The sequence below is a fragment of the Dendrobates tinctorius genome, unplaced genomic scaffold, assembly GCF_039654945.1.
Source record: "Dendrobates tinctorius isolate UK_male_01 unplaced genomic scaffold, ASM3965494v1 ptg000028l, whole genome shotgun sequence".
Classification (NCBI taxonomy): domain Eukaryota; kingdom Metazoa; phylum Chordata; class Amphibia; order Anura; family Dendrobatidae; genus Dendrobates; species Dendrobates tinctorius.
The window spans coordinates 24696148-24840326 of NW_027361696.1; the positions used below are offsets into that span (position 1 = coordinate 24696148).

The 144179-nt window shown below is 46.3% G+C and overlaps 2 protein-coding genes across 8 annotated transcripts; both read right to left on the bottom strand.

Moving 5' to 3' along the window:
* Positions 1 to 1862: 1862 nt before the first annotated feature.
* HPN (hepsin) lies at positions 1863 to 78382 on the bottom strand. 3 transcript variants are annotated; one of them, XM_073570488.1, is made up of 16 exons: positions 78247 to 78323; positions 76426 to 76482; positions 75761 to 75834; positions 44143 to 44216; positions 42987 to 43067; positions 42452 to 42550; positions 42076 to 42117; positions 35727 to 35856; positions 35207 to 35329; positions 26268 to 26308; positions 22518 to 22683; positions 22243 to 22433; positions 19729 to 19824; positions 19505 to 19647; positions 6657 to 6821; positions 1863 to 5243 (listed from the first exon to the last, which is right to left on the bottom strand). In XM_073570488.1, exons 5-16 carry the CDS (start codon positions 43000 to 43002, stop codon positions 5205 to 5207), a joined length of 1251 nt encoding a protein of 416 aa, XP_073426589.1. In that variant the 5' UTR covers positions 43003 to 43067; positions 44143 to 44216; positions 75761 to 75834; positions 76426 to 76482; positions 78247 to 78323; the 3' UTR covers positions 1863 to 5204. The 3 variants fall into 3 exon arrangements, with proteins under 3 accessions (XP_073426589.1, XP_073426588.1, XP_073426590.1); XM_073570487.1 differs by lacking the exon at positions 76426 to 76482 and having other exon boundaries at positions 78247 to 78382; XM_073570489.1 differs by lacking the exons at positions 75761 to 75834; positions 76426 to 76482; positions 78247 to 78323 and adding an exon at positions 69735 to 69902.
* A 1256-nt stretch (positions 78383 to 79638) lies between these two features.
* On the bottom strand, positions 79639 to 114695 carry LOC141085228 (uncharacterized). Of its 5 annotated transcripts, XM_073570490.1 has the most exons (8): positions 114518 to 114633; positions 114209 to 114358; positions 103452 to 103489; positions 99425 to 99547; positions 93636 to 93997; positions 93161 to 93239; positions 89551 to 89632; positions 79639 to 80281 (listed from the first exon to the last, which is right to left on the bottom strand). In XM_073570490.1, exons 3-7 carry the CDS (start codon positions 103472 to 103474, stop codon positions 89563 to 89565), a joined length of 657 nt encoding a protein of 218 aa, XP_073426591.1. In that variant the 5' UTR covers positions 103475 to 103489; positions 114209 to 114358; positions 114518 to 114633; the 3' UTR covers positions 79639 to 80281; positions 89551 to 89562. The 5 variants fall into 5 exon arrangements, with proteins under 5 accessions (XP_073426591.1, XP_073426593.1, XP_073426592.1 ...); XM_073570492.1 differs by having other exon boundaries at positions 93732 to 93997; positions 114209 to 114695; XM_073570491.1 differs by lacking the exons at positions 114209 to 114358; positions 114518 to 114633 and adding an exon at positions 113457 to 114170.
* Positions 114696 to 144179: the final 29484 nt, after the last annotated feature.

Sequence of the window (144179 nt, forward strand, 5' to 3'; positions counted from 1 at the left end):
TTTTTGCTCTGTCTCAGAGTATTTCAGAGTGCTGATATAGTGGGAGAAGTCTAGTGATGTCAGGGTTAATTTTGTTATCAGGAGTGTTGGAGGTTATTTTTGTAGGGTTTTTTGGGAAGATTGCAGACAGTATCTTTCCTTTCCTTTCTGGTTAGTTTGGGCCCCATCATTTGCTCGGCCGATTTTCCTGCCCTGTCTTTGTGTTTTCATCTTGTTTCACCGTCAATACATGTGTGGGGGCTGTCTATTCCTTTGAGGTCTTCTCTGGGGCAGTTAGTTTTCCCCTTTTCTTGCTTTAGGCTTATTTAGTCCTCCGGCTGTGACCAGGCATCTAGGTTCATCGTAGGTACACTCCACGACTGCTGCTAGTTGTGTGGTTAGGATCAGGGGTCTGCAATCTGCATAGTTACCAACCTCTCTGGTTTTCTGTGACTTAGCTTGTTTAGTTTTCCTCCTCGGTGACCCATTCGTAACAGTCACTGCTCGTACAGTAAAGAATGCGTAGTGTCACTGCTTGTACAGTAAAGAATGCATAGTGTCACTGCTCGTACAGTAAGGAATGCATAGTGTCACTGCTCGTACAGTAAAGAATATGTAGTGTCACTGCTCGTACAGTAAAGAATGCGTAGTGTCGCTGCTTTTACAGTAAAGAATATGTAGTGTCACTGCTTGTACAGTAAAGAATCTGCAGTGTCACCGCTCGTATAGTATTTTCCTTTGGAATCTGAGACCCACCCGCCATCTTATTAGAAGCACTTTCCTCCTCCATGCTTTAGGCCATGATCACTTGTCAGTATTTTACATCAGTATTTGTAATCCAAAACCAGGAGAGAAACAATCACAGAATAAGTCTAATAGAAACCCGTCACCACTTCTGTATGTATCACCCACTCCTGGTTTTGGCTTACAGATACTGATGTAAAACACTGACCCAGTTCTGAAGATGTGAACATGACCTTATGAGTGGGGAAACATCTGCAGCAAAAACGGATGTAAAATGACAAAACTGATGCAAAAAGGCGCATATTTTACACTGCGTTTTCCTACCAAGAGATGCCAAAATTTCTGCAGCAAACACTTGACGTGTGCACAGACCCAAGATGAAATTCTGCAATCTGAACTGTGGCTGCACAGCTGCCGGCTCACCTCGTACCCCGGGTAGATTAGGCGTGGCAGTAATGCAAACTTGTCAAATACGTAAAAATCGACTCCCTACTACACTTATGTTAGAAGAGAGGAACCAAACACAGACACATCTGACACATCAGGGACTTGCTCTTGACATCAGGACTTGTTCTATCACACATGCCGGAATAAAGATAAATGATGATGTTATAAAGTTTCTTAAGTCTTATTTGTTTATATAAACAATGTATTTGTTTATGAAATGTTCTCTGTGATGTTGCCTTCTTGTGGCCACGAGCTGTAGGTGCAAGCATCAATCTTCTAAAATGCTGGCGCTGACATATTGTATCCTTATTTAACCACTGGAAATCTGCATCCCCCCAAGCACAGGAGCCCCCTACATATCATGTGCCACAATATTGTCTTCCAGAATGAGGGCTACTCCCTCTGTACCCCCTGTAGCTACAGCCTTGTCCTCATGGTTCTGCCCCAGTGAATTACAGCTCCATAGTTCCTCATGGTTCTGCAGGACCACAAAGGTCAATGTGATGTTCCACCCGTATCTAAAATGCTGCTGAGATGTAATTGGGTGTATCGTCTACGAAGAGGCTAGGCTGCATTTATAAGCATCTGATCAGCTGGAGGGGATCTGAAGTATGCTCTGCTAGGAACGAGAGGCAGATAGAATTGCAATATTCTATGTACGGACACTGAGCAGGACCAGGGAAGAAATAGAATTCAAGGGCACAAGAAAAAGCTTTATTTTAAACTGTACATTTATTAGTAGTTCAGGACATACATAGATACTAGGTATCGACCCGTCACAGTGTGAATTACAGAGTGGATATGAACATAGTCTGGATCACGGACCAACATGAAATAATCAGTATCGTGCAAGGACTTATAACACTTGTCTTCAGTTATATTATATCCCATGCTCCAATCACATCCAAAGCTGCACTCACAATTCTGCTGCCTTCTTGGAATCCATCTCTGCAGATCTCTGTCTTTCTTTCAGGCTCAGCTCAAGTTCTGGTTCATTTTTGCATTTTCTGCAGCCTTCAGTACTGGACAGACCATGTTTCACAGTGAATAAATCGGCAGTGTTAAACCAGAAGGTTCCAGCAAAGAGACATGAGGCTAAGAAGAACAGCAGTTTTTCAAATGCAGCTCTGGATGTGACCAGAGTCTAGCAAGTTTTATACATAGATTGTAAACTGCTACATTTAGAGAGGAACATACACTATAACAAGGGCAGTATACAGAGTATCAATATGGCAGCCTATATGAGACTTAATACAGCCTCAAGCCCGGTGCAGTCACACATTGAACCAAAAGCAAAAATGGGGTCCTCCAGAATTACAAATTTGATACCAGATTATCGAAGATCTGACTCTCTGCACCCTGATCAAATGTCGCTCATTTCTCTAAAAACAAGCAAAGACACTAACAAAGTAACAACAGTGCTTGTTAAAAAATTACTGTGTGAATAAGATGAAACAATCTGACATCCTATGGACGGGTCATCAACTAATATTCCTGGAGAAACCCTTCAACTTTCTTTATACAAATCATAATAAGGCACCACTATCTCCATATGAAGGACTATCTTCTGTATTCTTGTAATGTTACTTCTGTTTCTGCAAGGCTCAACTAGAAAAGGTATTTATCTTTCCAAATTAGTAAAGTGCTTCAGTCGGTTGGCGCAGTGCCCATCCCATAGATTCTACCTTACAATTGCACTGGAGATCCCAATAATCATCCAGGACTGTGGCAGGAACCTAGGTGTTGGTGCAGGATGGAGCAGGAGATATCGAGTGGTCAGAAGGCACCATGCTCACCTACAAAATATCATCATTGCCTACGAGACCTCAAAGAGAGATACTGTAGATCCAAACAAGCTGAAATCTTGAAGCCTTCTCCTGCAATTTCATCAACATTTTCTCCATTCAAGTCCAAGACAACCCATGTATAATCAAGTTCAAGGCTACACACGGCTGCCCAAGTTCAAGTCCACCCAAGGCTTCATATGGCTGACCAAGTTCAATACCATCCATGCATGATATAGTCAAAGGCCACCCATACCTTGCCAAGTTCAGGATCACCCATGTCTCACCTAGTCCAAGACCACCCATATCTAACCTAGTCCAAAATCACCTGTTTCTGACCATGCCCAAGATCATCCTTGTCTAGCCAATACCATCTATGTCAGACAAAGTTCAAGACCACACATGTCAGACCAGACATGTCTATCCAAGTTCAAGACTACACATGTCTGACCAAGTACAAGTCCACCCATGGGTCTCCTAGCTCAACTCTACACATGGCTGACCAAGTACAAGACCATCCATACATGATCTAGTCTAGGGCCATCAACGTCTTACCAAATTCAGTATCACCCATGTTTCACCTAGTCCAAGATGACCCCATGTATTACCTAGTCCAAGACTAACCATGTTCAAAGCCACTCTGCTGTGACCTAATCCAAGACCAGCCTGTGTGACTAAGTTCAAGGCCACCGATGTCTGGCCTAGCCCAAAGCCATCCATATCTGACCTAGCACAAGGCCAACCATGTCTGACCTAGTACAAGGCCAACCATGTCTGACCTATCTCAAGACCACCCATGTCTGACCTAGCCCAAGATCACCCATTTCTAACAAGAGCATCTATATCAGACCAAGTTTAAGAACACCCATGTTTGGCCATGTCCAAGACAACCAATGTCCACTCCTAAGAGTATCCATCAGACAACAGCCATTCTTATTCTATTTCTTCTAGTTTAAGACATTTGTTGATGAAACAACTCGATCTATGATGACCCAAATAGACAGTGGCTTTTGGATCTGAAATTATTCTTGGATCTGACCCAATGTTTAGGCAGAATAAACAGAGTATAGAGTTAATTTCAAATTCAATACATTCACAAAAAGCATAAAATACTAGTTTGTCGAGAAATTCCAAATGTCAACAATAGTTTTTCAAACCCTAAATGATCAATTTTCACCCATGTCAGACCTAGTCCAAGACCACCTATCAGACAACAGCCATTCTGTATCTATGCCTCATTGTTTCAGGCTTCCTATGATGAACCAACTAATATAATGCCACAAAAGCAGGAGACATTGGATCTGAAATTGGGGCTGAGCAGAATAGACAGCTGTTCGAATTAATGTGAAGTCCAATACATTCAACAGAAATGTAAAATATCAATTTATCTAAACATTCTCAAAATCAGCAACAGTTTTTTTTCCATATTTGTAGCATTGATGACCACCCAAGGTTTCTAGAGAGGTGGTCCTGTCGAAAAAGAAGGACCAAAAGGTTTGATTGAACATACCCATGAAATCATCTGGAAGCATCTGAATTGGCTACAAGAAGACCAAGGTAGCCCCAGTCCATAGAGACACTACTGAATAGACCACGGTGAATCACTTCAGGTCAATCACTTCACTTCATCGTCTTTCTCAACCAATTTGACGAATCAATTCATTCAACCATTGGCCAGTAGATAAGTCAAAGCTAATTATGACCAAACTCAAGTCACAGACTATCCATCAGACCTTAAGGGATTCTTGAGATCCAACCACCCAGTTCATTCAAAAATCTTGAGTCGAGGCAGAAGAAGCCACTAACTGGATACAATTACATTAGTTTTTGTAGCCTTCTCATCTACATGGAGGCAAAGTTCTCATATAAAACAAAGTTCTTGAAAAAGGTCAACTATAGATGAGTAATATCAGAAAAAGTAATGAACCTTACTGAAAGTAACACTATAAAAGTACTAAAGTATCCTCAGCTCCATAGGTAAAGTGTATATGTGCTTTCCGATACACCGGAAAATGATGGCGGCGGCTCGACGGGTAATCAAACTCCTGAGTTCTGCAATTCTAATTTCGTAACATTGTAGCAGCTTGTAGAGAAAAAACTCAATCTCATCATGGCATAACAGCGGTCATAGATATGGTGGGCTGGTGGTCATCGCCCCCACTAAAAGTTTGTCAGATGATGGAAAAAAAAAAATGGTCGTCTTGTACCAGAATGGTCTCGTCTTGCCAAACCATAGGTCTTCATGGGTTTTCATTGCATCTCAAGGATTCCAGTGTCTCCTGATTTGGTCTAAAATTTTGGGAAGAAGATCGAAACAAAGTTAAAAAAATGTTTTCAACTTCAGATAGTCTGGTGCTTCTAAGATTTCTAGTTGATTGGTTTTGATGTCTAAATGTGTTGGGCATCACAACAAAACATTATAAAGAACCCACCAGAACACCGGATTATGGACACATTGGTCATTTTTGCCACTGTATTTCCAAAAATATTTAACATCTACAGATAACTTGGTTGTCACATTAATAAACCAAAAATAACAGTCAAATATAAAGGGTCTCAGAACAAGAAATCATATGAAAAAACCCTAACAACGATACTTTATTATTAAAAGACCAAAGGTCACACCACAGAGTGAACAGAACAAAAAACAACAAAAAAACGTGTCCAATCAGTACCCAAATAAAAACATGTAATGGGGGTTACCTAGGAGTCCCTATTATCGTCTAAGGCTCAATCCTTCCTTGCTGCGGAGGTTGGCACCCTAGGGGGAGCGTTGTGGCGCCCCCGCTCAACGATGGCTGTCCCTGTGGACCCTGATGTACCCTACAGCCCCTGGGGATCCCTTCCCCGATGCTAAGGGGGCCCCTATCAATAGACAGAGATCAACTGTGTTAAAGAGGACCCTAATCCCCAAATACAATTAAAAATCAAAAGGAACACATTTGTGTACTGGCATTAAGGTGATGGCATATCAGTGACACGAGTCAAGTAGATATAACAGATACAATAGATAAAGTCCACAGCATATAGATTATCATTAACCTGAGGTTAGATCAAAATGGCACAAAGATGCAACCTCCACAGATGATAAATCACTCAGTAGCCAAGAATTAGATGTATAGTGACCAATGCATGCCACCTGACTGGAGAAACAGTGCCAATAAATAAATAATTCAAACCCTCAGTGATCAAATGCTGCAGATACTCATCGTGTCAAACGCCTTCTGCCATATCTATTGTATCTGTTATATCTACTTGACTCGTGTCACTGATATGCCATCACCTTAATGCCAGTACACAAATGTGTTCCTTTTGATTTTTAATTGTATTTGGGGATTAGGGTCCTCTTTAACACAGTTGATCTCTGTCTATTGATAGGGGCCCCCTTAGCATCGGGGAAGGGATCCCCAGGGGCTGTAGGGTACATCAGGGTCCAGAGGGACAGCCATCGTTGAGCGGGGGCGCCACAACGCTCCCCCTAGGGTGCCAACCTCCGCAGCAAGGAAGGATTGAGCCTTAGACGATAATAGGGACTCCTAGGTAACCCCCATTACATGTTTTTATTTGGGTACTGATTGGACACTTTTTTTGTTGTTTTTTGTTCTGTTCACTCTGTGGTGTGACCTTTGGTCTTTTAATAATAAAGTATCGTTGTTAGGGTTTTTTCATATCACATTAATAAACCACCACCAAATTGCTGACCTTCATGGCTCTGTAAATCCAGCTTTGGTACTGATCCACTTTAGCATATACGCCAGGCTTGTTTGGCAAAGCACAGCCTATTCCCCAACTGACAATTCCACATAGACGCCATCTTGAAGTGCGGGAGATGGTGTCCTCACAAACGAAAGGGCCTCCGCTGTCTCCCTGTATAAACATGTCCATTATATGAGCAAAAAGGAAACAAATATACAATGCCTACTGAATTTCCAGTTTTATGACTTACAGGTGATTCTAACAAAATTAGAATATCATCAAAAAGTGAATTTATTTCAGTTCTTCAATACAAAAGTGGAACTCATATATTATGTAGAGTCATTAATGACAGAGTGATGTATTTCACGTGTTTATTTCTGTTAATATTGATGATTATGGCTTACAGCCAGTGAAAACCCAAAAGTCATTATCTCTGTAAATTAGAATACTTTATAACACCAGCTTGAAAAATAACTGTAAAATCCAAAATGTTGGCCTACTGAAATGTATGTTCAGTAAATGCACTCAATACTTGGTTGGGGCTCATTTGGCATCAATTACTGCATCAATGCGGCGTGGCATGGAGGTGATTAGCCTGTGGCACTGCTGAGGTGTTGTGGAAGCCCAGGTTGCTTTGATATCAGCCTTCAGCTTGTCTGCATTGTTGGGTCTGGTGTCTCTCATCTTGCTCTTGACAGTACCCTATAGATACTCTAGGAGGTTATGGTCAGGAGAGTTTGCTGGCCAATCAAGCACAGTGATACTGTTGTTTGTAAACCAGGTGTTGGTACTTTTGGCAGTGTGGAGAGGTGCCGAGTCCTGCTAGAGAATGAAAATTCCATCTCCAAAAATCTTGTCGGCAGAAGGAAGCATGAAGTGCTCCAAAATTTCTTGGTAGACGGCTGCGCTGACTTTGGTCTTGATAAAACACAGTAGACCTACACCAGCAGGTGACATATCTCCCCAAACCATCACTGATTGTGGAAACTTCACACTAGACCTCAAGCAGCTTGGATTGTTCCTCTCCACTCTTCCTCCAGACTCTGGGACCTTGACTTCCAAATGAAATGCAAAACTTACTTTCATCTGAAAACAAAACCTGGACCACTGAGCAGCAGTCCAGTTCTTTTTCTCTTGAACCAGGTAAGACACTTCTGGTGTTGTGTATTGGTTATGAGTAGAGTTGAGCGACTTTTGGTTTTTTAGGGTCGCGTTTCGTTTCGTGAAACCCGACTTTTCCAAAAGTCGGGTCGAGCAAGATCGTCCGATTATAGGGAAAAGTTGGGGTCGTCCTGAAACACGAAACCCAATGTAAGTCAATGGGGAATAAAAGTCGGCAGTGAGAGGAGGACAGGAAACACACCAACAGTGCCCATTTGAATGCCAAAAGCATCAATTCTTCTTACTTAAGCTTGTCAACCTTAATTAACTTCATAATACAAGTTACGCACTGAAAAATGGGGGTTATTTGGCTACAGACTGTGGGGGGGGAGGGCTGGCTCCAGGTTTTCATGTGCCCTGGGCGAAAGAGCGCCCCTTTAACACATACCACAACTCATCATGCTCCGATACGGCAGAGAAATAGGGGTATAGTACAATGAAAAATACCTCACTTTTTACATCTCATGACGAGGCCCATCTATTTCTCCATACAGAATCATTGGTCCCATATAATGTTTGAAACAGTATATGATGAGCTCCACATAATGCTACAGTATATGTTGGTCCCCATGGATGAAGCTCTACTGTCTTATGGGCCCAAATAATGCTCCAAACATAATGGGCCCCATTTCTAATGCTCTAGTGTATAATGGGCCCTGTAAATGCTGCTCCAGTGTCTGATGTCCACCTTTGGAATGTTCCAGTGTATGGTGGGCCCCATCTATCATTCTCAGACGGTGTTAGGCCCAGTATGGATTGCACGTGATTGCACAAAGGTTAGAAAGGGTACCGTATCCCCAGATAACATGTATGGATAGCGTACACATTCAAAATATATGTCTCAGGAGGCAGGCTCAGACGGTGTTAGGCCCAGTATGGATTGCACGTGATTGCACAAAGGTTAGAAAGGGTACCGTATCCCCGGATAACATGTATGGATAGCGTACACATTCAAAATATATGTCTCAGGAGGCAGGCTCAGACGGTGTTAGGCCCAGTATGGATTGCACGTGATTGCACAAAGGTTAGAAAGGGTACCGTATCCCCAGATAACATGTATGGATAGCGTACACATTCAAAATATATGTCTCAGGAGGCAGGCTCAGACGGTGTTAGGCCCAGTATGGATTGCACGTGATTGCACAAAGGTTAGAAAGGGTACCGTATCCCCAGATAACATGTATGGATAGCATACACATTCAAAATATATGTCTCAGGAGGCAGGCTCAGGCGGTGTTAGGCCCAGTATGGATTGCACGTGATTGCACAAAGGTTGGAAAGGGTACCGTATCTCCGGATAACATGTATGGATAGCGTACACATTCAAAATATATGTCTCAGGAGGCAGGCTCAGACGGTGTTAGGCCCAGTATGAATTGCACGTGATTGCACAAAGGTTAGAAAGGGTACCGTATCCCCAGATAACATGTATGGATAGCGTACACATTCAAAATATATGTCTATACATCAGGAGGCAGGCTCAGACGGTGTTAGGCCCAGTATGGATTGCACGTGATTGCACAAAGGTTAGAAAGGGTACCGTTTCCCCGGATAACATGTATGGATAGCGTACACATTCAAAATATATGTCTCAGGAGGCAGGCTCAGACGGTGTTAGGCCCAGTATGGATTGCACGTGATTGCACAAAGGTTAGAAAGGGTACCGTATCCCCAGATAACATGTATGGATAGCGTACACATTCAAAATATATGTCTATACATCAGGAGGCAGGCTCAGACGGTGTTAGGCCCAGTATGGATTGCACGTGATTGCACAAAGGTTAGAAAGGGTACCGTTTCCCCGGATAACATGTATGGATAGCGTACACATTCAAAATATATGTCTCAGGAGGCAGGCTCAGACGGTGTTAGGCCCAGTATGGATTGCACGTGATTGCACAAAGGTTAGAAAGGGTACCGTATCCCCGGATAACATGTATGGATAGCGTACACATTCAAAATATATGTCTCAGGAGGCAGGCTCAGACGGTGTTAGGCCCAGTATGGATTGCACGTGATTGCACAAAGGTTAGAAAGGGTACCGTATCCCCGGATAACATGTATGGATAGCGTACACATTCAAACTATATGTCTATACATCAGGAGGCAGGCTCAGACGGTGTCAGGCACAGTATGGATTTGACGGCCCAGATTACACAGCGGAGGAGCAGGGATAGGTAAAGATTGCAAATGCTGGGGCCCTGCCCAAGCAAGGGGGGCCCACTCGTGGGCGTCGGTACTGGCACTGGGCCCCTCATAGTACAGCGGTGTGTCTGACGGCGGGTTTGCACCACCACCGTCAGAGACACTTGATTGCACTATGAGGGACCCTGTGCCAGTGCCCGCGCCCAAGAGTCGGCCTACCCACCTGTCCAGGGCAACGGCACTCGCACGGTGTCGTGCGCTAGGTGGTGACCCCGGCCATGGGGGGGAGGCAGCACAGTTAGGGAGTTTTAGAAAGTGGCATATGTTGATGTTGGACATTCAGCTGATGCAAAAGGCGAAATAGGTGAAGTACCAGGAAGAGGTGGACCAAAGCGAGCCATTTTTCTGTCACCCTATGTGTCATCAGGGGAAGGTGGGACAAAATCCTTGGAAACCCATGCGTGGTTCATTTTAATGAAGGTTAGATCATCCACATTTTGGGTTGACAGACGGGTCCTTTTTTCTGTCAGGATTGATCCAGCTGCACTGAAGACTCTTTCCGATAGCACACTTGCAGCTGAGCAAGCGAGCTCCTGTAAGGCATATTGGGCCAATTCAAGCCAGGTGTCCAGTTTAGCGGCCCAATAGTCAAAGGGGAATGACCTGTGTGGGAGAACATCGATATGGGAGGAAAAGTAGTTTGTAACCATAGTTGACAACTGCTGTCTCCTGTCACTTTCCATCGATGCAGTATTACCAGTTGTGTGAGCGGTATTTGAAAAATCAGTCCACAACATTGTCATGAAACCCCTGTCTCCAACGCCACTTCTGCTGTGTGCACCACGAACACCTCTGCCAAGCTGCCCCCGGCCCGTACGGCTCGTGTGAGAACCATCACCGCTGCTGTGTGCTGGGAATGCCTCAAGCAACCGATTTACCAGAGTTGCTTGTTTATTAGCCAATATTAGGTCAAGGTTCTCCTGTGGCATGATGTTTTGTAATTTGCCTTTATAGCGTGGATCCAGGATGCTGCCAACCAGTAGTCATCATCGTTCATCATTTTGGCAATGCGGGGGTCCCTTTTTAGGATCCGCAAGGCATAATCTGACATGTGGGCCAATGTTCCCGGTGTCAATGATGCACTGCGAGTGCTGGGTGGAGGAGCACTTTCTGGCAAATCCACATCCCTCCAGTCACGCACAAACCCTGTACCAGACCTTGCCACGCCAACATTTTCACTTGCCCCACGAGATGCATCCTCCTCCCCTAAGTAATCATCCCCATCATCATCCTCCTCCTCCTCTTCTTCCTCCACCTCGTCCAGGAGAGGTCCCTGAGCAGACAATGGCTGAATGTCATCAAGGATTCCCTCCTCCTCTTCCTCCTCATCAACATTGGCTGCAGACGCCTGCTCCTTAAGGTGCGTCAAAGTTTGCATGAGCAGACGCATAAGTGGGATGCTCATGCTTAGGATGGCGTCATCTGCGCTTACCAGCCGTGTGCATTCCTCAAAACACTGAAGGACTTTACAAAGGTCTTTCAGCTTCGACCACTGCACACCTGTCAACTCCATGTCTGCTCTCAAAGTGCCTGGCCGTGTATCCTCCCACAAATGCATTATGGCCTGCCTCTGCTCGCACAGCCGCTCCACCATGTGCAGGGTGGAGTTCCACCTTGTTGCAATGTCGATAATGAGGCGGTGGTTGGGAAGGTGGAGCAATCGCTGCAGCTTCTGCATACGAACGGAGTGTACAGGCGACCGGCGGATGTGCGCGCACAGTCTTCGCACCTTCTGGAGGAGGGCTGTTAACTCCGGATAATTTTTGAGGAAGCACTGCACCACCAGGTTCAAGGTGTGAGCCAAGCAAGGTATGTGGCTGAGTTTTGAAAGGGCTATGGCTGCCACAAAATTACGGCCGTTATCACTAACTACCTTGCCTGCCTCAAGATGTACACTGCCCAGCCATGACTCAGTTTGTCGCTTCAAGTACTCGGCCAGCACCTCGGCGGTGTGTCTGTCGCCCAAACACATCATCTGCAACACAGCCTGCTGACGCTTTCCACTAGCTGCTCGATAGGGGGACACATCGTGTGCAACAGTGGCAGCTGCAGATGGAGTGCTCGTACGACTGCGCTCTGTGGACGAGCTTTCGCTTCTGGAGGAGGAGGAGGAGGAGGAGGGTCGAACGCCTACAGCCAACTGTTTCCTATACCGTGGGCTAGGCAGCACTGTCCCACCACCGCTGTCCCCTGTGGACCCTGCATCCACCACATTAACCCAGTGCGCAGTGATGGACACGTAACGGCCCTGGCCATGCCGACTGGACCATGCATCAGTTGTGAGGTGCACCTTTCCGCTCACTGACTGCTTGAGTGCATGGACAATGCGGTCTTTCACATGATGGTGGAGGGCTGGGATGGCTTTGCGAGAGAAGAAGTGGCGACTGGGTAGGTCATAGCGTGGTACTGCATAGGCCATGAGTTTGCGGAAAGCTGTGCTTTCCACCAACCGAAAGGGCATCATCTCAAACGAGATTAGTTTGGCAATGTGGGCGTTCAAACCCAGTGTACGCGGATGAGAGACTGAGTACTTTCTTGACCTACTCATAGTGTCTGGGAGGGTGAGCTGGACTTGAGAGCTGCATATGGTGGAAGTAGCGGTGGACAGGGCGGACTGAGAGAGGGTTGATGATGGTGATGGAGTTGGTGTTCTTTCTGATGGCCTAGAATCAGTCTTTCGTTGATATAACAGTGGGATTCCCTGACTGCTGTGGTCTTGCAACGACACCTCAACATTTGCTGCTGTGCTAACCGGTGGGCTTACAGTGGGGGAAACAATGTAGCGTTGCTGACTACCTTCGTTGTGATCAGTTGCACATGTGGCACTTGAGGTTTGGTGTTGTGTCCACGCTTGCAAGTGCATGCTGGTTAAATGTCTAAGCATGCAACTGGTATTCAAATTTTTCAGATTTTTCCCTCGGCTAAAGGTCTTTGTGCACTTCTTACAGATAACCTTGGCCTGATCATGAGGATTTTGTTCAAAAAAGTGCCAAACTGCACTCTTCCTACTTTGGCAGACATTTTGCGGCCTAGCACGCTGTGATCTTTTGACCCTCTGGACAAGCTGTCCAGCAACTCTTTTGATGTTTGGAACCTGTCTTTGGAGTGCTCCGGGCCTGCCAGATAACAGCTGTTGCGATGTCGATGTCTGCTGTGGATGCTCCTCATCTGAGCTATTGGAAGCGGCACCCTCTTCCCCCAATGGATGCCAATCTGGGTCAACAACTGGGTCATCCATCACCTCCTCTTCTATGTCATGTGCACCTTCCTCTGTGTCACCGTGTATGGTGGTATAGTGTGCGGGAAGGGGCACCTGAGTCTCATCAGGGTCAGAATCTGGCTCTGTACACTGCGAGGACAATGTAGTGCTCTGAGTGAATGTACCAGCAGAATCATCCATCAGCGGCTGTGCATCAGTGCACTCCATGTCAGATTCATCTTGGCCTGGGTAATTCACCATTTCACTTGATAATCCAGGCATGGTATGTGAAAACAGCTCCATGGAGTAATCAGTAGTATGGCCTGCGTCATCCTTCAATCTTGGTTGGGGTGAAGGACACAAGGAAAGGTGTGGTTCATGAACATGAGCCTCCAATGACGACTCAGTGCTTTTACTTTTTACAACTGAAGAAGAGGAGGCGATAGAGCTGGAGGCTGAGTCAGCAATGTAAGACAAAACTTTTTCCTGATGCTCTGGCTTTAAAAGCGTTTTGCCAACTCCTAGAAAACTAAGCATTCGAGGCCTTATGTAGCCAGACGATGACGCAGGGTCAGCACCTCCTGCATTCGGTCCTATTTTGCTCTTGCCACTACCATCAGATCCACCACCAACACCATCATTACCAGCTGCCAACCCCCGCCCAATTCCACGGCCTCTTCCACCAGCCTTCCTCATTTTTGGTAGAAATGTAGACAAAATCCAACAAACTATATAGTAATGTAAAACAAGGTACAAGGTGTCTATAGGACAGGGGAGATTTTGAATTTCTGCAGACACTTGTGGACACTGGACACTTTTGGATTGTGTGAGGCCCACTGATATCTGAGCGCTATGTGACAGGCTCGATGGCACAGCTGTGACCAATGTGACTAGAGGATAAGGGAGATTTTGAATCTCTGCACACACTTTTGGACACTGGATGGACACTTTTGGATTGTGTGAGGCCCACTGATATCTGAGCGCTATGTGACAGGCTCGATGGCACAGCTGTGACCAAAGTGACTAGAGGATAAGGGAGATTTTGAATCTCTGCACACACTTTTGGACACTGGATGGACACTTTTGGATTGTGTGAGGCCCACTGATATCTGAGCGCTATGTGACAGGCTCGATGGCACAGCTGTGACCAAAGTGACTAGAGGATAAGGGAGATTTTGAATCTCTGCACACACTTTTGGACACTGGACACTTTTGGATTGTGTGAGGCCCACTGATATCTGAGCGCTATGTGACAGGCTCGATGGCACAGCTGTGACCAAAGTGACTAGAGGATAAGGGAGATTTTGAATCTCTGCACACACTTTTGGACACTGGATGGACACTTTTGGATTGTGTGAGGCCCACTGATATCTGAGCGCTATGTGACAGGCTCGATGGCACAGCTGTGACCAAAGTGACTAGAGGATAAGGGAGATTTTGAATCTCTGCACACACTTTTGGACACTGGATGGACACTTTTGGATTGTGTGAGGCCCACTGATATCTGAGCGCTATGTGACAGGCTCGATGGCACAGCTGTGACCAAAGTGACTAGAGGATAAGGGAGATTTTGAATCTCTGCACACACTTTTGGACACTGGACACTTTTGGATTGTGTGAGACCCACTGATATCTGAGCGCTATGTGACAGGCTCGATGGCACAGCTGTGACCAAAGTGACTAGAGGATAAGGGAGATTTTGAATCTCTGCACACACTTTTGGACACTGGATGGACACTTTTGGATTGTGTGAGGCCCACTGATATCTGAGCGCTATGTGACAGGCTCGATGGCACAGCTGTGACCAAAGTGACTAGAGGATAAGGGAGATTTTGAATCTCTGCACACACTTTTGGACACTGGATGGAGACTTTTGGATTGTGTGAGGCCCACTGATATCTGAGCGCTATGTGACAGGCTCGATGGCACAGCTGTGACCAAAGTGACTAGAGGATAAGGGAGATTTTGAATCTCTGAACACACTTTTGGACACTGGACACTTTTGGATTGTGTGAGGCCCAATGAATATCTGAGCGCTATGTGACAGGCTCGATGGCACAGCTGTGACAAAAGTGACTAGAGGATAAGGGAGATTTTGAATCTCTGCACACACTTTTGGACACTGGATGGACACTTTTGGATTGATTGAGGCCCACTGATATCTGAGCGCTATGTGACAGGCTCGATGGCACAGCTGTGACCAAAGTGACTAGAGGATAAGGGAGATTTTGAATCTCTGCACACACTTTTGGACACTGGATGGACACTTTTGGATTGTGTGAGGCCCACTGATATCTGAGCGCTATGTGACAGGCTCGATGGCACAGCTGTGACCAAAGTGACTAGAGGATAAGGGAGATTTTGAATCTCTGCACACACTTTTGGACACTGGACACTTTTGGATTGTGTGAGGCCCAATGAATATCTGAGCGCTATGTGACAGGCTCGATGGCACAGCTGTGACAAAAGTGACTAGAGGATAAGGGAGATTTTGAATCTCTGCACACACTTTTGGACACTGGATGGACACTTTTGGATTGATTGAGGCCCACTGATATCTGAGCGCTATGTGACAGGCTCGATGGCACAGCTGTGACCAAAGTGACTAGAGGATAAGGGAGATTTTGAATCTCTGCACACACTTTTGGACACTGGATGGACACTTTTGGATTGTGTGAGGCCCACTGATATCTGAGCGCTATGTGACAGGCTCGATGGCACAGCTGTGACCAAAGTGACTAGAGGATAAGGGAGATTTTGAATCTCTGCACACACTTTTGGACACTGGACACTTTTGGATTGTGTGAGGCCCAATGAATATCTGAGCACTATGTGACAGGCTCGATGGCACAGCTGTGACAAAAGTGACTAGAGGATAAGGGAGATTTTGAATCTCTGCACACACTTTTGGACACTGGATGGACACTTTTGGATTGTGTGAGGCCCACTGATATCTGAGCGCTATGTGACAGGCTCGATGGCACAGCTGTGACCAATGTGACTAGAGGATAAGGGAGATTTTGAATCTCTGCACACACTTTTGGACACTGGATGGACACTTTTGGATTGTGTGAGGCCCACTGATATCTGAGCGCTATGTGACAGGCTCGATGGCACAGCTGTGACCAAAGTGACTAGAGGATAAGGGAGATTTTGAATCTCTGCACACACTTTTGGACACTGGATGGACACTTTTGGATTGTGTGAGGCCCACTGATATCTGAGCGCTATGTGACAGGCTCGATGGCACAGCTGTGACCAAAGTGACTAGAGGATAAGGGAGATTTTGAATCTCTGCACACACTTTTGGACACTGGACACTTTTGGATTGTGTGAGGCCCACTGATATCTGAGCGCTATGTGACAGGCTCGATGGCACAGCTGTGACCAAAGTGACTAGAGGATAAGGGAGATTTTGAATCTCTGCACACACTTTTGGACACTGGATGGACACTTTTGGATTGTGTGAGGCCCACTGATATCTGAGCGCTATGTGACAGGCTCGATGGCACAGCTGTGACCAAAGTGACTAGAGGATAGGGGAGATTTTGAATCTCTGCACACACTTTTGGACACTGGATGGACACTTTTGGATTGTGTGAGGCCCACTGATATCTGAGCGCTATGTGACAGGCTCGATGGCACAGCTGTGACCAAAGTGACTAGAGGATAAGGGAGATTTTGAATCTCTGCACACACTTTTGGACACTGGATGGACACTTTTGGATTGTGTGAGGCCCACTGATATCTGAGCGCTATGTGACAGGCTCGATGGCACAGCTGTGACCAAAGTGACTAGAGGATAAGGGAGATTTTGAATCTCTGCACACACTTTTGGACACTGGACACTTTTGGATTGTGTGAGACCCACTGATATCTGAGCGCTATGTGACAGGCTCGATGGCACAGCTGTGACCAAAGTGACTAGAGGATAAGGGAGATTTTGAATCTCTGCACACACTTTTGGACACTGGATGGACACTTTTGGATTGTGTGAGGCCCACTGATATCTGAGCGCTATGTGACAGGCTCGATGGCACAGCTGTGACCAAAGTGACTAGAGGATAAGGGAGATTTTGAATCTCTGCACACACTTTTGGACACTGGATGGACACTTTTGGATTGTGTGAGGCCCACTGATATCTGAGCGCTATGTGACAGGCTCGATGGCACAGCTGTGACCAAAGTGACTAGAGGATAAGGGAGATTTTGAATCTCTGCACACACTTTTGGACACTGGACACTTTTGGATTGTGTGAGGCCCAATGAATATCTGAGCGCTATGTGACAGGCTCGATGGCACAGCTGTGACAAAAGTGACTAGAGGATAAGGGAGATTTTGAATCTGCACACACTTTTGGACACTGGATGGACACTTTTGGATTGATTGAGGCCCACTGATATCTGAGCGCTATGTGACAGGCTCGATGGCACAGCTGTGACCAAAGTGACTAGAGGATAAGGGAGATTTTGAATCTCTGCACACACTTTTGGACACTGGATGGACACTTTTGGATTGTGTGAGGCCCACTGATATCTGAGCGCTATGTGACAGGCTCGATGGCACAGCTGTGACCAAAGTGACTAGAGGATAAGGGAGATTTTGAATCTCTGCACACACTTTTGGACACTGGACACTTTTGGATTGTGTGAGGCCCAATGAATATCTGAGCGCTATGTGACAGGCTCGATGGCACAGCTGTGACAAAAGTGACTAGAGGATAAGGGAGATTGGATTGCTTTTAAAAAAGCAGTTTGCGGAGCAGTGGGTAAACAGCAATGCAGGAATGTCAGGAAGCCTTAGAAGGCAGCCCAACAACCAACACCACTGATACACCACTATATAGCCTCCCCTTGCACTGAACACACAGTGACTGGTGTGTTGTGCGGGCCAAATTGCTAGCAGCAGAAGCAGTTTTTTTGTCTTCTCAGCAGGATAAAAAAAAAAAATTGGGATTGCTTTTAAAAAAGCAGTTTGCGGAGCAGTGGGTAAACAGCAATGCAGGAATGTCAGGAAGCCTTAGAAGGCAGCCCAACAACCAACACCACTGATACACCACTATATAGCCTCCCCTTGCACTGCACACACAGTGACTGGTGTGTTGTGCAGGCCAAATCGCTAGCAGCAGAAGCAGTTTTTTTGTCTTCTTCCCTGCCTAACGCTCTCCCTACAGAATCAGCAGCAACCTCTCCCTATACTAAGATCGGCAGAAGTAAGATGGCGGTCGGCGTGCACGCCCTTTTATACCCCCTGTGACACCCACCAAAGCAAGCCAATCACTTGCATGCCCTTCTGAAAGATGGTGGTGACCCGTGCCTGTGTCATCACGTTGCCCACAGTGTCCGTGGATCCTGATTGGCTGAAAAAGAGCGCAAAACAAACTTTTGAAACGCGACTTTGGCGCGTAAGTCGCCGACCTCGTGGCCGACCTCATCCTAGGGTCGGGTTTCGTTTCATGAAACCCGACTTTGCCAAAAGTCGGCGACTTTTGAATTTTTTCGACTCATTTCGCTCAACTCTAGTTATGAGTGACTTGACACAAGGAATGCGACACTTGTAGCCCATGTCCTGTGTTGTGAATCTCCCCCACATTTTTGAATGTCCTTTTCTTAACAATCCTTTCAAGGCTGCGGTTATCCCGGTTGCTTGTGCACCTTTTTCAACCACACTTTTTCCTTCCACTCAACTTTCCATTAATATGCTTGGATACCAGCTTCTATATCAATGACCTTTTGTGGCTTGCCCTCCTTGTGGAGTGTGTCAGTGACTGCCTTCTGGACATCTGTCAGGTCAGCAGTCTTTCCCATAATTGTGGAGCTAGTGAAACAATCTAATGGACCTTGCAAACGCTTAGGAAGTCTTTGTAGGTGTTTTTTGTTAATTATTCTAATTTACTGAGATAATGACGTTTGTGTTTTCATTGGCTGTAAGCCATAATCCTCAACATTAACAGAAGTAAACACGTGAAATCACTCTGTAATGACTATATATAATACATGAGTGTCACTTTTTGTATTGAAGAACAGAAATAAATTAACTTTTTAATGATATTCTAATTTTGAGAGAAGCACCTTTAGATAAGAGGAGAGGAAGGAAGGAGATGCAGCTGCAGAATCACTTCTGTAAGAAAGAAGGATGAAGCGGTGATCTGATTGGCTTAGAGCACACAGCATAACTCTGACATGACACCAGGAAGAACTAGCTAACCGATGCGGCACCTACATATAATATATACACTATTGTATCCAAGGAATTGCGTGCAGAACTCAGTATAAGAGGGTCACCTACCTGACAGGCATCAATCCCCCCATCAGAGTATCCAGCGCAGAACATCTTCCCTGTGATCTGATTGTTGTAATACTCTGGTTGGTTGCAGACAGCATTACTTATTATCGGCACCGATGCTTCCTGCAGAATGTCCGACTGCTGACCTGGATGGAAAGATGAATGAATTGTAAGCAAGAGATGAGAATAGTATATACCGAGTGTGTGTCAATACAGACATCACTCACCAAAATACTGCGTGTTACCCCATCCAGTAACTGTGCACAATTTTCCATCTACAATCTGCTGCCCCAAAGCAGGGAGACAAGCCGGCTGTATGTATTCTAGAAAAGCACAGAATGGTATATTTTTATACATAGTAAAATTACAGAGCTACACTTCGGCTATGTGCACACGGTGCAGATTCTGTGCAGTTCTGCAGCAGATTTGGCCCTGAAGAACTGCAGCAGAACTGCACGTGATGTACAGTACCATTTAAGGCTATGTAAAATAAAAAACGCTGTGCATGTCACTTCTGTTGTGCAGTTCTGCTGCAGTTTTACATCTGCTCCATTATAGAAATCCGCAGGTGTAAAACTGCAGGGGAAATCTGCACAAAAACTGCAATAAAACTGCACTAAATCTGCAGGTAAAACGCAGGTCATTTTACCTGCGGATTTAGCAAAATCTGCGCAAAAAATTCCACAGCAGAATCTGCAACGTGTGCACACACCCTTATTCTGCACCAAATCTGCGCGGAAAAATCTGCAGCATGTGCACAGCGTTTTTTGTTTTACATAGCCTTAAATGGTACTGTACATCACGTGCAGTTCTGCTGCAGTTCTGCAGGGCCAAATCTGCTGCAGAACTGCACAGAAGCAGCAGGCCGAATCAGGGTACGCAGAGTCAGCTACACACTCCGTAGGCAGAAACTATAACTGACACCGCCTGCAGGATTCAGTGGAGAGAAATAGCCGACCTGACGCCAGAACGAAGCAGAGAAAAGTTAACTCTTGACATGATCAGACCGGGAAAGAGAGACAGGATACAAAACCCGGCTTGGATCATGACACATACATTACATTACTGATTCTGATTTACTTCCTGTATTATAACCCAGAGATGCACTCACTATTCTGCTGGTGCAGTCACTGTGTACATACATTACATTACTGATCCTGAGTTACATCCTGTATTATACTCAAGAGCTGCACTCACTATTCTGCTGGTGCAGTCACTGTGTACATACATTACACTACTGATCCTGAGTTATATCCTGTAATATACTCCAGAGCTGCACTCACTATTCTGCTGGTGCAGTCACTGTGTACATTCATTACACTACTGATCCTGTACTGATCCTGAGTTACCTCCTGTATTAGACCCCAGAGCTGCACTCACTATTCTGCTGGTGCAGTCACTGTGTACATACATTACACTACTGATCCTGAGTTATATCCTGTAATATACTCCAAAGCTGCACTCACTATTCTGCTGGTGCAGTCACTGTGTACATTCATTACATTACTGATTCTGAGTTACCTCCTGTATTATACCCCAGAGCTGCACTCACTATTCTGCTGGTGCAGTCACTGTGTACATTCATTACACTACTGATCCTGTACTGATCCTGAGTTACCTCCTGTATTAGACCCCAGAGCTGCACTCACTATTCTGCTGGTGCAGTCACTATGTACATACATTACACTACTGATCCTGTGTTATATCCTGTAATATACTCCAGAGCTGCACTCACTATTCTGCTGGTGCAGTCACTGTGTACATTCATTACATTACTGATTCTGAGTTACCTCCTGTATTATACCCCAGAGCTGCACTCACTATTCTGCTGGTGCAGTCACTATATACATACATTACACTACTGATCCTGTACTGATCCTGAATTACCTCCTGTATTAGACCCCAGAGCTGCACTCACTATTCTGCTGGTGCAGTCACTGTGTACATACATTACATTACTGATCCTGTACTGATCCTGAGTTACATCCTGTTATACCCCAGAGCTGCACTCACTATTCTGCTGGTGCAGTCACTGTATACATACATTACACTGCTGATCCTGTACTGATCCTGAGTTACCTCCTGTATTAGACCCCAGAGCTGCACTCACTATTCTGCTGGTGCAGTCACTGTGTACATCCATTACATTACTGATCCTGTAATGATTCTGAGTTACCTCCTGTATTATACCCCAGAGCTGCACTCACTATTCTGATGGTGCAGTCACTGTGCACATCCATTACATTACTGATCCTGTACTGATCCTGAGTTACATCCTGTGTTATACCCCAGAGCTGCACTCACTATTCTGATGGTGCAGTCACTGTGTACATACATTACATTACTGATCCCGAGTTATATCCTGCATTATACTCCAGAGCTGCACTCACTATTCTGCTGGTGCAGTCACTGTGTACATACTATTACATTACTGATCCCGAGTTATATCCTGTATTATACTCCAGAGCTGCACTCACTATTCTTCTGATGCAGTCACTGGGTACATACATTACATTACTGGTCCTGAGTTACCTCCTGTATTAGACCCAAGAGCTGCACTCACTGTTCTGCTGGTGCAGTCACTCTGTATATACATATATTGATACAGTTCTTGAGCCATGTTATAATTAGTGTTAAATGTACATGTTTTATGGGATTATTGTTGGATCCAGGGCTTATCTCATCCTTCATGACTTGTCCTTGGTGACGGCTTTCTCACAGATCGTAGTGCTCAGTGTTACCTGTGAGTATGAGTGGGGTGAGCAGATGCACCAGGGCAATGTCATTGCTGTTTTCTTCACTGTCTGTGTATATAAAGGGTAGGTATCCGGCGTGATATATAACACTCTTCACACTGTGCACAAATCCACGGGGCGAGAGATGCGAGACACCCCCTGCAAACACGGTCCACAGACCCACCACACGGTTTCTCCTGAGGATACAGATACGTAAAGTGATCATCTCCTGCCCTGAATTCACATTTCACTGTTCTCCTCTTTGTGGTCTGGTTACTTACTCGGGGAAGCAGTGGGCAGCGGTGAGGACCCACTCACTGGATATCAACGAGCCGCCACAGAGATGGGTACCATCATATTTCAAGCTGACCTGCCACGGCCACTGACCTAGGGCGGCATCTTGTCCCCCGACAATTCTGTCCACGGCCATCTTCCTACGTCCACAATCTGCAGAGAGGTCATAATTGAGGATATCCCCCTTGAAAAGTCTCCCCTCTCCCTGAGCTGCTTTTTCCTACATATTTTCTGATTCATGTCCTCACAACTGGACTATTCTCTGTCTGGTTTACAAGTTTATACATTGTAACAAACTGTTGCTGTTTATATTTGTAATTGCATCCAGTCCAGATAATCATCTGAAAGTGAAACACAGAAGCAGTGCAACTTTATTCCTGATCAGACACATATTACAATGTATCAGTCTGCAGGACAGGGTGCTTACAGTTGTGCTCAAAAGTTTACACACACCTGCAGAATTTTTGCTTTCTTGGCCTTTTTTCAGAGAATATGAAGGAAAAAAACAAAACTTTTTCTCCACTCATGGTTAGTGGTTGGGTGAAGCCATTTATTGTCAAACTACTGTGTTTTCTCTTTTTAAATCATAATGACAACCCAAAACATCCAAAAGTTCACAAACCCTGGTGATTTTGGCCTGATAACATGCACAGAAATTGACACAAATGGGTTTGAATGACTACTATAGGTAACATCCTCACCTGTGATCTGTTTGCTTGTAATCAGTGTGTGTGCATAAAAGCTGAGTGAGATTCTGGGATCCTGACAGACTCTTGCATCTTTCATCCAGCCACTGACGTTTCTGGATTGTGAGTCATGGGGAAAACAAAAGAATTGTCAACGGATCTATGGAAAAAGGTAGTTGAACTGTATAAAACAGGAAAAGGATACAAATAGATATCCAAGGAATTGATAATGCAGCAGCATTCAAACTGTGATTAACAAATGGAAAACCAGGGGCTCTGTAAAAGCAAAACCACAGTCAGGCAAACCAACTAAAATTTCATCCACAACTGCCAGGAAAATTGTTCGGGATGCAAAGAAAAACCCACAAATAACATCAGCTGAAATAATGGACTCTCTGAAAACCAGCCGTGTGGCTGTTTCAAGATGGACAATAAAGAGGCACTTGAAGAAAAATGGGCTGCATGGTCGAGTCACCAGAAGAAAACCATATATATATTTGTACCATGTTAGCCAGTAGATAGAAAAAATATTTAGAATTGAGAGTCCTCAGTGGTTGAAACCTTTCAATGGCTAACTGAAAAGATGGTAACAAACTGCAAGCTTTTGAGACTACTCAGGTCTCTTCATCAGGCATAAAGACAAATACAATATCTGAAGAATCACACAACACAGCACAGAAATAATGCAAAAGATAAGACAAGTGATGTGAAGCAGAACTGTCATTATGGGAGAGGGATAGACATAAAAATTGGAACAGTTCATAGATAAGGAGTTTGAATGTTTTATTGTCCTCTGATTGGGGTCTGGTTCTGTGCTGCGATGCCCAAAGAAGGTCTGAAGAGCAAATTCCTTAATTGAATTAAAAATACATAAATCCATGTGACACATTTATTCCTGCATTGAGAGTGTCAAAGGTTGTCATAAATTTATACTCCCATACCCTCCTGTCTTTCTGACATTTGAAGTTCCCTTTTAAAACAAGTAATTTAATGACCATGATGCTATGACTGGGGACACAAAAATGTTTTGCCACAGGTAGATCCATTCTTTTTTCTCTTATTGTGTGGCGATGAGAATTCATCCTTGTTCTCATTTTTACCCAGTCTCCCCCACATACAGACTCCCAGTTGGACATTTAGTACAAATAATTAAGTACCCCACATTAGATGTGATGCAGCTGAAAGTACCTGGGATCTTGTAGTCCCGATGTGAGTTGGAGATATTTATCTTGTCTGTATGTCTGTATGTGGGGGAGACCGGGCAAAAACTGAGAACAGGCATGAATTCTCATCACCACACAATAAGAGAAAAAAGAATGGATCTACCTGTGGTAAAACATTTTTGTATCCCCGGTCATAGCATCATGGACATTAAATTACTTGTTTTAAAAGGGAACTTCAAATCTCAGAAAGACAGGAGGGTCTGGGAGTACAAATTTATGACAACCTTTGAAACAGGAATGAATGGGTCGCATGGATTTATGTCTTTTTACATCAATTAAGGAATTTGCTCTTCAGACTTTCTGGGGGCATCACAGCATAGAATCAGACCCCAATCAGAGGACAATTAAACATTCAGACTCCTTATCTATGAACTGTTCCAATTTTTATGTCTATCCCTCTCCCATAATGATAATTCTGCTTCACGTCACTTGTCTTATCTATTGCATTATTTCTGTGCTGTGTTGTGTATAAATATGTGATTCTTCAGATGTTATATTAGTCTTGCCTGATGAAGAGATCAGAGTAGTCTCGAAAGCTTGCAATTTGTTACCATCTTTTCAGTTAGCCATTAAAAGGTATCAACCACTGAGGACTCTCAATTCTACAATATTTTTTTCAGGAGAAAGCCATTCCTGTGCAAATGCCTCAAAGTATCTTGCCGACAATACGCAAAACTGCACAGAGACAAGCCTCAAAACTTCTGGAACAAGGTAATTTATAGTGTTGAGACCAAAATTGAAATATTATATTTGGAAAGAAATCAACAAGGCCTATGATGATAGGAACACCATTCCAACTGTAAAAAACGGAGATGGATCGCAGATGGTTTGGGGATGTGTGAGCTACAAAGGCACAGGAAGCTTGGTCAAAGTTGAAGGAAAGATGAATGCAGCACGTTGTCAGAAAATACTGGAGGCAAATTTGCAATCATCAGCCCGGAAGCTTTGCATGGGACGTACTTGGACATTCCAACATGACAACGATCCAAAACACAAGGCCAAGTCGACCTGTCATTGGCTACAGCAGAATTATGTGAAGGTTCTGGAGTGGCCATCTCAGTCTCCTGACCTCAATATCATTGAGCCACTCTGGGGAGATCTCAAGCGTGCAGTTCATACTAGACAGCCCAGGAATTTACAGGAACTGGAAGCTTTTTGCCAAGAAGAGTGGGCAGATTTTCCATCTGAGAAAATAAAGAACCTCATCCACAACTACCACAAAAGAATTCAAGCAGTCATTGATCTTAGAGGGGGCAATACATGGTATTAAGAAATGGGGTATGTGAACCTTTGATCAGGGTCATTTGGATGTTTTGGGTTGTCATTATGATTTAAAAAGAGAAAACAGTGGTTTGACAGTAAGTGGCTTCACCCAACCAGTAAACAAAAGTGGAGAAAAAGTTTTGGTGTTATCATTCATATTATCTGAAAAAAGGCCAAGAAAGCAAAAATTCTACTGGGGTATGTAAACTTTTGAGCACAACTTTATATCACAGAGGTCTGTCTACAGTGGATACATTTGTAGCTGACAGAAATATAGGATACTCACAGATTATTAACCTCTGGGAGTAAAAAGGATATAATGAAATATAAAATAAATATATAAAAATAAAAAAAATAATGAAAACAATGCAAAACATAATTCTGCAAAATTCCTTTAAGTGTCATAACTGGAATGTAAAGAAAAATATTCTCTTCTTATAATAGTAAATATTTTCTAGCTAAATGTTAAAACAGCGAGTGATGATCCATACATTATCTGGACTTTCATCTGATCAAAGCCAAAACTATTTGTGTACTAAGACTGGGGTACTTATCAGGGCATTACCTTGACACTGAACAGAGAGAAACTGACCACTCGGACACTCACTGTGGAGGAAGAAAAAAGCAGAATTATTTTCTATGCATCATATACTCTACAGACAGGAACATTATAATATGTTAAGCTTTGGGGTTTCTGCATGACACTCCTTGTGGAAGAGGTCTAGTAACTGACCAGCTTATTCTGCTTGTTGTGACACTGTCATGAGGTTTATCTCCAGCCAGCACTAGGAAGAGCTCACTACATGGTGATTTACACAGTCAAAACTAGGAGGCGCTCACTACATACAGCTTTATACAGCTGCCACTAGGAGGAGCTAACTACATACAGATTTATACAGTCACCACTAGAAGGTGCTCACTACATACAGATTTATACATCCCCACTAGAGGGGGCTCACTACGTACAGATTTATACAGCCATCACTAGAGGGAGCTCACTACATACAGATTTATACAGCCCCACTAGAGGGGGCTCACTACATACAGATTTATACAGCCCCACTAGAGGGAGCTCACTACATACAGATTTATACAGTCACCACTAGGGGGAGCACACTACATACAGATTTATACAGCTATCACAAGGGAGAGATCACTGCATGCAGATTTATACAGCCATCACTAGAGGGAGCACACTAAATACAGATTTATACAGCCACCACTAGAGGGAGTGCACCACATACAGATTTATACAGTCACCACTAGAGGGAGCACACTACATATAGATTTATACAGTCACCACAAGAGGGATCTCACATTATCTTGTTCCCTTAGTGCAATACCTAGTGCCCAGTGGAGTTCTCTCTTTTATCTAGAGAGCAACAGAGAGATGGATACAAAACTAGATATCAGATTGCCATAAAGATATCTAACACAGTAGTGATATTAATCAACAATACACTCTGCGACACACAGCATTGACTTTGGCCAAGGGGAATTCTAAAGCCCTCAACCGTGGATTCCCTGATGAACCCTTACACTTCTTAAGGGGGAAAGGCTTTGGCAATAAGAGGGAGCTAAATGGTGATAAGTAACACCAAGCCTCGCAACCGTCCCAGATCCAGAGGGACAGTCCCGATTTTGACTGCCTGCCCCACTGTCCTGGATAGGAGCTTGTTTTTCCTGCACTGCACTGAGCCGTCATGCCCCCCATGCACCAACCCCATCCATTCCTCGCCCTCCCAGAGAGACACACCACACCCCCTCACTGATAAATCCCAGCAATGACATCGTTAGGCTCCTCTATGTGCACAGGACCTGTGATGAGGTCACAGGAGGGGAGGAATCAGGGGTCACATGATCAAAAGCCTCAGTATATGCAGGACTCTGCTGTGCTGGTTGTCATGGTGCTGGGTAAGGGAAAATTTATGTGTGGCATCAGGAGGGGTTTACAGGGTGGATGTAGCAGAACTTTGTGTGTACGAGGTGTACGGAGTGGAGCTGTCTGTGTACAAGGTGTACGTAGCAGAGCCGCTTGTGTATGATGTGCACGGACCGGAGCCACGTGTGTACGAGGTGTACAGAGCGGAGCCGCGTGTGTACGAGGTGTATGGAGCGGAACCGCGTGTGTATGGGGTGTGCGGAGCAGAGCGTGTACGAGGTGTATGGAGCGGAGCCGTGTATGTACGAGGTGAACGCAGCGGAGCCGCATGTGTACTTGGTGTACGGAGTGGAGCCGTGTGTGTATGAAGTGTATGGAGTCGTGTGTGTGTACGGGGTGCTACGGAGCGGAGCCGCGTGTGTACGGGGTGAATGAAATGGAGCCTTGTGTACGAAGTGTACGGATCTGAGCCGCGTGTGTACGGAGCGGAGCAAAGCCGTGTGTACGAGGTTTATGAAGCGGCACCGTATGTGTATGACGTGTGCGGAGCCGTGCGTGTACAAGGTGTGCGGTGGGAAGCATTCATACCTCCCAACAGTCTCGGATCCAGCTCCGCTGCCCCGGCCAAGAGCTTACTTTTTCCGCAGACACAGGAGTACACGGCGAGCCCCGAGGAGCACTTTAAAACTTGCACATGACGTTCCACCAGAAGTGAGGATGAGTGACCTCATGGAGATCAACATCCAACACTGCGGAGACACCATCACATGTTTCTCAACGCAGTGATTCTAGAGCAATGCCCCCATCCCTTATGGGAAATATGCAAAAACATGTAAATCAATCAGCCGCGGAGACACCATCACATGTTTCTCAACACAAGCAATGACTAGCCAGGTCTTTCACCGGGAAGGAACAACCACGGGAAGGGCAGTCTCCAATGAAGGAAACCACCTATGCCAAAACATGGTATCCATCCACAGACAGCTGTTTCGGGGTATTGCCCCTCATCAGTGGGGAGTAGGAAACTGGCTAGTAGGAGCAATGCCTAGTAAAAGACTGCGAAAATGAGGATGAGTGACCTCATGGAGATCAACATCCAACACTGCGGAGACACCATCACATGTTTCTCAACGCAGTGATTCTAGAGCAATGCCCCCATCCCTTATGGGAAATATGCAAAAACATGTAAATCAATCAGCCGCGGAGACACCATCACATGTTTCTCAACGCAAGCAATGACTAGCCAGGTCTTTCACCGGGAAGGAACAACCACAGGACGGGCAGTCTCCAATGAAGGAAACCACCTATGCCAAAACATGGTATCCATCCACAGACAGCTGTTTCAGGGTATTGCCCCTCATCAGTGTGGAGTAGGAAACTGGCTAGTAGGAGCAATGCCTAGTAAAACACTGCGAAAATGAGGATGAGTGACCTCATGGAGATCAACATCCAACACTGCGGAGACACCATCACATGTTTCTCAACGCATCCTCATTTTCGCAGTCTTTTACTAGGCATTGCTCCTACTAGCCAGTTTCCTACTCCACACTGATGAGGGGCAATACCCCGAAACAGCTGTCTGTGGATGGATACCATGTTTTGGCATAGGTGGTTTCCTTCATTGGAGACTGCCCTTCCCGTGGTTGTTCCTTCCCGGTGAAAGACCTGGCTAGTCATTGCTTGCGTTGAGAAACATGTGATGGTGTCTCCGCGGCTGATTGATTTACATGTTCCACCAGAAGTGACATGCTGGAAGCTGACCGTAAATCAGGTAATTTCGGGAGGAGATTGTGACGGAACCAAGGAGGCACTTCAGTGAATGCTTCAGATCCATCACCGTGTCCTCCTCTGACAGCGCGGACAACGGGATCACCGTGGAATCGGGATGCTGGCCATGTGAACGGATCATGATATGTCCTGCACCGGGAGGCTCAGGTGGGCACTGTAATGGGAGCCGGGCTGCTATAGTATCTTTATAGGATCTTTCTTTCTTTCTCTCTCTGTTTCTTTCTCTCTCTCTGTTCTTTCTTTCACTCGCTAATCTTTCTTTCTTTCTCTCTCTTTCTTTCTCTCTCTCTTTCTTTCTTTCTTTCCCTCTCCCTCTGTTCTTTCTTTCTCCTCTTTCTCTCCCTGTCCTTTCTTTCCCTCTCTGTCCTTTCTTTCCCCTGTTTCTTTCTCTCTTCCTCCTTGTTCTTTCTTTCATTCTTTCTTTCCCATCTTTCTTTATTTCTCTCCCTGTTTTTTTTTCTGTCCCCTCTTCCTTTCTCTTTCTGTTCTTTCTTTCTTTCGTTCTTTCTCTTTCCATTCTTTCTTTCTTTCTTTCTTTCTTTATCCTCTATCTTTTTCTCTCCCTCTCTGTTCTTTTTTCTTTCCCCTCTTTCTTTATTTCTTTCTCTCTCTGTTTTTTTTTTCTTTCTTTCTTTCTTTCTTTCTTTCTCTTTCCCCTCTTTCTTTCTATCTCCCTGTCTATTCTTTCTTTCTTTTCCCTCTTTCTTTTTATCTCTCTTTTCTTTTTTTCAGTCCCTTCTTTCTATATCACTGTTCTTTCTTTCTCTGTTCTTTCTTTCTTTCTCTCTCTCTATTCTTTCTTTCTTTCTTTTCCCTCTTTCTTTCTCTCTATCTCTCTGTTATTTCTTTCTTTCCCCTCTTTCTTTCTTTCTCTCTCTGCTCTGTTCTTTCCCCTCTTTCTTTCTCTTTCCCCTCTTTCTTTCTCTCCTCTCTGTTCATTATTCCTTTTTCTCTCTCGCTGTTCTTTCTTTCTTTCTTCCCCTCTTTTTTTTCTCTCTCTGTTCTTTCCCCTCTTTCTTTTACTCTCTGTTCTTTTTCTCTTTCTTTCTCTCTCTGTTCTTTATTTACCATCTTTCTTTCTCTCTCTCTCTGTTCTTTCTTTCCCATCTTTCTCTGTTCTTTCTTTCTTTCTCTTTCTGTTCTTTCTTTCTTTCCCCTTTTTCTCTGTTCTTTCTTTCCCTTCTTTCTCTTTCTCCTTTCTTTCTCTCTCTGTTCTTTCTTTCTCAGTCTGTTATTTCTTTCTTTTTCTCTCTGTTCTTTCTTTTTCTGGTCTTTCTTTGTTTCTTTCTCTCTCTGTTCTTTCCTTCTCTCGCTGTTCTTTCTTTCTCTCTCTGCTCTTTCTTTCTCTCATTTTTTTCTTTCTTTCTCGCTCTCTGTTCTTTCTTTCCCCTCTTTCTCTCTCTCTATCTCTGTTCTTCCTTTCTCTCTCTCTCTGTTCTTTCTTTATTTCTTTCTCTCTCTGTTCTTTCTTTTTTCTCTCTCTTCTTTCTTTCTCTTTTTTTCTCTCTCTGTTCTTTCTCTCTCTCTGTTCTTTCCTTCTTTATTTCTTACTCCTCTTTCTCTCTCTGTTCTCTGTTTGTTTCTCTGTCTCTGTTCTTTCTTTCTCTCTCTTCATTTTTTCTCTCTCTCTGTTCTTTCTTTTGCTCACTGATCTTTCTTTCTCTCTTTTCTTTCTTTATTTCTTTCTGTTCTTTCTTTCTTTCGCTGTTCTTCTTTCTTTATTTCTCTTTCTCTGTTCTTTCTTTCTCTCTCTGTTCTCTCTTTCTTTTCCCCTCTTTCTTTCTCTCTCTCTCTGTTCTTTCCTTTTTCTCTCTGTTCTTTCCCCTCTTTCTTTCTCTTTCTTTCTTACTTTCTTTCTCTCTCTATTTTTTCTTACCCCTTTTTCTTTCTCTCTCTGATCTTTGTTTCTTTCTTTCTATCTCTCTGTTCTTTCTTTCCCCTCTCTTTCTCTCTGTTCTTTCGCTCTCTGTTCTTTCTTTCTCTCTCTGTTCGTTTTTTCTCTCTAGTTGTTCTTTTTTCGCTCACTGTTCTTTCTTTCTTTTTCTGTTCTTTCTTTCTTTCCACTCTTTCTTTCTCTAGCTCTGTTCTTCATTTCTCTCTCTTCTTTCTTTTTTTTTCTCTCTCTGTTCTTTCTTCTCTCTCTGTTCTTTCTTTCCCCTCTTTCTTTCTCTCTGTTCTTTCCTTTCTCTCTGTCCTTTCCCCTCTTTCTTTCTCTCTCTGTTCTTTCTTTCTCTCTATTCTTTTTCTTTCTTACCCTCTTTCTTTTTCTCTCTGTTCTTTCTTTGTTTCTTTCTTTCTCCCTCTCTGTTCTTTCTTTCCCCTTTTTCTTTCTCTCTCTGTTCTTTCACTCTCTGTTCTTTCTATCTCTGTTCGCTCTTTCTCTCTCTATTCTTTCTTTCGCTCTCTGTTCTTTCTTTCTTTGTCTCACTGTCCTTTCTTTCCCCTCTTTCTTTCTCTCTCTCTGTTCTTTGTTTTACTCTCTGTTCTTTCTTTCCCCTCTTTTTTCTCTCTCTATTCTTCCTTTCTCTGTTCTTTCTTTCTCTCTCTGTTCATTCTTTCTCTCTCTCCTTTATTTCTCTCTCTTTGTTTTCTTTTTTCTCTCTCTGTGTCCTTTCTTTCCCCTCTTTCTTTCTTTCTTTCTCTCTGTTCTTTCCATTCTCTCTCTGTTCTTTTCCCCTCTTTCTTAATCTGTTCTTTCTTACTTTCTTTCTCTCTCTGTTCTTCCTTTCTCTCTCTCTGTTCTTTCTTTCTCTCTGTTCGTTCTTTCTTTCTTCTCTCTCTCTCTTTCTTCTTTCTTTCTTTCCCTTCTTTCTTTCTCTCTCTGTTCTTTCGCCTCTTTCTTTCTCTCTCTCTGTTCTTTCTTTGTTTGTTTCTTTCTCCCTCTCTTTTCTTTCTTTTCCCTCTTTTTCTCTCTGTTCTTTCTTATGTTCTTTCTTTCACTCTCTGTTCTTTCTTTCTTACTGTCTCTGTTCTTTCTTTCCCCTCTTTCTTTCTCTCTCTGTTCTTTCTTTCCCCTCTTTCTTTTTCTCTCTCTCTGTTCTTTCTTTCGCTCTCTGTTCTTTCTCTCTTTCCCTCTTTCTTTCTCTCTATTTTCTTCCTTTCTCTCTCTGTTCTTTCTCTCTCTCTCTCTGATCTTTCTTTTTCTCTCTCCTTTATTTCTCTCTTTTTCTCTGTTTTCTTTTTTCTCTCTCTATGCTCTTTCTTTCTCTTTCTCAGATCCAGCCACTGTGCCCATAATGCCAGCCACTGTGCCCTCAGTACCAGTCATTGTTATCATCAGTGCTAAATGGCTGCGGTTGGGCCGCAGCCTTTGTCCCTCTTTCCCTTCTTATGAAGTTGGGAGGTATGAGTACCACAACTATGTGGAACCTTTCTTTTATGGCTATTGAAAATTGATTATGTACCCCTTGCTTGCAGGTTTCTGAGAGGAGGGGAAGAGAGTGGATGGATGATTAATATCACTACTGTGTAAGATCTCTGTATGGATTTATACAGTCACCACTAGAGGGAGCTCACTACATACAGATTTATGCAGCTACCACTAGAGTAAGCTCACCATATTCAAATTTATACAGCCCCCACTAGGAAAAGCTCACTACATAGAGATTTATACAGTCACCACAATAAGAAGCTCATGAAATACAGATTTATACAGCCACCACTAGGGGGAGCTGACTACGTACAGATTTCTACAGTCACCACTAAAGGGAGGTCATAACATACAGCTATATAGCCATGCCATGCCATGTGGGTCTGAAAAAAGCACATTTTCACCTGAAAGACATATGGAGTGCTACCTTCTTTTTTCGTCTTTACAACGACCACTGGAGATAGCTCACTACATACAGATATATAAAACCACCACTAGAGGGAGCTCACTGCATACAGATATATACAGTCACCACTAGAGGGAGCTCACTATATATATATATATATATATACTGTATACAGCCACCACTAGAGTGAGCTCACTACATACAGATTTATACAGCCACTAACTGGAGCACACTGCATTTAGATTTATACAACCACTAGGAGAAGTTCATTATATACTAATTTATATAGCTACCACTAGGGGGAGCTCACTACAATCACATTTATACAGCCACCTTTAGGGGGAGCGCCCTACATATAGATTTATACAGACACCTTTAGGGGGTGCTCACCACATACAGATTTATACAGCCACCAGTAGAGGGATCTCACTATACACAGATTTATACAGCTACCACTAGTGAGAGCTCACTACTTACCAATTTATACAGTCACCACTAGGAGACGCTCACTACATACAGATTTACCCAGCCACCACTAGTGAGAGCTCAGTACATACAGATTTATACACACTACTAGAGGGAGCTAACTACATACTGATATATCCAGTCACCTCTAGAGGGAGCTCACTATATACAGATATATATAGCCACAGTTAGAGGGAGCTCACTACATACAGATTTATACAGACAACACTAGGGAGTGCTCACTGCACGCAGATTTATACAGCCACCAGTAGATGGAGCTCACTATATAAAGATTTATACATTCACCCCCAAAAGGGAGCACTAGAGGGAGCTCACTACAGATTTATACAGATACCACATGGTGGAGCTCACTATATACAGATTTATGCAGTTACCACTAGGGGGAGCTCACTACATACAGATTTATACAGCTACCCCAAAGGGGAGCTCACTACACACAGATAGATTTATACAGTCACCACTAGGGGGTGCTCACTACATACAGATTTATACAGCTACCACTAGGGGTGGCTCACTGCATGCAGTTTTATACAGTCATCACTAGGAGGCGCTCTCTACCTACAGATTTATGCAGTCACCACTAGGGGGAGCTCACTACATTCAGATTTATACAGTCAACACTGGGGGGAGCTCACGACATACAGATTTATACAGTCACCACTAGAGGGAGCTCACTACATACAGATTTATACAGTCATCACTAGGAGGTGCTCACTACATAAGTATCTATAGCAATGAAAATGATATGCGGTGAGCTTCCTGTAGTGTAGACTGCAGGAAGTCAGGAGTAAATTATACAGTGGGTACGGAAAATATTCAGACCCCTTTACATTTTTCACTCTTTGTTTCATTGCAGCCATTTGATAAATTCAAAGAAGTTCATTTTTTTCTCATTATTGTACACTCTGCACCCCATCTTGACTGAAAAAATCAGAAACGTTGAAATTTTTGCAAATTTATTAAAAAAGAAAAACTGAAATATCACATGGTCATAAGTATTCAGACCCTTTGCTCAGTATTGAGTAGAAGCACCCTTTTGAGCTAGTACAGCCATGAGTCTTCTTGGGAATGATGCAACAAGTTTTTCACACCTGGATTTGGGGATCCTCTGCCATTCCTCTTTACAGATCCTCTTCAGTTCCATCAGATTGGATGGTAAATAGTGATGAGCGAGTATACTCGTTGCTCGGGTGTCCTCCGAGTATTTTCGCGTGCTCGGAGATTTAGTTTTTGTCGTCTAATCTGCATGATTTGCGACTTGTAGACACGCTGTATACATGTGGAAATTCCCTAACAAACAGGCATTCCACTCATATATTCAAGCTGTCTAGCAGTTGCAAATCATGCAGATGAGATGAGGAAAACTAAATCTCCGAGCATGCCAAAATACTCGGAGGACACCGGAGCATGCTCAGGAAAACCCGAGCAACGAGTATACTCGCTCATCACAAATGGTGAACAAAAAGCAAATCTTTAAACACTGATATTTTAGGACTTTCTTAGATGACATTGAAACCAAAGAGGTTTTATGACAACATCCTTAGCTCGCAGATACTAGACATAGACACTTACCACACGGTCAGCACATCATGAAGTCTTTGGGCACTGCCTAATAGTGATCTATGCACACAGTAGTACCCTGATGTGCCGTTCGTTCCTGCCACTTCCACTCGAAGCACCTGGTGGCTTATGGCCCTAAGAAGACAGTAGAGAGACTGATATAACATGCATCAAAATTCCTATGTATTGTAATTGATACAATATTGCAACATTATCAAACAGGGCCATAAATACAAATATGGGACTTCATAATAACATCTCTACATGGTGCCTCTTCATGGTCCATGTACATCCCCCATCCATTCTTTCTTCACTTGGGGAATATAAGAGTAACATTACCTATGAACCTTTGGTTTTGACATCTTTATAGATTAAACTTATGGACCTGGAAACTTTCTGCGCAGGTCGGACGGCTAAAAGATACTGGCATGACTGCTAGACCAGGGTTCTAGGAATTTTTTAACTCATCTCTAGTAACTTTACTCTCTATATAAAGTTAGGAAAAACTCATGACTTGGAGAAATCTCTGTACCTGATGAAGCCCATATCTTCACAGCTTAGCGTCGCCACTGCTGCATTCACCAAGGAAGAGCAAACCAGCCGCCATGTTTGTTCTTTCTCATCATACACAGTGAGCCGATGATCTGGAGAGTTCACCTGGACTAAAACATTGAATAAAAATTACCTTAATGAGACCTACATAAAATCTTGTCTGGAGTCATTTAAATAGTAGCTATATCCAGACAGTAAATGGGCTCTGACAACCATCTAGTGAATATTTTTGTTGCTGTATGAAAACAAATATCCTACAGTGATGGATAATTATGTATAGGTAAATCATATATTATATGTTCAGCATCAGCAGCATGGAGGACTAAGCAGTGTAGCTGTAAATCTAGAACTGGTGTGAAATAAAACACTAACTAGAGAGTGACAACAGCATGGAGGATGTTATACTGAGCGGTGTAGTTGTAGATAGTAACAATAGCAAGGAGATTGTTATACAGCAGTACTGAGCAGAGTAGCTGTGAATGTAGCACTGTGATGCGATAGACCACTATTTAGATATTAATAACAATATGGAGGACGTTATATAGTAGTACTGAGCAGTGAAGCTGTGAATCTAGAGCAATGTGAGATAAACCATTGACTAGATAGTAATAACAACAAGGAGGAAGTTATACAGGAGTACTGAGCACCATAGCCATGAATATAGTACTGTGATGAGACAAAGCACTAACTAGACAGTAACAACAACCACAAGGAGGACGTTATACAGCAGTACTGAGTAGTGTAGTTGTGACTCTATAACAGGTGTGAGATAAAACACAGCAGCATGGAAAATGTTATACAGATGTACTGAGCAGTGTAGATATGAATCTAGCACTGAGAAGAGATAAAATTCTTTATATAGCAGTGTAGTGAGATAATACACAAACTACAAATCAGCAGCAAAGTCTCTTTGCGTCTTTCTCTTAGGCCGGAGTCACACTGGCGAGGAATACGGGTGCGTGAGAGGCGCAAAAAGCACGCATTAGACACGGACAAATGATTCTCTATGGGGTCCCTCGCACCAGCCGTATATTTCTCATCCGTATTCTACGCTCCGTGCCACTCGCAGCATGCTGCGATTGTCAGCGTACTACTCCCGTAGTACGCCAATGCAAGTCTATGGGTGCGCAAAAAAATACGGATTACACACGGAGCACACGTGTGACCTGCGAGAAATACGCACCAGGTGTCTTTTAGCAAAGCTGGCAATTCAGTGCGCTATACAGTAAACTCACACTGACTGTTTTAATAAAGAAATGAAAGAATAGATATACATACATAGAATACATATATACACTCACTGGCCACTTTATTAGGTACACCATGCTAGTAAGGGGTTGGACCCCCTTTTGCCTTCAGAACTGCCTCAATTCTTCGTGGCAGAGATTCAACAAGGTGCTGGAAGCATTCCTCAGAGATTTTGGACCATATTGACATGATGGCATCACACAGTTGGCGCAGATTTGTCGGCTGCACATCCCTGATGCGAATCTCCCGTTCCACCACATCCCAAAGATGCTCTATTGGATTGAGATCTGGTGACTGAGGAGGCCATTTGAGTACAGTAAACTCATTGTCATGTTCAAGAAACCAATCTGAGATGATTCGAGCTTTATGACATGGCGCATTATCCTGCTGAAAGTAGCCATCAGATGTTGGGTACATTGTGGTCATAAAGGGATGGACATGGTCAGCAACAATACTCAGGTAGGCTGTGGCGTTGCAACGATGCTCAATTGGTACCAAGGGGTCCAAAGAGTGCCCAGAAAAAATTCCCCACACCATGACACCACCACCACCAGCCTGAACCGTTGATACAAGGCAGGATGGATCCATGCTTTCATGTTGTTTACGCCAAATTCTGACCCTACCATCCGAATGTCGCAGCAGAAATCGAGACTCATCAGACCAGGCAACGTTTTTCCAATCTTCTACTGTCCAATTTCGATGAGCTTGTGCAAATTGTAGCCTCAGTTTCCTGTTCTTAGCTGAGAGGAGTGGTACCCAGTGTGGTCTTCTGCTGCTGTAGCCCATCTGCCTCAAAGTTCGACGCACTGTGCGTTCAGAGATGCTCTTCTGCCTACCTTGGTTGTAACGGGTGGCAATTTGAGTCACTGTTGCCTTTCTATCAGCTCGAACCAGTCTGCCCATTCTCCTCTGACCTCTGGCATCAACATGGCATTTCCGGCCACAGAACTGCCGCTCACTGGATTTTTTTTCTTTTTCGGACCATTCTCTGTAAACCCTAGAGATGGTTGTGCGTGAAAATCCCAGTAGATCAGCAGTTTCTGAAATTCTCAGACCAGCCCTTCTGGCACCAACAATCATGCCACGTTCAAAGGCACTCAAATCACCTTTCTTCCCCATACTGATGCTCGGTTTGAACTGCAGGAGATTGTCTTGACCATGTCTACATGCCTAAATGCACTGAGTTGCCGCCATGTGATTGGCTGATTAGAAATTAAGTCTTAACACACCGTTGGACAGGTGTACCTAATAAAGTGGCCAGTGAGTGTATATATATATATATATATATATATATATATATATATGCATTCTATGTGTCTATATCTATTCTTTCATTTCTTTATTAAAACTGTCATAGGGCTCCATTATATGTCCATTTTGCAAGCCTGCGAGAAAATCTCACCATACGGATGCCATACGGATTACATACGGATGCTGACATGCGCAAAATACGCGACCACACCTTGATTACGGATGACATACGGAGCACTGTTTAGGGGTCTGTCATCCGTATTACGCATGTAAAATACTGACCGTATTTTACGCAGGTTAGTGTGACCCCAGCCTTACTCTATTCATCCTCCAACCCTCTTCATAAACTTAAATGGACAGCTGTAATCTGATCCCTCATTGAAGTGGCTATGTATTGCTAGAACTATTAGCAGCATGAGAACCATATACAGCCATTCAGAGCAATGTAGCACTGAATCCAGCTCTATTAGCAGCATGAGAACAATATACAGTTGTGGCCAAAAGTATTGACACCCCTGCAATTCTGTCAGATTATACTCAGTTTCTTCCTGAAAATGATTGCAAACACAAATTCTTTGGTATTATTATCTTCATTTAATTTGTCTTAAATGAAAAAACACAAAATAGAATGAAGCAAAAAGCAAAACATTGATCATTTCACACAAAACTCCAAAAATGGGCAAGACTAAAGTATTGGCACCCTCAGCCTAATACTTGGTTGCACAACCTTTAGCCAAAATAACTGCGACCAACCGCTTCCGGTAACCATCAATGAGTTTCTTACAATGCTCTGCTGGAATTTTAGATCATTCTTCTTTGGCAAACTGTTCCAGATCCCTGATATTTGAAGGGTGCCTTCTCCAAACTGCCATTTTTAGATCTCTCCACAGGTGTTCTATGGGATTCAGGTCTGGACTCATTGCTGACCACCTTAGAAGTCTCCAGTGCTTTCTCTCAAACCATTCTCTACTGCTTTTTGAAGTGTGTTTTGGGTCATTGTCCTGCTGGAAGACCCATGACCTCTGAGGGAGACCCAGCTTTCTCACACTGGGCCCTACATTATGCTGCAAAATGTGTTGGTAGTCTTTAGACTTCATAATGCCATGCACACGGTCAAGCAGTCCAGTGCCAGAGGCAGCAAAGCAACCCCAAAACATCAGGGAACCTCCGCCATGTTTGACTGTAGGGACCGTGTTCTTTTCTTTGAATGCCTCTTTTTTTCTCCTGTAAACTCTATGTTGATGCCTTTGCCCTAAAAGCTCTACTTTTGTCTCATCTGACCAGAGAACATTCTTCCAAAACATTTTAGGCTTTTTCAGGTAAGTTTTGGCAAACTCCAGCCTGGCTTTTTTATGTCTCGAGGTAAGAAGTGGGGTCTTCCTGGGTCTCCTACCATACAGTCCCTTTTCATTCAGACGCCAATGGATAGTAGGGTTGACACTGTTGTACCCTTGGACTGCAGGGCAGCTTGTACTTGTTTGGATGTTAGTCGAGGTTCTTTATCCAACATCCGCACAATCTTGCGTTGAAATCTCTTGTCAATTTTTCTTTTCCGTCCACATCTAGGAGGTTAGCCACAGTGCCATGGGCATAAAACTTCTTGATGACACTGCGCACGGTAGACACAGGAACATTCAGGTCTTTGGAGATGGACTTGTAGCCTTGAGATTGCTCATGCTTCCTCACAATTTGGTTTCTCAAGTCCTCAGACAGTTCTTTGGTCTTCTTTCTTTTCTCCATGCTCAATGTGCTGCACACAAGGACACAGGACAGAGGTTGAGTCAACTTTAATCCATGTCAACTGGCTGCAAGTGTGATTTACTTATTGCCAACACCTGTTAGGTGCCACAGATAAGTTACAGGTGCTGTTAATTACACAAATTAGAGAAGCATCTCATGATTTTTTGAACAGTGCCAATACTTTTGTCCACCCTCTTTTTTATGTTTGGTGTGGAATTATATCCAATTTGGCTTTAGGACAATTCTTTTTGTGCTTTTTTCATTTAAGACAAATTAAATGAAGATAATAATACCAAAGAATTTGTGTTTGCAATCATTTTCAGGACGAAACTGAGTATTATCTGACAGAATTGCAGGGGTGTCAATACTTTTGGCCACAACTGTACAGCCATTCTGAGCAATGTAGCACTGAATCCAGCTCTGAAGAGAAACAATACACTAACAAGAAAGCACAGCAGAGATCTATGAGTCTCTTTGACTCTTTCTCTCACTCCACTTCTCCCTCCTTTTACAACTCCTCCCTGTAAACTTAAGTGGATGGCTGTAAACTGATCCCTCAGTGAGCGGCAAGTGTCTCCTTATAAGTAGGGCAGATTTTAGCAATTTTTCAATAAATCGTGTTAAGGAGGAAAGGGAGGAAGGAGAACAAGTGGCTCATAAGTGGAAAAAGAAGGATATTTTCTGCTAAAGCCCCCGTTACACACTGCGATATCGCTAGCAATATCGCTGTAAAGTCACCGATTTTGTGACGTTACAGCGATATTGCTAGCGATATCGCTGCATGTGATACTTACCTCCGACCGGCTCCCCCGCTGGTTATCGCTGATCGCGCGAGAAGCTGCTGGACCATTCCTCGTCGGCCACTTCCTGCGGCGCCTCCTGCTGTGACGACGAGCGACGCGTGGAGCCGGGCGGGAGGACGCAGGATCGCCGCGTCTGACAGGTAAGTAGCGACCCCCGTCCCCAGCGATGTCGCTGGTGAGATCTGCCTGAGTGGCAGCTCACTAGCGACCACCTAGCGATTCACCAGCGATCCTGACCGCGTCATATTGCTGGTCAGGATCGCTGGTGAGTCGCTAGGTGTAACGGTACCCTAAGATATTATACAAAGTTTCTCATGTTTGTTAATACCATTGTTTGTGCAAAGTTTGTTGAACCACGTGCAAAAAACTCACTGGACATAAAAAAAGACAATGTATAATTTGGATCGTATCAGTCAATTTAAGATTGTTTGCACCCTGCGAAGCAGAATCTGAAAATTTAAAGAGCTTCTCCTTCCCTTTTTTTGTTTACAAACCCTTTTTTGTTAGAAAGTTAACAAGTTATCACCAGCGATCATCTGTGATCTGTAGGGAGCTGTAAAGGCATAATTTCCCTGCAGCACCACCACAGGAGAAAAGAATTACATGCGGTGTATTGCAATCACTATGTGTCGGGTCCTTCAGGGGGAAGGCTGCTTTTTATAACTGCTCTCTTCTTCACATAAGGCCTGTTTCACACGTCTGTTTTTCAGATCAGCTGTAATCCGCGAAAATGGCGGAAAACGGATCCGTCGGTGGATTGATAGCAACGTGGGGCACCGGACCGTTGTTTTGACGGGTCCGGTGAAGGTTGAATTTTAAAGGAACTCGTGCCCGGAAAAACGAGAGAGAGAGAGAGAATTTTTTTTACGATCCCGGAACGGCATTACTGGGTTAAAAATGATCCCGGAGCAAAGCTTCCGGGCATGCGCACATGAAAATAGCGGACCGTCAACAAGAAAAAACGTTGCAGTGTCCATCTCATCCGCCCGAGAGCCAGGAATATTTTGGCGGATCCATCAAAAAACAGGGGTGACGGATGACCGTCCGTCAAGATCCGCCAATAATGTAAGTCTAGGGGGGAAAAAACGGATCCACCCCTTTTTTGGCGGATCCGTTTTTTTCAAAAATTGTCGGATTATGACTGACGCGAAAAAACTGAAGTGTGAAAAAGACCTAAGGCAGTAAAGCCCAGAATAATGAACCCTGAACTCCAAAAAAAAGCCAGAAGTCAGTCTTTATACCAGATTCTTTCCATGCATTCCATCCGACTCACACAAGATTAATTACCTGCATAGAGGTTTGAGTTTTCATTTGTCAGTACATATGTCACTGTGAAGACAGAAAACAACAGGTGGGTGATGGGATCAGATAAGACCCTCAGCGGGGGAGATAGTTACATTATAACCCAGAGATATCATAACCCAGGAGGTTCCCACACTAATCATATTTTGCAGTGCACTTAGTTTACCAAAATGACAAAAAGACGAAAAACCTTCAGCCAGTAATATATCCATCTATGGTCATGGACATCAAAAACTTGAGAAGAACAAGTTCCTTGACCATTCAGGGCTGCATATGGGTCAATTAAGGACCTCAAGTTGGACATCGAATATATAGATTCTATAATCATTTTACTAACCCTCCTTGGAAGCCTTTTTCTTACCGATGGCCCAAATGGTGACCGCGATTCCAGCCAGTGAGATGATAACACAGATTGTCACTCCAAAAATCCGTAGAGGGGTCCAGTGACAGCGTTTACCCACTGCAGCCCAAAGAGCAATGCAAAATAGAATGTTACATAGTGTAATAGAATGTAAAATGGAACAAGTGCAAATGCAAAAAACTTCTACTCAGAATACCTGTTGGACCATTTTATGGTTGGGGTTAAGAAAGGAGGTCCTATGACTTAATATAAAGGATCAGTGTTTTGTCAGGAGCTGAAATAATTACTGAACTTCTAGTTCCCTAGTTCTACTTTCTACTTTTTAGGTTAAAAATTAATAACAAAACTCTACAGCTAATAACAGATAATCTTGACAGCACGCCGCAAAGCAAGATGGATTTCTTAGGAAGTGAGTTGATTGTGCTGACATCAGTGGACAATATGATACTTGCAATATTTCAAAATTCATGGATATTGATAAAGTAAAAAGCAATACAAAAATGTTCAAAAATGGAATAATGCCCCATTAACTTACCGTCCTTCTGTACCATTTCTGAGGACCCGTCAGGTAGGTTCACACGATTGTACAATATGTCCGTCTGGATGTCCACACACCCTGAAACCAAGACAAGAGTTAGCTTTCCACCTGCTGAGCATCTATAAAGGAGCCTTTGTCTTCTGTCCGGCACAAATTAATGACATAGCGACATACTCCTCCGATTATTCATCTCCAAGCCACAAATTAGAAACTAAAGACGAGCTGAAGTTCCCGCATATAACATAGGAAGGATCAACTTCTAAGGAACCTTCGGCTTATGAAAGTCATTGGACTTTGAGATGTTGAATTTAACGTACAGTAGCTGTTGTGTGCATGCACACAAGGAGATACTCCATTTCTTACATTTTGCACCAGTTTTCCCCTCTGCAAGCTTGATATCTATACTTTTCAGTTGTCTCTGAGCTGGTGGTCAGAGACATGCTGCTATGATGTTTCCCACACAGCACATATAAACATGAGGGATTCCTACTCTACTGTCTCTATATAATACATGTTTAGTATCAGGAGTATGGAGGACATTATACAGCACTAATGAGCAGTGTAGCTGGGAATCCAATTCTGGGGGGGCGAAACAAACACTTACTAGAAATCACAAAATGGTGGACAGCAGTACTGAGCTGTGATCCTCATGTGTCAGACATTTATTACATATTAATTTGCATATGGATTTGCCACAAATATCTGAGTTACGAATAATCCTTTAATAGAAAAGCTCCATTTAGGAGAGTTGATGTTGTTCCCGCCATTGCAATAACTATAGGCACTGCAGCCTTGCAGCGCTGGGGTCCTGGGTTCAAATCCCACCAAGGACAACATCTGCAAGGAGTTTGTATGTTCTCCCCGTGTTTGCGTGGGTTTCCTCCGGGTTCTCTGGTTTCCTCCCACATTCCAAAGACATACTAATAGGGGATTTAGATTGTGAGCCCCATCGGGGACAGCGATGACAATGTGTGCAAACTGTAAAGTGCTGTGGAATGTTAGCACTATATAAAAAATAAAGATTATTATTATTAGTAATAGGCTCATCGGTTGCTGCTTTTGGTGACCACATAGGATTTTTCCCTTGTTACTGATTGACCACTTTTTCTACATATTGTATCATTTGAGGTCTCAAAAGAGATTGTTCTCTTACCTTACTGGATCTCTGCTGCCAGTAACCCCTCAAATCTTAGGCGAGGAGGTCGCGCGTCGGAGGAGACCATTCCACTGGAGAGACAGAGAAAGACAAAAAACAACAGAGTCGTAAGGATTATACTGTGTGTAAGGAAGGTGGAAGGAGGAGAGCAGATAAAGAAGAAAGGGGGCCAAGGGAGAACATAGGGGACAGGAGAGATAGAGAAGGAAGGGGACAGGAGAGATGAAGAAGGAAGACAGATCAGAGATGGAGAAGGAACAAGGAAGGAGATATAAAAGAAAGGCCGGCGGGGGAGATAAATGAGATGGGGACAGGGAAGGTGAAAAAGAAAGAGGACAGGGGAAATGGAAAAGGAAGGGGATAGGGGAGATGAAGAAAGAAGGAAGCAGGGGACATAGTGAAGGAAGGAGAAAGGGGAGATGGAAAAGGAAGGTGACAGGGGAAATGGAGAAGGAAGGGGAGATGGAGCAAGAAGGAGGCAGGGGAGATGAGAAGAAATGGGGAAGGGTAAATGGAGAAAGAAGGGGAAGAGGAGAAGGAGAAAGAAGGGGAAAGGGCAGATGGAAAAGGAAGGGGCAGGGGAGATGGAGAAGTAAGGGAGAAGGGGAAATGGAGAAAGAAGGAGGAAGGGGAGATGGAAAAGGAAGAAGACAGGGGAAATGGAGAAGGAAGGGGATGGGGAAGATGCAGAAGGATGGGGAAGGACAGATAGTGAAGGAAGAAAAGAAATAGAGAAGAAAGGAAAATGGTGATTAAAAGGAAGAAGGACTCAGGAGATAAGAATGGAATGGGACGGAGAAGGAAAAAAACGGGAAAAAATCGGAATGGAGAATATGGGAGATGGTGAAGGAAGGGGACAGTGGAGAAGGGAAGTAGAAGAAAAGATCTGAAAGTTTCCAAAACTTTGAGAACAAAGATCTTGAACCTGGAGAGAGAGACAGTCAGTGTAAGGAGACAGACAAGTCACTGTGTCCTGTCAGGTGAGGAAGGAATGCGGTCTATGGAGGGGGTGATGAAAGGCAGCACGACACAGGGGAGGGCAGAACACACCTTGATCCCATCCCCTTTGTGCTCTTAGAGGGGATTCACTTCCCGGTTATCAGTTATCACACAAAACTTCCTGATCCTGTGACTGCAGATCCCACCTGTCGGTCAGCCCACCTGCCCCAGCATGGGGAATCCTATCCCAGGCTCTGCCCTAAATTACAGAGAGGATTTCTTTTCACTTCAATGGAACTGAGCCACAGATTAGTGCCCACTTCTCCTCCGTTACGGAATGCTGGGATGTGCAGTATCCCACGGTGGCTCAGTGGTTAGTGGAGTCCTGGGTTCGAATCCCACCAAGGACAACATCTGCAAGGAGTTTGTATGTTCTCCCTGTGTTTGCGTGGGTTTCCTCCGGGCACTCCAGTTTTCTCCCACACTCCAAAGACATACTGATAGGGAATTTAGATTGTGAGCCCCATCGGGGACAGTGATGAAAATGTGTGCAAACTGTAAAGCGCTGCGGAATATGTTTGCATTATATAAAAATAAAGATTATTATTTATCCCACCTAGTGCTAGCCAATGTGGTATGGCTGAGACTTATGGTTGATCTACCACCATGCAGTTATTTTTGCAGTGACAGCTGGAATCTGTACTGCCATCGCAGCTGGAGGGTCAGCCATTTTCAGTATCTGAGGGCATGCTGGGACTTGTAGTTTCTGGCCTGATATAGTTCCATTAGGTAGTAGATCATTGGGACAATGGTTTATTGTACAGGACGGAGATGTCATTCCATGAGAACAGATCAGAGATTAGCCTTTTTGTTTGGTAAAGGGATCAGACAATGGGATTAGTCAGAATACAGATCTGCTCCTGCACTCACATTTCGCTGGCTAAGGGAAGAAAATCAGTGCAAGTCTGTATTTAATGAAATCCAGTATTTGCTGACACGTTCACAAGCTTCCAAAATGGCAAAAAAGATCTCAAAATAAGGTTTCAGTGTATGGGAAAAAAAAATCAAGTGGGTTCCAGGAAACAGACCCCAACTGTCTCAGGTGCCTACGTGCATTGATATACATACAGGAACATTGATGCTGCCATCTGGTGCTAGAAGGTGATATTACACTTGTGAATGCTTCAGATTTAGGGGGTATCACCAAAAGTTCAGAGGAACCTCCTCATGCCTATGTTCTGTCATAATTAAACAAGTACAACTTTTAAGGGTTACATCCTGGGCGAAAATACAAACCTGACCTCACAGTTCTGCTGCATATGAACAGCTTGTTGGCATTATTTTTTCATTAATGTATCTTTTGAGCTAAAAATAATTTTTGCAATAGGGTTTCATTAAAACATGCTCACCATTTTGACCCTTTGCTTATTTGCATGTTGAGTTAACTAATAAGTCATCAGTGAGCTCATTCTGCCAGAGAGATTGTAACTCTTATCTGTATTCTTCTGGACTCTTGCACTGATTTACGTTGAGGTTGGATGCAATCTCTGCCCATGACACAGGTTGCTTGGCCTAAGATCGCTCTGAGAAACTGCTAAATTGCAGTGTAATGCAGGTCAATGAGGTCAGATTGCAATTTGGAGACTATTGTGACCGCAATGTGAAAGTTGCAAAAAATAAAACGGTGTTTTTTTTTTTTTTTATATATTCTTTATTTAGAAAATTTCAATAATATAACAGGAAAGGAAAATTCCATTTTCCAGAAATAGTAAAAGAAAGAATGAGATTACAAAAACAAGCAATCGTAAAAAACCACAACAATAACATTTTAGCAATTTTCTTTATTTGATACCAATACAACACTTTTCATCTGCTTTATGCTGCAATCTGCATCACTGACAAATTCTCCATGGAATTGAAGTGGTAAGAACATTTCTGGTGATGAATGATATCGAGAAACTTAAGAGAGACTTCATCATTGAAGCTCTCTTATTTATACTCAAACATCATTTCTTCCTTTCTGTTCAAGGACTCCCTCTATCTGCAGTTCCAGGGCACCGCAATGGGGCCTGTCTGTGCGCCTTCATTTGCAAATTTTTTTCCTGGGGCTGTGGGAGAGGGAGATCTTTTTTACCCAATCAGATCCATTGATTCGACAGGTTCAATTTTGGAGCAGGTATATCGATGATATACCTCTGATTTGGCAAGGCCCTAAACAAGAAACCTTTGTCTCAAATCTCAACCACAATAATTATAACATTAGTCTTCAATCAGTTCAACCATAATTCATTTCCTCGATATCTCCATACAGGTTGATCAATTTGGCAACCTGCAAAATGACATTTATAGAAAGGAGACTGTGGCCAATACTCTCTTACATTCCTTCTCCTCACATCCCTCTCATCTAATCAGAAATAGTCCCACAGGACACTCCTCACAGGATCTGCTCTGATGATGAAAAATATGACCAGCAGGAGCAGGATTTGACCCATCGTTTCGTGGAACATGGTTATAGTCACAGATGTATCAAGGAGGACAAGAATCGAAATTGAAATTACATGGATAAAATTTGTTTCATTTGTGACTTTCAGTCGCCACAATACCAGGTAAGAGATATCTGACTTAGACATTGGTCCACTGGTCTTATTATGTGGCCCCACTTTGAGTAAACATCTTTCGAACTATCCATCAATGTCCTTTAGGAGATCTAATAATCCCTGTGACACTAGAGTTGAGCGAAACGGGTCGGTCAATTTCAAAAGTCGCCGACTTTCGCAAAAGTCGGGTTTCATGAAACGAAACCTGACCATAGCATGAGGTCAGCCACGAGGTCGGCGACCATGGCGCCAAAGTCGCGTTTCAAAAGATGCTTCCAGCGCCCTTTTTCAGCCAATGTTGGAGGACGCACACTGTGGGCAACGCAATGACATAGGCAGCGGTCACCACCATCTTTGAGAAGGGCATGAAAGTGATTGGCTTGCTTTGTGTGGCGTCACAGGGGCTATAAAAGGGCGTGCAGACCAACCGCCATCTTACTTCTGCTGATCTCAGAATAGGGAGAGCTGCTGCTGATTCTGTAGGGAGAGCATTAGGCAGGGAAGAAGATACAAAAGCTGCTTCTGCTGCTAGCGATTTTGCCTGTACAACACACCAGTTAGTGTGCAGTGCAAGGGGAGGCTATATTTTGGTGCATTCAGCTCTGTTGGTTCTTAGGCTGCCTTATAAGGCTCCCTGATAGCTGCATTGCTGTTTTCACACTGCTGTGCAAACTGCTTTTTTAAAAGCAAAAATACTTTTCATCCTCTTTTTTGCCCAGTTACCAAGCGTTCATTTTTCCACACTTTTGTGTGCAGCAGTCCTGCTTATTAGGCTGCCTGCTGCCATACTTGGGACTGAGAGCATCATTGTCAGCTTGCTAAAATCTCTAGGGAGATTCAAATTCTCCCCAGTCCTATATAGACATTTTATACACCATCCAATTTCAGCCTGCTATATTGAGGTGTAATCTACACTGGGCCTGAGATAATAGTTCAGTGTCCTCAAGTCGGTAGGGAGATTCAAATTCTCCCCAGTCCTATATAGACATTTTATACACCATTCAATTTCAGCCTGCTATATTGAGGTGTAATCTACACTGGGCCTGAGATAATAGTTCAGTGTGCTTAAGTCTATAGGGAGATTCAAATTCTCCCCAATACTATATACTGTACACCTTGTACCTTGTTTTACAGTACCATATTACTGGTGGTATTTTGGGTACATTTTCTCAAAAATGAGGAAGTGTGTTGGAAGAGGCCGTGGAAGTGGGCGGGGGTTGCCAGCTGGTAATGATGGTGTTGGTGGTGGTGGTGGATCTGCTGGTAGTGGCAAAAGCACAATAGCACCTAATGCAGGAGGTGTTGAGCCTTCGTCATCGTCTGGCTCCACAAGGCCTCGAAGGCTCCCTTTTCTTGGAGTAGGTAAACCGCTTTTAAAGCCGGAGCTTCAGGAACAAATTTTGGCTTACATTGCTGACACAGCCTCCAGCTCTATCGCCTCCTCTTCTGAACTTTCAAAAAATAAAAGCACTGAGTCATCATTGGAGGCTCATGGTCAGGAACCACACCTTTCCTTGTGTCCTTCACCCCTACCAAAAGTAAAGGATGCGGCAGGCCACACTACAGATTACTCCATGGAGCTCTTTTCACATACCATGCCTGGGGTATCAAGTCAAATTGTGAATTACCCAGTCCAAGAAGAATCTGACATGGAGTGCACTGATGCACAGCCACTGCTAGATTTATCTGCTGGTACATTAACTCAGAGCAATACATTGTCCTCGCAGTGTACTGAGCCAGAATCTGACCCAGATGAAACTCAGGTGCCCCTTCCCGCATACTATACCACCTTACATGGTGACACAGAGGAAGGTGCACATGACATTGAAAAGGAGGTGATGGATGACCCAGTTGTTGACCCAGATTGGCATCCATTGGGGGAAGAGGGTGCCGCTGCCAATAGCTCAGAAGAGGAGGAGGAGCATCCACAGCAGGCATCGACATCACAACAGCTGTTATCTGGCAGGCCCGGAGCAGTCCAAAAACGGGTTGCAAAAAGCAAAAGAGTTGCAGGACAGCTAGACCAGACGGTCAAATTAGCACAGCATGCAAGGCCTCAAAATGTCTTCCATAGTAGGAAGAGTGCAGTGTCGCACTTTTTTGAACAAAATCCTAATGATCAGGCAAAGGTTATCTGTAAGAAGTACGCAAAGACCTTTAGCCAAGGCAAAAATCTGAGAAATTTGAATACCAGTTGCATGCTTAGACATTTAACCACCATGCACTTGCAAGTGTGGTCGGACTACCAAACCTCACGTACCACATGTGCAACTGCTCCCAATGAAGGTAGTCAGCAACGCTACATCGTTTCCCCCACTGTAAGCCCACCGGTTAGCACACCACCAGCAGCAAATATTGAGGTGTCGTGGCAAGGCCAAAGCAGTCAGGGAATCACAATGTTATTGCTACGAAAGACTGAATCTAGGCCATCAGAAAGAACACCAATTCCATCACCATCATCAACCCTCTCTCAGTCCACCATGTCCACCGCTAGTTCCAGCATATGCAGCTCTCAAGTCCTGCTCACCCTACCAGAGACTACTATGTGAAGGACAAGAAAGTACTCATCCTCTCATCCACGTACACTGGGTTTGAACGCCCACATTGCCAAACTAATCTTGCTAGAGATGATGCCCTACCGGTTGGTTGAAAGTGAAGCTTTCCGCGAACTCATGGCCTACGCAGTACCACGCTATTACCTACCTAGTCGGCCCTTCTATTCTTGCAAAGCCATTCCAGCCCTCCACCTTCATGTGAAAGACCGCATTGTCCATGCACTCAAGCAATCAGTGCGTGGAAAGGTGCACCTCACAACAGATGCATGGTCCAGTAGGCATGACCAGGGCCGTTACTTGTCCATCACTGCGCACTCGGTTAATGTGGTGGATGCAGGGTCCACAGGGGACAGCAGCGGTGGGACAGTGCTGCCTAGCCCACGGTATAGGAAACAGTTGGGTGTAGGCGTTCGACCCCCCTCCTCCTCCAGAAGCGAAAGCTCGTCCACAGACCGCAGTCGCACGAGCACTCCATCCGCAGCTGCCAGTGTTGCACACTCGGTGTCCCACTATCGAACAGCTAGTGGTAAGCATCAGCAGGCTGTGTTGAAGATGATGTGTTTGGGCACAACAGACACACCGCGGAGGTACTGGCCGACTACTTGCTGCGACAAACTGGGTCATGGCTGGGCAGTCTACATCTTGAGGCAGGTAAGGTAGTTAGTGATAACGGCCGGAATTTTGTGACAGCCATAGCCCTTTAAAAACTCCGACACATACCTTTCCTGGCTCACACCTTGAACCTGGTGGTGCAGTGCTTCCTCAATAATTATCCGGAGTTAACAAGCCTGCTCCAGAAGGTCTGAAGACTGTGCTCGCACATCCGCCGGTCGCCCGTACACTCCAGTCGTATGCAGAAGCTGCAGCGATTGCTCCAACTTGCCAAGCACGGCCTAATTATCGACGTTGCAACAAGGTGGAACTCCACCCTGCACATGGTTGAGAGGCAGTGCGAACAGAGGCAGACTGTAATGCATTTGTGGGAGGATACACGGCCAGGCACTTTGAGGGCAGACATGGAGTTGTCGGGTATGCAGTGGTTGAAGCTGAAAGACCACTCTAAAGTCCTTCAGTGTTTTGAGAAATGCACACGACTGGTAAGCGCAGACGATGCCATCATAAGCATGAGCATCCCACTTATGCGTCTGCTCATGCAAACTTTGACGTACATTAAGGAGCAGGCATCTGCAGCCGAGGAGGATGAGGAAGAGGAGGAGGGAAGCCTTAATGACAGTCAGCCATTGTCTGCTCCGGGACCTCTCCTGGACGAGGTGGAGAAAGAAGAGGAAGAGGATGATGATGGGGATGATTATTTAGGGGAGGAGGATGCTTCTCGTGGGGCAAGAGAAAATGTTGGCGTGGCAAGGTCAGGGACAGGGTTTGTGCGTGACTGGAGGGATGTGGATTTGCCATAAAGTGCTCCTCCACCCAGCACTCGCAGTGCATCATTGACACCTGGAACATTGGCCCACATGTCAGATTATGCCTTGCAGATCCTAAAAAGGGACCCCCGCATTGCCAAAATGATGAACGATGACGACTACTGGTTGGCCAGCATCCTGGATCCACGCAAATTCCAAAACATTATGCCACAGGAGAACCTTGACCTAATATTGGCTAACAAACAAGCAACTCTGGTAAACCGTTTGTTTGAGGCATTCCCAGCACACAGCAGCGGTGATGGTTCTCACACGAGCCGTAGGGGGCAACATGGAAGAGGTGTTCGTGGTGCACACATCAGAAGAGGCGTTGGAGACGGGTTTCATGACCATGTTGTGGACTGATTTTTCAAGTCCCGCTCACACGACTGGTAATACTGCATCGATTGAAATTGACAGGAGACAGCAGTTGTCAACGATGGTTACAAACTACTTTTCATATCGATGTTCTCCCTCACAGGTCATTCCCCTTTGACTATTGGGCCTCTAAACTGGACGCCTGGCCTGAATTGGCACAATATGCCTTACAGGAGCTCACTTGCCCTGCTGCTAGTGTGCTATCGGAAAGAGTCTTCAGTGCTGCTGGCTCAATCCTGACAGAAAAAAGGACCCATCTGTCGACCCAAAATGTTGATGATCTAACCTTTATTAAAATGAACCATGCATGGGTTTCAAAGGATTTTGTCCCACCTTCCCCTGATGACACATAGGTTGCCAGAAAAATGGCTCGCTTTTGTCCTCCTCTTCCCCGGACTTCTCCAATACCTCCATTTGCATCTGCTGAATGTCCAACATCAACATATGCCATTTTTTAAACCTCCCTAACTGGGCTGACTCCCTCCCATGGCCGGGATCACCACCTAGCGCACGCAACAGTGCGAGTGCCATTGCCCTGGACAGATGGGTGGGCCGACTCTTGGGCGACGGCACTGGCACAGGGTCCCTCATAGTGCAATCAAGTGTCTCTGACGGTGGGGGTGCACACCAGCCGTCAGACACACCGGCGTACTATGAGGGGCCCAGTGCCAGTACCGACGCCCACGATTGGGCCCCCCTTGCTTGGGCAGGGCCCCAGCATTTGCAATATTTATCTCTCCCTGCTCCTCCGCTGTGTAGTCTGGGCTGTCATATCCTTCCCTGGGACTGCCACTACAAATTTGGTGAACTGATAGATGATGGTTAAGACATAGCTATGCCCTGTCCTGCTGGCCGGGCTCTAGCTTCAGATGATCAATGGCTTCCATTTCTTATGGACGTCGACTTACAATGAGATGCAGTGGTGGTTTATCATCAGCTTTCACAGTTTTCCTACTCACAGACGTGTGACATTCCTGCTCACATTTTTAAATGTGCCCTCTCATGCCAATCCAATAGAATCGCCTACAGCCTGTGGCTTCTGTCTTTTGCACTCCAAAGTTACCTGACAGATCATGATAGGCAGTGAGGACCATGTCTACATCTCTCCCTGTGATCAAAATTTGATGGAGATGAGTAACGATGATGGGATCAACGGTACTGCGATACAGCAACCCTTTCTTCAAAAAGAACTGTTTTCGCTGTCTCCACACACAAAGTAACTGAGGGTCATCATCGCCTCTGAGAATTCTCCTGGGAGTTTTTCCCGTGATTAGTAATTCCTAAATTTCTGCAATCACTCGACTTTATGTCTGTACTTTTATCCATCTCATTTCCTCTTGCGGAGAGTCTGAACTGTCTTACTGAGATAGAAATATATATGAAGATTTAAAAATACCCCAACAGTGTATACTGGTGTACGCTTCAAAAACATTTCCTTTTTTCTACTTTTTAGATTGTTGTCTAATCCATACTGAGGCTGTGAGTGTCTTTGTCGGACTCCGCAAATAAACACGGAGATTTTAAATGTTTAAACTATGCTATATATACCTGTTATCCGGTGATACTGTACCCTTTCTCAACTTTCTGCAATCTTGTCGAATCCATACTGTGCCTGAGACCGTCTGAGTCTGCCTCCTGATTACAGATGAGTGGTGTTTGAGTGGAACTGTTGGAGTTCAAATTCTAGCTGTTTTGGGCGGTGTTAGATCCGTTTGTCGAACTACAATACTTTGACTAAAATTCGGCTGTTCGAGTTTCCATTCGAGAACGTTTCGTTAAACAAAAGCGTATTTTTTTCACATTAATAATGGTTTTCAATGATAATAGACAGTTTTAGGGCATAGTAGCGGTGTCTGGCAGCTAGCGGTGTAGTACACCTGTGAAGGAGCTACACCGTGTGTGTTTCTAATAATTTTTTACCTGATATTGTCCTGAAAATCCTTTTGGGCCTAGTAACTGTGTCTGCTATTCAGAAGAGGAGCCCACCCGTGAACCAAGCTATGCAGCCTGTTTATGAAAGAACCAGTTTTTGACTGCATTTACACCACTTAATACTTTGGTCCTAGTAACGGTGTATGCTACTCAGCAGAGTTGGCCACCCGTGAATCAAGCTATGCCGCCTGTTTATGTAAGAACTGTGTGCTACTCAGCAGAGGAGCCCAGCTGTTAAGCAAGCTACAGCACCTGTGGTTTGGACACTTAATTTTTTCACATTCTTTCTGGAATGCCGTTTAGGCCTAATTCCGGAATTACGGTTGACCTGCACTTACTGGGAAATGCTTGTTCGCAGGGGAAGAATTGTAATCTCAGATCCCCATCACTAACGGGGTTCAGCATGTTATCCGCACCTGTAAGCGATACACGCTGGTCCTTTCATTGTAGCACGCGTGCAGCCCTGGACTTGTAAGGGCATGACAGACCTGTTATTGGCCGATCTCGCGTGCCAGAGCCTCGCGTGTCCCTCTAGTAAGCTGGACGTGGACCGCGGGGGCAACGGAATTAAGCTTGCAATCTGTGCAGCTTTTTTGTGGATGGCATGGTTGAGGTTGCCCGTGTTGAGTCCAATTAAGCCGCAGGCTCCACTCCTGGTGGTGCCCTTCTGGACATTCCTTTAACCCCTTCACTACCAAGGGTGGTTTGCACGTTAACTACCGGGCCAATTTTTACAATTCTGACCACTGTCCCTTTATGAGGTCATAACTCTGGAACGCTTCCATGGATCCCAGTGATTCTGACACTGTTTTCTCGTGACATATTGTACTTCATGTTAGTGGTAAAATTGCATTCAAATAACTTGCGTTTATTTGTGAAAAAAACGGAAATTTGGCAAAAATTTTGAAAATTTCGCAATTTTCCAACTTTGAATTTTTATGCCCTTAAATCACAGCGATACGGCACACAAAAAACTTAATACATAACATTTCCCACATGTTTACTTTACATGAGCACAATTTTGGAACAAAAATTTTTTTTTGTTAGGAAGTTATAAGGGTTAAAAATTGACCAGCGATTTCTCATTTTTGCAACACCATTTTATTTTTAGGGACCACTTCACATTTGAAGCCACTTTGAGGGGTCTATATGATAGAAAATACCCAAAAGTGACACCATTCTAAAAAATGCACCCCTTAAGGTGCTTAAAACCACATTCAAGAAGTTTATTAACCCTTTAGGTGCGTCACAGGAATTTTTTGAATATTAAAAAAAAAAATGAACATTTAACTTTTTTTCACAAAAAAAATACTTCAGGTTCAATTTTCTTTATTTTACCAAGGGTAACAGGAGAAATTGGACTGCAAAAGTTATTGTGCAATTTGTCCTGAGTACGCTGATACCTGATATGTGGGGGGGAACCACTGTTTCGGCGCATGGCAGACCTCAGTAGGGAAGGAGCGCCGTTTTACTTTTTCAATGCAAAATTGGCTGGGATTCAGATCGGATGCCATGCCGCGTTTGGAGAGCCCCTGATGTACCTAAACAGTGGAAACCCCCCAAGTGACCCCATTTTGGAAACTAGACCCCCCAAGGAACTTATCTAGATATGTGGTGAGAACTTTGAACCCACAAGGGCTTCACAGAAGTTTATAACGTACAGCGGTACAATTAAAAAATCATATTTTTTCCACAAAAATGATCTTTTCACCCCCAATTTTTATTTTTCCAAGGGTAACAGGACCCTAAAAGTTATTGTGCAATTTGTCCTGAGTACGCTGATACCCCATATGTGGGTGTAAATGACTATTTGGGCGCATAGCAGAGCTCGGAAGGGAAGCAGCGCCATTTGACGTTTTTGGCTAGAATTGAGATCGGACACCATGTCGCGATTGGAAAACCCCTGATGTACCAAAACACTAGAAACCCCCCACAAATGACACCATTTTGGAAACTAGACCCCCCAAGGAACTTATCTAGATGTGTGGTGAGCACTTTGAACCCCCCAGTGCTTCACTGAAGTTTATAACGTACAGCAGTACAATTAAAAAATCATATTTTTTCCACAAAAATGATCTTTTCACCCTCAATTCTTATTTTTCCAAAAGTAACAGGACCCTAAAAGATATTGTGCAATTTATCCTGAGTACGCTGATACCCCACATGTGGGTGTAAACCACTATTTGGGCGCATGGCAGAGCTCGGAAGGGAAGCAGCGCCATTTGACGTTTTTGGCTGGAATTGAGATCGGACACCATGTCGCGTTAGGAAAGCCCCTGATGTACCAAAACAGTAGAAACCCCCCCACAAATGACACCATTTTGGAAACTAGACCCCCCAAGGAACTTATCTAGATGTGTGGTGAGCACTTTGAACCCCCCAGTGCTTCACTGAAGTTTATAACGTCCGGGCGTGAAAATAAAAAAATCGTATTTTTTCCACAAACATCATCTTTTAGTCCCCATTTTTTTATTTTCCCAAAGGTAACAGGAGAAATTGGACCCCAAAAGTTGTTGTCCAATTTGTCCTGAGTACGCTGACACCCCATATGTGGGAGAAAACTACTGTATGGACACACGTCAGGGCTCGGAAGGGAAGTAGTGACGTTTTGGAATGCAGACTTTGATGGAATGGTCTGTGGGTGTCATGTTGCCTTTGGAGAGCCCCTAATGTACCTAAACAGTGAAAACCCCCCACAAATGATCCCATTTTGGAAACTAGACCCCCTGAGGAATTTATCTAGATGTGTGGTGAGCACTTTGAACCCCCAAGGGCTTCACAGAAGTTTATAATGCCCAGGCATGAAAATAAAAAAATCATATTTTTTCCACAAACATGATCAATTAGTCCCCAATTTTTTTATTTTTCCAAGGGTAACAGGAGAAATTGGACCCCAAAAGTTGTTGTTCAATTTGTCCTGAGTACGCTGATACCTCATATGATGGAGAAAACTACTGTATGGGCACACATCAGGGCTCGGAAGGGAAGTAGTGACGTTTTGGAATGCAGACTTTGATGGCATGGTCTGCGGGTGTCATGTTGCTTTTGGAGAGCCCCTGATGTACCTAAACAGTGGAAACTCCCCACAAGTGACCCCATTTTGGAAACTAGACCCCCTAATGAACTTATCTAGATGTGTGGTGAGCACTTTGAACCCCCCAGTGCTTCACAGAAGTTTATAACGACCGGGCGTGAAAATAAAAATATCGTATTTTTTCAACAAACATCATCTTTTAGTCCCAAATTTTTTTATTTTCCCCAAGGGTAACAGGAGAAATTGGACCCCAAAAGTTGTTGTCCAATTTGTCCTGAGTACGCTGATACCTCATATGTGGGAGAAAACTACTGTATGGGCACACGTCGGGGCTCGGAAGGGAAGTAGTGACGTTTTGGAATGCAGACTTTGATGGATTGGTCTGCGGGTGTCATGTGCGTTTGGAGAGCCCCTGATGTACCTAAACTATTGAAACTCCCCACAAGTGACCCCATTTTGGAAACTAGACCCCCCACGGAGCTTATCTAGATGTGTGGAGAGCACTTTGAACCCCCAAGTGCTTCACAGAAGTTTATAACGCCTGGGCGTGAAAATAAAAAAAACATTTTTTTCCGCAAAATTATATTTTTGCCCCCAATTTTTTATTTTCCTAAGGGTAACAGGAGAAATTGGACCCCAAAAGTTGTTTTGTAATTTGTCCTGAGTAGGCTGATACCCTACATGTGGGGGTAAAACACTGTTTGGGCGCATGGCAGAGCTTGGAAGGGAAGGAGCACCATTTGACTTTTTCAACGCAGAATTGGCTGGAATTGAGATCAGACGCCATGTTGCCTTTGGAGAGCACCTGATGTGCCCAAACAGTGGAAACCCCCCAATTATAACTCCAACCCTAACCTCAACACACCCCTAACCCTAATCTGAGCCCTAGCCCTAACCCTAGCCCTAGCCCTAACCCTAGCCCTAGCCCTAGCCCTAACCCTAGCCCTAACCCTAACCCTAGCCCTAACCCTAACCCTAACCTATCCCTAACCCTAGCGGGAAAATGGAAATAAATACATTTTCTTTTAGTTTTATTATTTTTCCCTAACTAAGGGGGTGATAACGGGGGGTTTGATTTACTATTTATGGCGGTTTTTATGTTTGGCGGCTGTCACACGCTAAAAGACGCTTTTTATTGTAAAAGTAGTTTTTGCATCACCACATATTGAGAGCTATAATTTTTCCGTATTTTGACCCACCGAGTCATTTGAGGTCTTATTTTTTGCGGGACGAGTTGACGTTTTTATTGGTACCATTTTCGGGCACGTGACATTTTTTGATCGCTTTTTATTCCGATTTTTGCGACGCAGAATGAACAAAAACAAGCATTTCATGAATTTCTTTTGGGGGGGTGCGTTTACACCGTTCCGCGTGCGGTAAAATTGATAAAGCGGTTTTATTCTTCGGGTCAGTACGGTTACAGCGATACCTCATTTAGGTCGTTTTTTATGTTTTGTCGGTTTTTTGCAATGAAAACAATTTTATATAAAAAATAATTATTTTTGTATCGCTTTATTCTGCGAGCTATAACTTTTTTATTTTTTTGCGGATGATGCTGTATGGTGGCTCGTTTTTTGCGGGACAAGATGACATTTTCAGCGGTATCATGGATATTTATATGTGTCTTTTTGATCGCGCGTTATTGCACTTTTTGTTCGGTGGTATGATAATAAATCATTATTTTTTGCTTCGTTTTTTATTTTTATTTTTTAAGGGGTTCGCTAAAGGGGTTAACTAATGGGACAGTTTTATAGGGCAGGTCATTACGGACGCGGCGATACCAAATATGTGTACTTTTATTGTTTTTGTTTTTTTTTATTTTGAAAAAATGGATTTATTGGGGAATATTTTTTTTTTTTTTTACTAATTTATTTAGCGATTTTTTTAAAATTATTTTTAACACTTTTTTTTTTTTTTTTACTTTATTACCTTGTCCCAGGTGGGACATCACTGTCCTGTGACAGATCGCTGATCTGTCACATCACAGATCACTGTGACAGATCAGCGATCTGTCACAGGCACTGCTGCAGACTTCCTCATGCCTGCGCTTTGCAGGCACTGAGGAAGCCAGCTTCCTCAGGCCCCCGAAGGCCCCCGTCGCCATCTTGGATTCGGGGGCCTGGAGGAAAGGAGCCCCCCGCAGCAGCGCTGCACATTGCGCTGCTGTGGGGGGCTCAGGGAAGCACGGAGGGAGCCCCCTCCCTGCCGATGCTTCCCTTTAACCCCCGGTACACCGCGATCGCGTTTGATCGCGGTGTGCAAGGGGTTAACGTGTCGGGGGCGGTCCGTGACTGTAATATTCCGTCCATAGTAATTAGGTCCATGGTCACATGGACGGAATATTACGTCAATTGTAGGTAAGGGGTTAAGGTTCAGCTTTGAACCATACTGCCCCCGGAAACCAAACACTTTTCCTGACAGTGACATTCTGCTCAAAGAGCGCGATGACATCACGTCTGTACGCCCTCTGCCTAAACAGTCCAAGTGCAGAGAGATGGAAGATGGGGACGACGAGGAGTCCAGAGTACAGGGATTCCTTAGCGAGGAGACTTATTTAATTGTTTTAAAGGTTGGGAGCAATTTTTGGGGTGCACGATACTCTGGAGAATGATATCTGGGGCCGGAGCATTCAAAAGGTGGACATCAGTCACTGGAGCAGCATTTACAGGGCCCATTATACACTGGAGCATTAGAAATGGGGCCCATTATATATGGAGCATTATTTGGGCCCATAAGACACTGGAGCTTCATCCATGATGAACAACATATACTGTAGCATTATGTGGAGCTCATCATATACTGTATCGAACATTATATGGGACCAATGATTCTGTATGGAGAAACATATGGGCCTCATTACTCTGTATAGCGGACTATGCGGTGGCCATAATACTGTATGGAGGAATATACTGTCTGTTTTTGGAGCTATTGGAGAATTTAAAATGGATATCAGTCATGTGATGTAAGAATTGAAGTATTTTTCATTGTACTGTACCGCTATTTCTCTGCCGTATCAAAGGATCATGAATTGTGTCATGTGTTACAGGAGCCCAGTGACAGAGCCCTCCTGACACAGGAGGCACATCATATAATATATTGCCCCTAATGGGTTACAGTTGAGTGGGTAATTTTATAGTTGGTGGTACCAGTAGAGTTTTGAACGTCCAAAGCATTAATCAAATTGGGGCAAGCAACGCACCTGCCACATGCAGAGCTTCCCCATTTTGGTCCACATGATCCAAAAATATGTGACCGCTTCCTGTCATTGTTCTGATGATGACTATGTACTAATGTGTCACACAGAGATGAGCGACTTTGCCTTTTTTCGAGTCGAGTCGGGTTTCACTAAACCCGACTTTCACAAAATTCGGGTTGAACGAAATCGGCCGATTATTGTGAAAAGTCGAAGTCCGACTGAAACACGAAACCCAATGTAAGTCAATGGGGAGGAAAAGTCGGCAGTGAGTGGAGGACAGGAAACACACCTACAGTGCCCATTTTAATGCCAAAAACATCAATTCTTATTCCTTAAGCTTGTCAACCTTAATTTACTTTATAATAATAGTTAGGCATTGAAAACTGGGGGTTATTTGGCTAAATTTGTGGGGGGGGTAGTGCTGGCTCCAGATTTTCGTGGGCCCAGGGCCAAAGAGTGTCACTGGGCTCCTGTAACACATGACACAATTCATGATCCTTTGATACGGCAGAGAAATAGCGGTACAGTACAATGAAAAATACTTCAATTCTTACATCACATGACTGATATCCATTTTAAATTCTCCAATAGCTCCAAAAACAGACAGTATATTCCTCCATACAGTATTATGGCCACCGCATAGTCCGCTATACAGAGTAATGAGGCCCATATGTTTCTCCATACAGAATCATTGGTCCCATATAATGTTCGATACAGTATATGATGAGCTCCACATAATGCTCCAGTTTATTTATATCTTTTTGAATCCTCTCTCTCTTCTCTAGTGTTAGCTATCCCTCCTAGCTTTGTGTCATCAGCAAATTTTATCAGTTTACCCTCAATTTCTTCATCTAAATCGTTGATAAAGATGTTGAACAATACAGGGCCCAGGACAGAGCCCTGTGGTACCCCACTTGAGACATTCTTCCAACTGGATGTGCAGCCATTTACGACCACTCTTTGGGTCCGATCACTAAGCCAGTTATGAATCCACCTAACGGTTGCCTTGTTGATTCCATACTTAGCCATTTTTTCAATAAGGATTGTGTGAGATACTTTGTGAAATGCTTTGCTTAAGTCAAGATATACTATATCTACAGCATTTCCCTGATCCACCCAATCAGTGATTCTGCCATAGAAGGAAATTAAGTTAGCCTGACATGACTTACAAACCCATGCTGACTCTATTTAATCATTTCATTCTTATCCAGGTACTTACATACATGTTGTTTAATAATTTGTTCAAAGATCTTTTCTGGTATAGAAGTCAGACTCACCGGCCTATAGTTGCCTGGGTCCATCTTCTTTCCCTTTTTGAAGATAGGTACAATATTTGCTCTTCTCCAGTCTTCTGGGACTTCTCATGTTCTCCAAGAATTTTCAAAGATTATGGAGAGAGGTTCAAAAATTTCTTCTGCTATCTCCTTCAGTACTCTGGGGTGTAATTCATCTGGACCTTGAGACTTGAATTCACTTATGTTAGCTGAGTGTTTCCTCACTATCTTTCTGTTTATAGATATCCTGTATTCCTCTATTCCTTAATAGGACAGTGAAGAACAGTTGATGTTACATTTCCTTTCTGAGAGAAAACAGATGCAAAATGGGATTTTAAAAGTTCGGCCTTCTCAACATCCTGTCTTACCATTTCATCATTTTCATCCTGTAAAAATCCTATAGCATCTTTGACTTTTCTTTTACTTTTGACATATCTCCAAAATCCTTTATTATTGCTTTTGACGTCTCTTGCAAGCCTCAATTCATTGTCAGCTTTAATAATCTGATTTGTGCCCTGCAAGTTTTGCAGACAGCATTATATTCTTCTTTAGATATGCCTCCCTCTTTCCATTTTATAAACATTTCTTTCTTCCTTTTTAGCATGTGCTTAAGTTCTGTATTCATCCATCCTGGTTTCTTAATTGCTCCCTATTGTTAACAATTGTGCTTTGAGAATTTCATTTTTCAAGATTTCCCATCCTTCCTGGACATTTTTGTCCTTAAGGAAATCCAGCCATTGGATCCCTCCAATTCTCTTCCTGAATCCCTTGAAATTTGCCTTTCTGAAATCTAACCTTGACGTCTGAGACTTCACTGGTCTTGTTCCTCTAGTTATCCAAAATTCTAAAATAGCATGGTCGCTACCTCCTAGGGTCCCAGCCACTTTTACCTCCTCAACCATTTCCTCCCTGTTTATAAGGATTAGATCCAAGGTAGCAGTTCCCCTTGTTTTCTCCCCTACCTTTTGGAAGATAAAGCTGTCAGCAAGAGAGGATAAGAATTTCCTTGACCTGTTAGTTTTGCCTGAGAGAGATTCCCAACAAATGTCTGGATAGTTGAAATCTCCCATGACAACTATGTCATATTTTTTGGAGAACTTGGCCATTTGATGCATAAAGAGTTCATCCATATCTTCAGTTTGCACAGGCGGCCTGTAGTAAATGCCTACAATGGTGTCCTTTCCATTGTTCTGTCCTTGTATTCTTACCCAAACAGTTTCCACAGAACTCCCAGTCTCTGAAGCTTTAATCTCTGTGCAGATATATGTGTTTCTAACATACAGTGCGACACCTCCTCCTCGCTTATCAAGTCTGTTTCTATCAAATAAGTTGTATCCTTCTAGCCTTGTATTCCAATCATGTGTATTGTCCCAAGTTTCAGTGATTCCAATGACATCATATTTCTTTTCCTGTGTTAGTAGTTCCAATTCTCCTTCTTTGCTGCCCATGCTTTGTTCATTAGTATAGAAACATTTTAGTTTGTGATTGGTTTCTCGTTCTCCAATATTTTTATTATTTAGACTAGATGATGGCCCGATTCTAAAGAATCGGGTATTCTAGAATATGTATGTAGTTTATTTATGAAGTTTTAATAATAATGCACCCCCCCAATCCTGATATGCATGGTCCTCTTACCCCCCTATCCTGGTATGCATGGTCCTCTCATGCCCCAATCCTGATATGCATGGTCCGCTCACCCCCCCAATCCTGATATGCATGGTCCCCTTACCCTACAATCCTGGAATGCATGGTCCTCTCACCACCAAATCCTGGAATGCATGGTCCTCTCACCCCAAAATCCTGGTATGCATGGTCCTCCCACCCCTCTTTCCTGGTAAGCATGGTCCCCTCACTCCCCTTTCCTGGTATGCATGGTCCAGTCACCCCCCTTTTCTGGTATGCATGGTCCACTCACGCCCCAATCCTGATATGCATGGTCCCCTCATCCCCCAATCCTGATATGCATGGTCCTTTCACCCCTCAATCCTGATATGCATGGTACCTCTCACGCCCCAATCCTGGTAAGAATGGTCCATTCACCCTCCAATCCTGGAATGCATGGTTCTCTCACCCCCCAATCCTGATATGCATGGTCCTCTCACCCCTCTTTCCTGGTAGGCATGGTCCCCCTCACCCTCCTTTCCTGGTATACATAGTCCCCTCACCCGCCTTTCCTGGTATGCATGGTCCCCTCACCTTCCTTTCCTGGTATGCATGGTCCCCCTCACCCCCTTTCCTGGTATGCATGGTCCCATCACCTCCCTTTCCTGGTATGCATGGTCCCCCTCAACCCCCTTTCCTGGTATGCATGGTCCCCTGTTGTGAGCTCATTTTCTCGTTCACCTTTGATGTCCGATGAACTTCCTCTGCTGGTGAAAGGAGGTGGTGAAACTGATTTGGATGGGAGAAACCTGTCACCTGAACAGGTGGATTGCGATTGGACATCCGGAATCTCTGAGTGGATATAAGGCAGCCGACGCCCTGTAGGGTTGCTGGTGATTTCTCTGCTCTGAGCTCTGGCCTCCAGTTGAGTTCCTGTCTTCTAAAGCTCTGTTATTGTTCCATGAGATTTTGTCTGATTTGCTTTGTTTTGTGTTCTGCCAGCCCCGGCTGGGGCTCTGCTGAATTTCCATTTTTGTCCCTGATCGGTTAAATCTTTTTTACTCTGTCTTCAGAATATATCGGAGTGCTGATATAGAGATTTTGAAGTCTAGTGACTTCAGGGCCGTTTTTCCTATCAGACGTGTTTGGACATTTTTGGTAGGGTTTTTGCGGATTGCAGCCAGCATCTTTTCTGTCCTTTCCTAACTAGTTAGTTGGGCCCCATCGTTTGCTCTGCCTGTCTTTCTGTCTGTGTTTGTGTTTTCATCTGTTTTCATCGACAATACATGTTGGGGGCTGTCTATTGCTTTGGGGTCTGCTCTGGGGCAGTTTAGATTTCCCCTTTCTTTCTTTAGGCTTATTTAGTTCTCCGGCTGTGAAGCGGCGTCTAGGACCACCGTAGGAACGCTCCACGACTACTGATAGTTGTTGTGAATAGGATCAGAGGTCTGCAATCAGCTAGCTACTAACCTCTCCGGTTTTCTGGACTTAGCTTGCATTTGTGTTTTTTCCTCCTCCGGTGACTCATTCATAGCAGTCCCCCTCACCCCCCTTTCCTGGTATGCATGGTCCACCTCACCCCCCTTTCCTGGTATGCATGGTCAACCTCACCCCCCTTTCCTGGTATGCATGGTCAACCTCACCCCCCTATCCTGGTATGCATGGTCACCCTCACCCCCCTATCTTGGTATGCATGGTCAACCTCACACCCCTATCCTGGTATGCATGGTCACCCTCACCCCCCTTTGCTGGTATGCATGGTCCCCCTCCCCCTCATTTGCTGGTATGCATGGTCCCCCTCCCCCCTCCTTTGCTTGTATGCATGGTCCCCCTCCCCCCTTTCCTGGTATGCATGGTCACCCTCACCCCCTTTCCTGGTATGCATGGTCCCCTCACCTCCCTTTCCTGGTATGCATGGTCCCCCTCACCCCCCTTTCCTGGTATGCATGGTCAACCTCACCCCCCCTTTCCTGGTATGCATGGTCAACCTCACCCCCCTATCCTGGTATGCATGGTCACCCTCACCCCTCTATCCTGGAATGCATGGTCCTCTCACCCCCCAATCCTGATATGCATGGTCCTCTCACCCCTCTTTCCTTGTAGGCATGGTCCCCCTCACCCTCCTTTCCTGGTATGCATAGTCCCCTCACTTCCCTTTTCTGGTGTGCATGGTCCCCTCACCCCCCTTTCCTGGTATGCATGGTCCCCTCACCTTCCTTTCCAGGTATGCATGGTCCCATCACCTCCCTTTCCTGGTATGCATGGTCCCCCTCACCCCCCTTTCCTGGTATGCATGGTCCCCCTCACCCCCCTTTCTTGGTATGCATGGTCCCCCTCACCCACCTTTCTTGGTATGCATGGTCCCCCTCACCCCCCTTTCCTGGTATGCATGGTCAACCTCACCCCCCTTTCCTGGTATGCATGGTCCCCCTCACCCCCCTTTACTGGTATGCATGGTCAACCTCACCCCCCCATCCTGGTATGCATGGTCACCCTCACCCCCCTATCCTGGTATGCATGATCACCCTCACCTCCTTATTCTGGTATGCATGGTCACTCTCACCCCCCTATCCTGGTATGCATGGTCACCCTCACCCGCCTTTGCTGGTATGCATGGTCTCCTCACCCCCCTTTGCTGGTATATATGGTCGCCTTCGCCCCCCTTTCCTGGTATGCATGGTCCCGTCACCCCCATTTCCTGGTATGCATGGTCTCTGTTAAAATAAAAAATAGTTATAAACTCGCGGTCCCAGTAATGCCTTGCACCTTAGACCGGAGATGACGTCACTCTCGCGAGAGCGCGGCGTCATCAGCGGTGTTTCGCGCAATGCATTACTGGGACCGCGAGGCCGGGCGCGTGGAGTGGACATCGCGGGCCGTCGGAAGGTGAGTATAACCTTTTTTTTTTTTTATTCTATTTTTTACCGATGCGCTGCGCCCGATTAAGACGATTATATATATACTTTTGTCTTTGTTCTTCCTTTCCACTTCTAATAGCAGAATTCTCAATAGCATTTGTCAGGTGTATGGCTTTTTCTGGCCTTTACTTTGTTATTAATCACATGGGGATTCTTATATCCTTTTAAAAAATTATTCACATATATATTTTTTGCATTCAGTAATGTGATATACTATATTATCTGTACAGAGTGGGTACGGAAAGTATTCAGACCCCTTTAAATTTTTAACTCTTTGTTTCATTGCAGCCATTTGGTAAATTCAAAAAAGTCCATTTTTTTCTCATTAGTGTACACTCTGCACCCCATCTTGACTAAAAGGAACAGAAATGTAAAAATTTTTGCAAATGTATTAAAAAAGAAAAAAACGAATTATCATATGGTCATATGTATTCAGACCCTTTGCTCAGTATTGAGTAGAAGCACCCTTTGAGCTAGTACAGCCATGAGTCTTCTTGGAAATAATGCAACAAGTTTTTCACGCCTGGATTTGGGGATCCTTTGCCATTCTTCCTTGCAGATCCTCTCCAGTTCCATCAGGTTGGATGGTGAACGTAGGTGGACAGCCATTTTCAGGTCTCTCCAGAGATGCTCAATTGGGTTTAGGTCAGGGCTCTAGCTTGGTCAGTCAAGAATGGTCACAGAGTTGCTCTGAAGCCACACCTTTGTTATTTTAGATATGTGCTTAGGGTCATTGTATTGTTGGAAGGTGAACTTTCAGCCAAGTCTGAGGTCCAGAGCACTCTGGAAGAGGTTTTCATCCATGATATCTCTGTGCATGGCCGCATTCATGTTTCCTTCAATGGCAACCAGTCGTCCTGTCCCTGCAGCTGAACAACACCCCCATAGCATAATGCTGCCACCACCATGTTTCACTGTTGGGATTGTATTGGGCAGGTGATGAGCAGTGCCTGGTTTTCTCCACGCATACCGCTTAGAATTATCACCAAAAAGTTCTATCTTCGTCTCATCAGACCAGAGAATCTTATTTCTCATTGTCTGGGAGTTCTTCATGCGTTTTTTAGCAAACTCTATGCAGGTTTTCATATGTCTCGCACTGAGGAGAGACTTCCATCGGGCCACTCTGCCATGAAGGTCCGACTGGTGGAGGGCTGCAGTGGTAGTTGATTTTAAGGAACTTTCTCTTTTCTCCCTACTGCATCTGTGGAGCTCAGCCACAGTGATCTTGGGGTTCTTATTTACCTCTCTCACCAAGGCTCTTCTCCCACAATTGCTCAATTTGGCTGGACGGCCAGGTCTAGGAAGACTTCTTGTGTTCCCAAACTTCTTCCATTTAAGTATTATAGAGGCCACTGTGCTCTTAGGAATCTTGAGCACTGCAGAAATTCTTTTGTAACCTTGGCCAGATCTGTGCCTTGCCGCAATTCTGTCTCTGAGCTCCTTGGCCATTTCCTTTGCCCTCATGATTCTCATTTGGTCTGAGATGCACTGTGAGCTGTGAGGTCTTATATAGACAGGCGGGTCCCTTTACAAATCAAGTCCTATCAGTTTAATGAAGACAGCTGGACTCCAATGAAGGAGTAGAACCCTCTCAAGGAGGATCACAAGGAAAAGGACAGCATGTGACTTAAATATGAGTGTCTGAGCAAAGGATCTGAATACTTATGACCATGTGATATTTCAGCTTTTCTTTATAAATAAATTTGCAAAAATTTCTATATTTCTGGGTTTTTTTTCAGTCAAAATGGGGTGCAGAGTGTACATTAATGAGAACTTTTTTAAATTTACCAAATGGCTACAAAGAAACAAAGAGTGAAAAACTTAAAAGGGTCTGAATACTTTCCGTACCCACTGTAATTATGACATATATTCTTTATTATTTGATGCATTTTAAATATATTCTTATGGTGATTATTGGATCATTGTCTTTGGAGACTTTTTCTTTCCATCTAAATTACACTGCTCAAAAAAATAAAGGGAACACTTAAACAACAGAATATAACTTCAAGTAAATCAAACCTCTGTGAAATCAAACTGTCCATTTAGGAAGCAACACTGTTTGACAACCAATTTCACATGCTCTGGCAGTGCTCCTCCTCTTCTTCCTTGCACAAAGGCGGAGGTAGCGGTCCTGCTGCTGGGTTGATGTCGTCATATGGCCCCCTCCACATCTCCTGGTGTACTGGCCTGTCTCCTGGTAGCGCCTCCAGCCTCTGGACACTACGCTGACAGACACAGCAGACCTTCTTGCCACAGCTCGCATTGATGTGCCATACTGGATGAGCTGCACTACCTGAGTCACTTGTGTGGGTTGTAGGGTCTGTCTCATGCTACCACGAGTGTGAAAGCACAACCAACATTCAAAAGTGACCAAAACATCAGCCAGAAAGCATTGGTACTAAGATGTGGTCTGTGGTCCCCACCTGCAGAACCACTCCTCTATTGAGGGTGTCTTGATAATTGCCAATAATTTCCATCTGTTGTCTATTCCATTTGCACAACAGCATGTGAAATTGATTGTCAATCAGTGTTGCTTCCTAAGTGGACAGTTTGATTTCACAGAAGTTTGATTTACTTGGAGTTATATTCTGTTGTTTAAGTGTTCCCTTTATTTTTTTGAGCAGTGTACTATTTTCCTGTTTCTCCTGTTAACACTGCTTCTCTGAATGATCAGGGCACCCACAATTGGTTTAGGATTCCTTTCCCACCAGACTGTTCCTTCTGTGTCTGTAATTTCTGGAATCCTATATCTTTTTATGTGTATTTCTGTATTCAATAAAATCAATATATGTATTTTTAAACTTTCCAAATTTTGTCCTGGCACATTTCTTTTTTCGTATTGCTATTTACTGTAAGTGCTTCACGGGACACATTACCCCTACCATCTATATGTGTTTGATTTTTATACAAATTCTCCATGTAGCCCCAACCTTCTGACTACAGACTGCATGAAAGCTGAGCTGATTGTTGATCATAAATCAGCAAGGAATTCAGAAAAAAGATAAGAGAGTTGTAATCTCCCCGTAAGAACGACATCACTGACGGATTTTCATATAAACTTTGTATCAAATATTGACACATAGAATAAAGTTTAGTAAACTGAATGGGGTAATTCAAAACTACAACTTGACCCTAAAATAACCCTAAGCCATTGTTTGGGTAAGGCAAAGGAAAAATAAAAAAGTTGCATCCATTGGGGGATAAAACACACTTGAAAAAAAAGGAAAAATTGTCACAGAGTTAAGAGGGATGTCCAGGGCTTGGATAGTGAGGACCATTTCTTAGGATGGATCATTAATATCAGATTGTAGAAGGTCCGACTTCTGGAATTTCTTCCAATCAATTGTCAGGTCACTGATGGAAGTACGCAGTGCACAGTACCAAGTCTGGACACCACAGCACCAACATACTGTGTAGTGGCCATTCTCAGTACTGTAGCTCCTACTGAAGGGGATGGCAGCTGAGCTGCAGTACTGAGAACAGCCACTGTACAGTATGCGGCGCTGTGCTGTCCCAACACGGCACTGTACACTATGCACTTCCAGCAGCCATGTGGCCTGATAAATGATTGAAGGGAATTCCAGAAGTCGGACCTTCTACGATCTGATATTTATGATCCATAGTAAGAAATGGTCCTCATTATCTAAGCCCTTACACCCCCTTAAGGTTTTATCATCAATCATGATTTGTCTGTTGACAGCTTTTATAGATTGTATCGTCAGTATTTTGTATGTCATTACTTTTACCTTCTATTTTCTCAGTTCCTTCAAACGCTTGGTAAGAAGTCATCGTCTGAAGCACAAGAGACCCCAGAGAACGGAGAAGGTAACAGACTCTTCAGGGGGCAGCACTGTTTTCGCAGTGTCAGATAATTCCAGACAGACGTCCACACCGAGCTGTCCAGTTCTTCTATGGGTAATAATTAGCCGAAGGAGAAGAGATTCTGCAGGACTTTACCCTCTGCTGCTAGCGGTCACCCTGCCATGAACACACGTCACACCACACCAATCCCTGAGAGGCGCAAGGCACAACCAGATCTGTCACTAGGAATTACGGGGCCCCATACTGGCAACATTTTCGGGGTCTCTTTGAGACTCCACCCAGGCTCCACCCCAGCCCTGCCTCCACCCCTCAAACTGTCCACAGTCAAAAGATTTTTTAAGCCTCCACCACGACAAGGTAGACTCTTTTGGCCGAGCCCTACTCTACGCTAACCTATTAAACATTTGTTAAAATATCCAATACATTTTAGGTATATTTTTATTTATTTTTCAATTTTAAAATGACCAATAATATCACATACAGGGGACAAATACCACCGCACCATGACCAGACACCATATTACCACCTAGTGACCTATAATACCACATACAAGGAACAAATACAACCACACCATGACCAGACATCATATTATGGCCACATAGTGACCTATAATACCACATACAAGGAAAAAATACCGCCACACCATGTCCAGACCACATATTGACACCACAGTGACCGAATAATAGCACATACAAGGGACAAATACCACTGCACCATGTCCAGACCACATATTGCCACCACATGATGACCAATAATACCAGATACAAGGAACAAATACCACCACACCATGACCAGACAACATATTACCACCACATAGTGGCCAAATAATAACACATACCAGGAACAAATACCGCCACACCGTGGCCAGAGAACATATTACCACCACATAGTGACTGAATACTACAATAATGATCAGTAATAATAAAACACAATGCTAATATCACCATAAGTGTGCCCTTATACACAGGAGATCTGTACTTAGTATGCAGTGTCTGTGTACAGACAATACAGTGATCACCAGTGACATTATACACAGGAGCTCTGTATATAGTCTATAATGTAAAGGTAATACAGTGATCAATGGTGATATTGTACACAGGACCGCTGCATATAGTATACAGTGTATAGTGTCAGTATACAGGTAACACACTGACTCACCAGTGACGTCTCTAGGCGAAGACCTTCATCTTCGCTTTTCATCTTCATCCAGCACTGACCGCCATCACTTTTTCCAGTCAGGGCTCGTCTCTGCAGGAAATAACAGTTATCTAGAGCACCGTTTGCAGAACACATTACTTTTTTTTCAAATTCTAAACTACACCAGATGAAGAAAAAAAGATGACAGTGTTGCTCTGCACAATAACAGGACCACCTTCCCCATTTAAAACAGTATCCTCAAAAAATAAAATAAATACATCACTGCAGTAATAATATCCCTTAATTAGCCCCTATGGTAATAATATCCCCCATCCTGGCCCCCATGTGTCTCACTCCTTGCTCCAGCCATATGTTCTCCCATCCTGCCCCCATGTGATATCCCATCCTGCCCCATATGATCTCCCCATTCTGCCCCATCTGTCCCATGATCCTGCCCCATCTGTCCCATGATCCTGCCCCATGATCCTTCCCCATCTGTCCTGTGATCCTGCCCCATCTGTTCCATAATCCTGCCCCATCTGTCCCATGATCCTGCCCCATCTGTCCCATGATCCTGCCCCATCTGTTTCCATCGTATACATCCTGCCCCATGATCCTGTCTATCTGTCTCCATCCTGCCCCATTCTACTGCACCATCTGTCTCCATCCTGCTCCATGATCCTTCCCCATCTGTCTCTATTCTGCCCCATGATCCTGTACCATCTGTCTCCATCTTGCCCCATATTCCTGCCCCACCTGTCTCCAATCCTGCCCCCTGTGTCTCCAATCCTGCCCGTGACTCCATTCGTCCCCGTCTCCATTCTGCCCCGTGTCTCCCATCCTGCCCCCGTGTCTCCCATCCTGCCCCCGTGTCTCCATTCTGTCCCTTGTCTACATTCTGCCCTGTGTCTCCCATCCTGCTTCCATGTCTCCATCCTGACCCGTGCCTCCATCCTACCCCGTGTCTCCAATCCTGCCCACGTGTCTTCATTCTGCCCCCATGTCTCCATTCTGCCACTTGTCTCCCACCCTGCCCCCATGTCTCCCATCCTTCCCCCTTGTCTCCCATCCTGCCCTCGTGTCTCCATCCTGCCCCCGTGTCTCCATCCCGCCCCTGTGTCCCCAATCCTGCCCCCGTGTCTCCATTCTGTTCCTTGTCTCCTTTCTGCCCCTGTGTCTCCCATTCTGCCCCGTGTCTCCCATCATGCCCTTGTGTCTCCCATCCTGCCCCATGTCTCCATTCAGCCCCCGTGTCTCCAATCCTGCCCCCGTGTCTCCATTCTGCCCCTTGTCTCCATTCTGCCCCATGTCTCCATTCAGCCCCCGAGTCTCCAATCCTGCCCCCGTGTCTCCATTCTGCCCCTTGTCTCCATTCTGTCCTCGTGTCTCCCATCTTGCCCATGTGTCTCCCATCCTGCCTCCGTGTGTCCATTCTGCCCCCATATCTCCATTCTGCCCTGGGCAGGATGGAGACACATGGTCCATGTGTCTCCATCCTGCCGGTGAAACATATTGGCTGGTGGCTTTTACTGTAGCCGTGCAGGCCCGCACGGACTCGCAAGGGAATAGAGTAACTGAACCTGGGTCTCGGACGCAGGTTCAGTTACTGCACCGCCAGAATCCTGCCACTGGGGCCCAATCAGCAGAAGAGACGGGATCCTATGCGGGCCCCCTCTGCTGATCGGGCCCATACGCCAGTCAGGGTAGTAATTCCCTGATGGCGGCCCTGGGCACAACCATTGCTCAAATAGTCATGATCAACCTATATATAGTTGGGTATTACAGAGAAAAGCAGAATAGTGATTGCAGCTCTGAAGTATAACACAGGATGTAAATCAGAATCAGTACAGGATCAGTAATGTAATGTATGTTCACAGTGACTGCAAAAGCAGAATAATGAGTGCAGCTATGGGGTATAATTCAGAATATAACTCTGGATCAGTAATGTAATGTATGTACACAGTGACTGCACCAGCAGAATAGTGAGTGAAGCTCACATCTGGGTACCAACATTCCTCACATCTCCTGCGCCGGACACTACACCATCAAAGTGTCCCCACATCTACACTGCCCTGGGACAACAGCCCTGCCTGTGGAGGGCTATACCACCATTGCTGCACCACACCATCTATCCCAGAGGATCTGTCTGCAGCGTCGGCTTAACACCTCCCTTGCCGAATACCACAGGTGGCGTCACGAACTATTCATTATTAACTGCAACATAACCGCCATTGATATTGGGAGCCCAGGGCCATGGACCAGGTCATCGCTGCTGTGACACATCCATCCCCCCGACACCGGCCCGGTACCGAGTACCCCGCAGCCCTGGGTGAGCGGAGGGCGACCCATGTACACAGTGACTGAACCAGCAAAATAGTGAGTGCAGCTCTGGAATATAATACTGGATGTAACTCAGGATCAGTACAGGATCAGTAATATAATGTATTTACACAGAGACTGCACCAGCAGAATAGTGAGTGCAGCTCTGCAGTATAATACAGGATGTAACTCAAGATCAGTAATGTAATGTATGTACACAGTGACTGCACCAGCAGAATAGTGAGTGCAGCTCTGGAGTACAATACAGGATGTTCCTTAGGATCAGTACAGGAATAATAATATAATAATTGGCAGCTTTCTGTGTACACTGTGTACAGAGCTCCTGAATATGGAGGACTACATGCAGTGAGACAACTAGTCTTCTAGTGATAATTTCCAGCTGATAAAAACTGTTATTTCATCAAAATTATAGCATGCAGCCCATTAAGTGACACATCACTGGAATCAGTGTCTTTGTCTTTATGCTGTTCCCAGATCAGACAGCATTAATTTGGTGATGGATTCAGCATTTCTCAATGAACAGAGACTAAAATGATACAAAATTCAGCAGCTTGAAGCAAAACTCCTCTCCTCAACAATGACATTAGAGCAACAAGGCGGAAAAGTGGTAAAGGATGGAGATCACAGGATCGATAGACATGTTAATGATTTGAAAACAATGAAAATATGAAAATTATATCTTCACAACCTCTGGATTTATTCAGTCTGGAGTCTGAGCCATGTGCAGAAATCCTGGCACCTCCAGCTTCGTCTGCTGTCACTGAGGTTATTAATCATCGTCTGAGGAAGGTTCTGCCGTTGAAGGCAAAAATCATCACGATCCGCTGCTGGCAGATCCTGTGTAATCACTGACTAATGACGTGTCCGATGCCGTCAATGTAGACAAGTCCAGGTACGCTGTGGTCATGGGAGCAGGTTTAGGGAAAAGTAGCACAAGTAACAGGTGGCCTTGTCATGTTGGAATGACTTCTGGGACACTTTGGAGAATTGGTCACACCACTTGTTCCACCATTAATTGAACGCTGAGCTGTTATTATACCTGGAAGGAAGACTAAAGTGGTCCATTTACCCTACTTTATGCCACCCTACACCATCAGAAGGCATTTGTACTATTTTGGCAAGAGTCAGATTACAATTGACTTTACGCCATTATTCTCAAAAGCTATCATGGTGCAGAGCAAGACGGCACTGAAAGTTGGAATGCAGGTCTGTCCTTTTCAATGATGAGTCCAATTTTGTCTTAGATGCAATGATAGCTGAAGATTTGTCTGAAGGCCAAGTGACCAACGCCATGAAGAGGCCATACATACAGCAGCCGAACTACTCTTGTGTTCATACACTAACAGCTCAGTTACATTGATATGATTGTGGAACCATTTGTGCAGCCACTTCTCCAAAATGTCCCAGGAGCCGATCTTGTTTGTCATTGGGGACATCATTGGTCGCTGATTTCTCAGGAGCTGCCGGCAGCGGACCTTGATGATTTTCAAAAGTGCATTCAGCAGCAGAATGTTCCTCAGATGACCATTAATAACCCCACTGATAGCAGCCGAGGCTGGAAGTGCCGGTATTTCTGCACGAGGCTCAGACTCCAGAAATCCAGAGGTTGTTGTAACCATGTTGTTTACACTTTACATAATTTGCAGATTGGTAATATCTCCATACTGTGATTTCAATCATTCCAAAACTTCTTGATGCTGCCATTTCACTGTTGAGGGGGGTAGATAATGACCGTGGATGCACAGGAGCTTTCTTTGTGTCTTTATAGTTATCCTTTCAAGAACCTGTATGATTGCTTCATTATATTCTGTGACTGCGGACACATACAGAGCAGCAGCTACAATGTCTCTCCATCTTACTCAGAAGAAGTTTATAACAACCAATAAAAGTCCAAAGTTACTCCAGATCTTCATACCACAGGTGGTCAAGTAAATTAATGGAGATACTATTTCTTAGTTACATGTATTCATGAAATCTAGCTCTGGCAGATTCAAGACCACCCTCCGTGTTACATTAACAAGTGTTCATTAGCATTGAGCAAAAAAGATTTGCAGGATCCTGTTTGCTTGTCCGTGGCCACCACAACAGGACAGGGTGAACTTCTTCAGCACCTCCCCTAATGTGATGCCTTTGTCGCCCTACAATATAATGACGTCCTGGGGTCTACTAATCAGAGGAGCAACCAGCCTTGCTGTCCGGTAGAAGAAGGCTTGTGGAGATCTACTGATGTGGTTGCTCAGTCAGGGTCCTGTGAATCCTTTGGCTTAACCCTAGTATCTATTTTAAAGGCCACAATGTAGGGCTACATTGCTGCAGGGTAGATATCTGGCTGGCTGTGGACTTTTTTGGCTTTACCTTTTGATTGTCACAGGTGTCAAGAGCAGGATCCCATTTTAAAAAATATTCTCAGTTGAGACAACCACTTATTGGGATAATTGCCATCTTGCATAAAGTTCCTCAAGTCATGACCCACCTGGATTCCAGAGTTGATATGACCTAGAGGACACCGTGTCATCTTGCACCCCAGTGCTTCATCTCACATCACTCCTGTAAGAATAGATTCCTTAATGATACAAAGAATCGAACACAAGACAGTATTTACAAAAAAACAGCTTTGATTGTATCCAAAATTCCTCTATGTTCCTAGTCATATCAACGTTAGAAATGGCCTTTTAATCTAGGACTTGGAAGGAAAAAAAACTGTATTCCAACAAAGATATTTGGGAATCTGGCTAAAAGAAACAAACATTTTTGGAAATTTGGGGATTTTAGTTTAAATATTAGGACTACCTGAAGGTAATAAGCTTCCTGAAATAAAACTGACCATAGATGTAAAGATTCCCAATCAATCCTATATTTCATTGTATGCTCATCTAGATGACTATTGATGAGAATGGGAATTAATCATGATGTAAACCAAGGAAAGACAGATGTGAGACACCATAAGAGATGTCTATTTTATCACTGATACATGAAAACTATTGAATAATGGAGGAAGCTTGGCTAGGTTTGAGAAATGTTCTTGATAAAGTGAGGTCCTGTGAGTTTGGTCCAGGATACTCAAAGTTCAACATGGTCAACATGTTCTTCAGTCCATGGCACTAAGCACAATCTTGTGAGTAGCATCCAGGAACTCACCTCAAGTGTGTAAGGTCCCCTAAACCACTGCCTTTCATGTCTGTTATGAATGAGTCACTGTAGGAGGCAAAAACAGAAATACTAGCTAAGTCCAGAAAACCAGAGAAGTTGGCAGCTATCGGATTGCAGACCCCTGAACCTAACAACAACTAGCAGTAGCCGTGGGGGGTTCCTACTGTGCCCTAGACCCCTCGATTACAGCCGGAGAACTACATAGCCTAAAGACAGAAAGGGAAATCTAAACTGCCCCAGAGCAGACCCCAAAGCAATAGGCAGCCCCCAACATATAATGACGGTGAAGCAAGATGAAAAAACACTCACACAGATAGAAAGATAGGCTGAGCAAATGTTGGGGCCCAAGCTAACTAAATAGGACAGAATAGAAAAGCTGCTGTCTGCAATCCGCCAAAACCCTCTCAAAAACAAGAGCCAACAGACTGATAGGGAAAAAAGCCCTGAAGACGCTAGGCTTCAAAAAGACTATATCAGTACTCAGGTAATATCTGAAGACAGAGCAAAAAGGAATTCAGCTCACCCAGCAGGGAAAGGCAGAAACCCAGAAAAACAAGGCAAAACAAAACCAAAACACAAATGCAAAAAGTAGAGCAGAAAACTTAGCTTTTGAGGAGCAGGAATCAGACTGGTCTCCAAGGATCCCTCAGAGTAATCACCCGCAAGGCAGAAGGGCGTCGGCTGCCTTATATCCAGTCAGCAATCCCAGTCACCCAGTCATCATCATTCTGCTCAGGTGCTTTGTAATCAGCCTTACTACCTTCCTTCACCAGAAGAGGGAGTTCATCAGACCTCAATGGTGAAGGGGAAAATGAACTCACAACACATGTCCATCTCCAAGTACAGAGCCGGACAAACTCAAGAAGTCAAGCAGCCCAAACATCTAGAGATTTGTAACTTTTGCCAGTCTTTGTTTTTTTTTTGAGTTCTTATTCCCTGGCCACCAAGAAAGTCAAATATCTCTTTGGAAATAAGTCGCTGAGTTTTAAAGACTGAGAGTGAAGGACTGCAATGACTGTTGACCCATATTAACCAAGAGCTGGCCCGCGGTTTGCATAGGATGAGTCATATACGTCATGAGTACAACCAAATGTAAAGACCAAATCAAAGATCTTATAGATAGATGTGGACTGTTCCTTACATAAAGCCCTGAAATTACCACCAGAAGTGTAACTTAAAAGCTCTGTGGTCAAAATTGGTAACATACTTCTTCAATTACCTTGTGTTATTTATTATACCGGTGCTCATCTATCAGGAAGAAGGCCACAAGGTCCAGTTGTGACTGCTAATTGTGCACCCTCTCTTGCCCCAGGTTGCGACTGGACATTTTTTATGTTGTTCCTTACATTTCATGTCCACTGCAGATTGATGAGACAGCTAGATACAACCAGCTCCCTGTGACCAGTGTTGGAAAGGGTTGGCAAAGACCCACCAGTAACACTGATTCTTGGGCCCACTGTTCAACTACATGCAAAAATAACCTCACCCTTGTACACAAATGTACTTTTGCTTCTATGTAATATTAACTTGGCTAGCTTGTTTAATTAATGGTTAGATGACACCTTTTTCTACAGATTGTGAATCAAGTGTCGTAGCACTACTCTTTACACAGGTAACCTACCAGAAGATTCTCCTGTTCCCTAGTCGGCCTGTCCGAGCCTGCCTGTAACTCTTCAGCGTCATCATATTCACCTATGCCCTCTAAATTTATAACGTCACATAGACCCAACTCAACAATTTTTCCCATCAACCTGTCAATATTCATGGGTCTACATATCAAGACCTAACATTTGGAGATCTGTAACTTACCACGATGGTCTCCAGTCAATTCAGGAGGGTAAATCAGAAATATTTGGGCAGGTGTTACACAGATATTCTTTCCCTCTCGAGAGAGTTTGGTAAATCTGATGGGAAATCAGCGATGACCCTTCCACCGGACTCTGTCACTGATTAACCAGCCAGAGGAATGGTCAGTGTTCTGTGTTCTTCCTAATTTTCTGGCTAATCTTTAAAAAGTTCATGTATTTCCCGTATGGATGAGTTCAAAGCAAACTGCTGCCTTCGAGAAGAAAGGTCTTTGATGGTCAATACTTTTGAAGCACTTTTCTTTCTGTTATATTTACTTTGCCTGTGACTCTCTGTAGGTCAACCATTTTTTTAGTTCCTAATATATTTTTGTACCTTATTAGCCAGCACATAGAAAAAATATTAAAATTTGAGAGTTCTCAGTGGTTGATATTTTTTAATGGCTAACTGAAAAGATGGTCCTCAAGATGAAAGCAGCACATCAAAAGAGTTCCAGTCAAAGTGCTATTTATTAGCCCATCTGGCTAGTTGCCCATACAGCGATGTTTCGGTCCTGGGAGTTGTGGACCTTTCTCTAGCAGAAACTGAAAAGATGGCAACAAAATGCAATCTTCGAGAATACTAACAGCTCTTTATCAGGCATATGCCTGATGAAGATATCTGAGTAACCTTGAAAGCTACCTCGAAATTAATAAAAAAAACATATCTCCTGTTGTGGATAATTTGCCTTATTCTGAGTGTGGGTCTCAGAGGTTAGACCCCCAACGATCTACATGTTATCACCTATCCAGTGACCTCTACTCGGACTGCTATAGAAAGTGGAGAAAGAACCAAGCCTGTGTACTTCTGCTCCATTCAAGATGGGGCTGCAGGAGCCCAATTTCGAAAATTGCTGGGGTCCCAATAGTCAGAAACCCAGCAATCAGCAAGTTATTTCCTGTGCTATCAATAGTTAAAAAAAACAAACTTTAAGGATTGGAGAAGATTCCGATCCAAGATGTTTAACACTTTCCACACTGGGATCGATGCTAATGGTGCAAAACAGGCAGAACCTTCATCGCCTCACCTCCAGCCCTGGCTTTGTGGTCGCAGAGGCTGATGGTTTTCTACTGTGACTCTGGTGTCGGATAAAGTTTCCCTGGCCGGTATCTCTTGGTCTATTTATTTCTATGGGAGTTTGGAAAATAAATGAGAACATTTGCACAGAGCTTTTCAGGAGTGAATGGAGAGTGCTTAACATGTGAGGTCACAGTAGCGGCGACAAGGTGCCCTGTTCTTGAAATAGAAGCAGGTCCCAAAGATGGCACTGACAGGTATGGACATGCCCTAAATGTCCTACATGAGAATACACATTTACAATAAAATACCACAAAAAGAGAAAAATAACCAAATTCATTATTTGAAAAAAGTAGTTTAATTTTATAAAACTCTAAAATAATAAAAGACGTACAAGAGAGACATCATCGGACCCGCAAAAACGCGAATAATAAAGTTATTTTGTACAGACAGAAAGTTGCTGCAGAATAAGGATACGTTTCATGTGCACCACGGACCACAGAGCGCCGGTGCTCCTGGATGATATTTTACTTAGACAGATGGTCTCCTTGGGAAAATTGACAGCTGAATTACCGTGGTTAATAATAATAATTATATATCTATAGCGCCAACATATTCCACAGCACTTTACATTTTAGAGGGGACTTGTACAGACAATAGACATTACAGGATAACATTAAACACATAGCTCAACAGATACCAAGAAGAATGGTGGCCCTGCTTGCAAGCTTACAATCATTTTATGGACCAGAATAATGCACGCCATGTAAAGGCAGGTCAAGTCCGCAATGCGGATAGGAAGACAGTGGTGCACGTGGAGTATGGCATTTCCAAAATTTGCTGTTGCAAAGTGTCACAATTTTCAATATGACGATCAGAACCCAGTCTAAGGTATGAAGAACCTAAGTTATAAAGTGCTGTTCGACTGAGTTGTTTGGAAAAATCTTCTCCGGAGTCTTATCCAGGACAATTCCATTTCATGCTAAAAAAAATGAGGACAATTATTATCATTGTATAACATTGTCTTTAGTTTCTTATACAGCTGCACTCAGAATTATCCCCTTCAATTGCAAATTTCTGCAAACTTTCTGCTGGTTGCCATAAACATGACTAATACAACAAGCCCAATTCAGCACAGAGGATTATTCCCCCCTACATGACCAGCACCTTTAGATCATAGTAGAGCCCTCTGGCTGTGATAACCTGCTGCAGTCATGATGTATCGCCAGACACTGGCTTATGGCAGCTCAAGAGGAACCTGAGCTCAGTCCTCGTGGGAATGACCTCCAGGTTACTAACATTTTTGGGTTTGCTTCTTCATCTGCCTTCCTCACATCCTAAAAAAAGATTTTCCTTAGTGTCCAAGTCAGATGTCTGTGTTGGCTGCTCCAAAAACTTCTAGTTGTTCTTTTGACACCAAAACTTGATGGACTGTGAGATGCTGTGATCCATTGTTCTGTTGAAAGGTCCAATGACAATGCTACAACTCCTCAGAGAAAGCCGGATAAGGTTTCCTAGGATCTTGTGATACTTAGTTGAATCGATCATCAAAAATCACCGGTTTCCGGAGGCTTCCCCAGTGTATCAGTGAGACACCTCTATGCTTCACTGAAGACAGAACCAAGCTTCCACCATGCTTCACTGTAGGCATAACTGAGCCCCACCTTGCTTCAGTGTAGACATCAATGACATCAATGAGCCCCTGCCATGCTTTACTGTAGACATCACCGAGCCCCGTTCTTGCTTCTCTGTAAGCATCTTTAAACCCCCGCCATGCTTCACTGTAGAAATCACTAAACTCCATCTTGCTGCACACTAGGCATCACCAGAGCTCCTACTGTGCATCACCGCACCTTGCTACACTGCAGATATCACCGAGCCCCCATCATGCTTCATTGTAGACATCACTGAGCCCAAACCATGCTACACTGTAGGCATCACCGAGTCCCCACCATGCTTCATTGTAGGCATCATTGAACCCCCACTATGCTTCACTGTAGCCATCATTGAGCTCTCATCATGCTACACTGTAGCCATCATTGAGCTCTCATCATGCTACACTGTAGGCATCACCGAGCCCCCACCATGCTACACTGTAGGCATCACCCAGCCTCCACTGTACTTCACTGTACACTGATGAATAAGCCTGAAGAGTTTAGGTTTTGTTTTCATAATCCACAGAACTTAATCCCAAAACTTCTGTGCCTTATTCATATGGATCAAGAATCTACTTTCTTGTACTTTTATGTCTGTAGAGGTGACATCTTGGAGTTCAGGCATGAAGACCTTCAACATTTTGCATGCATCTTAATGTACAAACTGATTCTTCAGCACCAGCTACCACCAAATCTCGTTGTAGATTTTCTGTAGTCACTGGAGGGTTTCTGACCACCTGTCTCCTCAGAAATCTTTTTCTGCCAGGTACAGGTACTGCAGTCTGTGTCCTTTGTGACCTCTGCTTTTAGCTATATCTCTAGGAAAATTCAATTGCATTGTATCATTTTGTTGCCTTCTATTTATTTCCACAAAGCAATATCTTCAATTTTTGGACCTCTCTTCTGACATATTCCTACCATACACAATACCCCCAGCTAGTCCAAGTATTTGATGTTTTTTACCTCAAGGACCTGATGTCCTCGAAATAAGCAATTTATCTAATTTGAAATCTCATGGACAGGTAGAAACATATTATTTAAATTATTTATTTTGCCCAAGATATTGTACATATTTAGAGCAGTTCCACTACCCATACCACTAAAGTATCTTAGAAAATTACAAACAATATTAAATTTGTTTGTTTGGAACAAAAAAGATCCAGAATTGCATCAACCACCCTCATGAAAAACAAAAAGAATGGAGGTTTGTCTCTCCCGAATTTGGTCAATTACTATTTCACTACCCTCATTAAACAATCTTTATGTTGGGTTAGCCCTGTTGATACTCCTCTTTGGGTAGAAATTGAAAAATTTTACAGCACTAATACATCTCTCCTGAGAGTGGTTGTGGATTTCCTCCTGACCTCCGGTCCTGTAGTTGCACCACGAAAATCACCAACAATGTTTGCTACGCTACAAGCATGGAAACGACTAGCTAGTCTTCAAATTCAAAAGAAAAATACAAGATTGATCCAGTTAGGGGGTATTTCTATAAAATTCTTAGGAATAATATTGGAAAAAGATATTCCAGTAAATTGGAAAACAACCAACATCAAAACGATTAATGACCTTTATGATGGAGAAAAATTCATAAATAATGAAACATTACAAACCCATAATAAATTTTCTTCTCAAGACTTAAATCGCTAAAAAAATTTATAGTTAAGCTTATTAAGGAAAAGTCATTAATCACAGAGTTTACGTCTTTATTATTATGTAAGCCAAATAATAAGGTTTACTGGAGGTCTAGAGGTATCTATGATTTTTTCAATGGAGATGAGAATAAGAGAAAAACCCTCTTTATGGTAAATTAGGAAAGAGATCTTGGTATACCAAGATCTCAGGAGGATTGGCGGAGGGCCTTTAAGACAACCTACTCTTCAAGCATCTGTGCCTCATTACACGAATCTTATTATAAAATTACCTCCAGATGGTACTATACACCGGCAAAAATGGGTAGAATTTTCCCAAGCAAGTCGTCGGACTGCTGGAGGGGCTGTGGTTTTACGGGAAGCTTGCTGCATGTATTTTGGGACTGCCCAAAAATTGGTCCGCTTTGGTTAGAAATCTCGAATATAATAAACAGGATTCTTAAACAAAAGGTAGTTTTGACTCCACATATCGCCTTGCTCTCTTTAAATTTTGAAAGTATTCACCCTTCTCAAAGGTACAGTTTGGACAGAGACAACATTTTTCTAATTTTGGTTCTTGACATTGCCACAATGGATTTTAAACAAAACAATTCAGATGCAGTTGAAGTTCAGACTTTCAGCTTTCATTTGAGGGTATCCACATTAAAATTGGATGAAGGGTTTAGGAGTTTCAGCTCCTTAACTTGCGCCACCCTGTTTTTAAAGGGACCAAAAGAAATTGGACAGATTAAATAATTGTAAATAAAATGTTCATTTCTAGTACTTGGTGGAAAACCCTTTGTTGGCAATGACGGCCTGAAGTCTTGAACTCATGGACATCACCAGATGCTGTGTTTCCTCCTTTTTGATGCTCTGCCAGGCCTTCACTGCGGTGGTTTTCAGTTTCTGTTTGTTTGTGGGCCTTTCTGTCTGAAGTTTAGTCTTTAACAAGTGAAATGCATGCCCAATTGGGTTAAGATCAGGTGACTGACTTGGCCATTCAAGAATATTCCACTTCTTTGCTTTAATAAACTCCTGGGTTGCTTTGGCTTTATGTTTTGGGTCATTGTCCATCTGTAGTATGAAACGACGACCAATCAGTTTGGCTGCATTTGGCTGGATCTGACACACAGTATGGCTGTGAATACCTCAGAATTCATTCAGCTGCTTCTGTCCTGTGTCACATCATCAATAAACACTAGTGACCCAGTGCCACTGGCAACCATGCATGCCCAAGCCATCACACTGCCTCCGCCATGTTTTACAGATGACATGGTATGCTTTGGATTATGAGCTGTACCACGCCTTCGCCATACTTTTCTCTTTCCATCATTCTGATAGAGGTTGATCTTGGTTTCATCTGTCCAAAGAATGTTCTTCCAGAACTGTGCTGGCTTTTTTAGATGTTTTTTAGCAAAGTCCAGTCTAGCCTTTTGATTCTTGATGCTTACGAGTGGCTTGCACCGTGCAGTGAACCCTCTGTATTTACTTTCCTGCAGTCTTCTCTATATGGTAGATTTGGATATTGATACGCCTACCTCCTGAAGAGTGTTGTCCACTTGGTTGGCTGTTGTGAAGGTGTTTCTTTTCACCATGGAGACTATTCTGCGATCATCCACCACTGTTGTCTTCTGTGGGCGCCCAGGTCTTTTTGCATTGATGAGTTCACCAGTGCTTTCTTTCTTTCTCAGGATGTACCAAACTGTAGATTTTGCCACTCCTAATGTTGTAGCAATTTCTCGGATGGGTTTTTCTGTTTTTGCAGCTTAAGGATGGCTTGTTTCACCTGCATGGAGAGCTCCTTTGACCGCATGTTTCCTTCACAGCAAAACCTTCCAAATGCAAGCACCACACCTCAAATCAACTCCAGGCCTTTTATCTGCTTAATTGAGAATGACATAACGAAGTGATTGCCCACACCTGTCCATGAAATAGCCTGGAGTCAATTGTCCAATTACTTTTGGTCCCTTTAAAACAGGGTGGCACATGTTAAGGAGCTGAAACTCCTAAACCCTTCATCCAATTTTAATGTGGATAACCTCAAATGAAAGCTGAAAGTCTGAACTTCAACTGCATCTGAATTGTTTTGTTTAAAATTCATTGTGGTAATGTCTAGAACCAAAATTAGAAAAATGTTGCCTTTGCCCAAATATATATGGACCTAACTGTATATAGTCATTCATCTATTTCTGATAATGAAAAATGCAATTGCTACATTATGGGGGGAAAATTCGGTTCCCAGAGTGAATGACATTCTAGCTAAGATGTCGTTACATCCTTCTTATGAAAAATCGCACGCAATCGCGAATAGTTATTTTGAGAAGTTTAGCAAAAGATGGGACTCTTGGGCCAAATTTATGCCATAATCTTTAGTATAAAGGTCCTCTTTTTGGGTCCAAAAGTTTCATCCACATATTCTCTTTGCATAACTCCATGTGACAAAGTTAATTTTTCTCCGCATTATAATAAGGTAATATCCTACTGTTAAGAATAAATATATGTATATACATATCTTTGCTCTGAAATGTAATGTTACTGTTATATTTTCCCCCTTTCTTTCCTTCTGTTTTACCCTTTGTATGTCTTTAATAAAGCAATGTATACCTCTCTCCAAAAACCCTATTACCTTTACCTTCCCCTTATCATTGAATCATAAAACTTCAATAAAGTTATTTTGAAAAAGGACCTGAGGTCCTGATATAACTAATGAAGCCCTGGATTATTACATCGGGTGCTGGAGACACATTTGTGCTGAGAGATTCAATTTCGGATGTGAACAATGCTGAAACTGCAGCAAACAGTCAAAAGTGTCAATTTGTGCTGAACGTGGAAAACCACTTGTCATTTTCATTGTGTCCAGATATGTACATTGTTCCTGTCTTAGGCTAGTTTCACACTAGTGTTTATTCGACGCAGCGCACGGCGCCGCTAAGCCCAGCCCCATCCGGTCATATGCTAAAGATAGGGTGAGCAGATCGCAAGCGTCCATGTGCGATAGTAGGCGGCGATGACCGGATGGGGTGGGGCTTAGCGGTGCCGTGCGCTGCGTCGAATAAACGCTAGTGTGAAACTAGCCTTATTGTTTTTTTGCAAGCAGCAGAAAGTTTAGAAATTTTCATAGTAAACCAAATTTATAATATGAGGCGTAAATAATTTTGACTGTAAGCAGAATACAGATTTTGCATAAAAATGATTTAGTTATTTGTTTGCTCTATAAAAATAGGAGAAAAATATACAGCAGATGATTGACAGAACATGAATCACTGCTTGAAACTGAATATGAGGCCAAAATCAAGAATGGTTCCGAAACAGAGAAGGCGCAAATCTTTCAATACTAATTTTTCACTCTGTAGTTTCCGTTCTTGATTTTGGCGTACAAATACGGACATGTGAATTAGGCTGTGTTCACATGTAGCGTTTTTTTCGTGGTTTTACCAAATAAACCGCGTCAAAAATCCTTAAAAGAAGCTTACCATTCATTTAAATGAATTCCGCAATTTTTGAGCAAATGTATGCGTTTTTTACCGCGAAAAACCGCTTTGCGGTAAAAAAGACGCAGCATGCTCATTAATTTGCGGAAAATTCCGCATTTTTAGCTATTTTCTATGGGTCTGGAACCGCACGGAAATAAACCGCAAAAAAACGCGCAGAAAACGCGCGGAAAAAAACACACGTTTTCTGGGAAGGATTCAGGATTTTCTGCAGAAATTTTCTGCATACGTGTACACATAGCCTAAGGCCCAATAGAGATTATGAGGTTGTTACATGTAAAATGGAAGTTACTAAACTAGTCTGCAATGTTGCATATTGACCACTAGGTGTCAGTGTATATAAATGTAAATGTGATATGCAAATTGCCTCTTCAGAAAGAAAGAGGACTTTTACTCTACAGCGCCACCTATTGGTAGTAGCGATCCTACAAGTCACAATCAACCCTTTAACGAGTCTTGTAGTATGACTTAGGATACAAGCCAAATCAGAATCTCAATTTGCAGACACGGTGTTTCGAGCTGTTGGCTCTCGTCAGTGCAAAGTATGAGATCTGATTTGGCAAGGTGAGAGGCTCTGGACTAGGGTCTAAGAAGTAAGGTTTCTCCTTGCGGAGAGTGACATGCCAGCTGTGGCTTGTCAAGGTAAGGAGACTTATTCGCCGTACAATGCTCCTCTGGGAAAATAATATGCAAATTGCCTCTTCAGAAAGAAAGAGGACTTTTACTCTACAGCGCCACCTATTGGTAGTAGCGATCCTACAAGTCACAATCAACCCTTTAACGAGTCTTGTAGTATGACTTAGGATACAAGCCAAATCAGAATCTCAATTTGCAGACACGGTGTTTCGAGCTGTTGGCTCTCGTCAGTGCAAAGTATGAGATCTGATTTGGCAAGGTGAGAGGCTCTGGACTAGGGTCTAAGAAGTAAGGTTTCTCCTTGCGGAGAGTGACATGCCAGCTGTGGCTTGTCAAGGTAAGGAGACTTATTCGCCGTACAATGCTCCTCTGGGAAAATAATATGCAAATTGCCTCTTCAGAAAGAAAGAGGACTTTTACTCTACAGCGCCACCTATTGGTAGTAGCGATCCTACAAGTCACAATCAACCCTTTAACGAGTCTTGTAGTATGACTTAGGATACAAGCCAAATCAGAATCTCAATTTGCAGACACGGTGTTTCGAGCTGTTGGCTCTCGTCAGTGCAAAGTATGAGATCTGATTTGGCAAGGTGAGAGGCTCTGGACTAGGGTCTAAGAAGTAAGGTTTCTCCTTGCGGAGAGTGACATGCCAGCTGTGGCTTGTCAAGGTAAGGAGACACCGTGTCTGCAAATTGAGATTCTGATTTGGCTTGTATCCTAAGTCATACTACAAGACTCGTTAAAGGGTTGATTGTGACTTGTAGGATCGCTACTACCAATAGGTGGCGCTGTAGAGTAAAAGTCCTCTTTCTTTCTGAAGAGGCAATTTGCATATTATTTTCCCAGAGGAGCATTGTACGGCGAATAAGTCTCCTTACCTTGACAAGCCACAGCTGGCATGTCACTCTCCGCAAGGAGAAACCTTACTTCTTAGACCCTAGTCCAGAGCCTCTCACCTTGCCAAATCAGATCTCATACTTTGCACTGACGAGAGCCAACAGCTCGAAACACCGTGTCTGCAAATTGAGATTCTGATTTGGCTTGTATCCTAAGTCATACTACAAGACTCGTTAAAGGGTTGATTGTGACTTGTAGGATCGCTACTACCAATAGGTGGCGCTGTAGAGTAAAAGTCCTCTTTCTTTCTGAAGAGGCAATTTGCATATTATTTTCCCAGAGGAGCATTGTACGGCGAATAAGTCTCCTTACCTTGACAAGCCACAGCTGGCATGTCACTCTCCGCAAGGAGAAACCTTACTTCTTAGACCCTAGTCCAGAGCCTCTCACCTTGCCAAATCAGATCTCATACTTTGCACTGACGAGAGCCAACAGCTCGAAACACCGTGTCTGCAAATTGAGATTCTGATTTGGCTTGTATCCTAAGTCATACTACAAGACTCGTTAAAGGGTTGATTGTGACTTGTAGGATCGCTACTACCAATAGGTGGCGCTGTAGAGTAAAAGTCCTCTTTCTTTCTGAAGAGGCAATTTGCATATTATTTTCCCAGAGGAGCATTGTACGGCGAATAAGTCTCCTTACCTTGACAAGCCACAGCTGGCATGTCACTCTCCGCAAGGAGAAACCTTACTTCTTAGACCCTAGTCCAGAGCCTCTCACCTTGCCAAATCAGATCTCATACTTTGCACTGACGAGAGCCAACAGCTCGAAACACCGTGTCTGCAAATTGAGATTCTGATTTGGCTTGTATCCTAAGTCATACTACAAGACTCGTTAAAGGGTTGATTGTGACTTGTAGGATCGCTACTACCAATAGGTGGCGCTGTAGAGTAAAAGTCCTCTTTCTTTCTGAAGAGGCAATTTGCATATTATTTTCCCAGAGGAGCATTGTACGGCGAATAAGTCTCCTTACCTTGACAAGCCACAGCTGGCATGTCACTCTCCGCAAGGAGAAACCTTACTTCTTAGACCCTAGTCCAGAGCCTCTCACCTTGCCAAATCAGATCTCATACTTTGCACTGACGAGAGCCAACAGCTCGAAACACCGTGTCTGCAAATTGAGATTCTGATTTGGCTTGTATCCTAAGTCATACTACAAGACTCGTTAAAGGGTTGATTGTGACTTGTAGGATCGCTACTACCAATAGGTGGCGCTGTAGAGTAAAAGTCCTCTTTCTTTCTGAAGAGGCAATTTGCATATTATTTTCCCAGAGGAGCATTGTACGGCGAATAAGTCTCCTTACCTTGACAAGCCACAGCTGGCATGTCACTCTCCGCAAGGAGAAACCTTACTTCTTAGACTGTAAATGTGATACAAATTGAACAGAAATATTTAAACGCCATTTAACTCGGTACACACGTTAAATGTAATAGTTCTGTGTCCTATGTCTTGTGCAATGGTAAGGAATGGTCTCAGGAACCCTTATACAGCCTGTAAAAGCAGTGATCACGACTGTTTAACCATTTGAATGCCGCCGACTGTGATTTAAATGGCTAGTTTATTAGGTGCATAGGTTCAAATTGGACCTTGCAATTGATTATCATGGCAGTCGCATGTCATCTTTTTCTTCCCATGAAGCCCAGCCCATCAGCAGCTTTTCTCTGAACTTGCTCCAGTTTTTCAGTGTCTTTTTTACAATGTGCCCAGAACTGGACACAGTATTCCAGATGAGGTCTGACCAAGGAGGCGTAGAGGGGGATCATGTGATCTAGACTATCTTCTCTTAATTCATCCTAGAACTGTGTTTGACTTTTTTGCTGCATCACACTGTTGACTCTTTTGTAGTCTGTGATCTATTAGTATACCTAAATCTTTTTCACACGTGCTATTGCTTAGTTCTATTCCTCGCTAAACCTTTAAATCCGCCCTCCTTACTTACACACGCAGCTCTTCATATAGTTTCCTGAGGTTGATCCCCATCAATCAGTATCCTTGTCTCATCTGGATCAGTGCTGAAATTGCTGAAATTGAGACAAATAACTATTTGTTAGTTTTTTGCTGTAAGTAAATTTTCCATCATGTGGCTCTCTGCATGACTCTCTATAGCATAATGGGATCTGTAGTTTATTGTCATGGAGTTACAGGGAATAGTAGTGTGTGACGTTGCAACCAGGGGTTGAACTGAAGTCACAACAGTCAAAGAGGCAAAAAAGCCACATAGATTAGGGAGGAAACTGTGCAGCTGCACAGATCTCTCTCCCATCCTGACATTGATGTAGCATGAGGTCACAGCTGTCTGTGTATGTGTAGCCGAGCTGTGTTTGTGTATGTGCAGCAGCACTGTGTGTATGTGCAGCAAAGCTACATGTCTGTATGTGTCTGTGTACAATAGAGCTGTGTGTATGTATGTGTCTGTGTACAGCAGAGCTTTGTGTATGTATGTGTCGGTGTACAGCAGAGCTGTGTGTATGTATTTTTCTATGTGTAGCAGAGCTGTACGTATATGTATGTGTGCAACAGAGCTGTGTGTATGTGTATGTATGTGAAGGAAGGCTGTGTGCATGTGCAGCAGAGCTTAATGTATGTGCGGCAGGGCTGTGTGAATGTGTGGCAGAGCTGTGTGAATGTGTGTGTATGTGCCGCAGAGCTGTGTGCATGTGTGTGTATGTGCCACAGAGCTGTTTGTATGTATGTGCAGCAGAGCTGTGTGTATGTGCAGCAGAGCTATATGTGTGTGTATCTGCAGCAGAGCTGTATATGTGCAGCAGAGCTGTATGTATGTGTAGCAGAGCCGTATGTATGTGTATGTACAGCAGAGTTGTATGTATGTGCAGCAGAGCTGTGTGTATACGTGTGTACGTGCAGCAGAGCTGTGTGTATGTGTGTATGCGCAGCAGAGCTGTGTGCATGTGTAGCAGAGCCGTATGTATGTGTATGTACAGCAGTGTTGTGTGTATGTGCAGCAGACCCACCTCTTCCGACAAGCCTATAACATGCAGTAACCACCGATCGACCAAACCGCTGCACGACCAGCTCTACCCTCGCCTACTGTATTATCACCCATCCCTTGTAGATTGTGAGCCTTCGCGGGCAGGGTCCTCTCTCCTCCTGTACCAGTTATGACTTGTATTGTTTAAGATTATTGTACTTGTTTTTATTATGTATACCCCTCCTTACATGTAAAGCGCCATGGAATAAATGGCGCTATAACAATAAATAATAATAATAATAATAATAATAATAATAATAATGTCTGTGTGTATGTGCAGCAGAGCTGTGAGTATGTGCAGCAGAGCTTTGTGTATGTGCAGCAGAGCCATATGTATGTGTGTGTTTGTGCAGCAGAGCTGTGTGTGTATATGCAGCAGAGCTGTGTATGTGCAGCATTGCTGTGTGTATGTGCAGCAGAGCCATATGTATGTGTGTGTATGTGCAGCAGATCCGTGTGTATGTGTGTCTGTGCAGCAGCGGATTCCTGAAGACCACACTCTGTGTTGGAAGGTCCCAAGGGGGGACTGGATTCCTGAAGAGCATAGGGAGAGACCATCTGTGTGCAGAGTCTGTGACAGCTCTGCTTTGGGGAAGCTACTGACCTTCTGAGGGTCTGGAACTGTCGGGAGTGCCCTGGTCGCAAGGATGGTGATCCCAGTAAGGCTGCTTCTCTGGGAGAGAGAGTACTGACAAGGAGTCAGCTTGTGGAGCAGGAGCTCCTGTAAGGAAACTCCAGACAAGGGGGTTATGGTAACGGTAGACAAGTATCTGCCAATGGAACAGACTGTTGGTGCTTGTTGTGTTCCATGGATGTTAATGAACTGTGAAGTCACCCACTGTAACTGGATGAAGTGAGGTTCAGCGTGTTTAGAGACTGCAACCTAATGGTGAGTGCTATAGAATAAAGTTGTGAGATACATTGGTACGGCGTGCGGTCGCCCACGACAGAGTGAAGTCCAGCGTGTTTAGTGACTGAGAGTTAAAGCCGTATATTGTGAAGTACTGTGGACTATGTGTTAAGCCTGTGATATATAACATGGCCTCAAGTGGTTTATGAGTGCATAATAAACCGCATGGACTGTTTGTGTGGAAAAAATGTTCCTGTGTGCCTTAATCCCATTGCCAAGCAAGTGTCCCCCTACACATGCAGTAAGCACTGTCTTACAGTATGTGCAGCAGAGCTGTGTGTATGTGTGTGCATGTGCCGCAGAGCTGTGTGCATGTATGTGTGTATGTGCCGCAGAGCTGTTTGTATGCATGTGCAACAGAGCTGTGTGTATGTGTGTGTATGTGCAGCAGAGCTGTGTGTATGTGTATATATATGTAGCAAAGCTGTATGTATGTGCAGCAGAGCTGTGTGTATTTTCGGGTATAGACAGCAGAGCTGTGTATATGTGCAGCAGAGCTGGTTGTCTGTGCGTGTGTATGTGCAGCAGAGCTGTGTGTATGGGCTGCAGAGCTGTGTGTATGTGCAGCAAAGCCGTATGTATGAGTGTGTAGATGCAGCAGAGCTGTGTGTATGCAGCAGAGCTGTGTGTCTGTGTTGTATGTGCAGCAGAGCTGTGTGTATGTGCAGCAAAGCTGTGTTGTATGTGCGGCAGAGCTGTGTATGTGCAGCAGAGCTGTGTGTATGTGCGGCAGAGCTGTGTATGTGCAGCAGAGCTGTGTGTATATGCAGCAGAGCTGTGTATGTGCAGCAGAGCTGTGTGAATATGCAGATCTGTATGTATGTGCAGCAGAGCTGTGTGTATAATGCACATGCTCCATGGAACACTAACATGATCTTACTTTATACTATTTCCTTCCTGTTATAACTAAGGCGTCTTTCACACTTCAGTTGTTTGACGTCAGTCAAAATCCGCTGTTTTTATAAAAAAGCGGATCCGCCATTTTTTTGGCGGATCCATTTTTTTTGCCCATAGACTTGCATTAGTGGCGGATTCTGACTGATGGTCGTCCGTTGCATCCGTTTTTTGACGGATCTGTTTGAATTTTAGCGTCCGACGGCTGAAGTAGACAGACAAAGGAACGTTTTTTTCCAGCGGCGGACCGCTATTTTAAACTGCGCATGCCCGGAAGCTTTTTCCTTTCATGCATTTTAACCCTAAACGGCCGTCTGGAAGCGGCGAAAAAAATCTCTCTCTCTCACCCTCTCTCTCTCCCTCCTTTTCCGGACCTCTGTTCCTTTAAATTTCATGCACTTAGCGGCTGCAGCGGATCCGTCCAGAAAACATCCAGTGCATCCGTTTGTTGCAAAGAGGAAACGGATCCGTTATTTCACACTTTGACGGTTTGCAACTGACGTCAAACAACTGAAGTGTGAAGCAGGCCTTAGATGAAGAACATTAGTTGTGCAGGCGCCTCCACTTATTACACAATAAGGGAACTTTCATGTAATAAGAAAACTGTTATTCAATATTCCCATTCTCTGATATTTGACCATGACTTGTGACTTATAGGAAGGAGCAGATGGCTCCTATTTTGTACACTTCTGTTTGCGTTGAGACCCCTCTAGTTGTGTCCCTGATTGTAACAACTTTGTATCAGTAAGAACTTACCTGTGGAAAGTCCGGATATTTTGGCGTACATTTCTTTTGGCAAAATGGGACAGGGAAGAAACCAATCGGCTTTGATTAACTAAAATACAGGAAAAAAAAAAACTATTGGATTTGTTTTAAAGGGGTTCTCCACTGCTCAGACAACGCCTTCAGAGTCCCTATAACACCTATACTCACCTCTGATGCAGACGCTGCTCTAGCGGTGTAGGCCCGGTCAGGCGATTTCTGCAGTTGATCAGCACTGGCGTCATTCTCTAGCCTTTGGACAAATCAAATACATCTGGAGGAGGACCATGCTGCTTTCTTACTTCCTCTGGATGTATGTGATTTGTCTGAAGATGGTGAGAGCGAAGCTGCATTGTTATGTCATGCGATCCCTGGGAGAGCCAGTGTTGAAACCGCTGGAACAGCGCCAGCACCAGAGTTGAGTATAGGTGTTATTATTTGACAAGGGATGAACTCTTGAAGTACTGACCTAATGTGAGAATGTGTCGTGGTGTGACCACGATGAGTTTGCACGACCACTTCATGCAGCCACAGCAGTGGCGCACCAGCTTTACCAGCAACTCACAGAAATTCGGCTCCTCAAGACAACAATTGTAAACACGTAGGGAAAGGCGATGGATTATCCGGAACATCTTTCCAAAACTCATGGTTACATTTCTCCAGGTCTTTGATAAAGCTTGATCCTGTGACCGGGCTCCTCTCGATTGGCCCCTGACTTCTTCATGGGAAGGTTCGGGAATTTCGGATCCTCCATCATTCCTCCCTTCGTATCTTCTGTTCTTCGACAGATCATAAAAGCTGTTGCTTTCTTCGACACTCAAGCGGATGTTCCTGTAGAGTAAGATATTTACAGGTTCACTTCATTTACAGCAAAAAAAAAAAGTTGCAAAAAACAACAAATTTATTTTTTTACGTCAATCATGAAATCAGAATTGAGCTGGATCAGAGCCTGGAAGAAAGAAATCTGCAGTAAATCAGCAGCGACATCTGTATCCCATAATGTCATAAAATATGCCCCATAAGTACTCTTAAAGGGGTTGTCCACCTTTGGGGATATTTTTTTTACTTAACTGCAAGTAATTGGGGCTAAACATCATTTTTTTGAAATTGGGATTCACTAAACATTTTGCACCTTCTGCAGCCTCCATGAAGTCCTGTCTAATTCTAGCTGCAGAATGAGTTACAGCAAAAGTGAGCCATGTACTAACCTGGCAGTAATCCCAAATTCTCAGCAGTTCATCAATCATCATCATCATCAAATAAATCGTAATCGACCTGCAGGACATCAAGCAAATTCGATAAACTCCAGTCCACACGTTTCAAGCCTTAACAATTGTTCCCATAACTACAGGTGCTTCTCAGTAAATTAGAATATCATCAAAAAGTGAATTTATTTCAGTTCTTCAATACAAAAAGTGAAACTCATATTATAGAGTCATGACAAACAGAGTGATCTATTTCACGTGTTTATTTCTGTTAATGTTGATGATTCTGGCTTACAGCCAATGAAAACCCAAAAGTCAATATCTCAGTAAATTAGAATAATTAACAAAAAACACCTGCAAAGGCTTCCTAAGAGTTTAGAAAGGTCCCTAAGTCTGTTTCAGTAGGCTCCACAATCATGGGGAAGGCTGCTGACGTGACAGATGTCCAGAAGGCAGTTATTGACACACTCCACAAGGAAAGTAAATTTTGCATTTTATTTGGAAATCAAGGTTCCAGAGTCTGGAGGAAGAGGGGAGAGGTCACAATCCAAGCTGCTTGAGGTCTAGTGTAAAGTTTCCACAGTCAGTGATGGTTTGGAGAGCCATGTCATCTGCTGGTGTAGGTCCACTGTGTTTTATCAATAGCAAAGTCAGCGCAGCGTCTACCAGGAAATTTTAGAGAACTTCATGCTTCTCTCTGCCAACAAGCTTTTTGGAGATGGATTAATTCTCCAGCAGGACTCGGCACCTCTCCACACTGCCAAAAGTACCAATACCTGGTTTACAAACAACAGTATCACTGTGCTTGATTGGCCAGCAAACTCACCTGACCTTAATGCCATATAGAATCTATGGGGTATTGTCAAGAGGAAGATAAGAGACACCAGAGCCAACAAAGCAGACGAGCTGAAGGCTGCTATCAAAGCAACCTGGGCTTCCATAACCCCTCAGCAGTGCCACAGGCTGATCGCCTCCATGCCACGCCGCATTGATGCAGTGATTGATGCAAAAGGAGCCCTGACCAAGTTTTGAGTGCATTTACAGATCATACATTTCAGTAGGCCAACATTTCAGATTTTAAAACGATTTTTCAAGCTGGTGTTATAAAGTATTCTAATTTGCTATGATAATGACTTTTGGGTTTTCATTGGCTGTAAGCCATAATCATCAACATTAACAGAAATAAACACATGAAATAGATCACTCTGTAATGACTCTATATAATATATGAGTTTCACTTTTTCTATTGATGAACTGAAATAAATTCACTTTGATGATATTCTAATTTATTGAGAAGCATTTGTAAGTCCTGTTAAAGGTTGAAACGCGTAAATTTTTAAAGTTTTATTAATCTGGTTAACTGGATATGTATCATTATGAAATGAAGAAATTAGCGCTGGAATGCTTGATGGAGTTTATCCAATATGCAGAAAGAGTATCCTACAGTGAGCACATATATCGATTTGAAGGGATAGTAGGTATTTCTTTTAGCTGTTTTTTTTTCTGGGGCACTGACCACATCAAAGTTGAATGTGCAAGAAACAAAGAGCCTATAAAAGCCAAGTTATTATTTTTTTTAAATAAGACCCAGTTGCAAAAATAATTTTTAGCCTCATATTCAACCATTTAAATAAAAAAAAGTCCCCAATGGTGATTCAGAATTAAAGGATCGTATTAACAATTGTGTTTATCCATATGGTTTTTTTTTTTACCCAGAATGAATTGTGCATAGACCATCGGCACTTCTGGGAGGGAGTCTTGTTGTATTTTATTTGTATCTTGTTTCGTATAGTTAAATAATTGTTATCTTCTGTAAACTCCATTTTTATGTAACTAGAGACAACTAAAAGAAAAAAACGTTCCATGGTAAAGAAAATTCAAACTCCATGTATCCCATAAAGGAAACATACGCCAAGCCAAAAAAATCTGCAGAATGTCGTGAATGCAAGATGTGCGCCATTACTTATGTTGTGCAGTGACCTTGGAGGCCTGGAGATGGATGAAGTACTGACCTACAGTAAAGAGGATGCTCAATAGTGGAAAGAATAGGACTGGACGGTGGGCAGCGGGGCGTCTTAGGGATGGCGAGTATTTAGGTGACTATTATTTTACTATATCATGCACCAGAAAACTATATACAGTGGGGAAAAAAAGTATTTAGTCAGTCAGCAATAGTGCAAGTTCCACCACTTAAAAAGATGAGAGGCGTCTGTAATTTACATCATAGGTAGACCTCAACTATGGGAGACAAACTGAGAAAAAAAAATCCAGAAAATCACATTGTCTGTTTTTTTTTCCTTTTAATTGCATATTATGGTGGAAAATAAGTATTTGGTCAGAAACAAAATTTCATCTCAATACTTTGTGATATATCCTTTGTTGGCAATGACAGAGGTCAAACGTTTTCTGTAAGTCTTCACAAGGTTGCCACACACTGTTGTTGGTATGTTGGCCCATTCCTCCATGCAGATCTCCTCTAGAGCAGTGATGTTTTTGGCTTTTCGCTTGGCAACACGGACTTTCAACTCCCTCCAAAGGTTTTCTATAGGGTTGAGATCTGGAGACTGGCTAGGCCACTCCAGGACCTTGAAATGCTTCTTACGAAGCCACTCCTTCGTTGCCCTGGCGGTGTGCTTTGGATCATTGTCATGTTGAAAGACCCAGCCACGTTTCATCTTCAATGCCCTTGCAGATGGAAGGAGGTTTGCACTCAAAATCTCACGATACATGGCCCCATTCATTCTTTCATGTACCCGGATCAGTCATCCTGGCCCCTTTGCAGAGAAACAGCCCCAAAGCATGATGTTTCTACCACCATGCTTTACAGTAGGTATGGTGTTTGATGGATGCAACTCAGTATTCTTTTTCCTCCAAACACGACAAGTTGTGTTTCTACCAAACAGTTCCAGTTTGGTTTCATCAGACCATAGGACATTCTCCCAAAACTCCTCTGGATCATCCAAATGCTCTCTAGCAAACTTCAGACGGGCCCGGACATGTACAGGCTTAAGCAGTGGGACACGTCTGGCACTGCAGGATCTGAGTCCATGGTGGCGTAGTGTGTTACTTATGGTAGGCCTTGTTACATTGGTCCCAGCTCTCTGCAGTTCATTCACTAGGTCCCCCCGCGTGGTTCTGGGATTTTTGCTCACCGTTCTTGTGATCATTCTGACCCCACGGGGTGGGATTTTGCGTGGAGCACCAGATCGAGGGAGATTATCAGTGGTCTTGTATGTCTTCCATTTTCTAATTATTGCTCCCACAGTTGATTTCTTCACTCCAAGCTGGTTGGCTATTGCAGATTCAGTCTTCCCAGCCTGGTGCAGGGCTACAATTTTGTTTCTGGTGTCCTTTGACAGCTCTTTGGTCTTCACCATAGTGGAGTTTGGAGTCAGACTGTTTGAGGGTGTGCACAGGTGTCTTTTTATACTGATAACAAGTTTAAACAGGTGCCATTACTACAGGTAATGAGTGGAGGAAAGAGGAGACTCTTAAAGAAGAAGTTACAGGTCTGTGAGAGCCAGAAATCTTGATTGCTTGTTTCTGACCAAATACTTATTTTCCACCATAATATGCAAATAAAATGAAAAAAAAAACAGACAATGTGATTTTCTGGATTTTTTTTTCTCAGTTTGTCTCCCATAGTTGAGGTCTACCTATGATGTAAATTACAGACGCCTCTCATCTTTTTAAGTGGTGGAACTTGCACTATTGCTGACTGACTAAATACTTTTTTTCCCCACTGTATACCTACATAAACTTATACATCAGCATGAGATCGAAGTTTTTTGGTACACTACAGAGTATATAGTTATTTTCATTTTCAAACTAGCCAAAGATTTGACGAAGTTGTCAAATATTGCGTCCACACATTGTGTTTTTTTTTTCTGCTGCTTTTTTAATGCAAATTGTAAGCTGCGTTTTACAGTACCAGTAAAAGCTATGTGATTTTTTTTTTTCCCTGACTTATTTGGAGAACTGTTGCGTTTGCGTTTTTGCGTTTTTTTTCACCCATAGAAAGCAATGAGTAGGTGCAAAAACACAGGAAAAAAACACCAGGTGTGATATGGTGTGTTAGGTATCATTCTGTCTATGTTCATATTTTTATTGATTTTAGGAGTGTCGTCTTGTCGCTCTGTATCATTCTGTGTATTCCCTCTAATGTGACGACACAGCATTTAATCTCAATTATTCAGACGGCTGTTTTCAGTTGGTCAAGAACCATAGACTGTTGTCATATGAGTCTTAAAAGTTGACTCTTGATATTTTTGAATGGCTGCTGTTTTCCTCTTATATCAGCTCATGCAGGGTATTGTCTGCTACCTTGCAACCCAGGGAAGCAGGGTCATTGAACAATCGATGTTTGATAATATGTTGATTGATTATTGTGAGGGGGACCCTGTGTCTTGTTGACCTGCAGAGCAGAGGACAATCCATGCATAGAGAGAGTTCTGCAACAACCTAGTCAGATAAATTGATTTTTCAGTTGCAGAAATGTCTGCATCAAAATCTGCTGTTGGTTGCACAGAAAAGGGTTTTTTTTTACTGCTGACAGGAATGGGCAGAACTGCAGGGACCCATTTAATCGGTACCCGCTCTTTGATCAGATCACTGAGATTAGTCAGTGAATCTTTCTGACCCATCACAGCACATGGTTGCCAAAACGGCTGAAGTATCATCACTTTCCTGCATGATCACAGCAGGAGCTTGGCGCAGCTAAATGCCGAGCTCTTGCGGTAACAGACAGTGATGGTGCCAGCCCTGACGCTGGTTGAGAAACCTTCCAGATCTGTGATCAATAACGATCACGAGATTTGCAAGGCTGTAAGAAGGAGTGGGCTCCCTCTCCCACCCCAATCACGGGGAGATGGTTGTCATGGTGCTCCAGGTAAGGCTGGTTTCACGTATCAGTTTTTTGGCGTCAGTCACAATCCGTCGGTGCGAATTACAGTTCTCAATATATTGTGTACTGCATTTGTTGTATTGCATGCAAAATGCATTACATTGGCTGCACACCCCGTAAAATAAAGAAACGTATTGCAGAACATCTTACCAACATTTCGAATAAAAATGCTGGTTATTCGGGTGCAGCAAAGCATTTTGTGAATGGACATCAGGGTGACACCACTCATTTTGCCTTTTTTGCTTCAGATAAAATTTCTCATCCCATCCAGGGCTGTAACAAACAAAGAATGTTAATCACTCGTGAAGCTTATTGGATTCTGAAGTTGGACACAAAATTTCCTAAAGGTATGAACTCTAGAAATGATTTGTTTTATTTTTATTAACATTTGTTTTTTCGTTCAAATTTTGCAACCACATCTTGTGCATTTGTAATTAATGAATGTAACGTTCTGATTGATTTCCTACGTGTATTTAATGATGTGTCTTTCTATGTTGTATATTCTATGACTAAGGGTGCAACAAACGCACCTGAAACACATCAGGTTACTGGTTTTTAAATATGGCTTGACATGACTTAATAAAGTTTCTGGATTTCAATTGCAGTGTGCCGTCACCCACTTTTTATTATGATTGCTGTGTTACCTTTACACTGACACTATACAATGTATACTGATGAAGGCAGACCCCGAAACGCGCGTCGGGGTCGGGCGTTTACTGGGAACCTGGCACTAACTGATATTAGGTATTCATTGTCATCTTTGTAAACATGTGTCTCTGATAATTGTATATAGTATGGCATGGCCATTTAGTTTGCAGCACATAGGTGCATATAGAGGTGGAGTTCATTAACCCCAACTATAATGGCACCAGTTTACAGCATATAAATGTGTATTGTGGAATCGTATACTTACTCCTATTATATTGGCACCGGTCTGCAGTGAAATATGAATGCCTATACTATTTAGTATCTGTATTTATTGTTCATTATTTGCTATTATACCTCAATTTTTATTATAATCACTTGTACTTTAGGTGTATTGACATTTTCTATATTAATTCACTTAGATTTGGATCGCATGTTTAATCTATGCCAATTATGTTATGTTGTATACATTTTGGCAAAACCTTTGTATACATTTTGGTAAAAATTCTATTATGACATATGTTATTTAAATTTTATACATTTTTTTACACTTGCACTTTATTGTGGACACTTAATTATAATTATACTTATTTTTATGTGCAAATTTATTGATGCCTCATTGGTTTCCAGTATTTCCCTTTATTGGTATTGGGATCTCACCCTTCTTTGCATATATATATATTTTTTTGTATATGTTTTAATCATCAGAATAAAAATTCTTTTATTGGATACTAGTTCGGTTTTTCGTAGTCTGAACTGTATACTGTATACAGAGGTCCTGTGTATAATGTCACTAGTGATCACTGTATTACCTGTACACTGACACTGTATACTATATATAGAGCTTGTGTGTATAATGACACTGGTGATCCCTGTATTACCTGTACATGGACACTATATACAGAGCTCCTGTGTATAATGTCACCGGTGATCACTGTATTACCTGTCCACTGACACTATATACAGAGCTCCAGTACATAATGTCACAGGTGATCATTGTATTACCTGTACACTGACACTATATATAGAGTTCCTGTGTATAATGTCACTGGTGATCCATGTATTACCTGTACACGGACACTGTGTATAATGTCACTGTGTATAATGTCACTGGTGATCACTGTATTATCTGTACACTGACAATATATACAGAGCTCTTGTGCATAATGTCACTGGTGATCACTGTATTACCTGTACACTGACACTATATATAGAGCTCCTGTGTATAATGTCACTGGTAATCCATGTATTACCTGTACACGGACACTGTGTATAATGTCACTGTGTATAATGTCACTGGTGATCACTGTATTATCTGTACACTGACAATATATACAGAGCTCCTGTGTATAATGTCACTGGTGATCACTGTATTACCTGTACACTGACAATATATACAGAGCTCTTGTGTATAGTGTCACTGGTGATCACTGTATTACCTGTACACTGACACTATATACAGAGCTCCTGTGTATAATGTCACTTAGCATTGTGTTTTTTTTTTATTAACGATCAGTATTGTAGTATTCGGTCACTACATGGTGGTAATATCTGGTCATGGTGTGGTGGTATTTGTTCCTTGTATGTAGTTTTACAGGTTACTATGTGGTGGTAGTATGTGGCCTGGTTAGGGTGTGATGTTTGTCCTTTGTATGTGGTATTAATGGTCATTTAAAAAAAAGTGTGTGTCTCATTCCCTTAAAGAAAAATACATAAAAATATATTTATATTTAACAGGGTAGAGTAGAGTAGGGTCCAGCCAAAAGAGTCTACCGTGTCATGGTGGTGGCTTAAAAATTCTTTTGGCCAGAACAAAAGCTGCTGGTTATGAATGTGACCTGGTGTTTGATGGGAGCTGTTAATATCTGATTGGTGAGGACATGGTGGTGAGGACAAGTTGAGTTTTCCCAAGCGTGGGTGGTGGGATTGTAGAAGGTTCGAAAGGTGGAGGCGGAGCTGGGGTGGAGCCTGGGCAGAGTCTCAAGGAGGCCTGAAAATTTTGCTAGTATGGGACCTCGAAATTCCTAGTGGCAGCCCTGGAGGCGCTGTCTTTACGGATTCATTTCCCATCACAAAGAAGAAGCTGGGCAGGGGGGTGTAATACCGTTCAGGGGTGACGCTCCTGTGCAGGTGATGTGCTGGGAACCTCACTTCATACACAGATACTTCAGATGCTTCCTGCATGCACACATCATCTCAAAGAGAGAAAGGGAATTGCACATGCTCGGCCAGTAGAAGAGGGTTAGCTGAACAGACAGAGCCGTCAGTAGTTCTAACACTCTAACACTAGAGGGCACCATAACATAAGTACAGATCTTTTAAACGGAGTATCATTTTTAATTCATTTAAATTACAAAAATATGTATTTACAAGATGACACAACCCCTTTAAGAAATAGCTCATTTCCTAAGGCCTGTTTCACACCTCCGTTTTTTGACGTCAGTTGCAATCCATGAAAGATGCGAAAAATGGATCCGTTTCCGTTGTGACACCAACGTGTGCCACCGGACCGTTGTTTTGACGGATCCGCCGAAGTTGGAGTTTTAAAGGAACCGCAGCCTGGAAAAGGGGAGAGAGAGAGAGAAAGACTTTTCGCCGCTTCCAGAATGGAGTTTCAGGGTTAAAATGTTCCCGGAGCATGCGCAGTTACAAATAGCGGACCGTCAAGGTCCGTCATCTATGTGGATGGGACTCATAAACCTGTTCCAAAACTGTCAGCAATAAATTACTAGGTGCGAACATTCGGTAATAAGTTCTTTGAAGAAAAACAATCAATCAGTTATTAAGGTGGCGGGAAACGTGTTGGAATCCCTATATGGTGTCCTGTCATATTATTTGATTAGTATATATTATCGTATGTGGACATTTACATTTGTTCTATTATTGTTGGGGTCAATGTTTTATCCAAAGTCATTTTTTTATGTCTTTTTACATCAATGAGACATACATTAGACCAGGGTGATTGATAGGGTAAGTAGCTTTCCAAGGAGGAGATACAACCAACCACGACTGTAAAACCTATCTATTCCTGGGAAAGATTGCCACCCAACTTTCCCAGGAATAGATCAGTTCTGCTGTCACTGTGCAAACTTTCCTAAGAATCGGCTTTTCCAAAGATTCAGATTTCTCAATAGCACAGACATCTAACAGCGGCTGACAAATAAATAACATAGGAGGAGGCACTAATTTCAGGTTGTCGTCGGTGCCTGTGGACCCCCCAACATCTGGTCACTGCTAAATATAATCTATACATAAATACATTTATATTACAATCCCCCACCCCATTCTACCCCATCAATACTAAAATTGAAAGAATTACAATTTGTTTTCAGGGTAAATTTGAGCTTATTTGTCTAATATTGAAATATCAAAATGTTATAATTTATTTTACATGTTATTAAACAACAGTTAACCATTAATGTTTCATTTCTTTTGGGGAGGTGATTCATTTGCTTTAAAGGGTCAATATTTGTCCCAATTCTGGAGGCTACATGCACGGCGGCTGTATCTGTGACGTACAGGATATACTTACTCATCCCAGTCTGCCTCCATCATCCCCAGAGACTTTTCCTGCAAACAGAAAGAAATTGAATGTCTGCTATCCCAGAACATTTATCGATAGACGTCACACTTTACACTTCATCAATGTCATGTGACTGGACTAACTACAAGTACATTCTCCGACCCATGGCTGTCGTCTATCGCTGATTGTGTGCAAGCAAATCAGAATTTTTCTTAAATTTTTATTTGCCCTAATTAATTGAAAAATACAAATAGGAATTTGGCAAAAATTATTCAAATGCTGAACTATGGGTTAATGTGCCAAGGGCGGTCCGTGACCGCCCCTGACACATAGTGCCGGGTGTCAGCTGTGATAATCAGCTGACACCCGGCCGCGTTCAGGGGGGCACTGCTGATCGCTAGGACGTACTATCCCGTCCTTGCAAATTAAGTCCCAGGGCACATGGACGGGATAGTACGTCATATGTCAGAAAGGGGTTAAAGAAAAATACATAAAAATATATTTATATTTAATAGGGTAGAGTAGAGTAGGGTCCGGCGTCTTATTGACGCCTCTCCATTATTAACCAGGCTTAATGTCACCTTTCAATAGCAAGGTGACATTAACCCCTTATTACCCCATATCCCACCGCTACACGGCAGTGGGAAGAGAGAGGCTAAGCGCCGGAATTGGCGCATCTTATAGATGCCCAATTTCTGGGGCGGCTGTGGGCTGGTATTTGTAGCCGGGGGGGCTAAGGAGAGTAAAACTAATCCCAAGCTGTTCTTCAACTATATCAATAGTAAAAGAATCAAAAGTGAAAGTGTGAGGAAAGTATGGTTGTAGATGATGAGGAAAAAGCTAACATATTAAACACCTTCTTCTCGGTATTCACGGTGGAAAATGAAATGCAGAGAGACAAAGAAAACCCTATAATAAGGGTCACCAATCTATCCCAAGAAGAGGTGCAAATCCGGCCAAATAAGATTAAAATAGATAAATCTCCGGGTCCGGATGGCATACACCCACGAGTACTAAGAGAACTAAGTAATGTAATAGACAAACCATTATTTCTTATATTTAGAGACTCTATAGCGACGGGGTCTGTTCCACAGGACTGGCGCATAGAAAATGTGGTACCAATATTCAAAAAAGGCTCTAAAAGTGAACCTGGAAATTATAGACCAGTAAAGACTTTACTTAACCTCTATTGTTGGTAAAATATTTGAAGGGTTTCTGAGGGATGTTATTCTGGATTATCTCAATGAGAATAACTGTTTAACTCCATATCAGCATGGGTTTATGAGGAATCTCTCCTGTCAAACCAATCTAATCAGTTTTTATGAATAGGTAAGCTATAGACTGGACCAAGGTGAGTCATTGGACGTGGTATATGTTGATTCTTCCAAAGCGTTTGATACCATGCCACACAAGAGGTTGGTACACAAAATGAGAATGCAGAGTCTGGGGGAAAATGTGTGTAAATGGGTAAGTAACTGGCTTATTGATAGAAAGCAGAGGGTGGTTATAAATGGTATATTCTCTAACTGGGTCGCTATGACCCCTGGTGGCAGGGGTCGGTGTTGGGACCTATTCTCTTCAACATATTTATTAACGATCTGGTAGAAGGTTTACACAGTAAAATATCGATATTTGCAGATGATACAAAACTATGTAAAGCAGTCAATACAAGAGAAGATAGTATTCTGCTACAGATGGATCTGGATAAGTTGGGAACTTGGGCCGAAAGGTGGCAGATGCAGTTTAACAATGATAAATGTAAGGTTATACACATGGGAAGAAGGAATCAATATCACCATTACACACTGAACGGGAAACCACTGGGTAAATCTGACATGGAGAAAAACTTGGGGATCCTAATTAATGATAAACTTACCTGGAGCAGCCAGTGCCAAGCAGCAACTGCCAAGGCAAACAGGATCACGGGGTGCATTAAAAGAGGTCTGGATACACATGATGAGAGCATTATACTGCCTCTGTACAAAACTCTGGTTAGCCCGCACATGGTGTACTCTGTACAGTTTTGGGCACCGGTGCTCAGGAAGGATATAATGGAACTAGAGCGGGTACAAAGGAGGGCAACAAAATTAATAAAGGGGATGGGGGAACTACAATACCCAGAGAGATTAGCAAAATTAGGATTATTTAGTCTAGAAAAAAAATGACTGAGGGGTGATCTAATAACCACGTATAAGTATATAAGGGGACAATACAAATATCTCTCTGAGGATCTGTTTTAACCAAGGAAGGTGACGGTCACAAGGGGGCATTCTCTGTGTTTGGAGGAGAAAAGGTTTTTCCACCAACATAGAAGAGGATTCTTTACAGTTAGGGCAGTGAGAATCTGGAATTCCCTGCCTGAGGAGGTGGTGATGGCGAACTCAGTCGAAGGATTCAAGATAGGCCTGGATGTCTTCCTGGAGTGTAACAATATTGTATCTTACAGTTATTGTTAGGTTCTTTAGAAGGACATAGATCTGGGGATTTATTCTGACAGAATTTTATAGGCTGAACTGGATGGACTAATGTCTTTTTTCGGACTTACTAACTATGTTACTATGTTACTATGTTAATATCCACGGCCCCTTCCTAGGCGATGAATATCAGCCTGCGGCTGTCTGCGTAGCCTTTCTGGCTATAAAATATAGGGGGACCCCACGCCATTTTTTTTTTCATTTTTTTATTAAACATTGTTCATTAATAAACATGGATATGGATATATCTATAGATATATCTATGGAAATATCTATGGAAATATCTTTGGATATATCTATTGAAATATCTATACAAAAAAACCTGACCAGCACCTCCTAAGTGTGAATAGGTGCAAGCTGCAGTGACTGCAAAACATATATGACAAAGACACAGCAGCACCATGTGAATGTCAAGACATATGATATCAATGGAAATAACAATTTCCAAATGCTCTGTCCCTCAGAAAGATGAACTTACAAAAGCGAAGGTTCTTAGCGCATGATTTGGCCAATTCATGTGTGCCCGTCAACCGCGGCAAGGTGACACTTCTCTGACGGGTCCTGTCTAAACTAGAGTTGAGCGACTTTGGTCGGATCGGGTTTCACGAAACAAAATTTGTTTCAGATGAAACTGGTCCGACTAGGGCAAAAACAGTCGGAGTTTCATCCGAAACCCGACCCCAATGCAAGTCAATGGGGAATAAAAGTCGGCATTGAGCGGATGACATTCATCCACTCAATGCCGACTTTTATTCCCCATTGACTTGCATTGGGGTCGGGTTTCGGATGAAACTCCGACTTTTTTTGCCCTAGTCGGACCAGTTTCATCTGAAACAAATTTTGTTTTGTGAAACCCGATCCGACCAAAGTCGCTCAACTCTAGTCTAAACCCTTCCATATGCTACTGTACATGCCACTTTCTGGTTAAAAAGCCTACAATAATGGACAAACATGTCTCTCCTGGGTTAATGGGAGGAGAGCAAGTGTCAGAGCAGAGGGAGTCACACCCCCAAAATAGCTATACTAGCTTGCTGAGGGACAGAGCATTTGGAAATTGTTATTTCCATTGATATCATATGTCTTGGCATTCCCAGGGTGCTGCTGTTTCTTTTTCATATATGTTTTGCAGTCACTGCAGCTTGCACCTATTCACACTTAGGAGGTGCTGGTCAGGTTTTTTTGTATAGCTATTTTGGGGGTGTGACTCCCTCTGCTTTGACACAGCACTCCCCCCATTAATCTGCAGGTGTTCTCAACCATTTCTACTTGCCCATTCAAATTGGAGGCTTGCAGCCCAGGAAAGGAAAGACATGTTTGTCCATTATAGTAGGTTTTTAACCAGAAAGTGGCATATACAGTAGGATATGGGTTTAGACAGGACCCGTCAGAGAAGTGTCACCTTGCCGCGGTTGATGGGCACACATGAATTGGCCAAATCATGCGCTAAGAACCTTTGCTTTTGTAAGTACATCTTGCTGAGGGACAGAGCGTTTGGAAATTGTTATTTCCATTGACATCATAAGTCTTGGCATTCACAGGGTGCTGCTGTGTCTTTTTCATATATGGAAATATCTATGGATATTTCTATAGATATATACATAGATATATCGATCTATCCCATATTTATCTATCTATCTATCTATCTGTGTGTGTAATGGAGTGTGGTTTGGACAAATGTATAAGAGGAGGTTGGACAGAAATGACATCACAAATCTTTTTTTTTTGTTAACATCTTTATTTAGCTTACAAAAATGCATACAAATCCGCAGGCAAAACCGCACTGAAAAACCGCATCAAAACCGCATCATAAACACATCTGCGTTTTCTGCCAAGAGCTGCTGTTTTTGTGTGGAAAAATCCGAGGGAGAATCCGCACTGTGTGCACATACCTTTTGTGCGGATTTCACCTGCGGAATCCGCACAAAGAATTGACATGCTGCAGAAATGAACTCGCAGCGTTTATGCTGCGGATTTTTCTGTAGCATGTGCACAGCGTTTTTTGTTTTACATTGAAATTATGGTACTGTACAATGCAGGAGAATCGGCTGCGGATCCGCAGAAAAATCCACAACGTGTGTACAGACCCTAATAAGATGCTTCAGATTGAAGATAGAGGAGGGAGGGGTTTGGGTGTGTTTTGAAGTGGGTGTGCTTGTTGCTGGTTTAGGTTGCTTTCACACATCCGGCACGATGCGGCAAAATTTAGAACAACCGGATCCGGCACCGGATCCGGTTTTGTCCCATAGAGTTATATTGTCGCCGCACCGTGCCGGATGGGTATGCGGTGCGTCCGTTTTTTGCCGGATACGGCAAGAAGTAGCCATCCGGCGTCTGCAAAAAACGTTCACTGCAACGTTTTTTGACAGCGCCGGACCGGTTTTTCTCACAGCGCATGCGCGAAGACTGTGAGTGTCACGCTGCTCTTAAAAGTGTGGGCGCCACCGTATCCGGCCACACAGGCATCTGGTGTCTCCGGCAAATCCCAGATCCGCCCCTACAGCTTTTCGCCGCACGGCGCCGTAGACAAAAAGCCGGATGTGTGAAAGAAGCCTTACAGGCCAGTGCAATGCATCATGGAACTTGTAGTATTAAAGCACAATAAGTCAGGAGAAAGGAAGTTGTCGATTAACCCCATGAGAGCTGGAGCCAGCACTGAAAATGTGCTGTGAGAGGATGATAAAAGGTAATATTGCTAAAATAAACACAGTGGATGTTTTTAGTGGCACATAATAGCAAGATTTATGAGAAAAAAAAAGTTATAGTAGTGGACAACTTCTTTAACTATCTTATCTTACACATCTAAATCCCTGCCTCTGTAGTGCCCCTACTGCACTATACTTCTCATAACCTCAGACTATGCTAAACCTTAGGCCTAACTATGTTGTTAAAGGGAAGGTGCCATCCCCCCAAAAATTTTTCAGCAATTGAGAAAATGCAAAGAATTAATGTTTACATTTTCTTAAAAAATATTATCATTTGTTTTTAATTTTGTAAAATATGAAAAATAATTTTAAAAAGTTTGGCATTTCCACTTGTTAACACTAGGGGGAGTAGATACTGAAATTTGGCACAAAAACCTAGTGTACAACTAGCTCACATTACTGTCCTGCAGTAATTATGGGCGTACAGTGTCCATGATGTTTGATTTTGATATATGATCATGCCCTAAAATGGACACTGTATGGGCGGAATCTGCTGACATGGGTGTGGTGTCACTCCTCTCCTCCCCTTCTGGGTGCTTGCTAAGGGAAAAGAGAGGATGACATCTAGGAACACAGTGAGCAGCCATTTTGATGAGGCCTGCAAAGTTACTGACTGTCTTTTCATGTAAAGTCTGGATCAGAACAGGTCACCAATCAGCAGAAATGTTTCCTGGATTTCTGTGGAGCAGACAAGAAGACAGTCCATCCATGTGTATATAACACAGCGCGCTATGTAAAATCCCTGGCACCGAACAGGGCACCCCCCATAGACCAGCACACTGCTCTCCTGAAATACTCTGTGCTGCTGTCACCCTGCTCCTTCCACCATATATCAGGCCCTGTCACCCCACTTTCACACATCGCCAGGACAGGATCTGAGGAGAGGAATGGGGTCTTCGGTCACCGAGGATGGCAGGCAGCAAGGATTCTGGGAGCAGGGTGACAGCAGCACAGAGTATTTCAGGAGAGCAGTGTGCTGGTCTATGGGGGGGCACAGAGGGAGATATATGGTGGAGGGAGCAGGGTGACAGCAGCACAGAGTATTTCAGGAGAGCAGTGTGCTGGTCTATGGGGGGGCACAGAGGGAGATATATGGTGGAGGGAGCAGGGTGACAGCAGCACAGAGTATTTCAGGAGAGCAGTGTGCTGGTCTATGGGGGGCACAGAGAGCGATATATGGTGGAGGAGCAGGGTGACAGCAGCACAGAGTATTTCAGGAGAGCAGTGTGCTGGCCTATGGGGGGTACAGAGGGAGATATATGGGGGAGGAGCAGGGTGACAGCAGCACAGAGTATTTCAGGAGAGCAGTGTGCTGGCCTATGGGGGGCACAGAGGGAGATATATGGTGGAGGAGCAGGGTGACAGCAGCACAGAGTATTTCAGGAGAGCAGTGTGCGGGTCTATGGGGGGCACAGAGGGAGATATATGGGGGAGGAGCAGGGAGACAGCAGCACAGAAATCCAGGAAACATTTCTGCTGATTGATGGCCTGTTCTGATCCAGACTTTGCATGCAAAGACCCCATTCCTCTCCTCAGATCCTGTCCTGGCGATGTGTGAAAGCGAGGCGACAGGCGCAGTCCGGGGTGATGCAGGGAAGCAGGCTGGGAGGGGGAATGGAGCCATACAGTAACGATAAAAATGAGACCCCTCTCTTCAGCTGCTTCACCAGCCCTCCCCTGACTGCACCTATTACCCCTGACCCATGTGCAGGTGCTCAACCAGAACCACCCTAGAATGGGTCCCCTTTTAGCAGATCACAAATAATACCGCCATATACTTCACACACAATGCCGCCATATACTGTAGATCATACACAATACCACCATGTAGATCACACATAAAACCAGCAGGGTGACAGCAGCACAGAGTATTTCAGGAGAGCAGTATCACACGGCAGAGAATTAGATACACGGCTCAGCAGACAGTATCGCACAGGAGAGGATTAGATACACGGTTCAGCAGTCAGTATCACAAAGGAGAGGATTAGATACACGGCTCAGCAGACAGTATCACACAGGAGAGGATTAGGAATACGGCTCAGCAGTCAGTATCACACAGGAGAGGATTAGATACACGGCTCAGCAGACAGTATCACACAGGAGAGGATTAGATACACGGCTCAGCAGACAGTATCACACAGGAGAGGATTAGATACACGGCTCAGCAGTCAGTATCACACAGGAGAGGATTAGATACACGGCTCAGCAGACAGTATCACACAGGAGAGGATTAGATACACGGCTCAGCAGACAGTATCACACAGGAGAGGATTAGGCACACGGCTCAGCAGTCAGTATCACACAGGAGAGGATTAGATACACGGCTCAGCAGTCAGTATCACACAGGAGAGGATTAGATACACGATTCAGCAGACAGTATCACACAGGATAGGATTAGATACACGGCTCAGCAGTCAGTATCACACAGGATAGGATTAGATACACGGCTCAGCAGTCAGTATCACACAGGATAGGATTAGATACACGGCTCAGCAGTCAGTATCACACAGGATAGGATTAGATACACAACTCAGCAGACAGTATCACACAGGATAGGATTAGATACACAACTCAGCAGACAGTATCACACAGGATAGGATTAGATACACAGCTCAGCAGTCAGTATCACACAGGAGAGGATTAGATACATGGCTCAGCAGTCAGTATCACACAGGAGAGGATTAGATACACGGCTCAGCAGACAGTATCACACAGGAGAGGATTAGGCACACGGCTCAGCAGTCAGTATCACACAGGAGAGGATTAGATACACAGCTCAGCAGTCAGTATCACACAGGATAGGATTAGATACACGGCTCAGCAGTCAGTATCACACAGGATAGGATTAGATACACGGCTCAGCAGTCAGTATCACACAGGAAAGGATTAGATACACAACTCAGCAGTCAGTATCACACAGGAGAGGATTAGATACACGGCTCAGCAGACAGTATCACACAGGAGAGGATTAGGCACACGGCTCAGCAGTCAGTATCACACAGGAGAGGATTAGATACATGGCTCAGCAGTCAGTATCACACAGGAGAGGATTAGATACACGATTCAGCAGTCAGTATCACACAGGAGAGGATTAGATACACGGCTCAGCAGTCAGTATCACAGATAGGATTAGATACACGGCTCAGCAGTCAGTATCACACAGGATAGGATTAGATACACAACTCAGCAGACAGTATCACACGGGATAGGATTAGATACACAGCCCAGCAGTCAGTATCACACAGGAGAGGATTAGATACATGGCTCAGCAGTCAGTATCACACAGGAGAGGATTAGATACATGGCTCAGCAGGCAGTATCACACAGGATAGGATTAGATACACAACTCAGCAGACAGTATCACACAGGATAGGATTAGATACACAGCTCAGCAGTCAGTATCACACAAGATAGGATTAGATACACAGCTCAGCAGTCAGTATCACACAGGAGAGGATTAGATACATGGCTCAGCAGACAGTATCGCTTAGGAGAGGATTAGGCACACGGCTCAGCAGTCAGTATCACACAGGAGAGGATTAGATACACGGCTCAGCAGGCAGTATCACAGGAGACAGTATTACAGATATGTCCACACTGGTTAAACTTCCAGCCCCCCCAATTATACACTAGACTATGGGCTGTATATGTCACTGTCCTCCTCAGACAGCCATAAAAGCTCTCATAGAAGCAAAGGTGTGAGATTACTGGAGATCACTGGGGCTGTGTGTGAGTGAGGAGGCGGAGACAGAGCAGGAGGACAGGGGAGTTGGGGCAGGAAGCACGGTGCAGAAAGTGGAGCTCAGCAGATAGCACTGGGCTACAGTAAAATGGCGCCCAGCCACACCTACAGCAGTGAATGGTGCAGCCCACAGGGGCGTGCCCAGTTCACTGCTAATGAGGCTGCAATGTGGGGTCGGGAACCGTCCGCAGTCTCCTATGTCCAGGGACAGCCATATTTGCAGACTGTATGAGTCCTCCACAGATCTGCAAATCAAGATGGCAGCACCCAGTGGCTACATTAAAACATTATTACAAACAAACCATAAATCCTAGTTAGTACGACATTTGCTTTAACAACATGTTTTGTTACTTACTCTTTTTTTGCAAATTATATAAAATTGCGGCACCTTCCCTTTAACTGTCCCTAACACAATACAGGTATATAAACATTTCATCACATGTAAACGTATACTATAAATGACATATACACATAATCACATTAGTAAAACATCCACAGCATACCCGGTTTGATCCAGTAGATATGCATCGAGGTGCAGGGGCGAAATCAGCCACCTGCACACCCCTTACAGAAACAAATGGGTTAAACCTACGCTGCAGTCAGGAGGATAATGAGAAGATAGCGATCCACAGAAGGCGACTTATTGATCGACGCATTTCAAAGTTTCAAGCTTCTTCATCAGGACAACCCCGGTGATCATCCATTTGTTTAACCCATTTGTTTCCAGCTCTCCCCAGTCACCCAGATCCTTAGTCTTGGGCTTGGCCTTTTCTCCTTCTCACTGACAGACCACTTGCTGCCTAGTACAATCCCCTCCTTCTTCCCCCGAGAGGAGCCATTATCACCAGATAATCGATCTTATAGATCACTGGATACCATGCGTCCTGTGTGGGGAGGACCCTGATGAGAAGATATACGTGACTCCTTGCACCGTTAATGTCGAGGATATGTCTTCCTACAAATCAAAATGATTTTCACACAAATGAATGTCCTGTGCTACATCGCTAATGCACAAGCAGGACCACCTGAAAAGACCCCATAACGTAGAGTCAACCGGCACAGTGCAACCACACAGACATAGCAGCGGTAATCTCACCAAGTCTTGTATCCGCTCACTGAAGCTCTCCGACTGGAAGGTGTAAACTATTTCTAAACTGTCCTCACGACAAAAAAGTATCAAGGAGGTACAATTAGTCACCTGGCTCTGAAGAAGGTTATTAGTGGTCGTGATGATTAATCAGATGACTGCCCTCTGATTGGATGGTGCTCATATTATAATATGACACTGTCCATTTCACGCCCCACTATGGCAAGGGCAGATAGAATATGTTTGGTAGTCTCATCTACATTGACACTACCAGTTACATTCTTACAATGCTGAATTACGACACTCAAGAAGTATAGAAAAATGGACGATCTTGTTGCCGGCCCCAGTGTTTGACTGTCATCCTAAGATTGTCCTAGTTGTGGCGCTAGACCTTCCTTGGAAACAAGAAAGGGACGGGTAGTTCTAAGCTGCTGACTGTGCCAGGAAATTTCTGCACAGTTCCCAGCAGAAGGTTGTTTTGTAAAAAAATTTGACCCCTTCCCTCTTCAGAAAACTCTGAATAAGCCCCGTCACAGCCGAAGGGAAGATTCATCTCAGTAGCATTAGGGTCACCAATAGAATGAGCGTTTTTCTGCAAAAGGGACCCTAGCGCTCCTCCAGACCATGCATACGGGACCATCTCTGTATAGGAAACTCCCTTTAAGAGTTTTAACGACGTACATAGGATATCCACATGAGGAGCAGAGAGGTTACATGGCCACTCTGCCTCAGCCGTCTGTAGACCACACCAAGAATCTTACCTGTATGATCACTGACAATCCCCCAAGAATGGGGAAGCAAACACATCTTCAAGGTCAAATAACAAGGACTTATGTCCACTCTTCCGATCCGGCCACTTCTGCACGATTGTAGAGGCCATGCTGCAGAGAAAAAGGTCACAGCTCCCATTCCTGATGTAAGAAACCAAAGAACAAAAAGCAATTAGTAACACAAAACCCCAAAAATGCAAATCATCCGAGCTCCTGTAATGGGTGACGTGTCAATAATCCATCTCACGGGTTTTCCATAAAAAAAATTGGGTAAATTCCTAGTAAAACTTTGTTTCCTACAGATGTTCCAGTTGACATTGGTTTGAGATCTTAACTTCTGAAGTCAGGACTGAAAAAGTATTTCAGGGTGTGATCAGGCTTTATGCTTTTTACTTCCTCTTTGTAAACATCCTGCCTGATATTCTACTTGCGCCTACTTAACCCTTAAGCATCCTCTTTCGCTGTGCAATTCCTCCCGACTCCACCATAAAAAAAAAGACTTGGTTCTATGCATTCACACCAAGAAAAAAAGGGAAATTGTGACTGTCAAAACCTCTGTCCCTTTCAAACTCCTCTTTCACTTCCAGTTGTGATGTATTTACACAGTGACTCCACCAGCAGAATAGTGAGTGCAGCTCTGGGGTATAATACAGGATGTAACTCCGGATCAGTAATGTAATGTATGTATACAGTGACTGCACCAGCAGAATAGTGAGCGCAGCTCTGGGGTATAATACAGGATGTAACTCAGGATCAGTAATGTAATGTATGTATACAGTGACTGCACCAGCAGAATAGTGAGTGCAGCTCTGGAGTATAATACGGGATGTAACTCAGGATCAGTAATATAATGTATTTACACAGTGACTCCACCAGCAGAATAGTGAGTGCAGCTCTGGACACACCCCAGAAGAGGAGGAGCATCGCAGCTGAGCGTCTGCAGGCTGGGGTTTTGCTAAGCTCCTGGGAAGGGAGGTTTTTTTTTCCTGCAAGGACTTTCCATCTGCCCCCTTCCCAGGAAAGAGGACTCTACCTGGGACTGAGCGCCGGGGCTGTGCCCCTGGCTCCCACCCTCCGGCAAGCCAGCTGGGGGTGGGGGGCCTCATCCACCACCAGGAGGCCCAAGGCACAGTCAGCCAGTCCCAGGGATGGGGAAAAAGCGGACCCCAGGGGGCCGCAAGGCTCCAGGGTCCGGGACCCCCGAAGTGAAGGCTGTGGCGGGCCCTTCCCCCGGAGGTGCAGCAGCCGGCAGAGGTGAGGCAGGGCCCCCCCTTAACATCTGGGGCTCCAAGGTTGCGGGAGAGCCAGCTACCACCTACGCCTCCCGCATTCATGCCCACCTCTCCGAGTACGAGGAGGCCGGCAAGCAGCTCAGGAGACTCCGGGGGGAGTTGGAGGGAGCCCGGGTGCTCAGTAAAAACAGGCTCCCTGCCTCAAAGAGAGCGGAGGTCACCGCCACGGTCAAGCGGCTGAAAGGGGAGATTCGGGCCCTGGAGGACCGGCGAAGTACCATCATGGCCGGCAGCGGCCCCTTCCAGGAGAAGCTGCAGAACGAGGACCGGTTCAGGGCCATGGCCGGTGGGTCTCCTGGGGGGTCAGGAGTCCCTGTCCAGGTGGAGGAAAGCGAGGAGGAGGAAGAGCAAGATGGCGCCCACACCACATCCGGGCCACCTCCACCTGAAGACCTGGCGGACACCAGCGTGAGCCAGGTAACATGCAGAGGGATAGCCCCCGAGCAGGTGGCCCTCCCGCTGGACTCCAGTAACGCGGAGGAAAGCGGGAGCGAGGGGGAGGATGGAGGGAGCGGGAGTAGTTCTGAGGGGGGCTGCCTCATCCTTAAACAAGTACGGCAGACTGAATCCCCAGCACGGTTTGGCACGCTGTTGTTTGGGTATGAGGTCTGCCCGGAGGATGAGGCAACCGGGAAGAGGAGAAACAGGAGGCGCAGGCGTAAGGTTTTTGCTCCTCTTCCCGGGGCCCCTCTGTCCTGCTATGTGGAACCCGCTACCCACCCCGGCTCGGGCCCTGTGGTGGGTCCGCAGCGAGGGAGCGGGGAGAGAGATGACTGTTGTGACGTGACTGTCGCATCTGGTGACAGTTCAGACCAGGGCAGCGACATGGAGGTCGGTGCTGGTTGTGGTGGTGGTGTCCAGGCTCAGCCCTCAGTGGCAGGGGGGGCTGGCCTGGCACCAGGTAAAGTTGGTACAGCCAGGGCCGCACCTCCGGCGGCGAGTGCTGGGGCTTCTGGACCCCCCACATACGGATCCGCTAAGTCTGGATCGCTAGTGGGGGTCCAGAAGCCTAGGAAGGGCGAACAAAACATCAAGCAGCAGCTGAGGCGGTGCAAAGTGCTGGTCGCTCCCATGTCGGCGCCTGTGGTGAGAGCGGGGTCTCCGGCACGTCGACCCAAAAAGGGGTCCGTGCAGGGGGCTCCGCCGCCGCTGGGCGACGAGGGGGAGTGGCCAGCCTTGCCTGTCTCAAGTGGTGGGCATAGGGTGGCGGCGGTGGTCCGTGAGGGGGGCGTGGCCTCCCCGAGTGTTGCCCGGCCTGCAAAGGCTGTGGCGTGCGGGGGGGGCATGTCCTCCTCGGCCGTCGTCCCACCCGCTGCGTCTGCGTCGCCCGGGGGGGGGCGTGGCCTCGCAAGGGGTCGCTGCTCTGCCCGTGGTGGCTGTGGCTGGTGGGGGGGGCGTGGCCTCAGCGGTCGCGGCTCCGCCCGCTGTGCTCGCGTCACCCGGGGGGGCCGTGGCCTCGCAGGGGGCCGCGGCTCTGCCTGGGGTGGCTGCGACCGGCGGGGGGGCGTGGCCGCTGCGGGTCCGCTGCACTCTGTCCCACACACCCTTCCAAGTAATGCTGTGCTGCCCCCAAAAGCTGGCGGGGAGTTGTCGGGGTCCCCGGCCCACCTACCTTCATCTGAGGGTGCGGGGACTCTGGCGCTCCCTGGCAAGCCGGCGGCGGGGGTGAAGAAAAGTGCAGGGCAGGGAGCGGTGCCAGTGGCCGTCCCAGCCCAGAGTAATGAAACCTCAGTAAAAGGAAAAAAAATGGAGCTGAAACCAGGAGCTACTGTTGCTCCTAGGCCCAGCCAGGGCAGAGTGCATGATGTCATCAGCACTGAGGCATTTAAAGGGGCAGCAGCGCTCCTGGACAGGAGCTGGAGTAGCTCCCAGCAAGAGAGCTCAGGGCCCCCAGCAGGCAAAGAGAGGAACTACACTGGTTTGGGAAATGTTAAAAATGTAAAAAATGTAAATAATGTTGCTATGTTCACCAATTGTGCGAGTGAGAGTGAGTACGAAAGCGGAGTGGACATATTTGAGGAGATGTTTGCTGAAGTGAATGGTGATATGAGTGACATGGATGAGGGAGTGAGTGCTACTGTGAATGTGGGTGAGTGTGCTGGAGTGAATGCAAATAATAAAAGAGTGAATGGGAGAGTGAGTGGGAGGACGAATGAGGGTGCTGGCACAAGTGGTGGTAGTGGTGGGAGGGCTGGCCCGTCTGCCCCCCTGGCCGCAAGACCCCAACATAGTTATGCGGGGGCCGCGGCTGGGGGTCGGGGTGGTCCTCGGGGTGGTCCTGGGGGGGTCTCCTCGCCTCCGGGCTCCAGGGACGGCGCTTTGCACCACCGTTTCCTGGAGGCCCTCAAAAAAGGAGAAAGGTCGATAGTGGTAGAGGGGAGGACAGTGGACTTGTCTTTCTGGATAGAGAGACACGGCCTTGCTGCCTTCCAAAACCAAAGGGAGGGAGGGACTGTTTGGTCTCTCCCCACAGCCGGGCAGGGGCCGCCAAGGAGGAATGTGGTCCGTCTTAGGTGGGGGGGCAGTGAAGCTTGTCCACCTAGGAGCAAGGTGGTGGAGCTCCTCCTTAAGATGGGCTTCGGGGAGAATGACATCTTTGCCCTGATACATCCTTCGGCGTCCCGCTTCTTCGACGTCAGCTTTGTGCGGCCAGAGGGGCTTGAGCTCTTCTGGTCTAACTATGAGCTGGTGCGGGAAGAGCCCGGATGGCGAGACTTCGTTGCGCAAGCGGTGTCTCGCCAAAATTCCGTCAAGCGAGTGACCGTGGTCACTTGTAACGAGTCACTTGCCGGCGTGGACATTATGACGTGGCTTTCCCGTTACGGGGAAGTCACCGAGGTCCCCAAAAAGAACAGGGACGAATTCGGCATCTGGTCGGGGGGCTGGACCTTCATGGTTAAACTGAAGGTTTCCGGCGGCACGGTCACCCACATCCCTTCCTCGGTGTTCCTGGGAAGGGACAGGATCCTGGTCTTCTACCAGGGGCAACCGAAGGTCTGCCACAAGTGCGGCGACCCCACTCACTTCAGCGCTAGCTGCAAGGTACAGAAATATGCCTTGTGTGGTGGGGTAGGTCATCTGGCCGCCTCGTGTAAAGACATTCGGTGTCACTTGTGTGGTGACCTAGGTCACCCTCTCAGCCGCTGCCCTCGCTCCTTTTCTAATGCCGCTGCAGGCCCGGCGGGAGGAGTCCGTGAGGGAGAAACCTCTGGCGGCGCTCCTGCAGCTGTGGCAGGTGGTGGCGGAGGGGAAGGGGCTGAGGGACCGGTGAGGAAGGGCAATGCCAAGGTGAGGGGCCCCGCGTATGTGCGGAGGCAAGAAAAACGCCATGGGGGTGGGGGGCAGGTGAAGTCTCGGGCAACCGGGTCGATGCCTGCTCCTCCCTCCAGGCCCGTGGCAAAAGCCTCTGAGGTCCTGAGGGAGAGTGTGGTGAGAGAGGAGATCAGGAGGATGGAGAGGGAGGATAAAGCGGCTGACTCGGACGGGTCCTCACAGTATGAAAGTGTTGATGAGGAGGTCCAGGAGCAGCCTACAGCAGCGGGTGGCAAAAGTAAACGTGCCAATCGTAACAAATCGGGGGGAAGAAGGCTGGCAAGCCTTCAAAATCGCCCCCGCCCCCGACCACCAGGGTGCGCACGGAAGGGCCCGCTGACCCCCCTCTGATTGATCTCTCCAACCAGTTCAGCGTCCTCGGAGGCTCGGATGATGGGCCGCAAGACGAGGATGCTGGGCCGGGGGTACTACCGGAGGGTCCTTCGGGGGATGGTGGGGTCCGTCCCTCAGGGGGCAGTGTTCCTCCTGGGGGGGGGACAGACCTGGAACCCGGGGGCGAGGACACCGGGGGGGGTGGGATGGACACAACGGGAGCTTCCCTGAAAAGGAAGGTGTCCGACCCCTCCCCAGGAGGAGGTGATAGCAGTGGTAAGAAGTTGGCCATCCAACTTGATCACCCATGATGGCGGAACTCGCCCCGTTGACGCTGGCATCTATTAATGTTGCCAGCATAAAGTCAGATGCGGCTCGCTTCACGGCCTTTGATTTTTTCTCCCGGATTGAGGCAGAAATTTTATTCTTGCAAGAGACCAGACTAACAGACATGGGGGCCATCTATAAAGCACGGAGGGAGTGGAGGTGCGGGCCCTCATACTGGTCTCTTGCGGCCGAGCCGTATAGCGGGGTGGCAGTCCTTTTTAAGACTGCAGCTGTTGAATGCCGACGGGTTACTGAGTTGGAAATGGGGAGGTGCCTGATCCTAGATGTCTTCATGAGGGGACAAGAGCTCCGGCTCATTAACATCTACGGCCCGCAGTCCAAGTGGGACCGCAAATGTCTCTTCCTGAGGATCAAGCCCTTTCTTTTTACGAGCCGGCAAGTGGTCTTCGGTGGGGACTTCAACACCATTACGAGGTCCCGTGACCGGGGGGGTCCCGGAGACCGCCTGGCTTATGACAGCGTCGCGCTTAATAGCATAGCTAGTGAAGCTCGCCTGGTGGATGTCCACATCCGGCACACCCCAGGCCACGGGGGTTTCACCTACCATAGGGGTAGCAGTAGGTCTAGAATAGACAGGTTTTTTTTGAAGGAGGACGCCATCTTTTCTGCTGTGTCCGCCGTTGAGGTGGAGTTCTCCGATCACTGTCTAATTTTCTTTTCTCTGAATGTTGCAGAGACTCATCGGATGGGAAGAGGGCTGTGGAAGCTCAATTCGTCCCTGCTGGAAGAAGCGGAGGTGAGACAATCCTTCGAGGATTTTCTTCAGAGCCAGGTACCGCTGTTGGATCTCTGTAGTAGTAAGTCAGAGTGGTGGGAGATCTTCAAAAAGCGGGTGGCGGGGTTCTTCCGTCAGCTCTCGAGCCTCAGGAGTCTGAACAGGCACCGCTTGTACCAGGCCCTGGGGAGGAAACTCGAGCAGCTTGTCTCGACTGGAGGTGACCGTGAGGAAATCTCCAGAGTGAAATCTTTGCTCAAGAGGTGTCAGTATGATAGACACACATCTTTAGTTTTTGAGAGGGACTTCGGGAAGTACCGCTCACCCGACCCTTACAGAAACTGTAAGATGTCAGTGAATTGTAAGATGGTGACAGGACTGATCGACAGTACGGGGTCCCTGAGCAGATCCAAATCAGGGATCCTGGAGGTGGTGAGATCCTTCTACTCACACCTCTTGGAAAAGAAGGATCTGGATCGGGACAGGATGTCGGCTTTCCTGGCTGAAACCGTCCCTGAGCCAGGGGGTGATCCCTCTCTTGGTGTTTTGGCAGAAGAAATCAGGGAAGAGGAAGTGAGACTGGCCATTGATGGGCTTCGGCCCAAGAAATCGCCAGGTCCGGATGGCTTAACATCCGAGTTCTATAAGACTTTTAGGGACTCCTTGGTCCCCCTCTTGACAGGGGTATTCAATGAGTGTCTCTCCTCGGGCACTCTTCCCGACTCAATGAGGAAGTCAGCCCTCATTATTCTGTCAAAGGGTAAGGATCCGTCCCGTATCGAGAATTGGCGTCCCATAGCGCTTCTCGATACGGACCGGAAGGTTCTGGCCAGGGTGCTGTTTAATCGGCTGGTGAAGTTTGCACCCCGGCTCCTGTCAGGGGCCCAGCATTGCTCTGTTCCAGGCCGCAGTACTTTTAGTGCTGTGCTCGGTGTCCGAGAGGCAGTGGAGCAGGGTAGGGCAGGTCACTGGAAGGGGTACTTGCTGTCATTAGATCAAGCGAAAGCCTTTGACCGGGTCAACCACGAGTACCTCTGGTCCGTTCTTTTGAGGTATGGTCTGCCTGGGAGGTTTGTAAAATGGTTAGAGATCTTGTACCAAGGGGCTGAGACTTTTCCGCTGGTGAACGGTTGGTCAGGTCGCCCTTTTGAGGTGGGTTCTGGGGTCCGTCAGGGCTGTCCGCTGAGCCCGCTTTTATACGTGTTTGCGATCGATCCCTTCCTAAGGAGGGTAGATCGTGGACCGTTGGCGGGAGTCGGGATGGACCAGGCGGGCTCTGGGTCCTCTCTGAGGGTGGTGGCGTATGCTGATGATGTTTCCCTTTTCGTGTCCTCGAGAGGGGAGGCGGATTGGGTCATGTCGGAGGTAGTGCGCTACTCGGAGGCATCCGGGTCCATGATCAACCGGGATAAGTGTGAAAGTCTCTGGCTGGGAGGGGGAGATCCTAGGTTTGATCTCCCGGACACCCTTCCAGGGCCCCAGGCCACCGCCGAAATTCTAGGCATCGAATTTGGCCCCGGGGATTACCCCCAGCAAAATTGGGAGGGCAGACTTAAGATCGCCGCCCAAAAGGTGGACCAATGGAAGGGTTGGTCTTTAACCCTGAGGGAAAGGGTTGCCCTGGCTAAAGGCTTTCTGCTACCTTTATTAATATACCTGGGCAGTGTGTGCATCTTGCCGGAACCTCTCTGGACACGGGTCTATAGCCTGTTCTTCCAATTGTTATGGGGGAATAGGCTTAACCTAATCAAGAGGGAGGTTACATACCGTACGAGGAGACTAGGCGGGTTGGGTATGGTCAACCCGGTGGTGTTTCTAGTAAACACCTTTCTTAAGACTATCATCTCCAACCTCTGGCTAGAGAGGGCTCCTCCGTGGGTAGTCTCCTGCAAGGGTTGGCTTTGGCCTTTCTTCCAGGAATGGGAGACAGGAGGGCAGGTGAAGGACCTACGCACACCTCATGGGCATCTCCCGGCTTACGCTACCCCGGTTCTGAAGGTGATCCGCCGGTGGGGTCTGGGAATGTGGGAAATCAGGACCATGTCGAGGCAATGCCTTGACAGGAGGGTCCTGTTGACCCATTTCCAGAAGCCCCTGGCCCTTAAGGATTGCCCAGGCCGGGATCTGGAGGTCGGGCTGGGGCTTTTAAATTCTAAGCGGATCCCCATGAAGTTTTGGGACTTGACCTGGCGTTGCTTCCACGGGAGGCTGTATGTAAAGGATAACTTGAAGTGCAGGAAATCCGATGATCGGGGTTGTCCCCGTGAGGAGTGTGGCGACGTGCTGGAAAGCATGGAGCACTTCCTGCTTCAGTGTCCCTTTAATGCAGAGGTGTACAACAGGGTGGGTGCTTCCATACGCTGGCCGCGGCTGGCGTCCCTCTCCTACGCTGAGTGGGCCTATGGAGCGTTCAGATCCCTGGGTGGCCGTGACCCGTGCACTTTATTCCTAGTCAGTGTAGTGGTTAGGTTCTACACTTGGAATGCACGGTGCCTAGTTTCGACGCGGAAAAAAACCCTCCCAAGGGATGAGGTGGTAGGAAACATCTTGGGTGACCTGGTGAAGGTCCGTTCTTTGGAGTTCGAAAGGTTGGGTGTGAGGAAGGCCTCTTGGCTTTGGAGAGGCCTCTCCTTTTAAAAACGCACTCAAGGGAGGGCTAGCTCCGTGTGAATGAGGGTAGGGATAGCATAAGTTTCACTGGGTGTGTTAGGGACAGAAGTAGGGGCAGATAGGGACAGGGAGGGACAGGCACTGAGGGACAGATAGAGAGTTAGTTATGTTAAGTTAGGTGGAGTAGGGACAGGAAGGGACAGATAGGGACAGTTTCTTTAGGGACAGAAGCAGGGACAGTCTTAGTTGTTAAGGGACAGGGTGAATGAGTTAGTGAGGGACGGGGCCTCGAGAACTCCTTTTCCTGGTGGTGGGCTAAAAGCATGCCACTCTAGTCTTTTGTTTTGGAAACATAGAGCATTAATGGATATTGGGCTTGCAGGCACTGAACTTGGGCCTGTAAGAAACGTTTTGAAGGGTATGGTGTATTTAGTAATTATATTTAATTGGTGTTATATTGTATTATGTATTGTATGCTATTATGTGTTGTGTATGTGTTATTTTCTTTTAGTTAGAGGGCATGGGAGGGTATAGTGAGGTTGGGAGGGGGGTGAATGGGGGAGGTGAGAATGGAAAAATCAAAGGACCCCAAGTCAAGGGAAGTGGCAAGTTGAGATATACCATGGACCATGGAGGAAGAAGGCATGCTGGAGCACATCGGAGGCAAATGGTAGAGGGTTTTTTTTTTCTTGAGGGGCATAAAACTTTCGTGCTCCTCAAGTAGATGTGATAGGCCACAAACTGTTATGGACCTTGTGGAGTGATAGGCCATGGACGTATATGGACCTGTGGTGAGGAAAAAAGGTGGGGGGAAAAAATTTAAAAAAAAAAAAAAAAAAAAATTATAAAAAAAATATATAATAAAAAAAAAAAAAAAAAAAAAAGGATAGGGGTGGTAAGCTCGGTGGTGGTTCTTTTTGCCAAGTTAATGGCTAAAGCTAGTTTTGAGGCAGTATGGGCCGGAAGAATTTCTTTAGTTATTTGTATATAGGTATGGGTGGGAAACGTGAATGGGGCGTGAACGGGTATGCATGAGGATGAATGGATTATATCTGGGGTTTTTTATTTTTTAAATTGTATAGTGTTGGTGGAGAGTTCCTGCTGGGGGCCTTCCAAGCTGGAAAGCTTGAGGACCACAAAGGACATTGCAAGTTTTGCACAGGCGTTGTATGTTTCTGTATGGTTTTGTCTTGTTTTTTAGTTCTGGAATGTTGTTTTTGTCTGTCTTATGTATTATGTATTGTGTTTTTGATATTTTTATAATAAAAGAGATACAGGATGTAACTCCGGATCAGTAATGTAATGTATGTATACAGTGACTGCACCAGCAGAATAGTGAGTGCAGCTCTGGAGTATAATACAGGATGTAACTCAGGATCAGTAATGTAATGTATGTATACAGTGACTGCACCAGCAGAATAGTGAGTGCAGCTCTGGAGTATAATACGGGATGTAACTCAGGATCAGTAATATAATGTATTTACACAGTGACTCCACCAGCAGAATAGTGAGTGCAGCTCTGGACACACCCCAGAAGAGGAGGAGCATCGCAGCTGAGCGTCTGCAGGCTGGGGTTTTGCTAAGCTCCTGGGAAGGGAGGTTTTTTTTTCCTGCAAGGACTTTCCATTTGCCCCCTTCCCAGGAAAGAGGACTCTCCCTGGGACTGAGCGCCGGGGCTGTGCCCCTGGCTCCCACCCTCCGGCAAGCCAGCTGGGGGTGGGGGGCCTCATCCACCACCAGGAGGCCCAAGGCACAGTCAGCCAGTCCCAGGGATGGGGAAAAAGCGGACCCCAGGGGGCCGCAAGGCTCCAGGGTCCGGGACCCCTGAAGTGAAGGCTGTGGCGGGCCCTTCCCCCGGAGGTGCAGCAGCCGGCAGAGGTGAGGCGGGGCCCCCCCTTAACATCTGGGGCTCCAAGGTTGCGGGAGAGCCAGCTACCACCTACGCCTCCCGCATTGATGCCCACCTCTCCGAGTACGAGGAGGCCGGCAAGCAGCTCAGGAGACTCCGGGGGGAGTTGGAGGGAGCCCGGGTCATCAGTAAAAACAGGCTCCCTGCCTCAAAGAGAGCGGAGGTCACCGCCACGGTCAAGCGGCTGAAAGGGGAGATTCGGGCCCTGGAGGACAGGCGAAGTTCCATCATGGCCGGCAGCGGCCCCTTCCAGGAAAAGCTGCAGAACGAGGACCGGTTCAGGGCCATGGCCGGTGGGTTTCCTGGGGGGTCAGGAGTCCCCATCCAGGTGGAGGAAAGCGAGGAGGAGGAAGAGCAAGATGGCGCCCACACCACACCCGGGCCGCCTCCACCTGAAGACCTGGCGGACACCAGCGAGAGCCAGGTAACATGCAGCGAGATAGCCCCTGAGCAGGTGGCCCTCCCGCTGGACTCCAGTAACGCGGAGGAAAGCGGGAGCGAGGGGGAGGATGGAGGGAGCGGGAGTAGTTCTGAGGGGGGCTGCCTCATCCTTAAACAAGTACGGCAGACTGAATCCCCAGCACGGTTTGGCACGCTGTTGTTTGGGTATGAGGTCTGCCCGGAGGATGGGGCAACCGGGAAGAGGAGAAACAGGAGGCGCAGGCGTAAGGCCTCTGAAGGCGTGGAGGAACAACTGGTTTTTGCTCCTCTTCCCGGGGCCCCTCTGTCCTGCTGTGTGGAACCCGCTACCCACCCCGGCTCGGGCCCTGTGGTGGGTCTGCAGCAAGGGAGCGGGGAGAGAGATGACTGTTGTGACCTGACTGTCGCATCTGGTGACAGTTCAGACCAGGGCAGCGACATGGAGGCCGGTGCTGGTTGTGGTGTTGGTGGTGGTGTCCAGGCTCAGCCCTCGGTGGCAGGGGGGGCTGGCCTGGCACCAGGCAAAGTTGGTAAAGCCAGGGCCGCACCTCCGGCGGCGAGTGCTGGGGCTTCTGGACCCCCCACGTATGGATCCGCTAAGTCTGGATCGCTAGTGGGGGTCCAGAAGCCTAGGAAGTGCGAACAGAACATCAAGCAGCAGCTGAGGCGGTGCAAAGTGCTGGTCGCTCCCATGTCGGCGCCTGTGGTGAGAGCGGGGTCTCCGGCACGTCGACCCAAAAAGGGGTCCGTGCAGGGGGCTCCGCCGCCGCTGGGCGACGAGGGGGAGTGGCCGGCCTTGCCCGTCTCAAGTGGTGGGCATAGGGTGGCGGCGGTGGTCCGTGAGGGGGGCGTGGCCTCCCCGAGTGTTGCCCGGCCTGCAAAGGCTGCGGCGTGCGGGGGGGGCATGTCCTCCTCGGCCGTCGTCCCACCCGCTGCGTCTGCGTCGCCCGGGGGGGCGTGGCCTCGCAAGGGGTCGCTGCTCTGCCCGTGGTGGCTGTGACTGGCGGGGGGGCGTGGCCTCAGCGGTCGCGGCTCCGCCCGCTGTGCTCGCGTCACCCGGGGGGGCCGTGGCCTCGCAGGGGGCCGCGGCTCTGCCTGGGGTGGCTGCGACCGGCGGGGGGGCGTGGCCGCTGCGGGCCCGCTGCCCTCTGTCCCACCCACCCTTCTAAGTAATGCTGTGCTGCCCCCAAAAGCTGGCGGAGAGTTGTCGGGGTCCCCGGCCCACCTACCTTCATCTGGGGGTGCGGGGACTCTGGCGCTCCCTGGCAAGCCGGCGGCGGGGGTGAAGAAAAGTGCAGGGCAGGGAGCGGTGCCAGTGGCCGTCCCTGCCCAGAGCAAGGAAACCTTAGAAAAAGGAAAAAAAATGGAGCTGAAACCAGGAGCTGCTGTTGCTCCTAGGCCCAGCCAGGGCAGGGTGCATGATGTCATCTGCACTGAGGCATTTAAAGGGGCAGCAGCGCTCCTGGACAGGAGCTGGAGTAGCTCCCAGCAAGAGAGCTCAGGGCCCCCAGCAGGCAAAGAGAGGAACTGCACTGGTTCCGGAAATGTAAATAATGTAAATAATGTTGCTATGTTCACCAATTGTGCAAGTGAGAGTGAGTACGAAAGTGGAGTGGACATATTTGAGGAGATGTTTGCTGAAGTGAATGGTGATATGAGTGACATGGATGAAGGAGTGAGTGCTACTGTGAATGTGGGTGAGTGTGCTGGAGTGAATGCTGGGGTGAATGCAAATAATAAAAGAGTGAATGGGACAATGAGTGGGAGGACGAATGAGGGTGCTGGCACAAGTGGTGGTAGTGGTGGGAGGGCTGGCCCGTCTGCCCCCCTGGCCGCAAGACCCCAACATAGTTATGCGGGGGCCGCGGCTGGGGGTCGGGGTGGTCCTCGGGGTGGTCCTGGGGGGGTCTCCTCGCCTCCAGGCTCCAGGGATGGCGCTTTGCACCACCGTTTCCTGGAGGCCCTCAAAAAGGGAGAAAGGTCGATAGTGGTAGAGGGGAGGACAGTGGACTTGTCTTTCTGGATAGAGAGACACGGCCTTGCTGCCTTCCAAAACCAAAGGGAGGGAGGGACTGTTTGGTCTCTCCCCACAGCCGGACAGGGGCCGCAAAGGAGGAATGTGGTCCGTCTTAGGTGGGGGGGCAGTGAAGCTTGTCCACCTAGGAGCAAGGTGGTGGAGCTCCTCCTTAAGATGGGCTTCGGGGCGAATGACATCTTTGCCCTGATACATCCTTCGGCGTCCCGCTTCTTCGACGTCAGCTTTGTGCGGCCAGAGGGGCTTGAGCTCTTCTGGTCTAACTATGAGCTGGTGCGGGAAGAGCCCGGATGGCGAGACTTCGTTGCGCAAGCGGTGTCTCGCCAAAATTCCGTCAAGCGAGTGACCGTGGTCACTTGTAACGAGTCACTTGCCGGCGTGGACATTATGACGTGGCTTTCCCGTTACGGGGAAGTCACCGAGGTCCCCAAAAAGAACAGGGACGAATTCGGCATCTGGTCGGGGGGCTGGACCTTCATGGTTAAACTGAAGGTTTCCGGCGGCACGGTCACCCACATCCCTTCCTCGGCGTTCCTGGGAAGGGACAGGATCCTGGTCTTCTACCAGGGGCAACCGAAGGTCTGCCACAAGTGCGGCGACCCCACTCACTTCAGCGCTAGCTGCAAGGTACAGAAATGTGCCTTGTGTGGTGGGGTAGGTCATCTGGCCGCCTCGTGTAAGGACATTCGGTGTCACTTGTGTGGTGACCTAGGTCACCCTCTCAGCCGCTGCCCTCGCTCCTTTTCTAATGCCGCTGCAGGCCCGGCGGGAGGAGTCCGTGAGGGAGAAACCTCTGGCGGCGCTCCTGCAGCTGTGGCAGGTGGTGGCGGAGGGGAAGGGGCTGAGGGACCGGTGAGGAAGGGCAATGCCAAGATGAGGGGCCCCGCGTATGTGCGGAGGCAAGAAAAACGCCATGGGGGTGGGGGGCAGGTGAAGTCTCGGGCAACCGGGTCGATGCCTGCTCCTCCCTCCAGGCCCGTGGCAAAAGCCTCTGAGGTCCTGAGGGAGAGTGTGGTGAGAGAGGAGATCAGGAGGATGGAGAGGGAGGATAAAGCGGCTGACTCGGACGGGTCCTCACAGTATGAAAGTGTTGATGAGGAGGTCCAGGAGCAGCCTACAGCAGCGGGTGGCAAAAGTAAACGTGCCAATCGTAACAAATCGGGGGGGAAGAAGGCTGGCAAGCCTTCAAAATCTCCCCCGCCCCCGACCACCAGGGTGCGCACGGAAGGGCCCGCTGACCCCCCTCTGATTGATCTCTCCAACCGGTTCAGCGTCCTCGGAGGCTCGGATGATGGGCCGCAAGACGAGGATGCTGGGCCGGGGGTACCACCGGAGGGTCCTTCGGGGGATGGTGGGGTCCATCCCTCAGGGGGCAGTGTTCCTCCTGGGGGGGGGACAGACCTGGAACCCGGGGGCGAGGACACCGGGGGGGGTGGGATGGACACAACGGGAGCTTCCCTGAAAAGGAAGGTGTCCGACCCCTCCCCAGGTGGAGGTGATAGCAGTGGTAAGAAGTTGGCCATCCAACTTGATCACCCATGATGGCGGAACTCGCCCCGTTGACGCTGGCATCTATTAATGTTGCCAGCATAAAGTCAGATGCGGCTCGTTTCACAGCCTTTGATTTTTTCTCCCGGATTGAGGCAGAAATTTTATTCTTGCAAGAGACCAGACTAACAGACATGGGGGCCATCTATAAAGCACGGAGGGAGTGGAGGTGCGGGCCCTCATACTGGTCTCTTGCGGCCGAGCCGTATAGCGGGGTGGCAGTCCTTTTTAAGACTGCAGCTGTTGAATGCCGACGGGTTACTGAGTTGGAAATGGGGAGGTGCCTGATCCTAGATGTCTTCATGAGGGGACAAGAGCTCCGGCTCATCAACATCTACGGCCCGCAGTCCAAGTGGGACCGCAAATGTCTCTTCCTGAGGATCAAGCCCTTTCTTTTTACGAGCCGGCAGGTGGTCTTCGGTGGGGACTTCAACACCATTACGAGGTCCCGTGACCGGGGGGGGGTCCCGGAGATCGCCTGGCTTATGATAGCGTCGCGTTGAATAGCATAGCCAGCGAAGCTCGCCTGGTGGATGTCCACATCCGGCACACCCCAGGTCACGGAGGTTTCACCTACCATAGGGGTAGCTGTAGGTCTAGAATAGACAGGTTTTTTTTGAAGGAGGACGCCATCTTTTCTGCTGTGTCCGCCGTTGAGGTGGAGTTCTCCGATCACTGTCTAATTTTCTTTTCTCTGAATGTTGCAGAGACTCATCGGATGGGAAGAGGGCTGTGGAAGCTCAATTCGTCCCTGCTGGAAGAAGCGGAGGTGAGACAATCCTTCGAGGACTTTCTTCAGAGCCAGGTACCGCTGTTGGATCTCTGTAGTAGTAAGTCAGAGTGGTGGGAGATCTTCAAAAAGCGGGTGGCGGGGTTCTTCCGTCAGCTCTCGAGCCTCAGGAGTCTGAACAGGCACCGCTTGTACCAGGCCCTGGGGAGGAAACTCGAGCAGCTTGTCTCGACTGGAGGTGACCGTGAGGAAATCTCCAGAGTGAAATCTTTGCTCAAGAGGTGTCAGTATGATAGACACACATCTTTAGTTTTTGAGAGGGACTTCGGGAAGTACCGCTCACCCGACCCTTACAGAAACTGTAAGATGTCAGTGAATTGTAAGATGGTGACAGGACTGATCGACAGTGCGGGGTCCCTGAACAGATCCAAATCAGGGATCCTGGAGGTGGTCAGATCCTTCTACTCACACCTCTTGGAAAAGAAGGATCTGGATCGGGACAGGATGTCGGCTTTCCTGGCTGAAACCGTCCCTGAGCCAGGGGGTGATCCCTCTCTTGGTGTTTTGGCAGAGGAAATCAGGGAAGAGGAAGTGAGACTGGCCATTGATGGGCTTCGGCCCAAGAAATCGCCAGGTCCGGATGGCTTAACATCCGAGTTCTATAAGACTTTTAGGGACTCCTTGGTCCCCCTCTTGACAGGGGTATTTAATGAGTGTCTCTCCTCGGGCACTCTTCCCGACTCAATGAGGAAGTCAGCCCTCATTATTCTGTCAAAGGGTAAGGATCCGTCCCGTATCGAGAATTGGCATCCCATAGCGCTTCTCGATACGGACCGGAAGGTTCTGGCCAAGGTGCTGTTTAATCGGCTGGTGAAGTTTGCACCCCGGCTCCTTTCAGGGGCCCAGCATTGCTCTGTTCCGGGCCGCAGAACTTTTAGTGCTGTGCTCGGTGTCCGAGAGGCAGTGGAGCAGGGTAGGGCAGGTCACTGGAGGGGGTACTTGCTGTCATTAGATCAAGCGAAAGCCTTTGACCGGGTCAACCACGAGTACCTCTGGTCCGTCCTTTTGAGGTATGGTCTGCCTGGGAGGTTTGTAAAATGGTTAGAGATCTTGTACCAAGGGGCTGAGACTTTTCCGCTGGTGAACGGTTGGTCAGGTCGCCCTTTTGAGGTGGGTTCTGGGGTCCGTCAGGGCTGTCCGCTGAGCCCGCTTTTATACGTGTTCGCGATCGATCCCTTCCTAAGGAGGGTATATCGTGGACCGTTGGCGGGAGTCGGGATGGACCAGGCGGGCTCTGGGTCCTCTCTGAGGGTGGTGGCGTATGCCGATGATGTTTCCCTTTTCGTGTCCTCGAGAAGGGAGGCGGATTGGGTCATGTCGGAGGTAGTGCGCTACTCGGAGGCATCCGGGTCCATGATCAACCGGGATAAGTGTGAAAGTCTCTGGCTGGGAGGGGGAGATCCCAGGTTTGATCTCCCGGACACCCTTCCAGGGCCCCAGGCCACCGCCAAAATTCTAGGCATCGAATTTGGCCCCGGGGATTACCCCCAGCAAAATTGGGAGGGCAGACTTAAGATCGCTGCCCAAAAGGTGGACCAATGGAAGGGTTGGTCTTTAACCCTGAGGGAAAGGGTTGCCCTGGCTAAAGGCTTTCTGCTACCTTTATTAAAATACCTGGGCAGTGTGTGCATCTTGCCGGAACCTCTCTGGACACGGGTCTATAGCCTGTTCTTCCAATTGTTATGGGGGAATAGGCTTAACCTAATCAAGAGGGAGGTTACATACCGTACGAGGAGACTAGGCGGGCTGGGTATGGTAAACCCGGTGGTGTTTCTAGTAAACACCTTTCTTAAGACTAACATCTCCAACCTCTGGCTAGAGAGGGCTCCTCCGTGGGTAGTCTCCTGCAAGGGTTGGCTTTGGCCTTTCTTCCAGGAATGGGAGACAGGAGGGCAGGTGAAGGACCTACGCACACCTCATGGGCATCTCCCGGCTTACGCTACCCCGGTTCTGAAGGTGATCCGCCGGTGGGGTCTGGGAATGTGGGAAATCAGGACCATGTCGAGGCAATGCCTTGACAGGAGGGTCCTGTTGACCCATTTCCAGAAGCCCCTGGCCCTTAAGGATTGCCCAGGCCGGGATCTGGAGGTCGGGCTGGGGCTTTTAAATTCTAAGCGGATCCCCATGAAGTTTTGGGACTTGACCTGGCGTTGCTTCCATGGGAGGCTGTATGTAAAGGATAACCTGAAGTGCAGGAAATCCGATGATCGGGGTTGTCCCCGTGAGGAGTGTGGCGACGTGCTGGAAAGCATGGAGCACTTCCTGCTTCAGTGTCCCTTTAATGCAGAGGTGTACAACAGGGTGGGTGCTTCCATACGTTGGCCGCGGCTGGCGTCCCTCTCCTACGCTGAGTGGGTTTATGGAGCGTTCAGATCCCTGGGTGGCCGGGACCCGTGCACTTTATTTCTAGTCAGTGTAGTGGTTAGGTTCTACACTTGGAATGCACGGTGCCTAGTTTCGACGCGGAAAAAAACCCTCCCAAGGGATGAGGTGGTAGGAAACATCTTGGGTGACCTGGTGAAGGTCCGTTCTTTGGAGTTCGAAAGGTTGGGTGTGAGGAAGGCCTCTTGGCTTTGGAGAGGCCTCTCCTTTTAAAAACGCACTCAAGGGAGAGCTAGCTCCGTGTGAATGAGGGTAGGGATAGCATAAGTTTCACTGGGTGTGCTAGGGACAGAAGTAGGGGCAGATAGGGACAGGGAGGGACAGGCACTGAGGGACAGATAGAAAGTTAGTTATATCAAGTTAGGTGGAGTAGGGACAGGAAGGGACAGATAGGGACAGTTTCTTTAGGGACAGAAGCAGGGACAGTCTTAGTTGTTGAGGGACAGGGTGAATGAGTTAGTGAGGGACGGGGCCTCGAGAACTCCTTTTCCTGGTGGTGGGCTAAAGCATGCCACTCTAGACTTTTGTTTTGGAAACATAGAGCATTAATGGATATTGGGCTTGCAGGCACTGATCTTGGGTCTGCAAAGGAAAGTGTGTGGTGGCAAGCCAAAACAAATATGGTAATAATGTTATGTGGTGTATATGTAGATATATATTGTATATTTGTATTTTTGTGTATTATACATACTTTCTTTTGTTTTAGTTAGGAGTGCATGGGAGGGTGTAGTGAGGTTGGGAGGGGGGTGAATGGGGGGTGAGAATGGGAAAAGAGGACCTTTATCTGAAGGGAAAGTGGATGGACAAATCGTGGAAAGGAAAAGAAGAATGGACCACGTGGTAAATAGCATAGGTTTTGGGTGGAGCCGGGTGAGGGTTTTCCTCTTGGAGCATAAACTGTTTTTGCCAAGAGATAGATGTGATAGGCCATGAACATTGATGGACCTTGTGTGTTTCGTGTAATGGGACATGGACTTTTGGACCTTGGGTGTGGTGGGGGGATGATAAATAAAAAAAAAAAAAAAAAAAAAAATTTTCGTAGAGGTGTTAGGCTGGTGCTGGGGTTTTGCCAGTATAAGTGGCTATGGTTTTTTTTAAGGCAGAAGGGCCGGAATATGGTTTTTTTTCTTTATTACTTGTATATAGGTATGGGTGCAAAGCGCGAATGGAGTGTGAAAGGGTGTGCGTAGGGGATGAATGTGTTACATAGGGGTTTCTTTATTTCAAGTTGTATAGGGGTGGAGGGATCCTGCTGGGGCCCTCTAGGCTGGAAAGCCTGGGGGATCAGGTAAAATTGCGAGGTTTGCACAAATATTTATGTCGGGAGCATTGTTTGTCTACTATGTATTGTGTTTTGTATTATGTAGTCTGTTATGTATTGTGTTTTGATACTTTTATAATAAAAAAGAGCTACAGGATGTAACTCAGGATCAGTAATGTAATGTATGTATACAGTGACTGCACCAGCAGAATAGTGAGTGCAGCTCTGGAGTATAATACGGGATGTAACTCAGGATCAGTAATATAATGTATTTACACAGTGACTCCACCAGCAGAATAGTGAGTGCAGCTCTGGACACACCCCAGAAGAGGAGGAGCATCGCAGCTGAGCGTCTGCAGGCTGGGGTTTTGCTAAGCTCCTGGGAAGGGAGGTTTTTTTTTCTGCAAGGACTTTCCATCTGCCCCCTTCTCAGGAAAGAGGACTCTCCCTGGGACTGAGCGCCGGGGCTGTGCCCCTGGCTCCCACCCTCCGGCAAGCCAGCTGGGGGTGGGGGGCCTCATCCACCACCAGGAGGCCCAAGGCACAGTCAGCCAGTCCCAGGGATGGGGAAAAAGCGGACCCCAGGGGGCCGCAAGGCTCCAGGGTCCGGGACCCCCGAAGTGAAGGCTGTGGCGGGCCCTTCCCCCGGAGGTGCAGCAGCCTGCAGAGGTGAGGCGGGGCCCCCCCTTAACATCTGGGGCTCCAAGGTTGCGGGAGAGCCGGCTACCACCTACGCCTCCCGCATTGATGCCCACCTCTCCGAGTACGAGGAGGCCGGCAAGCAGCTCAGGAGACTCCGGGGGGAGTTGGAGGGAGCCCGGGTCATCAGTAAAAACAGGCTCCCTGCCTCAAATAGAGCGGAGGTCACCGCCACGGTCAAGCGGCTGAAAGGGGAGATTCGGGCCCTGGAGGACCGGCGAAGTACCATCATGGCCGGCAGCGGCCCCTTCCAGGAGAAGCTGCAGAACGAGGACTGGTTCAGGGCCATGGCCGGTGGGTCTCCTGGGGGGTCAGGAGTCCCCATCCAGGTGGAGGAAAGCGAGGAGGAGGAAGAGCAAGATGGCGCCCACACCACACCCGGGCCACCTCCACCTGAAGACCTGGCGGACACCAGCGTGAGCCAGGTAACATGCAGTGGGATAGCCCCCGAGCAGGTGGCCCTCCCGCTGGACTCCAGTAACGTGGAGGAAAGCAGGAGCGAGGGGGAGGATGGAGGGAGCGGGAGTAGTTCTGAGGGGGGCTGCCTCATCCTTAAACAAGTACGGCAGACTGAATCCCCAGCACGGTTTGGCACGCTGTTGTTTGGGTATGAAGTCTGCCCAGAGGATGAGGCAACCGGGAAGAGGAGAAACAGGAGGCGCAGGCGTAAGGCCTCTGAAGGCGTGGAGGAACAACTGGTTTTTGCTCCTCTTCCCGGGGCCCCTCTGTCCCGCTGTGTGGAACCCGCTACCCACCCCGGCTCGGGCCCTGTGGTGGGTCCGCAGCGAGGGGGCGGGGAGAGAGATGACTGTTGTGACCTGACTGTCGCATCTGGTGACAGTTCAGACCAGGGCAGCGACATGGAGGTCGGTGCTGGTTGTGGTGTTGGTGGTGGTGTCCAGGCTCAGCCCTCGGTGGCAGGGGGGGCTGGCCTGGCACCAGGTAAAGTTGGTAAAGCCAGGGCCGCACCTCCGGCGGCGAGTGCTGGGGCTTCTGGACCCCCCACGTACGGATCCGCTAAGTCTGGATCGCTAGTGGGGGTCCAGAAGCCTAGGAAGGGCGAACAGAACATCAAGCAGCAGCTGAGGCGGTGCAAAGTGCTGGTCGCTCCCATGTCGGCGCCTGTGGTGAGAGCGGGGTCTCCGGCACGTCGACCCAAAAAGGGGTCCGTGCAGGGGGCTCCGCCGCCGCTGGGCGACGAGGGGGAGTGGCCGGCCTTGCCCGTCTCAAGTGGTGGGCATAGGGTGGCGGCGGTAGTCCGTGAGGGGGGCGTGGCATCCCCGAGTGTTGCCCGGCCTGCAAAGGCTGCGGCGTGCGGGGGGGCATGTCCTCCTCGGCCGTCGTCCCACCCGCTGCGTCTGCGTCGCCCGGGGGGGCGTGGCCTCGCAAGGGGTCGCTGCTCTGCCCGTGGTGGCTGTGACTGGCGGGGGGGCGTGGCCTCAGCGGTCGCGGCTCCGCCCGCTGTGCTTGCGTCACCCGGGGGGGCCATGGCCTCACAGGGGGCCGCGGCTCTGCCTGGGATGGCTGCGACCGGCGGGGGGGGCGTGGCCACGGTGGGCTCGCTGCCCTCTGTCCCACCTACCCTTCCAAGTAATGCTGTGCTGCCCCCAAAAGCTGGCGGGGAGTTGTCGGGGTCCCCGGCCCACCTACCTTCATCTGAGGGTGCGGGGACTCTGGTGCTCCCTGGCAAGCCGGCGGCGGGGGTGAAGAAAAGTGCAGGGCAGGGAGTGGTGCCAGAGGCCGTCCCTGCCCAGAGTAATGAAACCTCAGTAAAAGAAAAAAAAATGGAGCTGAAACCAGGAGCTGCTGTTGCTCCTAGGCCCAGCCAGGGCAGGGTGCATGATGTCATCTGCACTGAGGCATTTAAAGGGGCAGCGGCGCTCCTGGACAGGAGCTGGAGTAGCTCCCAGCAAGAGAGCTCAGGGCCCCCAGCAGGCAAAGAGAGGAACTGCACATGTTCAGGAAATGTAAATAATGTAAAAAATGTAAATAATTTTGCTATGTACACCAATTGTGCGAGTGAGAGTGAGTACGAAAGCGGAGTGGACATATTTGAGGAGATGTTTGCTGAAGTGAATGGTGACATGAGTGACATGGATGAGGGAGTGAGTGCTACTGTGAATGTGGGTGAAAGTGCTGGGGTGAATGCAAATAATAAAAGAGTGAATGGGAGGACGAATGAGGGTGCTGGCACAAGTGGTGGTAGTGGTGGGAGGGCTGGCCCATCTGCCACTCCGGCCGCGAGCCCTCAACGCAATTATGCGGGGGCCGCGGCTGGGGGTCGGGGTGGTCCTGGGGGGTCTCCTCGCCTCCGGGCTCCAGGGACGGCGTTTCGCACCGCCGTTTCCTGGAGGCTCTCAAAAGGGGAGAGAGATCAATAGTGGTAGAGGGGAGGACAGTGGACTTGTCTTTCTGGATAGAGAGACACGGCCTTGCCGCCTTCCAAAATCAAAGGGAGGGAGGCACTGTTTGGTCTCTCCCCGCAGCCGGGCAGGGGCCGCAAAGGAGGAATGTGGTCCGTCTTAGGTGGGGGGGCAGTGAAGCTTGTCCACCTAGGAGCAAGGTGGTGGAGCTCCTCCTTAAGATGGGCTTCGGGGCGAATGACATCTTTGCCCTGATACATCCTTCGGCGTCCCGCTTCTTCGACGTCAGCTTTGTGCGGCCAGAGGGGCTTGAGCTCTTCTGGTCTAACTATGAGCTGGTGCGAGAAGAGCCCGGATGGCGAGACTTCGTGGCTCAAGCGGTGTCTCGCCAAAATTCCGTCAAGCGAGTGACCGTGGTTACATGTAACGAGTCACTCGCAGGCGTGGACATCATGACGTGGCTTTCCCGTTACGGGGAGGTCACCGAGGTCCCAAAAAAGAACAGGGACGAATTCGGCATCTGGTCGGGGGGCTGGACTTTCATGGTTAAATTGAAGGTTTCCGGCGGCACAGACACCCACATCCCTTCCTCGGCGTTCCTGGGAAGGGACAGGATCCTGGTCTTCTACCAGGGGCAACCGAAGGTCTGCCACAGGTGCGGCGACCCCACCCACTTCAGCGCCAACTGCAAGGTGCAGAAATGTGCCTTGTGTGGTGGGGTGGGTCATCTGGCCGCCTTGTGTAAGGATATTCGGTGCCACCTGTGTGGTGACCTAGGTCACCCTCTCAGCCGCTGCCCTCGCTCTTTCTCTAATGCCGCCGCAGGCCCGGTGGGGGGAGACCGTGGGGGGCAACCCCCGGTGGCGCTTCTTCTGCTGTGACAGGTGGTGGCGGAGGAGGAAGGGCTGAGGGGCCAGTGAGGAAGGGCAATGCTGCAAGGGGCCCCGCGTACCAACGGAGGCAGGAAAAGCGCCAGGGTGGCAGGGGACAGGTGGAGCCTCGGGCAACTGGGGTAATGCCTGCTCCTCCCTCCAGGCCTGTGGCCAAAGCCTCTGAGGCCCTGGGGGAGAGAGTGGTGAGTGAGGAGATCAGGAGGATGGAGAGAGAGGAGAAAGCCGCTGACTCAGACGACTCCTCTCGTTATGAAAGTGTCGACGAGGATGTCAGAGAGCAGCCTACAGCATCAGGTGGCAAAATGAGGCATGCCAAGCGCAAAACGGGGGGGAAGAAGGCTGACAAGCCTTCAAAGTCTCCCCCGCCCCCGATCACCAGGGTGCACACGGAAGGGCCCGCTGACCCCCCTCTGATCGGACTCTCCAACCGGTTCAGCGCCCTCGGAGGTTCAGATGATGAGCCGCCAGACGAGGGTGCTGGGCCGGGGGCAACACTGGAGGGTCCTTCAGGGGATGGCGGAGTCCGTCCCTCAGGGGGCACTGTTCCTCCTGAGGGGGGGACAGACCTGGAACCCGGGGGCGAGGACACCGGGGGGGTGGGATGGACACGTCGGGAGCTTCCCTGAAAAGGAAGGTGTCTGACCCCTCCCCAGGTGGAGGTGATAGCGGGGCAGGGAAGAAACTGGCCATCCAACTCGATCACCCATGATGGCTGAACTCGCCCCGTTGACGCTGGCGTCCATTAATGTCGCCAGCATTAAGTCAGATGCGGCTCGCTTCACGGCCTTTGATTTTTTCTCCCGGATTGAGGCAGAAAATTTATTCTTGCAAGAGACCAGACTAACGGACATGGGGGCCATCTATAAAGAACGGAGGGAGTGGAGGTGCGGGCCCTCATACTGGTCTCTTGCGGCCGAGCCGTATAGCGGGGTGGCAGTCCTTTTTAAGACTGCAGCTGTTGAATGCCGACGGGTTACTGAGTTGGAAATGGGGAGGTGCCTGATCCTAGATGTCTTCATGAGGGGACAAGAGCTCCGGCTCATCAACATCTATGGCCCACAATCCAAGTAGGACCGCAAATGTCTCTTCCTGAGGATCAAGCCTTTTCTTTTTACGAGCCGGCAGGTGGTCTTCGGTGGGGACTTCAACACCATTACGAGGTCCCGTGACCGGGGGGGTCCCGGAGATCGCCTGGCTTATGATAGCGTCGCGTTGAATAGCATAGCCAGTGAAGCTCGCCTGGTGGATGTCCACATCCGGCACACCCCAGGTCACGGGGGTTTCACCTACCATAGGGGTAGCAGTAGGTCTAGAATAGACAGGTTTTTTTTGAAGGAGGACGCCATCTTTTCTGCTGTGTCCGCAGTTGAGGTGGAGTTCTCCGACCACTGTTTAATTTTCTTTTCTCTGAATGTTGCAGAGACTCATCGGATGGGAAGAGGGCTGTGGAAGCTCAATTCGTCCCTGCTGGAAGAAGCGGAGGTGAGACAATCCTTCGAGGATTTTCTTCAGAGCCAGGTACCGCTGTTGGATCTCTGTAGTAGTAAGTCAGAGTGGTGGGAGATCTTCAAAAAGCGGGCGGCGGGGTTCTTCCGTCAGCTCTCGAACCTCAGGAGTCTGAACAGGCACCGCTTGTACCAGGCCCTGGGGAAGAAACTCGAGCAGCTTGTCTCGACTGGAGGTGACCGTGAGGAAATCTCCAGAGTGAAATCTTTGCTCAAGAGGTGTCAGTATGATAGACACACATCTTTGGTTTTTGAGAGGGACTTCGGGAAGTACCGCTCGCCCGACCCTTACAGAAACTGTAAGATGTCAGTGAATTGTAAGATGGTGACAGGACTGATCGACAGTACGGGGTCCCTGAACAGATCCAAATCAGGGATCCTGGAGGTAGTCAGATCCTTCTACTCACACCTCTTGGAAAAGAAGGATCTGGATCGGGACAGGATGTCGGCTTTCCTGGCTGAAACCGTCCCTGAGCCAGGGGGTGATCCCTCTCTTGGTGTTTTGGCAGAAGAAATCAGGGAAGAGGAAGTGAGACTGGCCATTGATGGGCTTCGGCCCAAGAAATCGCCAGGTCCGGATGGCTTAACATCCGAATTCTATAAGACTTTTAGAGACTCCTTGGTCCCCCTCTTGACAGGGGTATTTAATGAGTGTCTCTCCTCGGGCACTCTTCCCGACTCAATGAGGAAGTCAGCCCTCATTATTCTGTCAAAGGGTAAGGATCCGTCCCGTATCGAGAATTGGCGTCCCATAGCGCTTCTTGATACGGACCGGAAGGTTCTGGCCAAGGTGCTGTTTAATCGGCTGGTGAAGTTTGCACCCCGGCTCCTTTCAGGGGCCCAGCATTGCTCTGTTCCAGGCCGCAGTACTTTTAGTGCTGTGCTCGGTGTCCGAGAGGCAGTGGAGCAGGGTAGGGCAGGTCACTGGGGGGGTACTTGCTGTCATTAGATCAAGGGAAAGCCTTTGACCGGGTCAACCACGAGTACCTCTGGTCCGTTCTTTTGAGGTATGGTCTGCCTGGGAGGTTTGTAAAATGGTTAGAGATCTTGTACCAAGGGGCTGAGACTTTTCCGCTGGTGAACGGTTGGTCAGGTCGCCCTTTTGAGGTGGGTTCTGGGGTCCGTCAGGGCTGTCCGCTGAGCCCGCTTTTATACGTGTTTGCGATCGATCCCTTCCTAAGGAGGGTAGATCGTGGACCGTTGGCGGGAGTCGGGATGGACCAGGCGGGCTCTGGGTCCTCTCTGAGGGTGGTGGCGTACGCCGATGATGTTTCCCTTTTCGTGTCCTCGAGGGGGGAGGCGGATTGGGTCATGTCAGAGGTAGTGCGCTACTCGGAGGCATCCGGGTCCATGATCAACCGGGATAAGTGTGAAAGTCTCTTGCTGGGAGGGGGAGATCCCAGGGTTGATCTCCCGGACACCCTTCCAGGGCCCCAGGCCACCGCCAAAATTCTAGGCATCGAATTTGGCCCCGGGGATTACCCCCAGCAAAATTGGGAGGGCAGACTTAAGATCGCCGCCCAAAAGGTGGACCAATGGAAGGGTTGGTCTTTAACCCTGAGGGAAAGGGTTGCCCTGGCTAAAGGCTTTCTGCTACCTTTATTAATATACCTGGGCAGTGTGTGCATCTTGCCGGAACCTCTCTGGACACGAGTCTATAGCCTGTTCTTCCAATTGTTATGGGGGAATAGGCTTAACCTAATCAAGAGGGAGGTTACATACCGTACGAGGAGACTAGGCGGGTTGGGTATGGTCAACCCGGTGGTGTTTCTAGTAAACACCTTTCTTAAGACTAACATCTCCAACCTCTGGCTAGAGAGGGCTCCTCCGTGGGTAGTCTCCTGCAAGGGTTAGCTTTGGCCTTTCTTCCAGGAATGGGAGACAGGAGGGCAGGTGAAGGACCTACACACACCTCATGGGCATCTCCCGGCTTACGCTACCCCGGTTCTGAAGGTGATCCGCCGGTGGGGTCTGGGAATCTGGGAAATCAGGACCATGTCGAGGCAATGCCTTGACAGGAGGGTCCTGTTGACCAATTTCCAGAAGCCCCTGGCCCTTAAGGATTGACCAGGCCGGGATCTGGAGGTCGGGCTGGGGCTTTTAAATTCTAAGCGGATCCCCATGAAGTTTTGGGACTTGACCTGGCATTGCTTCCACGGGAGACTGTATGTAAAGGATAACTTGAAGTGCAGGAAATCCGATGATCGGGGTTGTCCCCGTGAGGAGTGTGGCGACGTGCTGGAAAGCATGGAGCACTTCCTGCTTCAGTGTCCCTTTAATGCAGAGGTGTACAACAGGGTGGGTGCTTCCATACGTTGGCCGCGGCTGGCGTCCCTCTCCTACGCTGAGTGGGCCTATGGAGCGTTCAGATCCCTGGGTGGTCGGGACCCGTGCACTTTATTCCTAGTCAGTGTAGTGGTTAGGTTCTACACTTGGAATGCATGTTGCCTAGTTTCGACGCGGAAAAAAACCCTCCCAAGGGATGAGGTGGTAGGAAACATCTTGGGTGACCTGGTGAAGGTCCGTTCTTTGGAGTTCGAAAGGTTGGGTGTGAGGAAGGCCTCTTGGCTTTGGAGAGGCCTCTCCTTTTAAAAACGCACTCAAGGGAGAGCTAGCTCCGTGTGAATGAGGGTAGGGATAGCATAAGTTTCACTGGGTGTGTTAGGGACAGAAGTAGGGGCAGATAGGGACAGGGAGGGACAGGCACTGAGGGACAGATAGAGAGTTAGTTAAGTTAGGTGGAGTAGGGACAGGAAGGGACAGATAGGGACAGTTTCTTTAGGGACAGAAGCAGGGACAGTCTTAGTTGTTAAGGGACAGGGTGAATGAGTTAGTGAGGGACGGGGCCTCGAGAACTCCTTTTCCTGGTGGTGGGCTAAAAGCATGCCACTCTAGTCTTTTGTTTTGGAAACATAGAGCATTAATGGATATTGGGCTTGCAGGCACTGAACTTGGGCCTGTAAGAAACGTTTTGAAGGGTATGGTGTATTTAGTAATTAATTATATTTAATTGGTGTTATATTGTATTATGTATTGTATTGTATGTTATGTGTTGTGTATGTGTTATTATTTTCTTTTAGTTAGAGGGCATGGGAGGGTATAGTGAGGTTGGGAGGGGGGTGAATGGGGGAGGTGAGAATGGAAAAATCAAAGGACCCCAAGTCAAGGGAAGTGGCAAGTGGAGATATACCATGGACCATGGAGGAAAAAGGCATGCTGGAGCATATCGGAGGCAAATGGTGGAGGGTTTTTTTTTTCTTGAGGGGCATAAAACTTTCGTGCTCCTCAAGTAGATGTGATAGGCCACGAACTGTTATGGACCTTGTGGAGTGATAGGCCATGGACGTATATGGACCTGTGGGGGGGAAAAAAAAAAAAAAATTATAAAAAAAAAATATATAATAAAAAAAAAATTAAAAAAAAAAAAAAGGATAGGGGTGTTAAGCTCGGTGGCAGTTCTTTTTGCCAAGTTAATGGCTAAAGCTAGTTTTGAGGCAGTATGGGCCGGAAGTATTTCTTTAGTTATTTGTATATAGGTATGGGTGGGAAACGTGAATGGGGTGTGAACGGGTATGCATGAGGATGAATGGATTATATCTGGGGTTTTTTATTTTTATTTTTTTAAATTGTATAGTGTTGTTGGAGAGTTCCTGCTGGGGGCCTTCCAAGCTGGAAAGCTTGAGGACCACAAAGGACATTGCAAGTTTTGCACAGGCGTTGTATGTTTCTGTATGGTTTTGTCTTGTTTTTTAGTTCTGGAATGTTGTTTTTGTCTGTCTTATGTATTATGTATTGTGTTTTTGATATTTTTATAATAAAAGAGATGCAGAATGTAACTCAGGATTAGTAATGTAATGTATGTACACAGTGACTGCACCAGCAGAATAGTGAGTGCAGCTCTGGACACACCCTGGAAGAGGAGGAGCGTCTGGGCTGAGCTCTGCAGGCTGGGGTTTTGCTAAGCTCCTGGGAAGGGAGGTTGTTTTTTTTTTTTTTTTTTTCCCTGCAAGGACTTTCCATCTGCCCCCTTCCCAGGAAAGAGGACTCTACCTGGGACTGAGCGCCGGGGCTGTGCCCCTGGCTCCCACCCTCCGGCAAGCCGGCTGGGGGTGGGGGGCCTCATCCACCACCAGGAGGCCCAAGGCACAGCCAGCCAGTCCCAGGGATGGGGAAAAAGCGGACCCCAGGGGGCCGCAAGGCTCCAGGGTCCGGGACCCCCGAAGTGAAGGCTGTGGCGGGCCCTTCCCCCGGAGGTGCAGCAGCCTGCAGAGGTGAGGCGGGGCCCCCCCTTAACATCTGGGGCTCCAAGGTTGCGGGAGAGCCGGCTACCACCTACGCCTCCCGCATCCATGCCCACCTCTCCGAGTACGAGGAGGCCGGCAAGCAGCTCAGGAGACTCCGGGGGGAGTTGGAGGGAGCCCGGGTCATCAGTAAAAACAGGCTCCCTGCCTCAAAGAGAGCGGAGGTCACTGCCACAGTCAAGTGGCTGAAAGGGGAGATTCGGGCCCTGGAGGACCGGCGAAGTACCATCATGGCCGGCAGCGGCCCCTTCCAGGAAAAGCTTCAAAACGAGGACCGGTTCAGGGCCATGGCCGGTGGGTCTCCTGGGGGGTTAGGAGTCCCCATCCAGGTGGAGGAAAGCGAGGAGGAGGAAGAGCAAGATGGCGCCCACACCACACCCGGGCCTCCTCCACCTGAAGACCTGGCGGACACCAGCGTGAGGCAGGTAACATACAGTAGGATAGCCCCCGAGCAGATGGCCCTCCCGCTGGACTCCAGTAACGCGGAGGAAAGCGGGAGCGAGGGGGAGGATGGAGGGAGCGGGAGTAGTTCTGAGGGGGGTTGCCTCATCCTTAAACAAGTACGGCAGACTGAATCCCCAGCACGGTTTGGCACACTGTTGTTTGGGTATGAGGTCTGCCAGGAGGATGAGGCAACCGGGAGGAGAAACAGGAGGCACAGGCGTAAGGCCTCTGAAGGCGTGGAGGAACAACTGGTTTTTGCTCCTCTTCCCGGGGCCCCTCTGTCCCGCTGTGTGGAACCCGCTACCCACCCCGGCTCGGGCCCTGTGGTGGGTCCGCAGCGAGGGAGCGGGGAGAGAGATGACTGTTGTGACCTGACTGTCGCATCTGGTGACAGTTCAGACCAGGGCAGCGACATGGAGGTCGGTGCTGGTTGTGGTGGTGGTGTCCAGGCTCAGCCCTCGGTGGCAGGGGGGGCTGGCCTGACACCAGGTAAAATTGGTACAGCCAGGGCTGCACCTCCGGCGGCGAGTGCTGGGGCTTCTGGGCCCCCCACGTACGGATCCGTTAGGTCTGGATCGCTGGTGGGGGTCCAGAAGCCAAGAAAGGGCGATCCAGCAATTAAATCGCAGCTCAAGCGGTGCAAGGTATTGGTAGCTCCCCTATCGGCGCCCGTGGTGAGAGCGGGGTCTCCGGCACGTCGACCCAAAAAGGGGTCCGTGCAGGGGGCTCTGCCGCCATTGGGTGACGAGGGGGAGTGGCCGGCCATGCCCGTGTCGAGCGGTGGGCACAGTGTGGCGGCGGT

Excerpts from the sequence above, each read along its gene's own strand:
- LOC141085228 (XM_073570490.1), bottom strand. The coding sequence starts at position 103,474 with ATGATGGAGGCAGACTGGGATGA. Across the intron at positions 99,548-103,451 it reads ATGGAGGCAGACTGGGATGA|CCCTGGATGGGATGAGAAAT; the intron begins GTAAGTATATCC and ends TGTTTGTTACAG. Across the intron at positions 93,240-93,635 it reads ACGACACATTCTCACATTAG|TTAATCAAAGCCGATTGGTT; the intron begins GTCAGTACTTCA and ends CCTGTATTTTAG.
- HPN (XM_073570487.1), bottom strand. Across the intron at positions 26,309-35,206 it reads CATGATGTGCTGACCGTGTG|TGAGTGTCCGAGTGGTCAGT; the intron begins GTAAGTGTCTAT and ends CTTCCTCCACAG. Across the intron at positions 19,825-22,242 it reads CACCCCACTCATACTCACAG|AATACATACAGCCGGCTTGT; the intron begins GTAACACTGAGC and ends GTGCTTTTCTAG.